Source organism: Mustela putorius, unplaced genomic scaffold, assembly GCF_011764305.1.
Source record: "Mustela putorius furo isolate JIRA1106 unplaced genomic scaffold, ASM1176430v1.1 tig00003863_pilon_pilon_pilon, whole genome shotgun sequence".
Taxonomy (NCBI): domain Eukaryota; kingdom Metazoa; phylum Chordata; class Mammalia; order Carnivora; family Mustelidae; genus Mustela; species Mustela putorius.
This window is the reverse complement of record NW_025422015.1, coordinates 23,284,707-23,428,885: the sequence shown is the minus strand read 5'-3', so window position 1 is coordinate 23,428,885 and position 144,179 is coordinate 23,284,707. Positions and strand designations below refer to the sequence as shown.

Below are 144,179 nucleotides of genomic sequence, written 5' to 3'. Positions count from 1 at the left end.
ATTTAGTCATATGAATCACAAGATTTTATTATGCGGGTAACACAGAGGTCCTCAGAGGAAGCGTGTGTGGTGAGGAGGGGGTGGGAAGTCCTGCCCAGGAAAGCTAGTTAGTTACATTTGACTCCATCCCCAGTTCCCTGATTGGTGAAACTCCCGAGTCCTCCCCCTGGATCCCGTTAATTCCTAGGTTTATGCTTTGTGGTGTAATTGGCCTCAGGCTCCTGTGTTTGTATGCTGCTTTGTTTCTCTTTTCCAACAATTCAGCTTCTTCACGAATCTCCAAAGAAATCCACTAAGAGGGAGGGGTCACGTCAGTAGAGCAGCTTCTTACATCTTATTTCTCTATTATTCCCCACTGCTCATTACCTCAGGGGATTCAGAATTCTTCTCTGTTGGGCGAACATTTCAGCTCTTCCAAATTTCCAATTCCATAGTTGCATGCTAAACCCTTCAGCACATTCACGTGAGTATCCTAAGATCTCCTGTTACTGGAAGCATTATCAATGGTAAAATTTGACTACTAACTCAGCGACTCCTCTTCCAGAACTAAAGAAATAATCAAATACTTATTTCAGATTACAATCGCCAAAACATTGTAAACAATTTAAATATTCAACAAAAAGTGTTAATAAATCATAATATATGTCATATAATGGAATGTTAAACAACTATTAAAATACCATTTTGAAAAGCATTTATATAGGGAAATTCTAGCAATAGATTTTTATTTTAAATACATTGAGGTACAAGGAATAAAACAAACAAAAAGAGGTAGCCTCTAATCCCCCTTCCCATCAACACTTTAATAAAGAGTAATGCATGTATAAGGTTATAAAATTTAAGCAATGCAGAAAGTTACAAAATAGAAAGTGAAAAGCCTCATTTCCCTCCTTCCTCTCCCCTACTACCCTCTCCAAATGAACAATTGCTTATACACTTCCTAATTTTAAAAAGCATAAATCTGCATAAATTCACATCTATCTTTATTTTAATTTTACACAAAAAGAGAGTACAAAATTTACATTGTTTTATAACTTTGTATACTTATGATACATTTTAGAGATCTTTCAATAATCAGCATATATATGTATATATACACATTTTAAAATATGACATAGATAGTATTCTACATTGTTCCATCATATCGATATATTCTAATTTATTTGACAAGTACCCTATTTTGGGAAACTCTGGGTGCCACATTTTCTTCCAGAAGATTGTGCCAATTCACACTCCAATTTATAGAGTTTTCCCACATTTTTATTGCATCCATACTGAACATCATTAAAATTTACAATATATATTTAAAAGGGGGGGGGAACCCAATATAAAAATGTAAATAAAGTTATTCAACTTCCAGTTAATGAGCAACTACTATGTGAATTTAAAAAGGAAGACACGGTACTACACAGTCTGTAACAGAGAGATTAGGGAGATTAGGGAGATATGGGTCTCAGTCTTTAGCTTCAATCTAATAATCCAAAGGGGAAGGGAAGATATAAAGAAGTGACAATAATATGAAAAGGGAAAAAAGGGAGAAATAATTGCCATCTTAAAACTAAAATGAAGAGTAGAGCATGGAGGAAGAAATAATTTCTCTCCACTGGGTTTAGGAAAGACTTCACCCTAAGTGTGTCCTTTTTTTTTTTTTTTTTTTTTAAGATTTTATTTATTTGGGGCGCCTGGGTGGCTCGGAGGGTTAAAGCCTCTGCCTTCGGCTCAGGTCATGGTCCCAGGGTCCTGGGATCGAGACCCACATTGGGCTCTCTGCTTAGCGGGGAGCCTGCTTCCTCCTCTCTCTCTCTCTGCCTGCGTCTCTGCCTATTTGTGATCTCTCTCTGTCGAATAAATAAATAAAAAAAATCTAAAAAAAAAAAAAGATTTTATTTATTCATGTGAGAGATACAGAGAGAGAGGGAAAGCACAGAGGGAGAGGGAGAAGAGAGAAGCAGACTCCCCGCTGAGCAGGGAGCCCAACATGGGGCTCCATCCCAGGACCCTGAGATCATGACCTGAAACATAGGCAGGCACTTAACCCATTGGGCTACCCAGGTGTCCCTATAGGTGCCTTTTTACTTGGGGTTTAAAACAATTTGTTGATGCTTTGCATGTACCAGGCACCGTGCTGATTTACTATAAGTGCGTTTTCTAATTTAATCTCCATAACAATCCAAGGGGGGATAAGATTTGCATCAGCATTGTATACATAAGGAAAAGGAATCTGAGCGAGATTAATTGCTTAATGTCACACAGTTGTTGTTATATACCTTCCATGTACAGCTCATTTAATTCTCATAATGTTCTTCTGAGGTAAGCACTGTTATTACCCCTTCTACAGGTGATAAAAATAAGGCATGGAGGACTGAAGTTATTTGTTCAAGGTCACAGGACCGATAAGTGGCCCCGCAGCAACACACAGGGGTGTGATCTGATTCAGAGTCCCTTTGTTGATTCCCTGTGGGAGGGGGTGGGCTAGGGAAAGGCATCTGAGGAGGAGAGCCCTGCATGAGCTTTTGTGTGGGGATGATCGCCAGACTCTGGAAGCACAGGACAAGTAAGGGAGTTAGTTGTTCACTGCGGACTGAACTGGGCTGTTGTGTGTGGGAGTATAGTGAGTGAACAGGGACGAGACTCCGTGCAGAGGTAGAATAGAGCAAACCCAGTGACTAACTGGGTGCCTCAATCACAGCCCTCTCAGCCTTCACCTCTCTACACTAAAATCAGAGCTCTCGGAGGCGGCCTTAACATTCCTTTCCTCTGGGTTATTTTAGAGGCCTGTTTAGGGATGCTTCTGTTAGCATCACAATCATTCTTGTGAAGTGTGGGCTTGAGAAATGATGATGCTCATGAGCTCTGCAGTTGAAATAGTTCTCCACCCTCCTTCAACCACGCAACAGTCATGAGGTCAGGGGGATGAGTATCAAGCAAGTTCAGGACAAATAGCCTCCTACCCTCCAATAGTTTCTAACAGGAATGAAAGGTATGTCTTACTAACATCATTACTGGTTATCCTAACACTTGTCCAGCAGCATTTGACAGATGGGATTATTCCCTCCCTGAAATCCTATGTGCAATACTACTTTTGCTGATTTTCCTCTGTGGAGAGCAAGATGGAGTCACTCATGTCAAGCTGTGACTTGGGTCGAGCAGTGACATCAGGAGCCAAGGGCACTGCTGCTAAGACCGGTTGTCTCTGAAAGCAGCCTGGGCTGATGACACCCAGAACAGATCACCAGCAGAACCAGAGGAGGATGGCAAGGGCCTGAGACTGATGAAACTCCTTCAGAAAGGGAGGATTTTTGCAGCAACTGTCACCATCTCCAGATGCAGACCCTTTTACATTTGACCACATCATTTTTAAAAAAAATTTTCAGTGTTCCAGAATTCATTGTTTATGCACCATACCCAGTTCTCCATGTAATATGTGCCCTCCATAATACCCACCACCAGGCTCACCCAACCTCCCACCCCACTCCCTTCCAAAACCCTCAGATTGTTTTTCAGAATCCACAGTCTTTCATGGTTCATCTCTCCTCCAATTTCCCCCAACTCACTTCTCCTCTCCATCTCCCCATGTCCTCCGTGTTATTCCTTATGTCCCACAAGTAAGCAAAACCATATGATAATTGCATATGATAATTGGCTCTTTCTCCTTGACATATTTCATTCAGCATAATCTCTTCCAGTCCCATCCATATTGATAAAATTGGGTATCCATCCTTTCTGATGGAGGCATAATACTCCATTGTATATCTGGACCACAACTTCTTTATCCATTCATCTTTTGAAGGGCACCTTCGTTCTTTCCACAGTTTGTGTGACCGTGGCCATTGCTGCTATGAACATTGGGGTACAGATTGCCCTTCTTTTCACTACATCTGTATCTTTGGGGTAAATACCCAGCAGTGCAATTACAGGATCATAGGGTAGCTCTATTTTTAATTTCTTGAGGAATCTCCACACTTTTTTCCAAAGTGGCTGCACCACCTTGCATTTCCACCAACAGTGTAAGAGGGTTCCCCTTTCTCCACATTCCGTCACATGTTGCTTACTGTCTTGTTAATTTTGGCCATTATAACTGGTATAAGGTGGTATCCCAATGTGGTTTTGATTTGAAACTCCCTGATGGCTAATGAACATTTTTTTCATGTGTCTGTTAGCCATTTGTATGTCTTCTTTGAAGAAGTGCCTGTTCATGTCTTCTGCCTATTTTTTTATGTGATTATCTGTTTTGTGTTTGTTGAGTTTGAGTTCTTTATAGATCTTGGCTATCAGCCTTTTGTCTTTACTGTCATTTGTGAATATCTTCTCCCATTCTGTGGGTTGTCTCTTTGTTTTGTTGACTGTTTCCTTTGCTGTGCAGAAGCTTTTGATCTTGATGAAGTCCCAAAAGTTCATTTTTGCTTTTGTTTCCTTTGCCTTTGGAGACATATCTTGAAAGAAGTTGCTGTGGCTGATGTCAAAGAGGTTACTGCCTATGTTCTCCCCTAGGATTCTGATGGATTCCTGCCTCGCATTGAGATCTTTTATCCATTTCCAGTTTATCTTTGTGTATGGTGTAAGAGAATGGTCAAGTTTCATTCTTCTACACATAGCTGTGCAATTTTTCCCAGCACCACTTATTGAAGAGACGTTTTTCCACTGTATATTTGTTCTTGCTTTGTCAAAGATTATTTGGCTATAAGATTGAGGGTCCGTATCTGGGTTCCCTACTCTGTTCCTCTGGTCTATGTGTCTGTTTTTATTCTAGTATCATGCTGTCTTGGTGATCACAGCTTTGTAGTAAAGCTTGAAATCAGGCAATGTGATGCCTCCAGTTTTGTTTTTCTTTTTCAACATTTCCTTAGCAATTTGGGGTCTCTTCTGGTTCCATACAAATTTTAGAATTGTTTGTTCCAGCTCTTTGAAAAATGCTGGTGGAATTTTGATTGGAATGGATTAAAAGTGTAGATTGCTTTAGACAGTGTAGACATTTTTTTTTTTTTCCTTCATTTTTTTTTTTTTTTATTTTTTATAAACATATATTTTTATCCCCAGGGGTACAGGTCTGTGAATCACCAGGTCCACACACTTCACAGCACTCACCAAATCACATACCCTCCCCAATGTCCATAATCCCACCCCCTTCTCCCAAACCCCCTCCCCCCAGCAACCCTCAGTTTGTTTTGTGAGATTAAGAGTCACTTATGGTTTGTCTCCCTCCCAATCCCATCTTGTTTCATTTATTCTCCTACCCACTTAAAGTGGTGATGCAACATGGAGGCTTAAGACAGTGTAGACATTTTAACAACGTTTATTCTTCTGATACATGAGCATGGAATGGTCTTCCATTTTTTTGTGTCTTCTTCAATTTATTTCATGAGTGTTCTGTAGTTCTTCAAGTACAGATCCTTTATTTCTTTGGTTAGGTTTATTCCCAAGTATCTTATGGTTCTTGGTGTTATAGTAAATGGAAATGATTATCTAATTTCCCTTTCTGTATTTTCATTGTTAGTGTATAAGACAGTAACTGATTTCTGTACATTGACTTTGTATCCTGCCACATTACTGAATTGCTGTATGAGTTTTAGTAGTTTGCAGGTAGAGTCTTTTGGGTTTTCCATATAAAGTACCATGTCATCTACGAAGAGAGAGAGAGTTTGACTTATTCATTACCAATTTGAATACCTTTTATTTCTTTTTGTTGTCTGATTGGTGTTGCTGGGACTTCTACTGCTATGTTGAATAAGACTGGTGAGAGTGGGCATCCTTGTCATGTTCCTGATCTCAAAGGGAAGGCTGTCTGTCAGCTTTTCCCCACTGAGGATGATATTCGCTGTAGGTTTTTCATAGATAGAATCAATAAAGAAACAAGAGCATTGAATGACACATTGGACTAGATCCTCATGGATATATATAGCACATTCTACCCTAAAACATCAGAATACTCATTCTTTTAGAGTGTACATGGAACTTTCTCCAGAATAGACCACATACTGGGTCACAAGTCAGGATTCAACTGATACCAAATGATTGAGATTAATCCCTGCATATTCTCAGACCACAGTGTTTTGAAACTGGAACTCAATCACAAGAAAAAGTTTGGAAGGAATTCAAACACCTGGAAGCTAAAGACCACCCTGCTTAAGAATGTTTGGATTGGGGTGCCTGGGTGGCTCAGTGGGTTAAAGTCTGTGCCTTCGGCTCAGGTCATGATCCCAGCATCCTGGAATCGAGCCCCACATCAGGCTCTCTGCTCAGCAGGGAGTCTGCTTCCTCCTCTCTCTCTGCCTGCCTCTCTGCCTACTTGTGATCTCTGTCTGTCAAATTAAAAAAAAAATGTTTGGATCAACTAGGAAAACAAAGAGGAGCTTAAACAATTCATGGAAACTAATGAGAATGAAGACACTTTGGTCCAAAACCTATGGGATACAGCAAAAGCAGCCTTAAGGGGGAAATACATAGCCATCAAAGCCTCCCTCAAAAAAAAAATTGAAAAATCCAGAATACCCCAGCTCTCTTTATACCTGGGAACTGGAGAATCAATAAAAAATTAAGCCAACCACACACACAAGAAGGGAAATAATCAAGATTAGAGCAGATATCAATGATATAGAAACTAGCGATACAGTAGAACACATCAATGAAACTAGAAGCTAGTTTTTTGAAAGACTCAATAAGATCAATAAACCATTGGCCAAACTAACCCAGAAGAAAAGAGAGAGGACCCAAATAATAAAATTATGAATGAAAAGGAAGAGATCACAACTAACACCAAGGAAATAGAAACATCATCAGAAATCATTATCAACAGTTATATGCCAATAAGTTAAGCAACCTAGACAAAATGGATGCATTCCTGGAAACCTATAAACTTCCAAAACTGAATCAGGAAGAAATTGGCAAGCTGAATAGACTAGTATCTAGTAACGAGATTGAAGCAGTGATCCAAAACCTCCCAAAAGACAAGAGCCCAGGACCTGATGGATTCCCAGGGGAATTCTACCAAACTTTCAAAGAAGAAATAATCCCTATTCTCCTGAAGCTGTTTCAAAAAATTGAAGCAGAAGGAAAACTTCCATATTCTTTTTATGAAGCCAGCATTACCCTGATCCCCAAACCAGGCAAAGATCCTACCGAAAAGGAGAATTTCAGGCCAATATCCCTGATGAATACAGATGCCAAGATTCTCAACAAGAATTTGTTTCTGTGGTGAAAAGATCCTAGCTAATAGGATCGAACAGTATATTAAAAAGATTATCCAGGGCACCTGGGTGGCTCAGTGGGTTAAGGCCTCTGCCTTCAGCTCAGGTCACAATCCCAGGGTCCTGGGACCAAGCCCCTGGCTCTCTGCTCATGCCTCTCCTCTTTCTCTGCCTCTCCACCTGCTTGTGATCTCTGTCTATCAAATAAATAAAATCTTTAAAAAATAAAAATAAAAAATAAAAAGATTATCCACCATAACCAGGTGGGATTTATCGATGGGAGGCAGGGGTGGTTCGACATTCAGAAATCAATCAATGTGATAGAACAAATCAAAAAGAGAAGAGAGAAGAACCATATGGTCCTCTCAACTACTGCAGAAAAAGCATTTGACAAGATACAGCATCCGTTCCTGATTAAAACAATTCAAAGTATAGGGATAGAGGGAACATTCCTCAACTTCATTTGACCACATCAAAGAGACAACTGCTACCGAGGGTTCTGCCCAATTGATCTCTGAACATCACAGAGACCCGCTACTGCTTGAACAGACAAAGCAGCACCCACTCACCCGAGCTCACCGGGACAAGATGCAGGCCTTACGTCAACTGCACACTCATGGACTGACTTCATGTTTGGTTCCTTGATGTCTTACCCCTTGTTGCATCTCGTTTGTTGTGTTACTTGTATTGTGCTTCTCTTGGTAGGATGTATATGAAGCCAAGTTAAATGTGTAGCAAAATGCCATGGAGTTTGGAATCCAGAATGTGCTTTACCTTCACCTTGCTTTATGACTGAACAAAGCTGACCCTCTGGAAAGATGCAACTGGCATGTCTGCCTTTATAGCATGCTTGCAAGGTCCTCCTCCCTCTCTGACTTGCTTTTCCCCTCCCCTTGCATATTATCCATTCCTCACCTCCCTCTTAAAGGACCACGTGCCTCTACGGTTTGTCCAGCAGCTTTCAGTTCTTGCCCGGTATGTTTCTGGTACAATCTCAACTAGATTCACTTCATTTAGGATCTTTCAACTGTCAATTCATGGAAATAAGAGGACCTGAACCTCTTTACTTATTTCACTGTTTTCATTCAGGAGAAGATCATTAAGCTTGTAACATTCTTACAGCTTGGCTATGACTCATTTCTGAGAAGGTCACTGGGTCAATGTTACCTACCTCCTCTTCTCAGCATATCTGATGATTCGTTCGTTGACTATATTCATCCGACATCTGACTGCCTACTTTCGGCTACTATGTGTAAGCACTTCATTTGGCCCCATCTAGTTATTAGTAATTTCCATCAGTAGTTCCCAAATTGCACAACACATTGGAAACACCTAAGGATCCTTAAAAAACTACTGACACCTTGCCTCTACTCCAGACAGGCTGATTTAATTGGTATAGGATGGGATTTAGACACTGTACTTCTTAAAAGCTTACCATATGATTCTAATATTCAACAAATTTGGGAAGTACCACTTTCCTTGGCGGTTCTCACACTGAGTTACTCATTGGAAGCACCTAGGGAGTTTCTTTAAAAAAAAGTATGGATCTCTGGGTCCTACCTTAGGCCTCAGCCAGTGGGACTCAGGACCTTTACTTTGTCTAAGTCTCCAGGTGAATGGATGCTGAGACTAACTCCCTGCTGTGTACAAAACTTGGCGTGGGCCTTTATGGCAATTACTACTGCCATAAAGTAGTTCTAGTTTCTTGAATGGCACCGTAACATAATTGGCCCCTTATATCCTGAGAATGGTCTAGAGCTTCTGTTCTGATCCATGTTTTGTGCTCCAATCATATATACAAGATCCCAAAGACATCTGGCTGTCATCCCATGTACACTTCATTTTCAACTATGGCCAAAATTGAACTCATCAATTGATTTTATTTTGTGTCACATTTCTCTTCTCTGCCTCATCCAAGTGAGTTGATCACCCTTATCTACACTGGTGTACAAGTCCCAGGTCTAGCCACCATCTCTGAATTCTCTTTTCTTAAGCCTACAGCTAATAGTAACCAAGTCTGCTGCCTAAATTCTATCCTGTTGGTTCTCTCCATTTTGTAGATTTCAGTCTAGTTCAGATTCATATTATCTTCCAACCAGAGTACTGCTAATAACCTAACTGATCTTTCTGCCACTGATGTCCAGATTGCTAATTTTAGTTTTCTTCCAATTCTTTAGGGCTCCTTGAATGAACTTAAGAAAATACAAATCTGGTTTTATCACCATGCTGCTTAAGACCTTTTAACGGCTCCACCTTACCATTTTCTCGGAATTCAAACTTTTTAGTTTAGAGAGCCCTTCATGGGTTTTGCTTCTAGACTCAGTCCCTCAGGACAAAGTTTCTCTTTTGTGAGTCACCTGGGGCCCCTCTCCAGACCTGAACCACATTCTGTGGGGGAAGAGCTCTAGATATCTAATATTTAACAAGCCTTAGGTGATTCTGCTGATCTCACAAGATTGAGAAACACAGCCCTCAGACACGCCCATTCCACTTGTTTTTTGTTTTTTTTTTTTTTTAGAAAGACAATTTGGGTGAACATTCCTGAATAAACTGTACTTACTGTGTCATTTGTCTTTGCCTTTCCACCTGGCTCCCTTCTCCTTATCCCTCAACGTTCCCTCATGGGGTGGAGTCTCCCGGCTTGTCAGGTGGGGCTCTTCCGTGCTCTTCCTCTGTATTTCTAGAACACCTTGTGCCCCTCCTCATTCCATCATTTCCCACCTTGTTATTTTCTTATCTAGCTTCCCCACTAGAATTTGAAGTCCTTGATGGTAAATACTATGTCTTGGGTTGTTTTTTTTCTTTTTATCCCAGATTCCAGCACAATGCTTTGCATAATAAATGTTTGTTGAATGCATTGTGAGAAAATGAAAACAGAGGAGTCCATTATTAAGTAAAAAGGGCTGTCAAAAGCCTAGCAGATTTAGCAATACAGACAACTAACAAAATTTGAATTTAAGGCTGAAGGTTCTATACTAACAATCTAAAATACACGTAGATAGACACAGAGAGAATCATAGTGTAAGTACAGCGTCAGTCAAAAATTTTAATTGCAAGTAGTAGACATCGATATAGACTGATTGGAGTAGAAAAGGAATTTATTGAGAGCTTATTGGGAAGCCCACAGAATTTCCAGGAAGACGAAAATGCCAGGCTTTGAAAACAGGCAGGAACAAAGGAAGGCTAAGCGGCTAGAATCACAGCCACGGCTGAACAATGGAGGCTGCCGCTCCCACCTGTCTCGACCAGCACAGGGCACGATGCTGCCGTTGGCACAGCTTCTAGTAACTGTTGCTGCGGCTGCTGCTTCTAAAATGAATTCTCCACTTTCCTCTTCTTTGCCTCCCTCATTCCATATTCAAATATCAGAAGGGGTCTAGCGACCGGACACGTTTGGTCTGGGTGTGTGGGAGAGAGAGGTGCAACAAAATCATGCTTCTGGACTTCTTAGAACCCATGTGTGTGTGCAGCAGAGGTTCAAATCTTGGAGAATTCTTCAGATAAAGGCAGGAGTTCAGACACCAGATATACCATTTAAAAAAGAAAAAACAACCTTGTTTCTAATTTTATACAGTATTATAAAATAGTAAAATTAATCAAAATTCTAGGGCTCTGTTAGGTTAATTTCTAACAGTAGTAAAATAACAACATGCACTACATATGGTGTGTGACACCAGACTCAAGCCTTCAGGTGGCAAAAACTGCAGCACAGACTTCTAGGACTCCTTGAGACTGAGTAGGAATCCAAAGGAAAAAGGGAGGTTCCACATCCTGGGGATAGAGAGGACAAGGGTGGGCTCAAGGGTGTGTGTCGAGTTTTTAACAGTAACTGGAGATGGAATTGAAGCCAAAGAGTGTGAAAGCAAGCATAGGTTGAAGATGAATGCCTCAGACATGAGGGGAGTCGTCAAGGTTATTTAGTTTATTTAAAATGTTGCCTCTTTGTTTTTATTTAAAGAAACATCTTCTTTGTAGAAAGAGTAATATAATTTTTAGAATGTAAGTGATATTGAAAAATGCAAACAAGAAAATTTAACTAATCACCTCAAATCCTGCTGCTGAGAAATAACCCTTAACACCAGGGGCACATCATTCTAACCATTTTTCTACACATGCTTACAGAAAGACACAACTGGACTGCTACTTTACACTGCTCCAGGGGTGACCATTCATGTAGAAAGGTAGAATGGCCAAGGTAGACAACAGGATGGATGGATGGATGGGTGGATGGACTTTTGTTACAGGATCCCATTTGAATAAAAGTAGCAGTTTTAATTAATAGAGAAAAAGTTAAGGAAATCGAGGGCTTCAAATATAGTTCTTTATCACAAAATATGTAATTTCTTCTTTAAAACAAACCTAACATTAAAAAATAAGAGATGGAAATTGTTATTTTTTTGTTTCAACCAAGTGTTTGGCTTTAGACATCGTCAGCAGACTCACTGCGAGGAGAGAGGAGAACACTTCTTGTAACCAACTCCTCTCAGTTTTGCCATGTCTGTGAGTTGTTTTACTTTTATACTGCCAAAACTTCCTGTGGTTATATTTGGTTGTTATTTTCCAGTACTCTCTGTGGAAATGGATTAATTGCTCGGCACATCTCTATCCATTCCTCAGTTTTTCATTTTGGTTCCCTTTTTATATAGTTTCATTTTTGTCACCAAATAAATATATTTTTCTTTATAAGAAAAGCTAAGGGTGTTATATTCCTGAGGTCTTTCTTATTTAAATATGTTTGTTTTTACTTACATGACACCATGCCTGGAAAAATATTCTTTGGTCCTGCTTTCTTTTTCTTCAGAACTCTTTACGTTTCTCCATGGTCTTTGGCATTGAATACTGCTGTGGATAGAAGTGTGATGACAGTCTCTTCCTTCCTTCTTTTCTTACTTTCTTTCTTTCTTTTTCTTTGTAGACTATTTGTTTTCTTTTTTTTAAAGATTTTTATTTATTTATTTGACAGAGAGATCACAAGTAGGCAGAGAGGCAGGCAGAGAGAGAGAGAGGAGGAAGCAGGCTCCCTGTTGAGCAGAGAGCCCGATGCGGGACTCGATCCCAGGACCCTGAGATCATGACCTGAGCTGAAGGCAGCGGCTTAACCCACTGAGCCACCCAGGCGCCCGACTATTTGTTTTCTTGGCCTAGATATTAGACTATTCATTTTTATACTTTCAAATTCAACAAATAGACCAGAGGTTTCCTAGAGCTGAGAATTCCTTATCTAATTATTCTTAGGTAATTCTTAGATAATTCTTAGATAATTCTAATTATCTAATTATTCTTGTAGCTGTACCTACAGTTTAGGTACAGCTATTGCTCTCATGACTCTGACAGTCCTGAGAAACAGTCTTGTAGCAACCTTGAAAAGTTAGGGATGTGACTGTGTCAAGAAGGATGCCAGATGCTTTCTCTGATCCTGATTTTGTTTCCAGGTACATTCCCTTTGGGTTTTATTCCTTCTTACATTCAAGCGAGTTCCGGTTGCTCTTCTTGAATAGCTTGAAGTGATTCTCTGCACTCGAAAGTTTCTGGAAAGATGGTGATATAAAGAAGTAACAGGAGTAGAAATTATTATTACTGTGGAAGAGAATGCTCTTGGTGGAGGGTTGTAGTGAGTTCTGCACATAGCAATTGTGGTAGACCAGATGTATTGTCTAGAAAATGAGTTTTATGAGATTCTGCCTAGTCAGTGGTCTGTGATTTGCCATAGATAGATAGATATGGATAGAAGGGCCTAAAACAGAGTTTTCTTTCTAGAAGGAGTAGATGAAGTAGTTGGGAGCCCATGAATAAAAAATACTTCTGCATAGACCTCCCATGCAGTGTGTCATTTTGGTGAGAAAATCTACTTTCACCAAGATGATCTTGTACCTTAGGAAAGAAAAGGGAAGCATCCAATGATAAAATACCTGATGATATTATCCCAGAGGTGCTTCTGGATCAAAGGCATGGAAATAATTTTTCCAGACCCTCAGATCTACCTTCCTTATGTGTATGTAACATAGGAGTTCATGTATTGGCTATGAAAGAGTCACCAGAAATCCCAAAGGATCATTTCCAGTGCACAAAATCTCTGGATGTGCGTGTCATGCCCTCACATATATCTAGTTGTTTTGGTTAAGGATTCTCTCACCTATGCCTGGACTATGCTGTGAGAGGCTCTGGATCTCAAGCCAGTTCTGTGCATATGGGCATGGACTGATTACCCTCAGACTGTCTTCCTTAACTCTGATTGGGGTTGAAAGATCACGAAAGGTTTGTATTGGAGACTTGTGATAGGCTGGTCTTGTGCTTTATAGAGCAGTGTGTCTGTGTGGTTGTCAGAGCAAAACGGAACTCCCCTCCTCAGAAGCAAGTTGAGTTCTCAAGGTTGCCTGAGCTACAAGTGAGGTGAGGTCCTATCTCAGGGTGTTAAACCTCTTTCATTTCACGCCCTACCAGAGTGCCTTTAATTGTCAGTAGCTCCTTTTCCCTCATTGGGGAGCTAGCCTTGGCTGGCATGAGCTTCCCTGAAGAGAAACAGGTCAGCTGCATTGGAATCCTCTTTATGCCCAAAGAGTATTCACAAAGATACTAGAAAGTGAATTTAGATCAGAGATGTCAAATTATAAGCCTATAGTATGAAATCAGCCCATAGGCATAATTTTTTGATCAACATAGTGTTTGCCTGTATATAAAGACTGCATAAGGGGCACCTGGGTGGCTCCGTCGGTGAAGTGTCTGCCTTCAACTCAGGTCATCGTCCCGGGGTCCTGGGATCAAGCCCCACATTGGACTCCCTACTCACTGGGGAGTCTGCTTCACCCTCTGCCTCTCCCCCACTCATGTTTTCTCTCTCTCTCTATCTCTGTCAAATAAATAAACTCTTTTAAAATGTTCATCATCACTAGCCATCAGGGAGATTCAAATAAAAACCACATTGAGATACAACCTTACACCCATTAGCATGGCCAAAATTAACAAGACAGTAAGCAACATGTGTTGGAATGTGGAGAAGGGGAACCCTCTTACACTGTTGGGAATGCGAGGAAGTGCAGCCACTTTGGAAAACAGTGTGGGATTCCTTAAGAAATTAAAAATAGAGCTTCCCTACGACCCTGCAATTGCACTGCTGGGTATTTACCCCAAAGATACAGATGTAGTGAAAAGAAGGGCAAACTGTACCCCAATGTTCATAGCAGCAGTGACCACAGTCTTCAAACTGTGGAAAGAACCAAGATTCCCTCCAACGGATGAATGGATAAGGAAGATGTGGTCCATATACACTATGGAGTATTATGCCTCCATCAGAAAGAACGAATACCCAACTTTTGTTTCAACATGGACAGGACTGGAAGAGATTATGCTGAGTGAAATAAGTCAAGGAGAAAGTGTCAATTATCATATGGTTTTGCTTATTTGTGGAGCATAAGGTATAACACGGAGGACATGGGGAGATGGAAAGGAGAAGTGAGTTGGGGCAAATTGGAGGGGAGACAAACCATGAGAAACTGTGGACTCTGAAAAACAATCTGAGGGTTTTGGAAGGGAGGGTGGTGGGAGGTTGGGTGAGCCTTGTGGTGGGTATTATTGAGGGTACATATTGCATGGAACACTGTGTGTGGTGCATAAACAATGAATTCTGGAACACTGAAAAGAAATTTTAAAAATAAATAAAAATTTTTTAAAAAAACTCTTTTTTTTAAAAGACTACATAATTTTTAAGTTAATTATTTTTAAAAATCTGGAAATGTCCTGTAAATGTTTAGCTTTCTATCTTTTCTAATAGAGTAAGAGCTATGATGATCACACCAAGTGTACATTTCCAATGGCAACACCAGATCCAGAGCTGTGAAGGAGAGCTGAGAGGCAGGTGTCCTCTTAACACGGGGCTGTGCTCTCTGGGGCACCAGGGTCCCCACCAGTTATTACCCTTCTGACATAGAGGCCAGGTGCTGGTTCCCATTTATTGTTAGGATGGAACTTTGTTTTTCTTGCAGTGAAGTCAAGAGGAAAATGACATATCTCTTGGGTTTTACCTCTACCATAAATGAAGACATGCAAGATAAACTGAGAGGACAATAGATTTCTTTTTCTTGGCCTGCTTCTCTCATTGATATGACCTGATGGGAACCTCTGAGCATCTGAGTTTACAACTGTTGCCTTAGAAAGTCAAGGTGGATCAGGTAGACCAAGATCAGGATATACTTAAAAGTGATGATTCCTTATGGAAAAGCACAGTTCCTTTCATGTGGCCAGTATTTACTTTTGTCATGTAGATTTATTGCTTAGGAGTAGGGATGAGACTCCTGGGGGGAAAAAGTCAATGGTAATCAGGGACTATTGGATGTCTTTAATTGTTTGCAGTCACATCTAGCTTTCCAAGTTTCTTCCCTGAGTTTTATTATTATCAAATTATGATGTGATTTATTGCAAGTTCCCTGCTTACTCTCCATGCCTGATCTACTATATCAATTAGCAGTTTTTGTGTGAGTCTCACCAATGACTCTGGGCTAAGCATCCTTACAAGTTATGATTCTAAAATCATCTGAGTTCTATACCAGCCAGCCACTTAGCAACTATGCAGCCATGCAGAATATTATCCTTGTATAAATATGAGTTGTCACCTCACTTTCCTTGGTCCAGCTTTCAAGTTTCTTATGGTTTTTAAAATCATTTTTAAATTTATCTTGAAATGACTAATACATTCCCTTGGTTCAAATTCAAAAAGTAAAAAGAGTATATAGTGAAACATCTTCCTCCCACACCTGTCCCTCAATTATCCAGTGTTCTTCATTGAAGCCAAATAATATTACCAGTTTCTAATACATTACTTCAAAAATTATTTATGCAAATACTTCTCCAAGGGTGGTCTGTGGACACCTGGGGGTCCCTGAGATGCATTGAGGGGGTCTGTGAGATCAAAACCATTCATAACGATAAGGAGACGACATCGGCCATTTTCACTGTTGGCTTTTCCCCTGGTGATGCACAAGCAGGGGTGGATAAAACCACTGGCACTTTGGCATGAACCAAGACAGTGCAGTCACCTGTACGAGGAGTCACTGTAGTCTTCCCTGCCACATACTCAAAGATAAAAATGTGCAAATCTCCCTTTAGAATGTCTTTGATGAGCAAGAAGAGCCAATTATTTTATTAAATCTTGACTCTTGAATCTGTCTGATGCAAAAGGGAAGTACATATAAACCACTTTTGATGCATACCGAAGTACTGGTTTATCTCAAGGAAACGCACTTGCTGGTAGTCTGAGTTGCAAACCCAACTAGCTACATTCTTCACACAACACTATTTTTACTTGAAAGAATGACAAACAAACTATGGTTATTCATACAAGTGTTTGGTGTACATTCCCTTGAAAATGAACAAAATGTGCCTGTTACTTCCAGAAAAACAAATGATAGTATGAGCTGCAAATCACAAAATTTGAGCTTTTAAATAGAAATTAGAATTTTGGAAAACTTGTACCCACCACTGTGAGCTCAATAGCTTTTCAGTATCTAAAAACCTGTTCTGATGAACTTGGTGGTGATACAGCAAATGCAATTTTTTCATATTGTAAAATGAGATGTATTAACATTTAAAAGATCTGTATAACTCAGTGGACCAACACTTCCCAATGACCAATGTGTGATCTTAAAAAGTCATGCATGGGTAGGAAGACCCTCCAAAGGGGAAGGCAGACAAATGGATTTTAACATAACAGGGTACGAACTCTTTGATAGAGTTTCAGATACTGTATTGCAACTAACCTCTAAGAAACTACTGGTTGTTGAGTTTTGGTGTACTATCAAAGAAGAATAGTTACAATTATCTGAAAAAACTTAAAATACTGTTTTTCAGTCTCTTATCTGTGTGAAATTGGATTGTCTTCATGCACGTTAATCAGAATAACATATTACAATGGAATGTATGCAGAAGCAGATATGGGAGTCTAGAGGTCTCCTATTAAGTCAGACACTCAAGACCTTTGCAAAAAATACCACTCTTCATTTCTGCTTTGGAAAACCTAATGATTTTTTCATAAAAGTATGTTAGTTATGTTCACATGGAATGGGTTTGTTGCTGTGTCCTAATGTGTCAGAAGGGGAAGGGGTGAGGAAGCTCTCCAAAGTGGGACACTAGTCCCACTTATGAAGGTTCCGCCCTCAGCATCTAATCAGCACTCACAGGCCCCACACCCTAATATCATCATATTGGGAGTTAGGTTTTAACATATAAACTTTAGGGGAACACAAACATTCAGTCTATCATAGTACATATTAAATAAATATATGTGTATGCACACATATATACACATATATCAGTTCTTTAAATAACCTCCTTTTCTTATACAAAGTACCCAGGGTTCACTGAGGCTGCTCCTTGCTGTCCTTACAACAAGCCTTCAGCATTATTCCATATCAGTACATATATATCTTCCTATTCCTTTACGCTACGTATTATCTCCTCTTCAGAATTAACCATCATTTTAAAAACTCATCCCATATTGATACATTTTTTTCAAGTTATTTTGTTCTTCTAAACAACACTGCAGTAACCCCGTACTATGTTATGTCACACGTGTAAAAGGAAATCTGTAGGACGGAAGTAGAAATGCTGGTCAAAGATTTAAGTGCAATTATAATTTTGATATATGTTGCAAAACTTATAAAATCACGCTTTTTTAAAAACAAAGTATTTTATTATAGCTTTATAAAAATAGATTCTATCAATTACATTAAGTTGTGATCAGGGAATATAAGAGTTGAGTGGGATGCACACACACACATACACAATTTATACGTTTAGGAGCAAAAATGGATTTCAAAAAAAATAAAAATTAAGAAAGTATAAAGTCTATCGTAATATACAAAATGTATTGTTGGGGGCGCCTGGGTGGCTCAGTCGTTATGCATTTGCCTTCAGCTCAGGTCTTGATCCCAGAAAGGGTCCTGGGATCCAGCCTCGCATCTGGCTCCCTGCTCTGTGGGAGGCCTGCTTTCCCCTCTCCCACTCCCCCTGCTTGTGTTCCCTGTTTAACTGTGTCTCTCTCTTGTCAAGTAAATAAAGATCTTTAAAAATAATAAATTAAAAATTAAATGATTTGTTGATTGTCCATGAATCTCTTATATCATGAAAGTAATTTGGGAGAAGTTATAAGCTTTTGGCACTTGTTCAGTGTGTAGCTGACACAATCTGGCAACTTGTGCTGGAGGCCCTGAGACAGCTGGCATGGACAGCACCCATGAACACAAGGTCCCATCATTTGTAAATTCCAAATTTGCGGTGGCCAGTGAAGGAGATGATGCTTGTCATTACAGGGCAAGATTTCAGGGTTGGGTGGAGCTAGATTCCAGGCAAAAACTGATGAAGACAAGCCAGGTGAGCTCTTGAGTTCTTCTTTGGATGCTGCAGGTAAGGACTTGTGGCTCATATATATGTGCTGGTAAGTGATACAATGAAGCGTTTTTGTGTGGGAAGATAGATTTTTTTAATCTAACATTTTCAAATAGTTTAAAGAAATGAAAGCTCTTCGTTACAACCCCTCTGTCCCCAAATAACTATCATAATTTTTCTTTTGGTCCTTATTGATCGTCTGCTCATTTCAGGGTGTCCCGTGTCTCCCATTCTATGTTTACATGTCAACTTAAATGCCCTCTCCTCCAGAAAGCCTCAAAGTTTCCCTTGAACTCAACAAAATGATTTTCTTTCATACTCCCCTAGCATTTTTTCCTTTCTCTACCCATAGCACATATTTTCATGTATTATAATTGCCCTTTTACTGACAATATCTACACTGCATCTTACATCCTAAGAGGAGTGCTGATATGTGTCTTACTCAGTGCTTTGTTCCTAAACCCTAGTATAGTACCTGGCATATCGTAGGTACTCAATTAAGTATTTGGTGAATTAATGAATAAATAGAAGAATAAATTCGGGGGGAATATGGGCTCTGGGTATCTGGAAATTTTAATTTAAATGCTCCACATCTCTTAGCAACTACTTTCAACAGCACTATTTTCACATCATTTGTTTTACTGCTTCATATAAAATTTCTAGCAAAATAAATACACATAATATTTCTAATGTGGATATACTATAATTTGATATAATATACAATTTGATATAATATACAGTTTGATATAATTAATATTATATAATATAATATAATACGATGCCAAGTATCTGACCTAATTGGGTGAGGCTTTTTCTTTACTATCCCTAGTGATATTAGTCCTATTTGCCTTACTGGCCATCAATGGCACCTTGGGCCAAGGAAAAAAAATGAATTCTCCAAGAAGCAATAGGATAAATCACATAAGAAAAGTAGCAGTCAATAAGTTGGGATAATATACACATAACAAGCCAGTGAAACATTCTTTAGATCGTACTAGGAAGTATGAGACTATTTTTCAGTATTGACCAAAATTGATTTATTGTCCTTGGTTTTAAAACTACATTAGATCAAAGGAAGAAAACAGAACCTCAAGATATGGGGTAACTTAATACCATCTTTTGGTTCAATTTACAATGATCAAGGATCAAATGAGGAGAAACTCATGAAAGGAGGGAGTTTCAGGGAGATGCTTCCTGCTACCTCCCCTCTTTTTTGAAAGGCCAAATCCTATTCATCTCTTTTAAGAAGATTTTTCTATTTCATCCTTCCTTCCTTCCTTCCTTTTCTTCTTTCTTTCTTCCTTCCTTCCTTCCTTCCTTCCTTCCTAGTGCATGTGAGTTGGGGGGAGGGTTCAGAGAAAAAGGGAGAGAGAGAATCTTAAGTGGGCTCCACACCAGCATGGAGTCCAACGTGATCTCATGGCCCTGAGATCATGACCTAAGCTGAAATCAACAGTGGGACACTGGATGGTAACTGACTGAGCCACCCACCCAGGTGTCCCTTGTGTTTTCATTCCAGTCAGAATTCATTATTCCCTCTTCTGTCCTCTCCTTTACTTTTTTTTTTCACATATGTTCATAATTTTGCATCCAATCTTATGTCTGTGATAGAAAATGCATTTCTTGGGGTCCACCTTGAGTTTTCTTGAGCATCCAGCACCGTGCACCATGACTTCCATCTGCTCATGCTCCATAGATTTCGTCAGATGCCTTAGCATCTCTGTAGGGACTTGCCTTATTGTCTATGTGGACATGTGATGGCAAGAACTAGGGTATTTAGATCCAGGGAAATATGAGGCCAGACAAACTCTTAACAATACAGAAAAGTTTCAGCAGGTACAAGAAAATTTAAATGAAGAAGGTAAGAAAGATTTCAAGATCATCACAGCTTAGCTGTGGTGACAGGGGACAGGCCCAGTTCAAATTTTGACATTCATATTTAGAAGTTTGTGATTTTTGCCAGATGACTTCACCTCTCTAAATTTTAGCTTATTCAACTGTAAACTGTAAACTGAAAACTTATGCCAGGCAGACTTATAAGATGGCTCCAAAATTTCCCTCAGGCTGGAGTGTACTCTATTCTAATTGCCTCCCCTTGACTGTGGGAGAGACCCTGATGGGATGTTATGCTGGTGATTAGAGCATGTGATGTGACAAAAGTGAAAGGATTTTCAGATGTAATTAAGATTCCTAATCATTTAACTTTGAGCCAATCGAAAAGGAGATAATGCCAAGTATCTGACCTAATTGGGTGAGCCCTTAAAAGGAGGGTCCTGGGTTTTCCTGAAGGGAAAGAGATTTTGCCGCCCTGCTTGAAGAAGCAAACTGCCCTGTTTTGAGAAGCCTGAGGATAGGGTCATGTGGCAGAAACTGCAGTCCTAGCAGACAATGGTGATGGCCAGCATGGAAAGGGAATCCCGTCCTGCAGTCACCAGGAGCAGAATTGTGCCAACAGCCATGCAAAGTGCAGAGGACTCCAAACCTCAGACAGAGCTTAGCCCTGGCTGACACACTGACTGTAGTCTTGAGAGAACCCCAGCCGAGGACCTAGGCAGCTCTGCCCAGGCCCCTAACCCCTAGAAACTGTGCAACAATCAACATTGGTTGTCAGCAGCTTCATTTGTGACCATTTGTTATAGAACAATGGAAAACAAATATGCTACTTTATTGGGATGCTTTTTAGGTTATAGGCAATTGAGTCCGGCTAACATTGGATTTTTTTAAAAGCAGAATATATTGGGCCAGAATTTGCTATGTCAGAGTTGGAAGAAAAGTTAAATGATTAGGCCCTGGGGGTAACAGGGACCAGGGCCACTCTAAGGTTATTGTTCAAGAATCTAGGGGGAGGGTGTATTTTGAAATAACCTGCCTCAACCACCATACCTTTGTCACTTGGCCCATGAATCAGATCCTCTCGACAGTCTAATTGGCCCCACTTCCATTACCCACCCCTTCTTTGGTGTCAGGAAGTGTTAGAACAGACAGGCCCCCAAGACCACATAGAACGAGGCTGGGAGCCCCCTAGGATTCAGGTGGTGGCGTTAATGAAAGAGAAGAAAGGGCATCTGGGGAAGCCACAAACAAAAGAAATCCACCTTTCTCCCTATAGCATTGTGAAGAAGACATAAGATAACACAGATAAAAATGTGTAACACCAGTCTTGGCACTCAGTAACCACTCAGGAAATTTTAACCACAATTATGAAGCACCAGGGCGCCTAAATCTTATCTTGACAGTAAAATAAAGCACTCTGCCTCTGGAGATGAAAAGAAAAATCCTATCTTGATGAGGGAAAAATTTTCCTAGCACTCAAGAAGACAGGCTTAAGTGCCTGTTGCTAGCTGGATGATTTATAATTAAAGGGTTATCAGAGGATAGAAAGTTCTAGATTCCTAAGTGCTATTTGTGCTGATTATTGCCATGTACTCAAAACCAGACCAGCTCTGGGGCAGATTGCTCCAAACTCTGTGGGTCAGGGAGGGAAGCCAACTGATGGTGGCTATATCTCTTCTCACAAAACTCTTCATGATTGGTTCACAGCTAGGATTGTAAATATGCCAGACAGTGGCGAGGCCCAACCATCCATGCTGAAATGATGGCTTTCAATTTGAAATTTTAGAAAATTAATTCGGATATGAAATGATAGCCACATTTACTGAGGATCGTAAATCAAACCTGTAACAGCTCTGAGTACCTAGTATTGAGGGATGTAGTGGTATTTTTGAGGTGGGCTTTCTTTTGATCGTTTAGTCGGCAAATGCCATTGGTCAGGAAACCCATTCTGAGGAAGCCCCATCTCATCAGGTGCTGTCATTTCCAGCTTGGAACATCACTGATGGCCAAATTTAACTTCCATTCCATTCTGTTCTACTCTACAAGTATTTATGGAGCTCCCTTTATGTGCAATGAACTGCATTAAGTGCTATGATAGATTTAAAAAAATGGATAGATAAGACAGAGCTCTTGATCTTATGTATTTTATTACCCCAAAAGACAGACAAAAGTTTACAAGGACTGGACACAACATAGAGCAGAATGTGGCAAATGCTAAAACAGATACAGAGACAGAAGAAAGCTTTAAACTCCCAGTGGAATAACCTGGAGTTTTGCGTGGTAGAGGTAGACATTGAGCCTTTCTCAATTATATGCCTCTTTGGGAACAGTCAGCACTTTATTTATTTATTTATTTATTTATTTATTTACTTTTTGAATTCTCCATACCTAGAATAATCCCTGGTACTCAATAGATGTAAGTAAAAATGAATCAGAAAAACAAGTAAACTGTGGTAAAATATACATAACATGAAATTGACCATTTTTAAATGTACAGGACAGTGATATTGAGTACAGTTGCACTGTGGCAAAGCCATTTAGCACCAGCCATCTTCAAAAAATTTTTTACCTTGCAAAATTGAAGCTCTGTGTTCATTAAACAATAACTCCCCATTTCGCCTTCCCCCTGCTCCTGGCTATCATCATTCTACTTTCTGTCTCTGAATTTGTTTTTATTTTTTAATTTAAACTCAAGTAGCCAACATATAGGACATCATTAGTTTTTGGTATAATGGTCAATGATCAATTAGTCGAATATAACACCCAGTGCTCATCACATCATGTTTCCTCCTTAATGCCAATGACTCGGTTCCCCCATTCCACCACCCACCTCCCTTTCCATAACTCTCAGTTTGTTTCCCAGAGTCAAGAGTGTATCATGGTTTATCTCCCTCTCTGATTTTTTCTTACTCAGTTTTCCCTCCCTTTCCCTGTGGTCCTCTGTGCTATTTCTTATATTCCACATATGACTGACACCATATAATTTTCTTTCCCTAACTTATTTCACTTAGCATAATATCCTCCAGTTGCATCCATGTCCGTGTAAATGGTAGGCATTCATCCTTTCTGATGACTGAGTAATATTCCATTGTATCTCCTTCTTTATCTATCTTTTTTATCCATTCATTTGTTGAAGGACATCTTGGCTCCTTCCATAGTTTGGCTATTGTGGAAATCGCTGGTATGAACTTTGGAGTGCATGCGTCCCTTCTTTTCACTACATCCATATCTTTGGGCAGACTAATCTAGGTACCTCATATAAGTGGAACCCTACAATACCTGTCCTTTTGTGATTGGCTTATTTTATTTCACATGTTTTCAGGTTCATCTGTGTTATAGCATGTGTCAGAATTTCCTTCCTTTTATAAGGCTTATTAATATTCCACTGTATGTACATACCACATTTTGTTTAACTATTCTTCTGTTGACAGAGATTTGTGCCATTCCCACCTTTTGGCCATTGCGAATATGCAGCTATAAATATGAGTATGCAAATATCTGTCCAATTGAGAAATTTTGATAGGTCAAGCAGGTGCAAGGACAGGGCATTTCACGTTTAAGAAATAACATGAACAAAAGCAAAGTCAAGTGACAATGCACCAGGCTCTCTTGGTATGGCTTCCTCATGGGTTTGTGGGGTGTACTAGCTGAAGACGGAAAGACCACTCTACCCTCGTGGTTGAAGGGAACTAAGTACCACATTGAAGAGATAACTTTTTCTAAAGTTATGAGGAGCTACTCAGGGATTGGTAGCAGAGGAGTAATGTTACTAACGCTATACTTGAGGAAGATAATTGTAGTGGAAAGGCTACAGTTAGAAATACAGGGTGCCTGGGTGGCTCAGTGGATTGAGCCGCTGCCTTCGGCTCAGGTCATGATCTCAGTGTCCTGGGATCGAGCCCCGCATCGGGCTCTCTGCTCAGCGGGGAGTCTGCTTCCCCCTCTGTCTCTGCCTGTCTCTCTGCCTACCTGTGATCTCTCTCTGTCAAATAAACAAATAAAATCTTTAAAAAAAAAAAAAAAAGGAAATACAGGGTAGTAATCCTGGCAGGAGACAAAGTAGGGCAGTGCCATTTGAATTAGAAAAAGGCAAGAGAGGGCGTAGAGGAGAGATTATTATAGAGGAACAATCAATAGGATCTGCTAACAACTGGACGTGGGTGGCAGGAAGAGGAAGTTGTAGTTAAATCAGTGACTGAGAGAACAGTGACATTATAAACTAAGATGAAGAATGCAGAAGGAAGGAGAAGCAGGGGAAAACAGTAGTTACAGGTTTACTAAACTCTTACAGGTTAGACACCTTATCTCATTTAATCTTGACAATGACCCAGTGAAGGACGGGTTATTGTATGTGGGAGGAAACTCAGGTTTAGGTAGATTAAGTTACTAATATCTGATTAAGGGGTAGAATTGGGTGAAACTCCAACCAATCAACCAACCAACCCAGAGTAACTCCAAAGTTGAAGCCTTTGTTCTGGTAAATCCCCACACCATGCCGTTGTCGTCAAACACATAGAATACCCATGTGGATCTATCTCTCAAGAAATTGGAAATGTAGTTTGAAGCTAAGTGGAATGCTCATGTACAAAAATGTGGTCCAAGAATTCTTCACACAACAGTGAGTTCGAATGATCCTGGGCGAGTACATGCGTTCACTCCAGAGAGAAGGTAGAGATAGAAGGGAAGGCCAGAAGCGAATTCCAGAGGCACTCATACTTATCAAATGTCAGGAGAAAAAAGGACTAGGGCTGAAGGATTAAAAAAAAACAAAAACAAAAACATTGAAAATTGTGAATTGGCAACAAGTATGAATGAAAAGACAATTTCAAAGAAGAGATTAGTCAACATTGTCAAATCTAGAATCTTAACTAGGAGGTGGACTGTGGCCATTAGATTTGACATTTAAGAATTCATTGGAGACTTTACAGAGAAGAAAGCATATATCATAACGTCCATGGATTAAAGAATGAATGGGAGGTAAGGAAATGAAGAAAGTGAACATAAACTACTTGTTCAAGAAGTTTGGCAGCAAAGGAAAAGAGAAGTGGTACAGTGTTTAAAAAAGGTGTGGAATTGACAAAAGTTTTTCTTTCTCGGGATTGAGAAGATTAGCGCGAGTATGGGTTTTTGGCTGTGAAAAAGCGAGTGCCGAATAATGGACTGTAAACATTGGGAGAATCATGAAGATTTGTGGAGAACTAAAAAGAGGGTGTGACCAAGTGCGCATTTGGAAGCTCTGCCTGGGGAAGACGTAGGGATGTCTTTCACTAGAGTTGGGAGAGGAAAAGAGAGAGATTTGGAAGTCGAAGGGGAGAGATGAAGGAGACTGAATGGGGAGAGAAACCCTGGAGTGGAATCTGACCTTGAGATCAGTAGAGAGTTGATTTGGCCATGGAAGATGGCGTCAACTAGAGACAAATGAAGGGATTATCCAGCTCTCCTTGAGACTCCTCTGAGTTGGGAGTTTTTGTTTTGGTTTGGCTGGGTTTGGTATTTTTTTTTAAATTATTGAAGGAAAAAAGTACTGTCTTGAAGACATTTTCATAGAAGAAAGATTGTGCAATTACTGAGATATTGTGAACTATTTCAATACTGAATTTCAAAATTTTGTTCTTTAAAGATTTCAAACCCATTGAGAAACCTCAGTTTAAAAACCTTTCTATTGATGGTAGTTTCTGAAATAGAACCAAGGGAAAGGCGTAGCTAGTGTAATTTAAAGTGACAGATTGTCTTCTTCTCAAACACTGACATTCCATTCGGCATTCTACATGAACCAAGTAATGTTCCAGATTTTATATATATATATAAATATATATATATACAGTTACACTTACTGTATTTATGTGATGAATTCAATTCCAGATCTAGATATTAGCGATTGGAACCATGCCTCAGTTACCTCCCTTATGAAAGATAACGTAGGAATGTTATAACAAATATTTAGTTAAAAAACTGCAAAGGGCTTTGAAAATGTAAAAGTGTAATATAAATGCTAAATAAAGATAATATATTCTGAACAGCAGGCTCCTTTGAAATAGGGCCTATGAATTCCATTAGCACTCTCTGTTTACATGCTTTTAGGAACTTTTAGGGGGATGTTGCCTATGAGCATGTCTGTGACATGATACCTATGGCCTAGTAACCAGCTGTAAAAGGGACAAGTAGCAAAGCAGGTGTAATAATTTGTGTACTAATACTTCCTTAAGTCATTCAATAAATATTTTCTCATAGTTAACTGTGTGCAGGTACAATTCTGAACGTTGGCAGTACAGCAGAAAACAAAAACAAGCAAAAATCCCGACTCTCAGGTTCACGTTTACCGAATACTGACTCTGTGTCAAGATTTAGTCTTGCATAGATCCATTCAATCCTTAGAAAGACACTATGAGCTAGGTGCTAGTCATATGCCCATTTTAGAGATCTAGAGAATGAGGTGAAGTTCCCCTCTGTTTGCAAGTCTAATGGGAACAAGTCATCCCCCTTGCCCTTGCTTGGGTTCTTCTGTTTACCCACTCAGTTCAAAATAGGACTCAATTTCCCATAAGGAATGCCGAGTTATTATGGTAATACGTGTGAATACAGAAATTCTAGCTATGTGGGTAGCCTTCATGGTGACCATAGAGGGCCCAGGCCTCTCCAAGCCCAGAATGACCTTTGGGAATAGGAGGTCATGCTGAGCCCAGTGAAACTATGGCACTTCTATTTTATCTGGCTACCTTATCATTTCTATTTATGCGTAGTTTCTAAGGCCTAATAGTTAATGAGCCTGCAGTCTACCTTATTCTCTCTGTGAATCGTTTAGTTTTGATGATGCATATGAACTAACTTTATCTTCAGTAGTTCCAATTCATATGGCCAAGTTTAAGAATATGGCGGGTCCATTTCATCACTGTTATTCATATGGGAAAGAACTCCCTGCTGACTCCTAGGCCACCCCTTTCTACTCAATTTGGTCCTGGGATTAAAAGTCCTTTCCTGGACCAATCAGCTGGGGTCAGGAGGCCAGGTCAAAGAGAAAGAACATTCTAGGACCAGGCTCTAAGAGTCTGAGGGGCTATTGTTACAGACATGTTCTGAAGACTGGCTTGTGCCTTCTAACAATTTTTAGTCATAAACCTTTTGGGTTTAGGCTTTAAATGAGTGAGTATATTATGAAAAACTATAAATTATCTTTTTCCTTTAAATTTAGAAGGCACTTTACAGTCCCAGATTATTCTACTCTTTTGGATATGCCTGTCATATTTCTATCTACTTTTGTATCTAAACAAAATGATAATAAATATTCACATCTATCCAGAAGCTCTTTCTATATTAATTTCCTTAGGATGTTGAGAATGTGATACACATTATAATGCTTTCCCTACCTGATGAGTAATATACCCTTTTTCTTTCACCCTTAGCATTTCAATTACATTTTACCATCACAAGCTGTGTTAAGAATGTATGCAGATGTGTCACAATAAAGATAACCAGGATTCAAATGAGAGTACTTAATAAACATTTCAGCGTTATCTAGAACACTAACAAGAAAATCAAACTCAGCTCTTACAAATATCAATAATAAAAATCTTGGCCAAATCAATGTTAACGTCATTTTTATACTTGGAAAAACATGGAGCACACAATTATGTAGGCTAAAAAAATCAATAACTTGACTCATACTTAAAAGTAAGATAATACATTAAAAGGATGATTTCAAGTATTGTTCATTTAGAATATTCCTATGGAAAGATTCAATTTTACTTCAAGACTTGTGACCAGCAGCACACGTTACAACTGGGGGACTGGTGTGAGAGAAGCAGTTTGTGGCTATGAAACAGATCAAAACTAACTAGCCATTAGGGAATGGAACCCATGACCTTGATCTCATTAGTACCAGGCTTAAACCAACTGAATGAGCTATAAACTGATAACATTCTGATACCTAGCAGATGGATGGATTTTCACTCCTTAAAATTCCTTTCTTGGTTCCATATTATTTGTACCAAAATATGACAGCACTCCTGTTTGGTGGGAAAAATGGGGAAAAACGTGGCTTTCAAAGAGGCCTCAGAAATCAATTACTCTGTTTTCTTTGTCTAACAAGTGAGAGAATTGAAGCCCTGAAATGTGAGTTGACCTGCCTAATGGTTCCCAGCGGGTGGTGGCACAACTGGATTTGAACGCAAATCTCTTGGACTTCACTCCAATTTCAATTTGTGAAGGACTGGCCCTTGGAGGGGGTCGTCCTTGAACTGTTGCAGGCCAGGAAGAGTGAGTCCTATCTATGCAGGACAGGCTGAGTGTAGGAAAAGAGATGTTAGGTTTTAAACTGAAGTTCGCACAGAGTAGAGGTAAGAGAAAGGAGCACAGTGAGAGAGGTTTTATTTATTTATTTATTTACCATTTATTTTCTTTAAAAATCTTTTTAATTTAATTCAATTTTGTTAACATATAGTGTATTATTAGTTTCGGGGTAGAATTCAGTGATTCATCAGTTGCCTACAACACCCAGTGCTTACCACAACAAGTGCCCTCCTTAATGCCCATCACTCAGTCCTCCCATTCCCTATCCATTTCCCCTCCAAAAACCCTCAGTTTGTTTCCTCAAGTTAAGAGTCCAGTGAGAGAGCTTTTCAATATTCTTCACTGGGGAGGCCTCAGAAAGTCTCCGAAGAATGAAAGCAGTGATTTGTTTAAAATATTTTCCATGTAAAATAACTTTGGCTTCAGAATATTTAGGAATGGAGTAAACCATTGGGTGGGGGGGAATCAGTTTGGGTTTAAATAAATCAATACAAAGAATAATAAAGGAATGAGCTAATACTTTGGTTTGAGGAATCAAGGAAATTGATCTCAACTGAAGGACAGATTTGATACGTAGGTGTCAGAGGGTAGAGCAGGGTGGAGTGGGAACCCAGGAATGGTAAGGAGTGATGATATTAAGTGAAGCCAGAAAGAAGGGATTCATGATGAATTATTAAGCAGTGACTAGATGGGAGAGGGGTGAAGGAACAGCAAAGAAGCTCCTACTAGTCTATTACCATTTAGGGACCGGAGGGAGAGAGGTCCTGTAAATAGTAGCAGTTTACCTGAAGAACACCACAGTGTTATCTAGATCCTAATGCTGCGCTCTACGTCTGGCTACAGTGGTGGCACTAAAGGATTCTTTGTAGAAAAATGCAGTAGCAGTCTTATTTTTACATGTGAGTACCTTCAAAATATCTCCTACGGTGAACCACGTCTTGGGAACAGCCGAAATGAAATCTTTGAGGTTTTACGGACAGTCTCCGGAGGAGAAAGGCAAGGTATTCCAGAGAATACTCATCTTCATTTTTGTTAGTGGACCTCAATTAAATGCATAGGTCCCAGGCAAGCCTTGCTCTCCAAATCCTTAGACTTCCTCTGATTGGATCATTTTTCCCAGAGGAAAAGTAGAACAACGCACCAGGGATGGCTGTCTTTCAAGAATCAGCTTAGCTATGACCTTTTCTGGAAAACCTGTCCTCATTGACATAGGCGCTTCTCAACTTTCTTTGCTCTGCATACCCTACAATGGCACACATACTGTAAGGCAACGCCCAGTTCCCTGGACTGAATTCCTTGTGGCCGGTTTTTTGTCTGCTCTTCTTCCCTAGTACCTTGCAGACAGCTCAACATAGGCCATTAATATAAGTTTACAGACTTTTGAACCAACATCTCTGAAAATATACGTGAAACAGAAATACCATGCAGAAGTTATCTAGAAACAATCGATTTATTTTAGAAATAAAAATCTAAAGTTTAGGGTTTTTTGTGGGGAGGTGGTCCGGCCTTAGTTTTGCATATAGTTCATGGTCTTTCTTTTTGGCTCCTCCTACAGTCTGCCTTTGGCCATTTCACTGCTTATTATTCAAGGGCTAAGGAGAAAAGGAGAGGAGCTGAAATTCAGATCAATTAATTAGGCTGTTTGGGAGCAGCTCTGAAAAGGGTTGGATGTAGTGGGTGAAATCAATAGTTATCTGGTGGTCTCAGATTATCGATAGCTCTCACTAACCCAGCCTGTGCCACTTCGCACCCCTAAACTGATGGCTGCCCAACATATGAGCATATTTTATAAGCTCATTTCAGCTTCATGGGTTTGTTCCTTTGTTCTTGAGTACATGGCAAGGCTTATGTCCTGATTTTTGGTTTGGAGAATTTGGTCACTATACCAACAGAAGAAATTGTGGGGTGGTCAGCTTCTCTAGGGTAATTTCATGGTCCTAAAGGAAGAAATTAACAGTTTATTTTCTGAAACTGGTTCAAGGAACATTCCTTAAGTTAAAAAAAAAAATCAATCAAGAAATAATATTACTTACATTTTGAAGAAGGATTTTTAATACAGTATTTCCATCTGTGATATATTTAAACTCTAGGCCTCAGGCAGCAATTCTGGAAAAAGGCCTCCTTTACCCTTTACGAGATGCAAAATAAATAGTCCACTCCGAGGGCCGGAGCCTTTTTCTCTTTCTTTCCCACCCTTGCAAAATGTTAAGACTTGCTTCTTGCCATTCTGGAAATCACACGTGCTACTCTGATTTTTTTTCCCCTCGAATTGCCAACTGTTATTAACATTACAATGCTTATCACAACTTCAATTACACAAATTATTTTGTAATACCTGCATCTGGTAGAAAAAGAGAACGGTGAGCTGCCCAAAAGGAGGCCTGCAGTCACCAAGTGGAAGGCTGTCAATCCTGAAATACAATACTCTCTCTTGATCTAGTTTTGACGCCTTAACAAAGACAGGTTTTGCTTTTCAGGAAGGCTCAGCGCTCTTGACTGGTTGCACGAAGAGGGTAGCCCTCGCTCTGCCTTTTGCCCGGGTCTGGAAACACCGATTTCTAAGTTGATGAGCGAATCTAAACATATTTCACAACAGAGGCCTAACATGTAGAAGCTGTCCATAAAGACCAACATTTGAGGAACTGAAAGAACACGCAAGTTTTACACACACACTTTACCCGTGCCTTCTTCCAGTCCTCAAACAGGGGGAGGTTCTACCGCTTAGAAGCTTACAACTTTATTTCTTATTTTTCATGACCTGTGGCATGCATTGAGCCTTTCGGTAATGTTTGCATAAGACCAAGGCCCACTCTTTAATGGCTGAATGAATACATTTACAGTACATGCTGGATTAGCTGCTCTGAGAATTGCCTTTTAAAAAAAAAAAAAAGTAAAGTGAAAAACAGACAAAGAAATCTATAACCTGAGCAGTCTTTCATATTTGTTTTGACTGTTTTTGAACCAGCTCTGAGGCGGTGACAAGGATATTGAAAAGATGCACCTGAAACAGTATCTGCGGGCAGCTGCATTTGCCAAGCGGCTTTATTGCTGCTTTCCAGCGGCGAAGGCGCAGCAGCAGTAACAGGGAAGCCAGAGCGAGCCTCCCCGGCAGCAGCGGCGGCGGCGGCGGCGGCGGCGGCACCAGCACCAGCGCAGTTTCCCCTCTCCCCAGCCCTGACTCTACGCGCACATGCGCACTGCGCCCGCAGCCCTGGACCATTTGTCAGGACTACTCGTGAGACGGAGAAAAAAAAAAAGAGAAAATTTGGGGGTAAGAAGCGGTTGATCGGATCTAATCTCTAATTAATCAGAAGATTGGTCCGTGCAAAAGCCATTCATTTATTTTTCTGGGTGAGGATGAAAGTTAAGAGACCTATGGAGAGAAGGAAGCGCACCCTCGTCTTGTGAAACAGATCAGGGGAGGGGAAAGGACAGAAGGGGTTTCTCCCCCACTTCTCTGCGCCTCTGGGAAAGAGGAGAAAACTTAATCCCGGGGAAAAAAGTGGGCAAGTGACTCGGAAACGGCTGGAGGGGGAGTCTCTGGGCATCTCACTCTCAAGTAGTGAGTGCGAGTGTGAAAGAGGAACAAAAGAGAGAGAAAAGAGAAAGGAAAAAATGGGGGGAGGAGAGACTTGTATTTTTTTCTTTGCGCGCACACGGGGAAGGGTGTGGGGGGCCGTGCTGAAGGGAGCCGGGGCGAGGCGGCCGCGTCGGGCTCTCGCCGGCGCGCAGGCGGCGGGATGCGTGTGGGCCCCCTCCCCCGCGCCCCCCGAGCTTGTCACTTTGGTCGCTTTCATGACACCGGGCGCGGGGTGGGGGAGCGCGGCGGCGCCGGGCTCCGCCGGGGTGCGTGCCCGAGTGGGCGCCGCGGAGCTGCAGCCCGGGCGGCGAGCGCGGCCGCCGAGGCGGGGGGCGCCGGCGGGGGGAGCGGGGGCGGCCGGGGCGGCGGATCCGTGCGGCGGGAGGCGCGAGCCCCGCGCGCCGCCCCTGCGGCCCCCTCCGCCCGTGTGGCCTTTGTGCCGGGCGCGCACCGGAGAGCGAGCGAGTGAGCGAGCGAGCGCGAGAAGTACAAGTACGGGAGACCGAGGCAGTGGGAAAAGAGGCCGGGCCACTTTCTCCCCGCTCGGGCTGCGGAGAATGGACTGGTTGAATGTGCAGGCGCGTCTCCCCGGCGTGTGCTGTGTGTGTGCGCGGCGGAAAGGCCTCCCCGACTCCCACCGCGCACACGCACACTCACACGCACGCACACACTCGCGGACCCGCGGCGGGGCTCGGCGGCCGAGAGTTTGCGTTTGCTTCCTCGCCGCCTCCCCCTTCCCAACCGACTGTGTGAGAATTTCATATAGATCAGCTCCAATTTCCGCCATTTTGGGAAAGTTGCACAAAAATAAACCCTCCGGTTTATTTCTGCCCGAGGCAGGAAAGTGCTTCGGGAAGCAAGGCGGCGCGGGCCCGCCGCGGCCGTCCGCGCGGGGGAGGGCGCGGGCCGCGGGCCGGGCCGGGAGCCCGCGCCGTCGCGGCGTTCGCCCCGCTCGGTGCCGAGCCGCGCCGGCCAGGGTGCGGGCGCGGGCGTGTGTCGGGAGGCGGCGGCGGCGGTAGCGGCGGGCAGCGGCGGCGGCCGCGCCGGGGCGGCGGGCGGCGGGCGGGCGGGGGGAGGCACGGGGCTGCTTTTCCTGCAACTTGTTTACGCCGCCCTTATATTGGGGAGGCAGAGTGGGGTCCGGGTCGGGCCGCCGCCCGCTTCGCGCCGCGAGCGTGTGCCATTCCGGAATAATGGGTTTTGCACACTCGCGCTTTGGGCCCGGCGGGCCGTCCTCGCGCCGCGGCGGCCGGGCGGGGGGGAAGTAGAGGCCGGCGGGGGTGGGGATCGGGAAGCGCAGGAGCCGAGCCATCCGCCGCGCGCCCCGCGAGCGGGTGGGGGGGACAGGGAGGAAAACTTGTGAGTCCTGGAGGGGGTGGGGGGGCACGGTGGCACGGGCGGGGGGAGGACGCAACTTTTGTGCTGGTGGTAAAACTTTAATTACCTTTAAAGAAAAAGGCCTTTTGATTACCCCCCCCCACCCCTTTCTGGTCAAAGCATGGCCCACAGTGCGACCGTGAGAGAAAGTTTAAAAGCAGGCGGTTTCTTCCCCGCCTTCTCCGCGGAGGGGTGAGGGTATCTGTTTGTCCGTCTGCGCACGGAGAGAGGTGGGGGTAACGAGCCGCCCTCCGGGGTCGCGAAGACCGTAGCCTTTACCCCACCCTTCCACGGGGAGACGAAGGTAAACGTCGCTTCAGTTTCCCTCCTCCCCGCCTCCCCCCCCCACCCCGCTTCCTTTTCCTCCCCCTCCCCGCCGATTTTTTGAGGGGACCCAAAAAACGGAGTCTCTTTCCTTATGCAACTTCCTCGGGCGCCGTGAGCACGGCCCTTCCCCCTCCCTGCATCCCTTGGCCCGCTCCTTTCCCACCTCGGGTCCACCGCCAGAAAAATGCATTAGAAATCATTCAAAGTCTACAGAAACAAAAATAGATTTTTTAATTGTTCTAAGTTTAAGTTAAGGGAAACTGAGATGAGAAATAAGATTTTGGGGGGGGGCGGGCGAGGGCTGGGCGAGTGCGTCGAATTTTAATTTTGATTTTCCTAGAGCGTTGTTTGTGATATCTGTATTGGTTTGTGGAGCCCGAGAGTCTCTGTACTGGCTAGTTCGGTCGCGTGGATTTTTGCGCAAGTTTTTAGAAAAACACTGACTCGAGTAGAGCATTTCTCCGGAAAGTTTCAAGTGCAGCAAAATAGCGAACATGCAAAACTGGCCAAGGGGAGACCTCTAGTGGTTAAACGCATCTTTAAGTTCGGAAGGCCGAGAGCAAAGTTTGGCCTTTGCTTGTAGCTACGTAGTCTGTTCAGACGTGGAAGTAATTAGAAGACCTGAGCGAGCAGCCAGATGTCGTGTGAATGGATGCCGGTCACAAATAGAAGGTTTAGGAAATTGGAGAGCAGATAAGTTCTGACGATCCAGAGCCTGTAGCATCGATCCCTCTGCATTTATATGGGAAAAACGCTTTGCTTTTATCCGGGGATCTGAGATGGGTCCATAACTGGGTTAGAAAGAGTTTGTCTTTATTTATCATCGTATTGTTTTTAATCAATCAAGAGTCACAGCAGGTCGTTTCATTTGGAATGTTAATAAAAATGCGAAGTGTTTAAAACTTTGAAAAAAAATGAAGGAGACCTGTGATTGAAATTTGTCTTTTATATAAACGGACCATTTTATTCTCTGGTAAATAAAATTAAAGACTGGTACTTAGTTTCTTAACCGTGCAGTTATATATAGTCATAAAGTAAGTGGTCCTTTTTAGTTCTAAGAGTGTAATTTTGTTTCACTGGTTAAAACATTATTTTCAGAATACATTGTGTTTAAGTTGTGATTTAAACATTTACATACATGGGGGGAAATTGCTTACATAATATCTATTTATTTGCCAGTGTTTGTTCTGAGAAGTAACTTTAATTTTAAAAATAAGAGCACTGAGAAAAATTGAAGTCGAATCAAATGATCCCTGTAACTTTCATGTATTGTTCATACAAAGGGGGAATCTTTAATTTAGGAATTTAGGATAAGGGAGTAAGAATGGTAAGACCCATTTCATCTCATCCAGAACTAGTTTATTTTATTTTTAATATAATGAGTGGTATTGTGTGAAATTATGCAATAAGTCAGTGATTCAAAATTTAAACATATTAATTGTGGACTTGAAAGCTTTTTTATGACAATGCATTGATTTTATTTTTCCACTCTTTCAGTTAGTGCTGGACCTTTAGGAGAAGTGTTGGGGGGTGGACAGCAATCCTAAAGACCACTGGAGAGTTATTTCTTCACCACCACTTGGTAAGATTTGCCTGTTGAAACAAATTGTGTGGTATATTTGCAAACGTTAAAAGCTGTGCTTGGGAATCAGGAAGGAGAATGTGGGGCAGTATTGGCAGAAAAGCATCATTTTGTGGTGGCTGCTTTGAATGCATGAAAGTCTTGATGTGAAGTGTGATTGAGGCTCAAGTAAAACAGTAGGAAAAGTTCTGAGATTGTCCTGGATAATTTATGTACTGCCTCCTTTACTAGATTCCTAATTTGCATTTCATTTGTACCTGTTTTCTGCTGAAAGTAAATAATTTTATTCCTTGGAATTGAAAAAATGGGAAAACTAGAACAAAGCACTTGTAAGTTAATGTAACTGTTGTAACCCAGTGATATGGAAGATTCTGGAACTTGTTAAAATTTTGTAGGTGAAATTTACAACAAGAGCTTTGGGGTATTTAAGTGATTTAACTTTTGTGGCTTAAATCCAGTGTGGCCCCACTTGTGCCAAATATCATGTCAAAAGGCTGTAGTGACTTTTCCTATGTATTAACATAGACTTGTCAACTTTTGAACTATCTTCACAGAATATATGGCTGTTGTCTAATAAGATCCCTGTGGTAATTTTGGAGGGTTCTTGCTGGTTTATCTCCAGTAATTCAAGGCCTATTTTCAGGACAAAGGTTGTTCTCAGGCAAAGAGGGCAGCCTGCTGTAGGTAAACCATCAAAGTATATTTGTGTTACTCTATTGCTTTCTTGTTATATCTATAATCCCCCTCTCCCTTTAATTTTTTTCCTCTCCTTTTTTGCTTCTTTTTATTTGATCTGTCTTAAGTGTTAAAGGAGTTGCTAATTCTTGTTCAGCAAAAACAAATAAAACAAAATCAATTAGACCTACCTTTTATGAGTAAGACTAATAATCCTCATTGGGGTATCTTAGAACGAGGATAGGTATGGCCTAGATGTCAACACTGAATAATTACTGGTGTAAAAATGATTGTTAACAGGAGTTCGTTGTCATTTTCTGCTTGTGGATGGTTTTGAGTGGAGTAATTAGTGAAATAAATAGATGAGGTCCGTGTGGGTGATGCAACAGAGACGGTGGGGTGAGAACAACTCCTAGAAGATCATGCAGATGGAAGTAGAGTATAAGCAGAGTAGAAGATGTTTCCTAGGGTGTTGAGTTTCGTGTTTGGACATGCCGGGTGGAAGACAGTGACTCTTTTTTTCACTGTGGATAGAGTGTGGCTGTGGATAGAGTGCTAGAATGGGAATCAGAAGACAGTTTGACCTCTAAATGTATCACATTTTATCAGTCACTTTACCTCTTTCAGCCTAGATTTCTCCATCTGGACAATGGGGGCAACAGTGCTTGCCTCACTTCCTTTGTTGAAAGGGTAAAATTAAGTAAGGTTTTGAGAATTATAAAGACTTATTCAAATGTTTGGTAGTCATATTACCATTTTACCTTAGTCAGGTTTTGTGAAGGGCAGGAAGTAGGTTGTAAAGGGCAGAACAGAGTGATTTAAATCCTGGCTGAAATGATGACATTGGTTTCTGGTATATATATTATGGGGACTTGTCACAATACTTCCGGGGGATATTTCTTTTCTTTAGGAAAAAAATAGTTTATCTTTAATAGTGTTGGCTCATTGCAGGAAGGGACCATGTTTTAACATGATGCTAAATATAAACTGAAATGTATTTATCCCAATCTGGTCATTTAAAAGGTAGGAGTAAGCGAAATAAGTCAAATTAAAAATGATGCCTAGTTGTGGAAATGGGAGGGTAGTGAAAGTAGAAGGGTTGGTGTGAGGGGAATTCATGTGCTGTAATTAATATTTTAGTTGTGTGAGTCTGCTGGGAAATGAGCATGAGAAAATAGCTAACTGGGGTAGTAAGATTTATACTCTAGGGGTCAGAAAATGGGTCCTGCAGATGATTGTGGATTTAGGGAAAAGTCCATGCAGGACTTCCCCTACACCTCACTTAATGCTTTTTAGACCCCTTTGCTACTTTATTCTAATTATAACCAACTACCTGTTACCTAAATAGAAAAAAAAAGTCGCAAGGATTGACTGTCATCATTCTCAATTTGCTGATACTGAACTTGACAAATCCTGACAAGTTTTAGTTCATCTCTCTTCTTTTGTAGATTATCCAATCACTGTTCCAAGAATTCAAAAACCCAATAGTAGGGGAAGAAGAAATATGTGTCCTGTTGAATTCATTGGTTGGTTCTTGAATAGTTTCTCCTGGTTTGTTTGGTAGTTTATTTCTAAGAACACATATTTCAATTAAGGCATTTTGTTGCAGATGCAGTTAAGATGGGAAATTTATAAGAGAAGTTACTTTATGTAATATGGAACAAGGGTACCTTTGGGGTTTGGAGGATGAGTAACTTGAATGATCCCTCTTATAATGTTTCTACTAGTTAACTAGTTGTTGTTTTTTTTTAATAAAGATTTTATTTATTTATCTGACAGACAGAGATCACAAGTAGGCAGAGAGAGGAGGAAGCAGCCTCCCCACTGAGAAGAGAGCCCGATGCGGGGCTCGATCCCAGGACCCTGATATCATGACCTGAGCTGAAGGCAGAGGCTTTAACCCACTGAGCCACCCAGGTGCCCCTAGTTAACGAGTTTTTGTGGAGCTCTTATAGTGCTGAACACCAAAAGACTAGGTCTTTGCCCCTGAGTTTCCTGGACCCTAACCCCAGGAGTGGACACAACTCTGAGCTGTTAAGAAGAATATAGCAGCTCCACTTGGTCAAGGGACCCTGCGCTCTTGGGAGCCAATGAGTCAGGAAACAGATTCCTGGGTTCACTGAGGAGGACAGTGCTGTATAATTGTATATACAATATTCTATCCCTTTCTTAATGTTTCATCTTCAGAAATTAATATGAAGCTCTTTATCCAGGATCATGAAATTTCTGAATTGTATATCCAGTGACGGTACTGGGTTTGGGTAGTTCTTTTCTGCGTTGACTAGTGTGTTCACAAAGATAACTTTCTGGTGGAGATTGCTCTACTTGCTCACACTGAGGGATTCATTCCTCACAAGAATTTGGGGGACACCGTGTTTAAAGAGAACATTTATACCTTCGTATGTGTGTATATTTGCATATGACATCTTGAAATTCAGGGTATCTGTAGAAGATAAATTTTGTAAAGGATCTCATTATACAACGGGAATATTCTCAGGTTGTCCCTTCAGTAAGTTAAATTATTTTACTGATACGTGAGGACATGAGTAAATAGTGGCATATTTGTACTAAATTTGTACTGATTGTAGCAGCAGCTATACAGCAAGTAGATGAAACAAAACACCAGGAAAAAGGTACCCTTACAATGTAAGCGAGTTTGATTTATGAAGTCAAAATGAGAAAGACATATAAGAAATTTCCCCATTGAGGAAACAGGGTGGTTTGGGGGAAGAACAAGGACTTTTGAGAGGAACTTGAATGAAGCTGGGTGATCTTGGATGAGAGCTTCCTTAAAAGTGGACCTAGAATTGGTTACTTGGAAAGTGATGGAGGAATTACATGTGTATTATACATAATAGTTATGTGCTTCCTTTATTATTATTCTTCCTGTAATCCAGATTTTGTGTCAATCAACAAATATTTATTGAGTACCTAGGTTTTGGAAGTCTCATTTGAAGAGTGCTTCACAATCCTCACTTAAAACAGCGTCAAATGAATGAATGGGTTAGGGCATTACAAAGAAAGCAGCAGACCTTGGCCTCCATGTGTTCGTAATTCCATTTGAGGAAATAGCCCGCACCACGTACAGTACAGTGGTGACTAGCAAAACAAAGCCACCGTTCAGTGCTCCTGCTCCAGAAGGGTAGAGATGAGCACAGTGAGTACTGTAGTGGAACCACTGGATGTGGCCTTTAATCTATTACTATGGTAAGGACCTGGGAGGTGGGTCGCCCTCTGTAAAACACTGCCAAATGTTGCTCTATTAAGTGTGATTGTATATGAGTGCCTTCTGAATGTCAGGTATTGAGCTAGGCACTTTATATTCTTTGATTCATTCATTCATTTATTTATATATCCAACAAATGCTAAATGCCTTCTGTCTTCCCAGGTGCTAGTGTTGGCACTATTATCTCTAACACTTTCCCTAACCTTGAGGAGTTGATATTATTTTACTTTTAGAGCAAACTGATGCTCAGAGATACTTAGTAATAGTCTAAGTTCAGTTTGAAAGGGCTGGGACCAGAGAAACTGATACTGGCTTATGATTATCTTGTTAGGTCTTTAGTTTCTAATTTTTGAAAAAGTAATTCTTAGAATATTTTTAAGAAAACACATTTCCAGATTAATGTGCTCACTTTTATAGATTGGTTTACTAAGATAAGCAATAGCAAACAGGTATCAGAAAAAATAATGGGAAGAAAACTTTATCTCTTCCCTTTCCCTTTTTTTTTTCTTTTTAAAAGCAAGAATTGGGAAAAGACCAATTACTGAACTATACTGAAAGAAACACCTTGGTCTGGCTCATGGCCTTGAAATGATTATAAACTGTTAAGAAAACATAACTCAGTTTAGGTAATTCTCATACCTAATATGAGAATATGTGAAAAAGGTTTCACTTGTTCTTTGTAGGAAGAGACTAGATGAGGCAGTAGGGTTAGTTCCCAAAAAATGTGGATCATTCAGTCAGTAGAAAGGATGGGACCTAAATGTGTTAAAGTGAACACAAAAGATGATGGAGTTTTCTCAGAAGCAGGATTATTAAAGGGAAGAAGAAAAATAAATGGAGGTAGAGAGATATTGGTGGGGAGAAGTAGGGGGGCAGGGCTGAGTATAGAATGCTGGAATCAAAATTAAAAAAAAAAAAGAAAACAGGAAATATGACTAATAATACATTCAACAACAGTGCTATGGTAACTGTTATACTCTTTAACCAGAAGAGTATGCTCATGCTTGCCAGATGAAGGGAAGAGTCTCTATTTATTCATTGTTTCTGTACTGCAGTGGGAGTCAGGTAGTATCTCTGGTATATGAGTTATGGTCCATCAGATGGAGCTCCAGTCTGATGTAGAAGGACACCCCTGCACACATTGATCATAGGGTAATAGACGGTTTCTCCTTTAAGGGAGCTCTGTCTCTATAAACCTTTTTGAGCATGTGCTACAGGCAGGCTGTTTTAAGATTGGACGGTAGCTTTATGTTACGTGTAATTTTGTAACGTTAAACTCCTTCAGTAGTAGAACATTTTGAGTAGGATTGCTTAGGCCCCAAAAGTCATTTGATTATTTTCCCTTCATCTGTTACACTGACTGAACCCTGAACCATGAATTGAAATTCCTAAGAGATCAGTGTGGTCAGGTTGTTAAGCGGTCGAAATAATTCACCCTTTTGCTTTGTGTTCTTATTTGGTGGATTTGAGGCCTAGCTGTTCAATCTGTTGATAAGGAGTTTAGCTACAAATGGTTATCAAGATAAACCTATAGACTTGACTCGTGTGAGAGAAATAAAATCTGGTCACATCTACTTTATTAGATACAAAAGAGAAATCAAGTGTAAATCTCTTAATTTTAGCTCTGTGTTCTATAAAAATATGAAGCGAGTAAGAAAAAAGATCCCACTTTTAGCATTTAAAAATTATGAAATGAAATAAGAGAAAAGAACAAGATACTACTTTTAGTTTTTCTTTTTTGAGTTTCTGCATATTTTGCATAAGCATGGACATATCTGTGTCAGACAGGTTCTTGTTCTTTTTATGCCCTTTGAGTCCCCTTAATGGGTGTAACATTTCTATTATGACTCTATTAGTGTAGTGATGTTGATGATATGATAGCACTTGTCAGGATATTTTTGCCTCAAATCGAGATATGTTGCCCTCCACACTAAAAGTGAACTTCCAATAAAAGCATTTGATGAGAGTATATTAAATATGCCATAAGCCTGTTAATGTCAGTTTGTGATTTCGTTTTCTATGTACATTTTTTTTTCTTGAAAGGCATATTTCATTTTCTGTTCCTCCTTTAGAGGAAGTAAGTAGGTTAGGCCACAGAATCTCAAATAATTCATCCTTCTTACAGTAACAAGCGGGAAGGCAGGAAGTTGAGATTTTGTAAAAGGTTGCTTTCGGTGACTACCCCTTTGTGTATAATCTCCATGGCAGAAAAGGTGGCAAATCAGATAAACTATAGCTGCGTTAATAGGATCATTGTCATTAGCATACGACCAGGAGATACGTTTTGAGAAAATATCAATTAAGAAGGAACCATCCCATAATCGATTTCATATATTTTTTTAAAGATCTTATTTATTTACTTGAGAGTGAGAGAGAGAGACAGTGTGTGCACGCACACAAGTCAGGGTGGAGGGGCAGAAGGAGAGGTAAAGGGAGAAGCAGACTCCCCACTGAGCAGGGAGCCTGATGTGGGGCTTGATCCCAGGACCCCCGGGTTCATGACCTGAGCCGAAGGCAGAGGCTTAGAGAAAGTGGGGATTAGTTGCCACTCAGTCATCTACCAAATAAGGATAGATGTGGACAGAAGACCCAGATTTTCAAAGATTGTTCTTGACGGTCCTGAGATTTCATTTCTTCCATTGAAATGATCTATTTTGCCTACCTAAAATCTATGAACTTGGGCCCTGGGGGCAAAATTTTACATCTTTCCACAACAGGATCTCAATTCCAGTATGTGTGCGATTCAGAGTTCTTATCAGGCGGGCGAGTAGAATATCAAAGCTGGTATCTTTCATGCTTGATTTGAAAGGAAAATTTTTCTTTGTAGCAATATGTGTTTGTTGAGAGATGCTTCAAGTGTGAGTTTAGATTTGTCTCTTATCCTTATTGAATAAGCCTGCTTAAGAGGTTTGAGTTTAACTTCTTTTGATGTGTCCTCCACTGACACTTAAATAAGGAGGGTTTCTTGGAGCCAGTAATGTTATGCTTCTGCCAACAAGGCAAGTGAATACTTAGCAGCCCAGCAGGGAGTTAGAATGTCACTGAAGAATATGAGATAGATGGACAAATGAATTTGATCTTTTTTTAAAATTTAATTGTTTTTTTTCAATGTTCCAAAAGTCATTGTTTATGTACCACACAATACATGCCCTCCTTAATACCACCATCAGGCTTAGTTTGATCTTTTTTTCTGATTTCCCCTCTCCCTAATTCCCACCCACAACTAGTCTGTTTCATTTTCCCCTTCTTTTTTTATTCATTCACTTAATAAATTTTATTGATACCTACAGTGGGTATTCATAAGGGATAAGGAAATGAATAAGTCAAGGTCCCTTTCCTCCAAAGCCTGGTCAAAGTAGATGATCATGATACACTGTCAGAAGTATTGTGATGGGGTTATAGATTCGTTCTTCCTAGTCTCTCTTCTGGTGCATATCACATACACAGGCTCCAGTTCTTATAAAGAGGGGGACTTATTCTAGTTCCTTTGGGACAATCCCTAGTTCTGGTCTGTCTTTCTCCTACTGGCCTTTTGCAAGACCTGGAACCGCAGTTGGTATGTGAGGAAGCTTTTGTACCTCCTCAGCAAAAATACCCATAAGGTTGCCAGTGGTCTACTCTTGGGTCATCATTTAGAGATTATGTCCTTCTGACTTTTTTGGTTGCTATAACATTCTTTTCTTTATAAGAATGTGGCAAAAGCTGAAACTAACTCATTTTGAAATTTTCCATGTCCATGAAATCCAGAGTCTTACCATTGATCTTAACATCCCATTTTTCTTTACCTTCACCTCTGGACTCCTGAGAAATCACTTAGGGCTTTGTGGTGCAGAGGTCTCGGCCTTTGCAGTTATCATTCCTGTGCTCTGGTATGCTTCAGATACTGGGTAAAGTGGTGCCTGGAGGGAACGTGGACACTGGAGTGCGGTTTGTTTTGTTTTCTTCAAAATAGCTACAGCTCCGTGTACTGCATGTCTACCATGTGCCAAACACTCTTAGCACACATGATCAAAACACAGATTTTTACAACTCTGTAGATATTCCCCTTCCATTTTATTGACGAAGGAGCCTAAGGCTCAGGAGAGGTTACGTACCCTGCCTAGGATTATGCAGTAGTTTGGAAAATAGGAGACTAGGACTCAAACCCAGGTGCTGTGGCCCTGGAGCCACACTAGACTGGCTTCTGTTAGCTAAAATGCAACAAGCCAGGCCATGTGGGATAGTCTGAGGGCCACTGTCTTGGGAGACAAAAGTTTTCTTGGCTGCATGACATCCATTTTCTTGCCTGTAAAATGGAATCAGTCTCAAGAGTAGTCGTGAGGGTCAAACAGACTGCTTTTGGTGAGACCCTTTAAAATAAATGGCAACTCATGGAGGAGATCTCTCTGCTCTGGTCTGTCTGTATCCCCTTCATGTATATTAGGCTTTTTTCCTTTGGCCAGTCACCCTTTTGTAGCTTTGTATTTGTGAGCGTGTGAGTTTGCCCCTCATAGGCTGTGTACTTCAGAATGCTGAGGTCACAAGGGTGCAGGCCATCAGAGAGTAAGTCAGAAAATGGTAGACAGGCCTGAGGAGTCAGAGGCTGTATCTTTCTCAGGATCGCTTTCTCCAGCCTGGACTTCAAGGACTACACGTCCAGAAGGCGTTCTTCGGTCTAAGACACTAAGAGTCTTACCCCTCGGATGCAGGTTGGGAACTAGATCCAAAGGTAGCATTTGTAGCTGGATCTAACCTAAAGAAGAGTCCGTTTTATTCCTGTAAAATGCTCTCTACTTTCATGTTATTTCCTGAATTTATTTTCCATAGCTCAGCATTTTCCCAAAGGCCAGGGGCAGGGGGTAGAGGACTCTATGGAATTCGATGCCCTGTGATAATAGAGTCACAAGGCGAGGGGACCGTGGGAAACTTTGGCTTGGCCAGTACTTCCCAGATGCCACAGTGCTGCTGACGTGCGCTGTACGTGTCCTGAAGACCCCCGGGGTATTCACATCTCTCTCAACAAAACAACTGCATCACAGGCCCTGAATAAATGGTCTCCTAAAGGCTGTGTTTTGAGGAATAGGCTGGGAGATGTTGCCCTGGCCTTTCATCTAGTTTTGTTGCTAAGCCTCTGCCTGGCCTGTAATGTGTGGTCAGCATGGTAGCAGAGAGAGCCTGGCCTTCAGGCCCAGCTCCCTCCCTTTATGGCAAAGCCTTCTCTGTCACTGGAAGTATTGGCTTTGGAAGAAGGGTGATAGTCGAGGGAAACAAAAGCAAAAATAAACTGTTGGGACCCCATGAAATAAAAAGCTTTTACACAGAAACGGAAACCATTAATGAAACAGAAAGGCATTCTACTGAATGGAAGGAGGTGTTTGCAAGTGATATATCCAATAAGGGGTTAATATCCAAAGTATATAAATAACTTACACAATGCAATACACACACACCAATCCAATGTAAAGATGGGCAGAGGACTTCAATAGACATTTTTCCAAAGCAGACCTGCACATGGCCAATGGACAAATGAAAGATGCTTGACATCACCCACCATACTGGAAATGCAAATCAAAACCACAATGACCACAATGAGATAAGAGCTCATACCAGTCAGAATGGCTACTGTGAAAAAGACAAGAAATCCCGAGTGTTGGGTGAGCATGTAGAATAAAGGGAACTCTCACACACTGTTGGTGGGAATGCGTTTGGTGCCTCCACCATGGAAAACAGTATGGGAGTTCCTCCAAAAATTAAAAAAGAGAAATACTGTTACCGTATGATCCTGTAATTCTACTACCAGTTAATTATCCAAAGAAAATGAAAAATGCTAATTTGAAAAGATATATGCATCCCTGTGTATTGTGGCATTACTTATAATAGCCAAGCTATGGAAATAATCCAAGTGTCTAGCCATAGATGAATGGATAAAGAAGATGTGATACACACAGACAGACACACACACACAGGAGTATTACTCAGGCATAAGAAAGGATGAGATCTTGCCTTCAGCAGCAAGTGGATGGACCTAGAGGGAATTATGCTACGTGAAACAATCAGACAGAGAAAGACAGAAACCACATGATTTTGCTTATATGTGGAATCTGAAAAAACCAAATGGACAAATAAAAAGACAGACTTTCAGGTATAGGGAACAAACTGCTAGTTGCCAAAGAGGAGGGGAGAGGGGGGATGGGCAGAATAGGTGAAGAGCATGAAGAGGTATAAAAAGAGCTAGTAGTCTTTTCTGGAGCTATGTAAACACGAGATATTATGAACAATAAAATATCTGCTTTTATGGAGTGATCTTGAGTCTTGTGATATTTAGATTTTGAACAGGTGCCTTACCGTAAGAGATACTACAGAAATACAATTAAATAAGAGAAAAGTCATTGATATCTTTAAGGTCACTCAAGAGCTCGAATAATTGTTAAATCAGATAATTATAATAAAAAGCTAACATTTTATTGACTGCTTACTACGTGATAGGCACGAGGCTAAGGTATTAACCGATTTATCTCATGGAATCTTCACCATTGTCCACAGAAGAAAGGGTCCCTTCTCCACCCTTGCTAGGTGGGGGAATTGAGACTTCCAAGGTTAACTGGTCTGAGGTTACTGGGTGGGCAGTTGTCAGATTTTGCAAAGTGAAATGGAGAGGAGGAAGGGAAGGCAGTGGTTGAGGGAAGGGTGAGGGACGGAAGAGGGAACTGGTGCTCTCACTGCAAGTTTTGAGGATGATCCATGAATTATTTTGTTTGGTCTGTGATGATGCTTTTAGGGTTTGCATTCCTGACTCTTTGCAAAAGACAGCTTGTCCTTTTAGCCCGAACTGATTAAAACCAGGTGCTGGTATCTCAGTTCTTTCATCTGAATGACAGAATTTTAACCCGATTCTGCTTTTGAGGTGATGTTTCTCCCCATTTTATAACCACTCCCAACTCACAGCCGTATCCTCTCTGTACCTTAGTTTTGAAGAACACACGGGTTAACTATAAAGCTATAAAATGTAACTCTAAAAAAAGCAACTGTAAGATTATTTGAACTCTTTAACTGCTCTTAGTGAACATTAACTAGCCATTCATTTGAGAAAGAATGACCCAGCTACAGTTAGCTCCCTTTCTTAATAATCTTTATTTCTCACTCTATCTGTAGATCCAAACTTTTCGTTTCTAGGTAGTGGCCACTCTTTCCCTTGATTTTGAGCATCCTGGATTGGGTGACTTATATCTTGAGGGACTCTCGTCTTCGTCTCAGTGCTAGAAAGGTTCTTCACCTTGACTGTGCCATAGGAGCTTGGTACTGGGGGGGGTCCGTGCCCCTCGCTTGGAGCCGCCGCTTGTTTGATCCACCAGTGGCAGATGTGAATGAAGGGACTGTGTGAAGGGGGATTATGAAGGACACACAGACTGCTTATCTCCAGTCAAAATAAGATAACGGCAGATTCTTGACATTTGTGAAGGATATATCCCAAGGCAATCACCAGTTCAACTTGAGAAAAAAATCATTGTAATATACAATTCCTTCCTTCAGATTACTAAAGTATAACTGAAAAATGTAAATCATCTCTCTAGACCTTAACTACTTATCTTGCTTGATGAGCAATTTTTGTACTGTCTGGAGCACTTATTGAAACAAATTCACACATCTTTTCTACTTACTTCCTTTTGGAGCATTTGGTAGTTTTGTTCACACAATGTGTCTGAGTCATCATTGCATTTGACATTTCAGTCTTTAATTTATCTGAAACTTCTATTTTGTGGCTAGGCCTAGCGCTTTCATAAACATTTCCATATTCCCCTCATTCTGTCATCAACACTAGAATCAACTAGCAGTTAATGTTGTTTGTTTCATTTCTTAATAAGAAATGATGTTTTATCTCTTTCTTTATAGCGGCCATAGACTAAGACTCAGTACTCTGCGTAAGAGCATCCCTGGACCGTGACTGGTCCAAGTGACTTGCCCTTGCATGTCTCTGAAAGATAACAAAGTGCTGAATGTCACGGGAACTTCAGATGCCTCTCAGGAACGATAGAAGCCATAAATAATCCGTGAATGCCAGTGATCTACTATGCATTTTTGATACCCGAGTTGGGGGAGAAGTGAACCTTACCTTCCTCTTCTCATCCATCTGTGGAGCTGATGCATTTGCATATATTGCTAAATACCTACTATTTAAATGACCCAAGAGTTTTGGGGAAGTTGACTTCCCTTAATGACTTCTCTGCTATTGCTTCCGTTGTTGGCAGCAATCACAAACTGAATATTTTCACGGGAAGACCTGCCATTCGTTACATGATCTATTCTGAATTGACATGAGAAGGGGTTTAGAAACATTTTTTACATTATATTTTTTCCTCTTAAAAAAATGTGAACAGTCAGCAGGTATAAAGGAATGTCTAGAGAGCAGATTCCCTCCCATGGCTGTCTTGCAGCAAACTGTTGCCTCCTCCTGAGGGCGGCCAGTGTTGTTACCAGTTTCTGATGAATGCTTGCAGAGAGGATGTCTGCCTATATAATAAGCCTATGTATATCCTTTGTTTTATAGAAGCAGTAGGACACAGTTTTTATACTTGGCATAAAATTAGAGTATTAGTCCTGTGTTGGAGCTCTTTCTGTATCACAACGTAAAGAGCTCATTGTTTTTTATAATGGCATTAAATGCCATATGGATGTCCTGCAGTGGTCCTTAATTGATGGACTTTTGGATTGTTTCCAATTTTTTGACCTTATGACTAGACCTGTAGTCAGTGAATAACACTTTACATTTTTCCTTCTTTTGTATGTGTAAGTATCTATAGAATATATTTCTAGGAGTAGGACTGCTGAGTTGGAGGGTCTGTTCTTGGAAATTGATCTCCTGAGAGGTTGTTTTCATTTATAATGCCACCATCAATGCATGAGAGGGCCTGCTTCCCCATATCCTCATAACATAGAATTTTCAAGTGTAAGATATTAACTAATCTCCTCATTGCCTGCTGTTTCTTGAAAACTAGTGGTGTATGGTAGGTTGAGGCTTCCAGGGATTTATTCACGTGAGAGACTGAGCACATTCATTCATTAGATACAATGTCCCAAGGGAAAGATAAGTTGCAAAGCTTTGGTTTAGAGGCAAGGAATGGTGCAGGAGAGAGATACAGAAGGTAGTTCTGAGGACAGTGTTGCATGTCGTTTAATCTGTCCTCCAGCCCTTTTGTTGGAGGCTTAGGGCAACAAGATTGTCATAAAAATGAGTAAAATCTAAAGTGAACTGTTGCACCAAAGAGGGACTTGGGGAGTCTAACACGTTTAAATTGGTGTCAATAGTAATGGCCTCTGCCTTCAGTAAAGTCATCGGTTCCTAACAGTGGGCATTGGTAGAAGCACCTTGGACATCAGAATGCTTGATTTTAGCCATTTCTAGTCATGATAGGGAAGTTAGTAGGAATCAAAAGATCAAAAGCTGCAGTGGTGTATTTGCTGTATATGTGAACCCCACAGTGGTCTTTTTTTTTTTTTTTTTCAAAGATTTATTCATTTATTTGACAGACAGAGGTCACAAGTAGGCAGAGAGGCAGGCAGAGAGAGAGGAGGAAGCAGGCTCTCCGCTGAGCAGAGAGCCCGATGCGGGGCTCGATCCCAGGACCCCGGGACCATGACCTGAGCCGAAGGCAGAGGCTTTAACCCACTGAGCCACCCAGGCGCCCCCACAGTGATTTTTTTTGACATCCGCAGTGGCTGGGAGACTCTTAGGATTTAGAAGAGGTTTAGAGGAAAATCGTGGATCTTGACTGATAGTGCAGAGGACCCATCATGGTGCACTTTGGAGATGCTTCTTTAGGAAATCTCAGCATCATTAAGAAGAGATTAGGGATGAGATTTTCTGCAGAATGAGAAACGCTGTTTGTGACTTGCCTTGTGAGGAACTCTACTACCTACTTGCTTTTTATGGTCCGTGGAATAAAGGTTACACATGGAGTTGTGGAATAGCACCAGGTGATAGTTAAAGAAAACATAAAACAAAGCATTTTAAGTTCTTAAAACAAACAAGCTGCTTCATTCTTAGGATTCCAACTGATTGAAATGAAAGGACTTTGTATGTATGCAAGTATGCCTTCCGGAGAAAGAAAACAAGGGAGGAAGACTTAGGGTGTCATGAAGAAGGAGCTTCTGTTAAAATAATATTGGTTGATGGCTGTTCTGTCTGATGACGAGATGATAGACAATGTCCTAGCCATTCAGCGAGTAGCTACTTGGCTTCAAAATCAGATAAGGGGAAAGAACACATGGTAAATATTTTTATGCTATCATATTTTATACACAGTGTTCACAAACCTTAAAGTGAAACAATGAATAGAAATTTTTGTAAATTTTATGTGCTTATAGGTAGAGTACAGTGTGAAACATTACTGATGTTTTGTGGAACAAAAGCAAATTCTAAGTATTTCCAAAAATGTGTCATGAGCATTTACTTCAGGTTTTGTACAGTGCTAACTTTTAGATTTCTCCTACTTTCTATTCCTTCTCCTAGTCACAGGATTTTTGTCGTTGTGAATTTTATGCATTTATGATTTTTAAGTGGAAAAAGACCAAAATTCTATTTCTGTTGTATATATGTCTTAATGACACTTGGTTATTAATAAGCATGTATTTGATATTGATTAAAAGGATACACATTGCACTGATATACATAAATCAAGAACTTTAGCCCTAGTAAATTTGTTTCTGGATTTGTCATGTCTAAAGGAGTAACTTAGGGAAAAGTAGGTTTAGCCAGATTCTTAGAGGCATAAGACTCTGAGACAAAGACAAGACAGTGGTTGAGAAAAAAAGGCCATGGTTGGAATTAGACCTGGTTTCAGATATTGGCCATGCCACCAGATATGGTTTTGGGTAAATTCCTGAGCTCTACAACTCACTTTCTTCAGTGTAGACCGGAGGAATTTTAGAATCGATCTTTTTGTGAGCAAGAAATAAATGAAATAATATATGTAAATTGCTGCTTTGACTCCATTTCTGGAAGAGGTTGAGATTGAAATAATAAATTTTAAAGTATATATAGTATGTCTGACTGGTGTAATTGTAGTACCTGGTGATAACTGTAGTTAGAGAAAGAGCAGGAAAACAGTCCTTTTCTATGGATCACTCGGGTGTTACCCAGTTTATCCACCAGGGGGAAAAATTCTGTAATTCTACTGTCTATCAAGACAAAGTTGCCACTCCTCTAACACTTCACAGGGAAGTGGATTTTGTTGCTGATCCCTGTTTAGTGAGGTAGGAGTCACCGAGTGCTTAAGCACAGGTCTTAATTCACTTAACGTCTTCTCTGTTTCTTAGATTAATCTTCTTCAGGCCTTCACATCTTAGTTTCCATCATGGAAAATGAGAGAAGTGGCACTCTGTTACATTTTGAAAGTCTCTTTAATGTCTGGCTTAATAAAGAGATAGCCGGATCTTCATATCGGCTCCTGCATTCAGTCTGTCACAATATGTTGTTTTTGTTGAAGCGTATGAAGAAAATCTGCTTCACACAGATGTGGGGTTGGAAAGGGAAAGGAGTACTTTAAGTTTTTTCGTTTAACAGTGGACATTCTTCTGTGATACTACACCAAAAGTTGACAAGTGATAGTTTCTTAAAGGTAGGTTGCAGTAGTAGGCAATTCGAAACCCCAACAATGAACTTTTCACACTGTGTTACATTAAAATCCATTGGTCTGTCTTGCACTTGAATGGATCCTTTCCATGCATAATTTTGTGACATCAAGCACGGTTATTGGGAAAATACTGTTTCACTGAATTATGCAAATCTCCCAGATGTTGACATATGTCAAATATAAAATATTTTAAAAATCTGTTCATGAATATCACCACCCATCTCCTTATAAAAGTATTTAGCTCTTAGGAAGCTTGTCAAGCCCATGGTGGAGAGTACATGTTTTCCAAAATCATGGTCTTCCCTGGAATGCTCAAATTGTATCTTCAGCAACAAATGCTATCAGTGTTTCCCGTGAGGTTGACGGGCTCACTTCATTTATTTTTGACAAAATATTTGCCAGATATCCAAACCCAAATGAACATAGTTTGTTAAATAAATGGCCTTCCATGGAAAAGCAGCTTGTTCAGCTTGCATCTCAAACAGTTCACAGGTGCTTTTCCTTGGCGCTTTGACACACCCAAGGGCTTGATGTGTGCTTCCCATTTTATCCCACAGAATGTTAAAAAGATGTGTTTTTAAATATCAAGATTTAATGAAAGTTGTCATTTTACTTCATCAAGGATGATCTCTAGTGAAACCGGTGTTTGTTTCCTATAAGTACACAGTGGTAAAGGAGGCAATGACTACTCCTACCACTTTGCATCCCAACTGTCTACCCACTGTTGCTTGTGTACCATCAATGCAGATATCATATGCTGACATTGTGAAGAAACCAAATAATGTGTTAGTATTTTTATGAAAGTACTTTTGATTTCTTGGGCCTTTAGAAAGTGTCTCAGCCTCCCAGGGTCTGTGGACTATACTTGAGAGAATTGTTGCCCCAAGAGTTTCTGACAGTTTGAAGTTTACTTCCTATGTATTTTCATGGTGTGATTTAACATGTCTCTTTGTCTCTGGTATTTCCTGTAAATAGACTTGATCTGATTAGGTTTGATTTTGTTTTTTTTCTTGGCAAGATGTCTTGATAGATGGTGTTGGGTTTGTATTCTTAGCAGTCATCGCTGGCCATTGCCAAAGCCATTCATTTTTCAATGGTAATGAAAATGGTAAATGTTTCAGTTCTGTTATTCCTTCTTTATTAGCAGAACTCTTTCTAAACTGAAACTTCCTCTCACCAATGATTTGGTTACCCTGAGATACAGTTTGCATGGGTCTCATGCAATGTAGGCAGGATAAATCCTTGTTTCTTTTTCCAGATGATGAGTTGGTTCCCTTGTAGTCTCAAAAGGTGATCAAGGAGGTGTTCTTGGTTGGTTGATTGATTTCTTTTTTTTTAATTAATTAATTTATTTATTTGAGAGAGAGCATGAGAGGGGAGAAGGTCAGAGGGAGCAGACTCTCCATGGAGCAGGGAGCCTGATGTGAGACTAGATCCCAGGACTCTGGGATCATGGCCTGAGCTGAAGGCAGTGGCTTAACCAACTGAGCCACCCAGGTGCCCAGTTGGTTGATTTTCAATATCAGTATGAACTCATGGATTTAAACTCATTTGATGTGTTTCAGTTCATTGTAGGAATCTTATCCTTAGTTTGTCCAGCAGGAGCCTCTTCAAGTTGGCTTCCGAGTTCTTTTGATATGACCTCGTTGTCTTTGATAGCTTCCTTGCTTTTTGTTGACCAGTTCCAGACTTGTCGTGCATATTTGCCACTTAGCAGAAATCAGCCCCTTCACTGGGAAGACCTGAGAGAAATGGTATTTAGACACCACAGTCTAAGCACTTGGCTGTTCCATACTCTTGGTTGGTGGTGGTTTCTAGATTTTGTCAGACAAAGCTAGAAAATATACATATTTTTAAAATATTAAAGTGTGTTATGAATATATACTGATAATTCCATTCAAATTTAGGACTTAACTATCTTTCATTGCATATCAATGACACCAACATAATTACTTACATTTTTAATCTCATACCACATACACAGCAGTCCTGGAATAACAATATCAATGTGACCACTAACAATATGATTATAGAAAACTTTTAAAAATTTTAAAAAATGCAAATTAAAAGCATTATCACAGTTAGCTAGCTGACTTGGTTATCTTAACAAAGCCCTATTATTAGTGTTTGCTCTGTATTTAAAGATTGCTTCCCTATTTTCCAGAACATCAAATTGGCAGACATCTCAACTGAATTAAATTAATCAATTTACTGAAAGAATCGGTTACACTGTGAATTCATTGAATTGATACAGCAAACTTAATTGACTGGTGTAGATGACCATCTTAATGGATTGGAATTTTCTTGTTTTTTATCTAAATGGCTTCATTTTATTTATTAACATTTAATATTGGTTCTATCCTTTATACCCACTCTCTTTTCAATATCTTAAAGCAACAACAACAAAAAAACTAGTTAGTGGGCAAGAAATTCTATTTATATGTATCATGATTTTTTATTTTAGGTGAATATGCTGTGAAACAGAATTCCTTTTTAAGAATAGAAAAATTGACACTTTTTAATTTATACATTTTAGTAATATTTTTTCTTCTATAATTTACCAGAGATTGCACTAGGAAAAAAGTGATATTTTTGAAGCATGTTTTTCTAGCTCTATGGGTATGGGATTTGTGATCAAGAAAATTATGTTTGGAAACCAAGGCAATGACCACTAAAATAAAAACTGATTTGTATGTAGAATATTTATGACATGCCTTTTTCCCCCTTCCAGTTTCAAAAATAAATCATGACTGAATCTGCCTCTAGCGCAAGTGGTCAAGAGTTTGATGTATTCAGTGTTATGGACTGGAAAGATGGAGTAGGCACATTACCAGGAAGTGACTTAAAGGTAAGCTGGCTTTATTAGATACGGCTATCTGTGTGTGCATCTGTGTGTATTTATTAAAATAAACTTGACTACACATGTGAAACAAGAATTAAAAGCATTAAGCAAAATGCTCTATGTTCCATGTGATGCTGAGATGTCTACAGTAAATCTTCCAAGACGAAATGCTGACGACTTGGGATAAGTCGTCTCAGTTGTGGTGGTAGATGGGATTGTTTTCGCAATACGTGCTTATTGCTTATTTTGCAGAAGTTGGATTGTAGCTTCCAGAGGTTCATCCCAGGTTTGACTTCATCATGATGGACAATAAATATGGAAATGGTAGGCTTTGAGGACCTAGCTTCCTGTGTTTTGTAGTCATGAACTTTGTAACTTTAAATGAATAACCACATTCCCTGTGCCCTAGTTTTCTCTTTTTAAAACTGGATAATGTTAAAATATTTAATAGACAGGGCTATTCTCCTCCCTTAAATTATTTATACTGTAAATATGGATTTTTATTTATATAATCACTTGTTCAAAAGCTTGTCCGTGCTGTAAACCAAGTTGCTTTTTATATAGATGGGAACTGTCTTCAGAGAGTGACGCTTCAGCCTGTTCCTTTCCTGTGTGCTCACCTTGCCCTTTGCCTCAAGTCTCCCTAAACCCATAGCAGGACCACCTCTGCTGCCCTGCGAAACATAGTTATGCAAGCTCATCAGGGAGGCTAGTCACTCCCAGCTCTCATTTTTAATGTGTTTTTGCTGTAGTCCTATCTCTGGGACCTTGAACCTGTCTGTGGCCTTTTAGACTTTGTGTTTGTACGTGGTCACTCAGGTGTTTGAACTTCTGAGCACCCTAACTGGCTGTCGCTTGGCTTTCCTCTGTAGTGCTCGGTGTTCTGGTCTATCTTGAATAGACTTTCCTGCCCCCTCATAGTGGCTTCCTGGAATCCAGTACCTTTTAGTTTCTACTTGACAAGTATCTCAGCCAAGTCCACTCTAATTCATCCTCAGTGGTGAGATTTGAATAGTCTGTCATTGGAAAAGTACTTAGATTTTAGTTGGGTTAGGTTGAATTAACTGCAGTGTGCCAACATATCTGAGTTTAGCTTAACAAAATAACTGCAGTGAGGTTCAGTGAAGTCTGGAAAGGAGATACGGTTTTAGTTTTAGTTCTGTATGGCCTTGAACAAGTCAGTTAGTCTCTTTGGGCTGGTTTCCTTTTTGGTGAAATAAGGAATTAAATGAATACTAAGGATTTTATCTGCTTTAACATTCTCCAAATGTTCATCTGGATTAGATATGATGGGAATCGAGTGCTGAAATTTGTGAGAAGGGAAAACTGTTCCAGACGCTCATAATGTCAGCCTCATAGTAGCTACATGAGCTTTGTCAAGTTATTTAAATTTCCTACGTTTCAAAATCTTTATCCAAAAAATGAGGAAATAGGATCTATGTCACAAGGTGGTTATAAGGATTGAAAAAAGTAACATGGAAAACATTTAACAAATTGTATCTTTCCTGGCTTTGTGATATATTATGTAAGCTGCCTTTTTTTTTATCGCTTTATTCTTATATTTTCCTTGTACATTTTTGTTGCATTATTTTGGTGTCAGTAGATGGTGAAATTTATACCTTTTGTTCAGTTAGATTTTGAACTTTCTATCCCTGAGAAGTTTTCCTCCCTCAGAAATTTAAATTGCCTGAAGGTTTTCTGAGCAATGGATTTTAGGAATTAGCCTATTACTTTTATTAAGGTAATCAGGTAATTAAGCCACTTAGTGGGTATTATAATCTGGTTTATTTTATTTGACTTTTAGGCTCATCTAATTACCTGGGTAATTGCCATGTATCCAACTCACTATATATACTGTAGACAGTTTGAAACCCCACTTCTAAAAAAAAAAAAGTAATAAAAAATTGTTTTTCTACTTTATAACCATTTTTACTTGAAGAGATTAAAGGACAAGCCAGTTGATTATGTTACTTAGGGTTTCTTAATCACTTGTTCCTGATATTAATATCTGAGTCGCTTAAGAGAACTGATTGAGAAATTGATTTTTCACAAAAATAAGACGTATTAAAAAGAACTTTGAATAAAGCATGAGATTTACTCTCTGACACCGTGCCTTGTCTATCTTACATTACTGAAGCTTCTGTTTTTTTCATGGGTATAGCCATGTGGGTTTCCTCATAAACAAGGCTCTCCTAAGACAGCCTGCTCAAATTAATGTAGTCCATACAGTCAGCCAATACACAGAAGTCAGTTTCTTATCATGGGAAGAGGTTTTTATATGTTTCAGTTTATTGCCATTTCGAAAGAATGTTTCTCTGTAAAATGTTGCTGGCCAATCAAGTTATGTCACTCTTCTGCTTAAAATCCTTTAGCAGTTTCCTGTCTTTCATGGCAAAGTTTATCTCAGAAGTTTTTGGTGATCTGGCCCCTTCTTTCTTCCAGCTGCTTCTCATTTCACTCTTCTGTGCCATCTTGTTTCCCTTCCAGGCCAACTAGCTAGTTGAAGGCTTCAAACCTTGGTCTGTATACTGTTTCCTGTTGCTGGGTCCCCTTGCCCCTCTTCGTCCTGAATTAACCAACCTTTATATAAAACAGTGCAGAGACTTTTCATTTGCATGCAGGAGTGGAAAGAATAGAGAACCTACTCTCTGATGAGCACTTTGTCTGCATCTTTTTATTTAATCCCTTTGAGGTATTTCCTGGCACTGTTGTCAGTTTACAGATGGGAAAACGGAGGCCCAGAATGGTTAAAGCATTTGCCCAAGGTCAAGATTTTGGCAGAACTGCGTCTAAAGCTGGACTTTTCTGATACTGAAATTGATTCTCTTAACACTGCTATGCTACAGTCTAAAGGGAGGAGATGTTTTCATAACAAAAGAGATACAGGGAAAATGTTAGAGCAATTTAGAGGTGGTATTATTTTAGCTAGAAGGATCGAGAAGGCTTTGGGAAGTAGTGGTCACGTGGGCTTCAGGTGTCTGAAAATAGGTAGGCATTTACGTGAAGACTGCTGTGTGCAGGGATGCAGGCGAGAAAGAGAAGGGCATTCAGAAGAAGGACCAGCCTAAGAAAGTATTAGTGTTACAGGAGAAAGGCCGAGTGTCTACAGACCCTCTTGGAAATACTGTAGTCATCCATAAGACATTTTTGCTTAAACAAGCTTTAGAAACTGTGCCATTGCCTAATTTTTCTGTAAAATGGCAGATTAGTATTTGTAGATGAATTTCTCAAGGCCAGCTGTAAGAACAGGCAGGGCAGTAAGTGGTAGGGGGGAGGTGCATGGTAGGGCTCCTTGTCCCTAAGCAGTTTCTCTCTCTGAACTTCTAATTGGTGTCTGAAATTTATCCACAGAGAATTATTCCTCTGGGTCATGAGGATTTAGCCATTTGGAATCCTTTAGTAGAATGCAGATACACTCCTGAGAGCGATAGCATCTTATCTAGTAAGAATAGTTGCCACTTAACTGAGAGCAAGACCCTGCAGCAGCCATGCAGAAACCCAACTGGAAAATTCACTGCACTCCTCGTGTGCAGTTTTGCCTTGTTGTGATTAATGTACAAAAACATGTAGTTACCAGAATCTTTGCTCTTAAAGCAGATTGGTAAGTAGAATTCACATGTCAGCATGGAAAGTAATAAAACAAAAATAGTAACTTCAGCAGCATCTTTTAATGATCTGCTATTAAAGACGGGCAAAAATCAGCAAAGGATCCTTTGCCTCTACAAGCAAAAAGAAAGAAGAGAATTGAATCAGTTAAAGGTAGTTCAAGCCAAGTCAAACAAACAAACCTTTATATATTTCAGGCATAATTGTTTTCTGACTGACCTAGATGTATCCACCAACAGAACAAATTACAATGTCAGCTGAGGTGTTTGATGTACTTAATAAATTTCTTTTGTAAAGTTTATGATTTTGATGTTCTTGATTATGGAATGGAGCCACATGATAAATTTTAATGCTGCTTTTTAGATGTCTGGATGAAAAGAACTAATAACTTTGAAAAAAGAAGTAAGAGGGATTAGTTCAAGTTTCCATGGCTCTAAAACCATTCATAAAAGCATTACCCACTTCAGAACCTGGTGGTTTATTGGGGTAAAGGAATGTTGGGGAATGTGTCAGTCTTTCTGGAATTCCATGTGTGGAACTCCAGCAATGTCGGGAGCACCTACCAGCATCTGTTATCCAGCATTTTCTACAACAGTAACATTGTGAAAGACAATGCATCCAAACTGAGAAGCCAGAAAAAAAAAATTAACCCCTCTGGGTTTTTTTTTTTTTTTTTTTTTGCGTATGATAGGGTACTTTGAAAACGCTTAGAGGTTAATTTTTGACATAAAGTAAATTTGGTTAGGGTAGATGTTCTTTACTTTTTCAGGGTTATAGAATACCTTTGAGGATATGATGAAACTTATGAACCTGATTCCCAGAACTATGACATAATTGTGCATGTATTTTCATGCAAAAGGCCAGCTATGGATCCCTGGCTTCCAGGAGTTCATTGTGTCCCTCAGTGTCGTGGCATCTTTCCTCTATACTTCGGCTATAGGTCATCTACTGGCAATAAGTATTAGAAGGAAAAGATAACTGGGATTAATTGTTGTATTGTGGAACTATTACTTTTTAACTTCGAGAGTAGTTGAGCCTAAAGCTCAACTCCGGGTGTCATAACTCTGCACTTCAAAGATTCAACTCAGTGATGTTCTCTTTCTAGCGTTGGAGAGGCAGCCTTGCAGCTTAGCAGCAGGCTGGAAGCTTCTACCACAGGAGACTGTGTAATGCCAATGGTGCCATTTCTCACATTCTGTAGTTTTCAAACAGGTATAAATTAACATCAACCTATAATAAAAGTAAAACTACTTACCTGAACTGAATGACAAAGTTCATGCCTCCGGTTTTGTTAAACATTCATGCAGAATTGATTTTCTGTCTCATTCTTTCATATCATTAATTAGTAATCATTATGGCTTGTTTTTTCTACTCTTGCCCAGTAGATGGTACTGTCAGCTTTATTTTGAAATAGTCCCTTTCCAGAGTAGATCATTTAAAAATTTTTTGTTTTCCAAAAAGTAAAGTTATTTTTAGCTCTTTTCCTCTGTTACCTTTTTGCCACTTTCTACACTGACATTTTTAGGTGAGCACACCAGGTATAGTAAACACCTGTTAGCTGGGAACTTGTATCTGAAATAACAGTTTCACTTCCCTTAACAATTTCAGCTTTGTCAGTCTAAAAACCTTTTAATCATGGTAGAGTACATGCATAAAATTTTTTAAGGTGCTGTGTTTTCCTGGTGGAAGGAATAGTAATTTTTGCCTCAGCCTTTTCTGACTTGTAGTTTGAATGATTAAATGAATTGTTCTGTTGGCATGTTGACTAAATAGATGTTTTAGATTGGGGAATGGCGGTCTTAAGTTTCACTACTACATATTGGCATGCTCACAGATATTTCTGTGAAACATCTAAAAACTTTAAGCTAAAAGTTTATGATTTGAATGGTCAGCTTTCCAGTTTTTCGTCAGCTGTCAAAATTAGTGGATCCAGGCGCCTGGGTGGCTCAGTTGGTTGAGCGACTGCCTTCAGCTCAGTTCATGATCCCTGACTTCCGGGATCAAGTCCCGCATCAGGCTCCTAGCTCCTTGGCGAGTCTGCTTCTCCCTCTGGCCTTCTCCTCTCTCATGCTCTCTCTCACTCCTTCTCTCTCAAATAAATAAATAAAATCTTTAAAAAAAATTTTTTTTAATAAATTTTAAAAAATTAGTGGATCCTTGAGGTCATTTTATTTTATGGAAAAGCAGAGGACTATGGAAAATTTGAACTTCATGAATAGGAGAGAAAACCTAGTTGTTTCAAAGAGGATAGTGGTGGTGTCGTTGCACAGAGATGGTGGTTAAGCCTTCAACCCGTGCACAGTACAACTTGGCTATTGCAGAAACATACTTGGTTTGAAGCTTGCCATGAGATGAGAGGAAATTTGCAATATTTGAAGTCAAAATGTCCATGAAATCAAAATGCCTGTAATTTTGATAGCATTGATCTGTAGCTAGTAGATCTGTTTGCATCTCATAAACTTTACCGGTTGTTTTAGAGGACTCCAGGTGAATAGGATGGAGAATTCCAAAAAGCAGTGAAAGAAAGAAGTATAGAACTGGGGCTCACTGGCTCACACTTATCTTCTTCATCTACATCTTGGAAATATAAGGAGTTGCGAGTGTAGGTCATTATTTCTGGAAGAAAGATTTCTTTCTCTTGGCCTGGGTGAATTGGGTGAGACAAGTTGATTCCTGGGAAAACAGTAATTCTTCTTTTACTAATTTTGATTACTAAGTAAGTAGTGATACGAAATAAGAAGAGAGGGAAAAAAATAAAAGCCCTATCAAGAACTGGTGTTTGAAATGCTAGAGCACGTGGAGAGAGCATTCAGTTCTACCAGCACAGTGCAGGGGTGGTTAGTAATTTTACCGGAAGAAGTACCTTGCTGCTTTGTTCTGTTTTTCCGTCCCCGAGTTCTTAGATTAGTAAAACGCAAAGGACTTAATATTAGCAGAGGGCTCACCTAGATATATTTGCTGAAATGAACTTTTAAAGCATAATCAGTTTGCTTCAAGACTATATGTGTCAGCCACGGAACGATTACCATTTTGCGTGCTTTTGTAAATATTGCCTCTTTCTACCATGTTGTCCCTAGTTTCGGGTGAACGAGTTTGGAGCCCTGGAAGTTATCACAGATGAGAGTGAGATGGAAAACGTGAAAAAAGCAACAGCTACCACAACTTGGATGGTACCAACTGCTCAAGAAGGTACGAATGGGTCATCTGCAGGGCCCTTTCTGTTGAGAGTTTTAAAATAAGAATATCTAGGTTTTATAAAATAGGCTGGAACTTTGAAAATCCTGGATGATTTTCATGGCACATGTTCTTAGGTAAATTTCTATAACAAAACTCATACAGAACCAACTTTTATATTTTAAAATAACTATAAACTGTCTTCTTTCCTAATGCCAGATCTGTTAATTGGCAAGGTTAATTGGCAATTATCAAGTAAATCCAGTGTTGTAATAGCCTACCCAGGTGATTTAGCCAAAAGCCTGCCACCTTTTTCTCATCTATCCGATGGTTGTAACTAACACCTATATGCTGATGACTCCTAAATCTGTATCTCCAGCCCCGACCTCTCCCCCGAGCACCAGGCCCGTATTTCCACCTGCCTACTGGACATCTCCACCTGGATGTCCCACAGGTACCTCAAACTCCACATGTCTGAAATGCGATTCATTTTCTATTTCCTTCTCCCCTTCCCCCAGACCTACTCTTTCCTCTGTAACCCGTATTTCAGTTGGTGGTGGCACCATCCACCCAGTGGACAAGCAAGAAATCTAGGAGTCATCCTGAATTTGTTCTCCCCCAGTCCCACGGCCTGTTCCTCAATCCTCTTGGTTTTTATTTCCTAAATACATCTCAGATCTGGCTTTTTCTATTAATGACCACTGCCCCTGCCTCAGTGTAGGCCCTTCTCAGCTCTCACCTGAACTGTCGCAGACTCCACCTAGAGAACCACTCTGCTGCTAATTTCACCTGATTGGTCCCACACCGTGAAGTCAGGGGAACTTTTGTAGATCGCTTATCTGATTTCTTCACTTCGCTGATTTCTTATTGTCTCTGTAGCGGACCATACAGAGATCTGGGTGGCACCACCCACCTGCTTGCTGTGCCTCTTTGCTCTCTGTTCTGTTCTGTCTGTACACAGTGTCCTGGTAGTGCCAGCAGCACTGAATTCCCTGTCATTCTCCCAACACGTCATGTGGTATCGTCCTCCTTGTCTCTGCGCATGCTCTTTCTTCTGGCTGGGATGCCATTTCTCTCTCTGTCCAGTTGGTAAATGCCTCTTGGCTTTCAAAATCGAGTTGAGGCTTTATTCCAGACAATCCTTCCCTGACCTCACCCCAGGCCAACTGAATCACTTCTTCCTCTGTACTACTTCTGGAACTTGTTCATGCTTTAAGTGCATGTTATCACATTTTATTATAAATATTGGTTTTCTTGCCTGTCTTCTCTTCTAGACTGTGAGCTATCTTGGGCAAGGTCTGTACTATCATTATCAGTGTCTAGTGTAAATTGGTGCCTAATACATGTTTGCTGAATGAATGATTAGCCTAACAAATTCAGGCAGAGTTCCTAAATGATTTGGGTCATTATGATTTAGGAGCTCTTTTACATGAAAAGTCACATAGATGGTGATTTAACCAATTTAGTAGCATAAAACCACTCATCAAAAGGTATAGAACATAGATAAGCCTTTTTAAATTATGTCAGATACATCCATAAAATAGGATTCTGTAGATTGACAGTTTCATCCTCTGAATTTAGTAATGAAAATTTCTTTATCTTATTTTGAACTCTGCAGAAAACGCCTTAGATAAACTTTTATCTTTTCTGCAAAATATTTTTTCGTTGTGTAAGTGATTTGAATGATTCCTCCTAAGCCTGTTCTCTTTTCTCTCCCAAGCACTTGGTCATTCATTCATTCAACAAACATTATTCTTGTATTGTGTGGCTAACAAAATTATTAAAAGAAAAAGTTTAAATGTATTTTGGAATATTTTCTGTCATGGTTCTAATTGGTTTTTTGCTTTCTCCTTTTCATCTTCTAGTCTTTTCAGAGAAGACTGGGATGCCTTTCAGGTTGAAGGATCCAGTGAAAGTAGAAGGGCTTCAATTCTGTGAGAACTGTTGTCAGTATGGCAATGTAGATGAGTGTCTTTCTGGAGGAAACTATTGCAGCCAGAATTGTGCCCGGCATATCAAAGACAAGTAGGTTTTTGCCCTGTTCCCTCTATACAATGGGTTTTAGAGTCCAAGGTCATGGTACTTGGGAATACAGAGGCTGTCTGACATTGGTCACCCACTCATGCCCTTTATTCTCCCAGAGACTTTGCCTTTAGAGACATGTGGATGCTGACCCCCTTACTTCCATCGTGTCTGATCTGGGCTGTCCTGCTTAAGTCATATCTGCATGTACAACCTCTGCCTCTTTAGCCTTTCAATTATATCACAGGCCCCTGCTAAGCGTATTTGAATTTCTCTGGGCTGCATACATTTTGATGATACCGATGTTTATGGAAAAGCAGTTTTGTTTGTATTTGAGGGGTTCTTAGGTAACTCCGCTAACACTCCACCGGCGAAACAAAGCCACCACAAACAGGGGACCAGCTGAATGAAGATGGCCTTAGACAGTTGTGTAACAAGTTTCCCAACTGGAGATCTTGGGGCAGACTGATGATGAGAAGACAGGGGTGTCTGCTGTGGCTGACGGTGCTTTGTGTCCTGGCCATTTGGGGACTGTCTGATAAAGTTCAACTAATCACCAGGGTGTTTTTTCGTATAACTGTGTACCACAAAGAAGTGTCTTGACCCTTATATATTTTTGTGGTATTTCCCATGTATTTTCACCAGCGTAGTGGGAATTGTCTGTTTTTGTTGGCCAACTTTTATTTTACAAAGTTATACTTGGCCTTTTTTCAGTTGCACTTGTCCTTCTTAATAATTACTAGATCTTTGCATTAAAATTGCCCTGAAGACTAAAACATCTCTAAATAATTGTTTCTTTTATTAGTGTGGATGGCAGATGTGAAAGACAAATCATTTTAAACTTGTTAGAGCCTGTTTCACAGACGGCGCTGATCCCCTTTTGAAATTAATATATAAGCTAATTTCCATTTTCTGCCTTGGGCTGTTATGTATGCTAGTGGTTTCAGGTGTTACTTAGCTGTGATGTTCTGATGCCTACATACTTCTCCTGGTGGTTAATATTTTTCCTTTGGAGGATGATTTTTTTTTTAATTGCATGATAATCAACAAGTAGATGTTTGATAGGTATTGTTTCCTGTCACTATTTTGGGTTTATAAACACAACAGAGATCAGAAGGAAGAAAGGGACATAGGAGAAGACAATGAGGAAGAAGATCCTAAGTGTAGTCGGAAGAAGAAACCGAAATTATCTCTGAAGGCCGACTCCAAGGAGGATGGAGAAGAGAGAGATGACGAGATGGTTAGTATCTCCCGTGCACCTACTGGGGGCACGGGGTGCTTCCTAGAAGAATAGTACCTGGTCAGAGGCGCTGACTTCCAGTGGTGGTTCCATGACTTTCTGTGTTTCCATCCGCGAGTTACCTCCCTACCCTCTTCTGGGTGTCACTGTCCACCTTTCAAAATGAGAATAATAAATAATGGTACTCCTCTCTTAAGCTGAAGAAGTAGGGTGTGCTGAAATTTATTACCGGAGAGCAAGGCCACAGCAAAATCTTTAATTTTGCAAATGAATCTTCAGTCCCTCTCAATAGCAAAAATGTCAGTCCCGTTTTGGTAAATTACAGACAGATCCCATAAAACTATGCAAGTAGGTAGAAAATGGCAGATAAATGTCAGGTATATTTAGGGGAAACTAATTCAGAATGTGCTAATTAAGGCATAAATATCCTATCCCTAAAGTATATATAATGGTCCTATGTGAAAAGAGAACTTGGAAAGTCTTGAAATTGAAGACTTCCCCTTCACATCGGTGTTGACCCACCATTGTTTGCTCGTCTCTCTCCTAGGAGCTGGGAACACAGGGATGTGTGGCAGTGGGAGAACAGGAGCTCTCTTCTCAAGGACACCACATTCTTTTCAGGGGATAGCTAATAAACAGGAGACACAGCAGCCTGTGATAAATGCTATGTGAGAACAAAGTAGGGCATGAGGATTGGCTCACTCCTTTAAGCTGGGCTATCAGGCAAGAACAGTGTGATCTCCGTAACAAGAGGGAGCCCCAGCTTTGCCAAAAGACTGAGGCGCCCCCCCTGGCAGTGGAATGGCCGGGAAGAGCCCCTAAAGCAAGAACCTGTGTGACATGTTTTGTTTGAGAAAATAAAGAAAGTTCAGTTGAGCCTTAAAGATCAAGGGAGAGTAGAGTAAGATGAAGCTGAAGAGGTTCAGGCCATTTGTAAGGCTTCCTGAGAAACCAGACTTAGGGGGTTTCATTCTGTTTTGTGTGTGATGGGAAGCCATGATCAAGTTGAAGGCAAAGGAATATGATGACATGATTTATGTTTTAAAGCAATGGCTCTAGTGTTGGCATGTGAAAGTGAGAATGAAATCAGGGAAACACTCAGTTTATTGCAGTCGACTCATTAAGAGGGCTAGGGAAGATAGAAGTCACTGGATTTAGGGTAGATGTTGGAGGCTGTCTTACCAAGGTGGTGAGGGAGGAATAACTCAGGTTTTGGCTTAAATAATTGGCTGGATAATGACGTCTTTTATTGAGGATGGGAAGGCAAGACTGGAGTACAGAATCTAGAGTCCACTGGCTTCGTGGGTTTGAGACGTTCATTGGGTATCCGAGTAGAGATTCCAGGTGGGCAGTCAGATACAGGGGTCTGGAGTCAGGGAAGAGGGTTGGGGCTACAGACTGGGGATATTGGGTAGACAGATGATATTTAAAACCCAGGAAGAGGGATTCAATAGAGAAGAGAAAGGAAGTGGTTTGGAGGAGACACCAGCAAAGGGACCGAGAAAGACGGGCCAGTGGGGTGTGAGGGAAATCCACACACAGTGGTCAAGGAGCTATAAGAAGAAAGTGCTCCAAGAAGGCAGGAACGGTATCTGAGTTGTTGCAGAGTGTGATTCTTGGAAACGTTCTTATTTTGTAATGACCTCAGGCCAAAAGCAACACAGTTCTCAAATGACCTGTATTCATTCTTTCTTTAAAAGTTACGAAGTGAATTGAAGAAAAAGTACAAAAAATAATAATGCTCTCTGACAGCTCTCTAACTTTTCATTGGTGCCAATTTCATGAGCTTTTAAAATCATAATTTTCCTTTCTTGCTGTAGGAGAACAAGCAAGATGGAAGAATCCTGAGGGGTTCACAGAGAGCCCGAAGGAAAAGACGGGGTGATTCAGCTGTACTGAAGCAAGGTAAGTTGATGAAAGAAAGATTTTACTTGTGGCTTTATGAAGTGGAAAATAATTCACACAGGTAGACATTTTCATCTTAATTGGAATGTACACTATGGTAGTGAAGGTATTGTTTTGTTTTTTAAATTTTGTCAATAAAAATCAGAGTTTTGAAGAAGTAGATAAGGAAAAAAATGGAAATTAGTAACTTCTGAGTAGTGTCCGTTCAAACTTGAAAACAGCTTCAGATATTTTTCCACCAAATAGTTTTTTTTTCTACTTTTGCACATTGATTAAAACCTTTGTTTTTGTTCATTTCTTAAGACTTCAAGTTTTCAGTGTTTCCTCTCAAACCACAACCTCCTGATGGGGAGCCTTTTTTTTTTTTTTCAGTCATTGCTCCTCAGGCAACACTTTATTTTCACGACGAATCCAGTCCTTAGACCCTTTCCTTTTACACTTGACTGGGTGACCTGACCTCCTCATTCATCATGGCCCTGAGCTCATTTCCACAGACGCCCACTGGATTTTGTCTCACCTTTCTGATGCGTCCCATCTGTCCGCCAGCCCTTCGTGTCAGGTCTGCCCACTGAAGGCAGCCCCACCGCCGACCTGGCCATTCCTGTCGTCCCTGCAAACTGGGGCGGGAGGCCAGTGTGTCTCCTCACCGCGTGGATACATTCCTTGCCCATTCCTCTCTCAGTTCCTCAGACACGGCTTCAAGTGTTTCTGCCTGCCTCAGGCACACAGCCTAACTCATATTCTGGGGGGAGATGACCTTCTGTTTTACATCACTGAGATGATAGGGGGTAAACTCCTCACTCTGCTCTCGGCCTCACCAGTGTTTTAACCTTTCTCTTTCCTGTCTTCAGAGCCCCAGCTCTTCTGGGACCTTGTTCCTTCAGTCATTTATTTTTCCCCCCTTAGGTGTTCAGAATTTCTTTTTTTCTTTTCATGGGCTCCATCTTAGCGTGCTCAAATCTCGCCCCCCCGAATACCTTCTGCTATTATATTCTTCCTTTCGTTTCTATTGTTTATTAAATAAATCCACAATAAAATGGATATTGGCTGGTGGCATACTTTTATCAGTTATAGATTCTTTTGCAGCTCAAAGTCTGGCCCTTGCTGAATTGACCATCCCCTCCCTTCCCAAATTAGCGGCCATTTCCTAAGCACTCCTTGCTCTGGCCTCTTCTTAGTCCTCAGCTTCTTGATCTCAGGAAACATTTTTGGATCATCTTGTTTCACGATACTCTTCTGTCTTGGTTCCCTGTGTTGTCTCCATCATTGATTCTAAATTCTTCTCCTCTCTCTTCTGCCATCATAACTGCTTATACACCACAGTTTACTCCTTACCTTTGTTTCTTTGGAAGAGGGGCCAGGAGGAGACTGGGAAATACCAGTCATGGAAGTTAAAGAAGATCCCAGCATAGTAGTAGTTTGGAAAGTGAGACTTCACAAGATACATCTCTGACTTCTTACATCTGGGAACCCTAGCCTATTAGTCTCACTTGCTTTTCAGGTTTGCCTCCTAAAGGAAAGAAAGCCTGGTGCTGGGCATCCTACCTGGAGGAGGAAAAAGCTGTGGCAGTGCCCGCGAAGCTCTTCAAGGAGGTACAGGCCCTTCTAGAAAGCATTGTCTGCATTGTCTGTAAGGGCATTGTCTATAAGGGCAAAGGGTCTGGAATTCTGATCTGGAATTAGGATTGATGTCTCCATTGTTTTTGTAGGAAATGTGACTTGGGATAATTTCTCAAACATACTGCATTTCATGAGTGTATTTATGTGGAGGGGATAGTGCAAGGGCAGCTAACGTTAATATAGGCTGACCACGCCCCCATGCCCCATGCACAGACACACGTCGGGACACACTTGCTCTTTTCTCTTGACATTTACCAGGCTCCCACTCAGTAATTTTAAGAGGGATACCTCTACTACTACCGAAAAGCTCATACATGAAGAAAATCTGGCATGAAATTTCATGTCAACATTACGGCGTTGGGAGAAGTGAAAATGGGTTACTGAGGTTTATGTAATATCACAACAAAAATCTAAAAGCAGGTTATTGTATTCTGTTAACTGTAATAAAAACATTTTGTCGTGAGTGACTTAAGCTCAGTTAGAAGTATAGCTACCAGGTGTGGTTCTGAGTAGCAGCTGCCACCACTGGGCTAAACCTGGGGTCAGGAAGCCTTTTCTGTAAAAGGGCCAGATGATATATATTTCAGACTTTGTAGGGCATCTGGGCTCAGTTACTGCAACTCAGTTCTGTTATTGTAATAAAAGCAGCCTTAGACAATATATAAAGGAAGGGCTATGGCTATATTCTTGTGAAACTTTATTTATAAAAACAGGTTGTGGGCTGGATTAGACCCATAGAGTGTAGTCCACTGAACCTTGCTTTAAATTATTTATATTTAATCATGGTGTGTAATAAATCCTCCACTGATACTTTGTTAGCTATGCATTCACATAGGCAGTTTTAAAAACATGATGAATAGTAAATGTTACGATGATTACATCTACATTAAGAATATTTAAATGTAATTGTAATTACATATGGACTTGTTCTATATAATTATTTTCTGTAAATTTGATTCTTTGTAGAATAGATTTTTTTTACATTAAAAAAAGTTTAAGTACACCTCATTACTTGAATCAGTGAAACAGCCTTGTAATTGACACTGTAAGAGCACTAGAAACGCCAAGTAATTCTTAAAAATCCTAAAGAAAAGGACTACCAAATAATTCAGTGGAAAATTATCAAAGACTATAAAAAGGTCAAGTAATGAGGTGTATATCTGTCACATATTAACATATATCTTAATACTGTGTCCTCTAATAGAGAGCAACTTATGGAAAAAAATAAGATTAATATATTAATTAACTAATAATTGATATAAAAGAATGATGAAGAAAAAAAAACGATGAAGGGAATCATGATGGAATGATGGAATCCTTCCAAACTAAGTTAAAAAAAAAAAAAAGAACATCTCACCGAGTGTGTGTGGCATGTTATTATTTGGTTGAAGATGGGGAGGACAGGATCTGTATATCTACTGCTTATTGGCACATACATTTTCTGGGAAGGGGATGGAAGAATTGGTAGCAGTAATCACTTATTACGGGGAGAGGCAAATCTGGGACCTAGAGGACAGGGCTCTGAAGGACTTAGCTGTTTCATTAGTCTTTATTTAAGAGTGGTGATTAGTCACATTTTAATTGGGCTCTTCGGACAAAATACTAAAACCAGTGTCATTTTGCATTTTAGTATCAATCCTTTCCATATAACAAAAATGGGTTTAAAGTTGGCATGAAATTAGAAGGTGTGGATCCTGAACATCAGTCTGTGTACTGTGTCCTCACTGTGGCTGAGGTAAGCCTTGCCTTGTCTTTACTTTTGCAATAAGATGGTGATTATGGGGTTTTAATAACGGGAAAAGGTTCCATTTGGAGTGCTGATACCGGGCATTATACTTCTTGTTTTGTGTATTAACTCACTGAATCTTTATAAGAATCCTATGCAGTTCATGTGTTTTCATTCCTGTTCTGTAGATAAAGGAACTGAGGCTCAGAGAGCTTAAGTGATGTTTACAAGGCCACACAGCTTCAAAGTAGTAGAAGCAGGATTTGACCCCAGGTCCTTCTGACTCCATCGCTTTGGTCATACTTGGTTCTTTAACATAGGAACCAGACCAACGGGGGGTGGAGGGCTGGTGGCCCAGTCAGTCCTATGTCTGCCTTTGGCTCAGGTCATTATCCCAGAGTCATGGAATGGAGTCCTGCATCCAGGCTCCCTGTTCAGTGGGGAGTCTGCTTCTCCCTCTACCCTTCTCCCCCGACTTGTTCTTTCTCTATCTCAAATAAATAAATAAAATCTTCAAAAAAAAAAGAGAGAAAAAGAACTAGACCAACAGATATTTATATATCTTTTAGTATTTCAAGGTACCTCTATGAAATTTTTTGAGAAAAATTGTTCTAGTCTATTTATATATTTATTTTAGTCTAGTATATTATAGTAGTATATTATACACATAATACACTAGTATACTAGTATATTATGGAGAGCATTTCTTAGAATTTATTGCCACTTGGATTTTAACTGTATGTTCCAAAGGACTTTCCATGGCAGTAAATAAGCATCTCCCTTGTTATTCGAGAATGGTTAGTGGTCCCAGCTCTGCGCTCTTGCCTCAAGCTTCTTGACCGGCTTCTGCAGAGCAGGTGCTCCTGGAGTGTTTAGAGGTCTACTGTGTTGTGTGCTCCCACCTGAACACATCTGCTGTGCTAGAGGCCAAGGGATTGAGAGGCTGGACTTCTATCTGAGAGCCCAAGGCAGAGAGTGACGCAGCTGAGGCCTCCTCAACCCCTGTGAAATTTTAACTCAGAACTTCCCCAAGAGCAACTCTCTAGACAGTTGCGTGGCCTCAGCATTCAGCACGCGTTACATAAAGTGAGTTCTTACTGGCGTTCCAGGGAACCTGTCTCTGCTAAGTATGAGTTGAGGAAGGCTTTTCTGGCTTTCTCCCAACGCAGCTATTGGTAGAGAGGAGAAGCTGTAGACCTCCCTCTGTGTACCAGCCTTGGCCGGCGCTCACAGTCTGCAGCGCTCTGCAAAGGCCGAGAGCCAGCATTCAGGCAGCGGACAGTGGGGCGTCACCCTGGGACTCTGCTGGGGCTGCGTGCCCTGTGAGGGGCTGGCTCTGTCCCTGCTGGCCCTCCTTGCTGATGTATGCTGGTGCAATATAAAGAACGAAGAGAGGGCATGGATATGTGGGAAAATCAGTCTTCGCGTAGTATCTTTGCACTTCTAATATAACTGGGAAGAATGCCAAAGCACGGCAGCTCAGTTCCTTCCAGAGAAGGCCCTTGCCTTTAGATTTTGTCATTTAGTGCACTTGCTTTTATGGCTGGTCATAAGGGCACTTTGATGAACATAGACTATGTCACACTGACTGTCCATGTTTATTTGTGTACCAAAATCAATAGATTTTGTTTTATTTTGTAAACAAGTTTTGTACAGAGATATTCTGGGTATTTTGGATTTCTTTCTGTTTTTCTAGTCAGTGAGCCTGCCTTACCTATTTCAGGTTTGTGGATACCGAATAAAATTGCACTTTGACGGCTACTCTGATTGCTACGATTTCTGGGTAAATGCAGATGCTCTGGATATTCACCCAGTGGGGTGGTGTGAGAAGACTGGCCATAAACTCCATCCTCCCAAAGGTATTGTCCCTTTTTTGTTTCATATTTTAAATGCTGTAAAATCTTCTTTCCTTATACCGTGATTTGGAATTTTTAAGAATTCAGACTTTATTATGATTCAGGTAGACCCTAATTTCAAGCTTATTGTTTATGAAGAAAAATATGTTCATTAAAATGAAAGAAGTGTAGAAAGTAGAATCCTTTTTAATGATAAGCTATGTTCATGTACTTATAAATGTTATAAAATAACAATGAACATTGAACTATGTTCATGTACTTATAAATGTTATAAAATAACATTGGATTGATACTTAATTTTGAATACAAATTTCAGTGACAGATTTCTTTCATACACACACCCATCCTTCCCCACCCTCCCCCTCCCCACACACACAGCTGACTCTTGAATAACGAGGTGGTTAGGGCCACCATCTCCCAGCACAGTTGAAAATCCACGTGTAACTTTTGACTCGCTAAAAACGTAATTACTAATAGCCTGCTGTTGACCAGAAACTTTACTGGTAATATAAATAGTCAAATTAACACAAGTTTTGTATGTTACATAGATTATATACTATCTTTTTACCATAAAGTAAGCTAGAGAAAAGGAAACGTTATTAAGAAAATCATAAGGAAGATAAGATTTGAGTAAGTGGACCCATACTGTGCAAACCTGTATTATTCAGGGTCGAGTATTTAGATCCTTGAAAAAACACGTTTGAAAATTTAGTTCTAACCTGTTGACATGAATAAGTTTACTTACTCATATTTCATTATATAGAAAATCTCTAGACATTATGCAGTGAATTCACGAATCTTAATATTTTAGGAGATAGGGAGGGAGAATGTAGCCCTAAATGCTGGTTTGAGTGGAGGTTGAATTAATAGCAATTACTTTTTTGTTCCTGAGTTCTCTATACTACAGTCTGCCAGTGATTTTGCCTGTTTCATTTTTACCTAAAGATCCAAGAATAACAGATAACCATCTTTTTCCAGTCCATCTCTAGTGTATTTCATAATATCTTGTTTCTTTCCTTTTCAACTGTTTCATTCAGTATTGCTTACTTGGTGTCAAAGATCCAGGAGACCAGTGTGGTATTTTTGGCCTGTTTCAGGGCTCTCGTTTTTTCATGGGCTAGCCATCCTTTGGTTTTTAAGTGAAAAATTAATGGCAGAATGGTATTTTCAGATGACTGAAGGATTAAACAAAAACACGTAGAAAAAAATGAGGGAGAAAAAGAGAATCTGCAAGCCTTTATATAAATTGACCTCCTATATGTGGGGAGTTATTCGCTGTTCTTTTCGTGCTGCCTTCTGGACTTTAATGGAGGTAGAAGAGAGCACATGAGCCAATAAAATAAAATGCTCAATTTCCTTTTTAAAGGAAATGTTGGCTTCAACAACATTAAATGTGAAATTGTGAGCATGAAGGCAAGGACATTTCCATTATTATAATTTGCCAACATCCTTTCTTCATAAATCTTGAATTGTCATTCTTGTGGTGATAGACTAAGAAGATTTTATCTGTTTTATTACTGTTTTCTCCAGTTTCCAACTTGTTCCTGCAAGTGAGTTTCCCAAAATAGAACAGGTGAGGGGAAAATAAAGATTTTGACTCCCCCGCTCACTCGTTGACTGTGGAGCAGTTATACTTAAATACTGATAGAAATAGCCTGGTAATAAGCAGACCAGAGTACAATACATATTTATTACCTTTTATTTATATCCTTTATCATTCGTTCAGAGTTGGAAAAATAATACAATTTGTTGGAAATAAATACAGCCTGTGTAAGACAATCCATAGTTATGAATTATGAGTTAAATTTTGTCTTTTTAAAAAAATCGATTGTTCGATTTCAGCACGTTGGAGGTATAGCTAAAAGTGGGAATGGAAAATTAGGTATGAAACATTTTTACATTTTGCTCAGTCTGTGTATATGTGCTTATCCAAGGTTATAAAGAAGAAGAATTTAATTGGCAGACCTATCTTAAGACATGCAGAGCTCAAGCTGCTCCCAAGTCATTGTTTGAAAATCAGAATATAGTAAGTACATCCAAAATACTTTTCCTTTCAAGGGAAGTGACTTTTGATGTTTCACAGGATAAACTAAAAGTGATACCTAGAGACTATAGTAAATTTTATTGTTTTGGTAAATAAAGCACTCTTAGTTAAACTTTAAAATTAGCTTAAAATTATCATGAATACATATTTTATAGCCAAATCATGGTTACTGTGTTTTATTGAAGGGTGGAAGGCAACACAGGAAGGAAACCCTGGTGAATTTACAGTAAAAGTACATAAAAAATTAAATTGGGATATTTTATTGCTAGTGTCCATGCTTGGCGTGCTGTTCACATGGGATTTGTGCAGTGAAATGAGGGTAGCCCTGTTGGGATTTGCATGCTTAGGGACAGTGATTCACCTTCCTTCTAGCGAGTAGCTTCCTCTTGCCGTGTAACAGAAGCAAAGTCTGGATGTGTATGTATTTCCCATATTTTTGACTTGTGTTCCCACTTTCCACGCTGCGTTCCCTGTTGCATCCCTGAGGAAACCCAACATGTTACACTCCTCTTCCTTGGCCCCGTTCTCATCTAACTGGAATTAACAGAGAGCAGGCAGGTGGAAAGCCAGAATACCATCTAACAGTTAAGAGCTCAGTTGGAGTACATGCATGGCCTCTATCTGTTGACAAATGCGCTCGTGGATTCTGAGACCTCGAATTACGATGTACTGGCCCTTCTGCCCCATCCCCCAAGCCCAGGAGCACTGGATTGGGGGCAGACCTACACCCCACAGGGACAGAACAAGCCTGTAGAGGGGTGGAAATTCCATGCCCTGTAGACCAGTTTGCTTTTGTGAGTGGGACCACTTCCTTCTTCCAGATTCACCAGTCAGGTAACAGTGAGTGAGAATGTAGAGAGAGACAATAATATTTCAGTAATGGGGTTCCCTCCAAATGGAAATGAATATTAGGACGGGGTAGAAACTTTCTCACCCGATCCAAATACCTTCTGTTTGTGAAATGGTTTTAACCAGTTGTTCCAGGCATTGGTCTGATGGCTAAACAAGTCTCTGATCGAATTGAACATAGGCCAGGTTGAATTAGAGAACTGAAGAGAGCTGTGTGTGTGCGTGTGTGTGCGTGCATGTGTTTAGGTAACTAATAGAGCTAATGAGCCAGATCATTTTTTTAAAAATCTCTTAATTGAGAGGAGAGCTTAATTACCAAAATGTAAATACCATGTTGTCAGTAGGTATTCTCTGTCAAGACAAGGGAGGGAGGTCAGTTAGGTGGAAAATTCAGCAGCCTGCTCCAAGATTCCTAATCCCTGTCTGGTTCTCTGAGGATGCGTTCAGTCGGGGATTTGATTAACTGCCTTGAACCGTCATCTTAAATTCTGTGCAGTGCTGGCATACAGCTTAATCTTGAGCAATGGGTTTGATCTCCAAGATGCAGTTAACTTTCCTATCCCTGAATTCTTCTACCTCAGAATATGCAAATATTTGTGGTCAGAGCCCTGGTAAATAATTTCAGGACTTAAACGTATCGTCAGGGTATCTGTGTACCATTAATTCATGCTCCTTCTATTCATCTAGGACATATGCTAGCATTTTCAGATATATGTTATCTACACTTCTGTAATGAGAGCTGGATAGTTACAGTAAAATGAGAGATAACAGTTGTTTTGCTTAAAGTAAGTAGAATAGTTATCTCTGTGATTAAGTCTGGGCAGAGGATTTTTTTAAGAAGGGCAGAAATGACTTGGGGTGTTATGATTGGCATAACTGATATCCCAGTGCATCTCTCCAAGTTAGGATAATTTTCCTCACACAAGATCCTAAGGAATGTTTATATTTTAGTGCACCTCAGGCACTAAATCTTATTGAGCTGTTTTGTCTTGGTTCCATATCCCAGATGGCTGATCATGTTTGTTGTTCGTTACATTAAAAATCATTTTGAATGGCCATGTGTGTTCAGCCGTTTGTTTTGCTGCTTTTGTGAATAATATCTGTAGTGTTAGGTAAAAGTTGTAATAACTTGCAGCTTTTCATGTCTGAAGATGACCTACTTTCAGTAGAGTACTCTTTAGAGAGATCGCTTCAGAAATGGGAGTGAACTTGGACTGACTCATACACATTTTTAACTTGATTAAGTGCATATTTTGTGTGAAATAGTTTTCTTGATTAAGTCTGTAATCAAGAACAAGAAAAACAAAAAGGGAACTGTATGGTGAATTAAACTTGCCTAACTAGTGGAATTGTCTATCTAGGGTCCCAGAACACATACTGAAATTGATTAAACTCTGTGAGGTTATGAGTATTTTGGTCTGAAGGTCCAGATATCCGCCTAGTGACTTGGGTGTACCAACAGGACATTGTTTTATCATTGCTGCTTGTTGGAAAGCGACCCTGCTTGAAAACCAGTACATGCTCTTTAAATAGTGTGAAGGCGGCTGACGAACGCCAAGGCCTTCAGCGGGGAGGTGTAGAGAGGGTACAAATCTCGCTGTTAAGTGTCTGCTTATCTCTAATTAAATCTGTGTGTTTCGTAGACAGTGATCCCATCAGGCTTTCGAGTTGGAATGAAGCTCGAAGCTGTAGACAAAAAGAATCCTGCATTCATCTGTGTTGCTACGGTAACAGATATGGTGGACAATCGTTTCCTGGTACATTTTGACAACTGGGACGAGAGCTATGACTATTGGTGAGACCCTTTTCCGTTGCTGTGTGCTGTCTGTGATGGGTGTGTTCAAGGCCACCAGGTGCATGGAAACAATACTAATGCAAAGCTCATGACTAAAAAAAATAGCAGTGCTTTGTCCCATTCTTTGCCATTTCAGATTTTTAATTTTGTACCTATTTCATATGGCACGTATTTCTAGATAGTATCCTTCAATTCAACTTCATGACTTGTATTTTCACTCATTCCTGCTGTGGAAGTGTGGTTTACCCCCCATCCAACACATGTTCATGTGGGAGTGCCCAGAGATGCATGCTTCCCCCTTATCCTGGGTGTCCTCTGTCATTTTCTGAGAAAATAATTTTCCTTCATATTTTTATTCTCAGTAACTAATTCAACCATTTTTAATTGCCAAATACAAATATATTAATTGAGGAATATTCTTAATCCTTAGAGTTTTGGGACATACTACATAAAGTAGTAGGAGCAACATATTAGAAAATCATATACCTGTAATTCTAATAAAGCCATTATATTTTGATTAAGCAGTTGAAATAGTGATTTCCATACCTAATTCAAGTTTATTGATCATTACAATTCAGTTTCCTTGTGAAGGTCATTTCTGAAGTACGTAATTCCTTCCTAGAACACTGGCAATGAGAACATATCTTTTTAAAATACGGCCAGTGTTACAGTATCAATTGAATACTAATTTATATAGGTGTTGCTGTGTTTCAGGAAAGCTTGTTTCCTGACCTGACTTTTCAGTATGCATACATTTAAAAATTCAGCTGAGTTGTCAATCATTTCCATTACTCCTCAAATTGGATTCTTAGAGACCAGTTTTACTTACAATGTTTTAAAAAGGAGAGCCATTGAATCCATTTGCTATTCATACTTTTTAAACGCTTCCTGTTATACATTACATGTGTTTTTTACAGAATTTCTTTTAAGGGTAGACAAGCAGTTCCATTATTACACCACACAGAGTCTTGTACTTTTGAATATTTTCAATGTGTTTTTCCCCAGCTTTTTTCTGCAAAGGATAATTTTCCCCATAGCTTATCTTTTCATTCTGTTTGCAATAAAAATTTTTGAAATATAGACCATTTTAAGCCTATACAAAAGTAGAATAATAGTGACCTGTCTGCAGCCACTTTGCAGCATCAAAAATTATCAACTTAAGATTCACTCTTGTTTTCTCTGTATTCCTTCTGCTGAAATCCCAACTTCAGGATTCTTTTTTTTTTCCTTTTTTAAAGATTTTATTTATTTATTTGACAGAGGTTACAAGTAGGCAGAGAGGCAGAGAGAGAGAGAGAGGAGAAGGGAAGCAGGCCCTCTGCTGAGCAGAGAGCCCGATGCGGGGCTCGATACCCAGATCCTGGGATCACGACCCGAGCTGAAGGTAGAGGCTCTAACCCACTGGGCCACCCAGGCGCCCCTCAGGATTATTTTGAAGCAAATTTCATATAGCATAGCATTTCATTAGTGTATATTTCAGTGTGTGTCTTTTAAAGATAGGGATTCTTTTTCTCCAGATTCATTGTTATAAATGCCATTTTGCTATTGACATACTTAAACATTCTTCCCAATTATCTTAGTTTTGTGGTTTTTTGTGTGTTTTTTTTTTCCTTTTTTTTAGACTTGATGGTTTTAAATCCAAATGAGGTGTACTCTTCATGATTGTTTTGATGTTTCTCCTGATCTCTTTCTTTATAGATTCCTATTCCTCTCCTTCTCTACCCCTTGTAACTTTTATTGAAGAAACGGAGGTGCTTGTCCTGTTGAGTCTCCCACAGTCTGGACTTGTTGATTGAATTCTCATATTGCTTACCATGTTCATCTGTTCCTCATATTTCTTACTAATTTGTGGTTTCTGTTTCATTCAAAATTATCTGTACCTAACTTGAGTGAGGGAATTGATGAGAAAACATTTAAATTAAATTAAATTTAAATTAAATTGAGTAACACCACAAATCTGTTCTGAGGTCAAGTGTGTTTCTTCCTTGCTGTGTTTGATGTGCTCTGATGGTGACAGTAGCAGAGTGATGACCAGATCCATTAATAAAGTGATACTTCAGGGGCGCCTGGCTGGCTCAGTCAGAAGAACTTGTGACTCTTGATCTCAAGGTCATGAGTTTGAGCCCCATGTTGGGTATATAGATTATTTAAATAAATATTTTTAAAAATAAGTGATACTTTAAAGCACTTATTAAAATTTGTTAAAATGAGTGCTTTTTGTTTTTAAAGTTCTGATTCATTTAGGGTGATTTTTATTTTTAGTTTTTGTCTGATTTAAACAAAATGGGTAAATGTTTATTATTTTTTGTGGTCTTAGAAGTATTAGAGAGTTTTAAAAGTGTTAAGTTGTCATAAGATGTGTTTCCTTTAAAAATGTTCTTCTAGAAAAAATTAATGAAAAGCCTAGAAGACTTTGTCACATTCATTTTTCTTTGATGCCAAATGCCTAGGGAATAGGAAAGATACTGGGTTCTTTTTTTAGAAACAGCAGAGAAAAAAGATTTTTTTTTAACACTGATTTTTGTGTTTTTATGAGCACAGACTAATTATTTTTAGGACAAAATGTACTTTGAGGATTTACTTATACTTTTAACTGTTGACATGAAATCATATTCTGTTCATTGTCAGACTAGGAGTACAGTGTGTTCTCTTTCTCAGTATGCAATTATGGCACATTGAAAATTGCTTAAATGCATTGGAATTTCTCCAGTTTTATTAAATATTATGTTCTTTGATCTTTGAATTTTGGGATGGGTTTTATCTGTATAAATTACTTGTTTAGGTATATAATTGAGGTTACAAATAAGATTGCTTTCTGAATTTAAAATGGTTTGGAAATGAGATTTTTTTCCCATTTGGATTGAATAGTGATCTTACATCTTTTTTTTACCTTAGTGGGAGTTGGACAACATGTATCGTTGACCCTTGAACAGTGTAGGGGGCAGGAGTCCTCACCCCCAGTACAGTCACAAATTTGTGTGTAACTTTTGACTCTCCAAAAACTTAAGAGCCTGCTGTTGACTAGAAGCCTTACTGATCACATAGCCAGTTGGTGAATTTGTATTTTGCATGCTTTGAGTGTTATATACTGTTTTCTTCTAATAAAGAAAGCTAGAGATAAGAAAATATTATTAAGAAAATCATAAGGAAGAGAAAACACATTTATAGTACTGTATATATTGGAAAAAAATCAGACAATCAGGGTCCATACAAGTGGACCCATGCAGTTCAAACATGTATTATTCAAGGGGTCAAGTATATAAATCTGTCTATGTTTGTAGTAATACAAATGCAATGAAATGTTTCTTCCTTCCAAAGAGGAAAACTGAAAATGTATGCAGAGTTGAAGTAGTTTTTACTAAAGGGGAAATAGTTTATGTTAGAATAAAATTTGCTTTACCTCTGGGTTTCCCATGTGCTTTTATTATTCTGGTAATTGCTAGCAGCTTAATTCTATCCCCTTGACAGTCATTAGACTTATTAGTAATCCTAAGTAGCTTGGAATAGTAGAACTAGGAAGGACTTGAAAGTTGGGGAGCATCACCATCAAGGTGAGGGTGCCGTTGTCCTCCCAGAGCAGTGCCCAGTCTTCCACTGCCTGGAGACTGGGCTCCTCAGCAGAGCGCTGGTGTGAAGGAGCCTCCCCTCCCTTCCCCCAGGCACTAGCAAGGAACCTTCCTTTTTTTATATTAACATATAATGTTTATTAGCCCCAGGGGTACAGGTCTGTGAATCGCCAAGGAACCTTCCTTTTAAGAAAAGTTATTTTCTTGTGGTCTGGTCTTTTGGGAACTAGGAAGGCACAGTAGGACTTCACTGATTATTGAGTAGAAAAGCTGTCATAATTGAGACTGCAGCTTCAGCTGTCCCTGAATTTCAGTCTGGTTTCCCAGTTGAGGCAGGGCAAGAAAAAATCAACAAGCAGATCTATGAAAAAGAAGAGTCAAGTTAGTGAATTAGAACAAACAGGGGGCTAGGGCCATTGTCTCTAAGTGTACTTCAAACTTTGTTATTGTTTTTTGGGGGTTGGGGTTTTTTTGGTTTGTTTGTTTGTTTAAAGGTGGCTCTCTTTTATCTCCCCAAAGTAATGTTGAAAAGTTTACAGCATGTTGTCCATTTCTGAGAGCAGTGTCAAAGTTAACAGGTTTGTCATCATTTGAGAAGCATGGGTTGATGGTGGTCACAGTTACAGAGATGAAAGGAACCTAGGTAGCTCTGCATTTCTTTCCTGAGGGGCTCAGGGTCTGGGGAGGGGCACAAACCACAGGTTGCACGGTACATGGTTTGTGCTTAGTTTTTAGAACCAACCACTTGCTATTTAAGGTGGTGGGTAGGGGAAGGACTGACTGATTGAATGGAGGGATCTTGGGGAAGGTTTCCTGGAGGATCTGGGATTTGAGCTGGACCATGAAGGATGATAGGAATCAGCTCTTGAATGTTGGGATGGAATATTCCTGGCCAAGGAAAGCATGTGCTTATGTTTAGGCCCAGGCGAGCAAACAGAGGTATGTTTGGGGAATGGCAGCCCATCTGTTTAGTAAGTGACTTTACTCGTGTCTAAGCTTTAGCTGCTCCCTTTGCAAAAGGGATAATAATATGTACCTCATGGGTGTTGTGAGGATTAAAATAAAAGTTTAAGAAGCAGAAACCAGTTTGCAGAAGGTTAAAGAGATGGCTACAAGGGACTTCAGGCAGAGAAGGTAGGTCCTGGAGGTGAAAACGGATTATGGGGTGTTGGGGGTGGGGGCAGTCAACAGTCAGGGTAGGGTTCCCTGCACAAAAAGAGTTTTGAGCTTAGTTTTCAGGCTGAAGAAATGAGGCCACCATGAGGAAGGTATCTGAGACTGTGGTCCTATAAGAAGAGCTAACCTGGGGGAGAAAGGAGCTCCCTTCCCCGTCAGCCTGGAGAAGATGAAGAAATGATGGGAAAATTTGAGAGAAACATAATGATGTGGCATCTCCTTTCTCTTTCCCAAGTTTCACTTTTAGTGAAAAATCACGTTTTAAGCTTAAAGCAAATTAATAATATTAAAAACAGCTGCTATGGGGAATGGGCTTGGAAATGAATTAGGGATGAAAAGAACTACTTAACTCAGCCTGATGATGTTTGGGGTTTAGTAGTGAAACACAGAGTAATGGAGGCCCCTGAGAATTGGCGCAGACCCAAACCAGGAAAGCAGGATTCTGGGAAATAAAGGGAGTCATCATGCTCTGAATTCAGGGAGTAGGCAAGGCCAAGTGGTATGTATTTCTTCAAAGAATCTGGACCATTATTGCTTGAAATGAAGACTTTAGTATTTTCCTTAAGTGAGCATCTTGAAATGTTCTTGTTTGACTCTCTGCCTAGATTTGCAGAGTCCGGAGCGCATGCATTTTGTTGAGCTTTTGGCTGTGATTTGAGAAAACCAGTATCTCTTTCTTTTCACCTGAAAGTCTTGGTGAAATCTCTTAACCTCTTTCTGTTTTCATAAAATCAATATCTTAGCATCTACTCTCTTTATCATTATATTAACATAAGTTTTTCGTGAGTGATTTCTTTGGATTCTGACCTTTTCGAAGTCTACCTGTCGAGGTCTGACTGGATCTTAGGAGTCTTCATGAATAATTTTCACTCGCTTATGAAATGGACTTTTTTTTTTTATTGAGATTTATTTATTTATTTTTGAGAGAGCACATGACTTTGTGCAAGTAGGGGGAGGGGCAGAGAGAGAATCCCCCAAGAAGACTCCCCACTAAGTACAGAACCCAACACAGGCTCCGTCTCATGACCCTGAGATCATAACCTGAACTGAAATCAAGAGTCGGGACCCTTCACCAACACTTCACCAGCTAAGCCACCCAGGTGCCCCTGAAATGGACTTAAAAAAGTGTTTGACATGGACTTCCTTGATGATTTTTTAGAAACCCAAAAGAACGAAGGAGGGGGGGGTACAATGATCAACAGCTCAAACATCTCACCATCAGTCATTCGTCTATAATTACATTTCTTTCTGGTTCCGTTTCTGCTTTTGAACACTAGATGGGACTAAGAGATGACTTCTTTGACAGTAGTAGTAGCAGAAAGGATTTCACAGGCTTCCAACTTCCTTCTCAATGAAGTGTTGGCTGATGGGCAGAGTGTGAGTACAATAGATGAAAACAGGGCCATTTCTGTTTTCTCTACTGAGATGGTTTCCTGTTGATTTTAAATGGTAACTTTGATCTGTATTTAGGCAGCATTAAAACCTTACATAAGATTCGAGTAGTACAGGAATGTATCGCTGAGATATACCATAGTATTTTTCTTAATTGCAGTTTATAGAGAAATGCAATAAAATCGAAAGAATTAGTAATGTTGAAGTTCTTACTGTAATCACCATGAGCCTGGCAGGTAATTATAAAAACTATTTGCGGGACGCCTGGGTGGCTCAGTTGGTTGGGCAGCTGCCTTCGGCTCGGGTCGTGATCCCGGAGTCCTGGGATCGAGTCCCGTGTCGGGCTCCTTGCTCCGCGGGGAGCCTGCTTCTCCGTCTGACTCTGCTTTCCACTCTGTCTGCCTGTGCTCGCTCTCGCTCACTCTCTCTGACAAATAAATAAAAAATAAAAAAAAAAAAAAAAAAAAAAAAAAAAAAAAAAAAAAAAAAAAAAACTATTTGCTAGCTGTATTAGATTGGGAAGAAAGAAATTAGACAAATGTTGTATATGTTTTCTTTTTATTATTTTTCATGAGCGCTATGTGAATTATTGCCTTTCTCTAAAATAAAATAAGAATTTCTCTGAAATAGAGGCAATACATAATCAGTAATAATCCATAACCAAATGAGTGTCTAAGTAAAGAGTAGAGTATCTGGAAATAGAGTTTTATAGCCTTGTTTATATAATTTATAACAATGTTTTTATTTTATTCATTTCCAGTGTAGTTAACATACAGTGTTATATTAGTTTCAGGTATACAATGCAGTGATTCAGCAATTACACACATTACTCAGGGGTCATCAAGAAAAGTGTATCCCTAATCCCCTTCACCTGGTTCCCCTATGCCCCCCACCCACCTCCCCTCTGGAAACTATAAGTTTGTGCTCTATAGTTAAGAGTGTTTTTTGGTTTCCCTCCCCCCCCCTTTTTTTCCCTTAAATTCCACATAGGAGTGAAATGTGGCATTTGTCTCTCAAATTTGACTTACTTTGCTTAGCATTACACTCTTTAGCTCTATCCATATTGTTGCAAATGGGATAATTTAACTCTTTATGGCTTAATAATATTCCATTATATATATTTACCATATCTTTATCCATTCATCAATTGTTGGACACTTGGGCTGCTTCCATAATTTGACTATTGTAAATAATGCTGTGATAAACATAAGTGTACCCGTATAGTGTTTTTGTATTCTTTGGGTAAATACCCAAGAGTGATTTACTGGATCATATGATATTTCTGTTTTTAATTTTTTTTAAAGACGTTATTTATGTATTTGAGAGAGAGAGAGATCACAAGTAGACAGAGAGACAGGTGGGGGTGGTGAGGAAGCAGGCTGCCTGCTGAGCAGAGAGCCCGACTCGGGGCTCAATCCCAGGACCCTGGGATCATGACCTGAACTGAAGGCAGAGGCTTAACCCACTGAGCCACCCAAGCACCCTGCTTTTAATTTTTTTAGGAATGTCCATATTGTTTTCCACAGTGGCTACACCAGTGTATATTCCCACAACAGAATGTATTTTAAGGAATTATATATTAAAATATATTTTATGAAATTATATCATTGTAAGATAATACCAGTTTTGTATGGACTTAGCATTGACCTAGCAGTGTTTGTTTTGTTTTCAGATTTCTAAAATAATGACATACACATATATACATAACCCTAATACATAGATTAAGAGAAGTACTGGTGTGGGGAAGGGTGGTAGGGGATAACAAGTGAATAAAAGAAGAGAAAGGTAACCTTTAACTATAAATTTAAAGGTATATTTCACTGAAATAATTCTGAGAAATATCCACACTAAAAATTGGGGCTCGGGGCGCCTGGGTGGCTCAGTGGGTTAAGCCGCTGCCTTCGGCTCAGGTCATGATCTCAGGGTCCTGGAATCGAGTCCCGCATCAGGCTCTCTGCTCAGCAGGGAGCCTGCTTCCTCCTCTCTCTCTCTCTCTGCCTACTTGTGATCTCTCTCTGTCAAATAAATAAATAAAATCTTAAAAAAAAAAAAATTGGGGCTCAGGGCACCTGCACGGCTCAGTGGGTTAAGCCTCTGCCTTCGGCTCAGGTCATGATCTCAGGGTCCTGGAATCGAGTCCCGCATCAGGCTCTCTGCTCAGCAGAGAGCCTGCTTCCTGCCCCCCACCCCTTCTTTGCCTGGCTCTCTGCCTACTTGTGATTGCTCTCTGTCAAATAAATATAAAATCTTTAAAAAAAAAATGGGGGCTCTATCAACTCACTTTGATACTGTTCAGGGCTACTAATTTGAAAGTTGGTTTGTAAAGAGATGACTATATATTGATCTCATTCACTTAGAGCATTTTTTAGAAAGTTCTTTGTTTTTCACTAGTCATAAGACTTTTTTACTCACCAGAAACTCTAGCCACTGTGTTACCTTTCTGACTTTTCTTTTTCCATTCAGAGAGGAGTGTGTTGAGATTTCCTGATCTTTTAGGACAGACTCAGTGGATCTGGTTAATAGAGCAAGACTGGACTTCTTGGCATCCTTTAGACCAACATTTTCCAAACTGTGTTCTGCAGAACACTAGCATTCCACATGATGTTAATGGACTGTCCACTAAAGCACTATTTTATAGTTAAATATTTTTAGGAAATGCTAGGTTAAATAATTTGAAACTTGTTTGTTTATGATATAACTTGACAGTCTTTAATCCACTAATGATGCATTAAATATCTCAATCATTTAGCCCTGATTTTTTTAAGCTTCATTACACCCTTTAACTTTGAAAACTCCAATAAGAAATATTCTACAACTTTTTTTAAACAGACTTTGTCATGTGTCTTTAGGTGCCTATACATTTATTATATAATCCTGTTATATAACTCCTCCATTGTAACTGTAGCCTCCTCTGCCTTATATTGTGTTTGCCTGGCAAAATCCCAACCCTGGTTGAACTAACTTTGTGCCCACTTGAGTGAACTAACTTTGTGCCCACTATGAGTGATTGAATGTAGCTAGAGAAAGGTGCAAGGTGCTCACTCGTCTAAAGTCCCATTCATGACTGCTAACGTCAGGTGGGCATTAATGCTTTCCCATAATCCTGCTCAACAGATTCCCGTCGTTCTTCCAGATCACTAAAGTCCGCTCCATTGTTTCCTTCAAACCTCTCTCACTTCCTTCCCTACCCTCCCTCAACTGATAACCTTGTTTCCTGGTCAGTGAGAAAAAAGACCGCCAGCAGAGAACTCTGTGTGCTCCCACTGTCTTGTCTGGTGGGTATATTCTCTGCCCATAGACCAAACCCTCTCTGTGATTGTTGGGTGCAGTGCCTGTCTGTGCCTTAGGAGCCCACTCTCATGCCAGAGATTCCATTCCCTCTCACTGAGTCATTTCTCTCTTCTGCATCAATAGGTCATCCCTCTCTGCTAAATTATTCTTATGAGTATCCAAATAAGAGAAGGGATTTGGGGGTTTTTGATACCCCTGGTAGACCTACCACCTAGAACACTACCCTTATCATGGTCATTGCTCAGCATATAGTTCTTGAATAAATGAAGTAATACTTCCCATCTTTTGTAAAGAGTTTTATTTTAAAGCAATTCTAAACATGTTAAAGCAATTCTAAACTTAAAAAATAGTACAGAGGAGGGCACCCGGCTCAGTCAGTAGGGAATGCAACTCTTGATCTCAGAGTTGTGACTTTGAGCCCCCTGTTGGGGGATAGAGTTTACTTGAAAATAAAAAAGTACAGAAAATTTCCATATATGCCTCACTCAGCTTTCCCCTCTGGATTTCCCAACTTAAGACAAACAAAAACAAAAGCAGTAAGATTCCTTTTGCTCTTGGTTTCCTTTTAAAACAGCTCCTAAAGCATGTCGACTCCATTTGTCATCCATCCATTTTACTCTTAAACCCACTCTATTCCAGGGGTGCCTGGGTGGTGTGGACAGTTGAGCGTCTGTCTGACTTCTTCGTTGGGCTCAGGTCTTGCTCTCAGAGTCATGGGAACAAACCCAGGCTCTGTGCTCAGCGCAGTCTGAGTATCTCTCTCCCTCCTTCACCCTGTGCTCCTCCCCATCTCCCCACCTAAAATAGATAAATACTTTTTAAAAAACCAACCCTCCCTATTCCAGTTTCTGTCCTTTCATTTTTTTTTCCCTTCCTGGGTATTTTTTTTTTTCCAAATTTTTTCCAATTTTTTCCAATTATTTTTCCAAATTTTCATGGCAATTTCTTTTTTTTAATTTATTTTCAGCGTAACAGTATTCATTATTTTTGCACCATACCCAGTGCTCTGTGCAATCTGTGCCCTCTCCAATACCCCTGGTTCCCCAGACCTCCTACCCCCGCCCCTTCAAACCCCTCAGATTGTTTTTCAGAGTCCATAGTCTCTCATGGTTCAACTCCCCTTCCAATTTACCTCAACTCCCTTCTCCTCTCCATCTCCCCTTGTCCTCCATGCTATTTGTTATGCTCCACAAAATAAGTGAAACCATAAATTGACTCTCTCTGCTTGACTTATTTCACTCAGCATAATCTCTTCCAGTCCCATCCATGTTGCTACAAAAGATGGGTATTCATCCTTTCTGATGGAGGCATAACACTCCATAGTGTCTGTCCTATCTTATCCCCAATTCCATCAGAACACCCTTGTCAAGAATGCTAAAGACCTTTACATTGGTAAATCCAGTGATCAATTCTGGTTTCTTCTCTTCTTTGATTTTGACTCAGCATTGACTTCTTTCTTTCTTCCCTTCGCTTATTTTCTAGACATTTCTTCATGAACGTCTTTCCCTCCTACCTCTTCTATTCTCTCTCTGTATTCATTGACCAGATGGCCTCGTCTCTGTTCATGACTTTAAATATCATCCAAAATGCTGATGACTCACTTTCACGTTTGTGTTTTTACCCTTGATCTTGTCTTTGAACTCCATATTTTTGTGCTCATTATTTCTTTGACTTCTTAACCTATTTGTCAAACATATGTTGATAACAAAACTCTTCACCATTCGCAATGCTAAAGACCATGTCTGCAGTCTTCCCATCTCGGGAAATGGTCCTGCATTCTTCCTGTGGCCCATGCCCTAGACCTTGGAATGTTTTTGACTTCTTCACATCACTCACATTCTGTATCAAATGCACCAGCATATTCTGTTGGTTTTTTCTTTAAAGTATAGACCTAAAAACATGATCACTTCTTATTACCTTTATCAGCAGCACTTTGGTCCAGGTCACCCTCATCAACTCTGGAAAAGGCATTCTAAGAGCCTCATCTCATTTCCAGTGTGCTTAATTGTTTGCCAAGCAATCAGAATAATTACTTCAAAACATAAATTAGATTATGCCACTCTTCTGCCTAAAACCCCATGCATGATATTTTAGTGAACATCATTTTACTCTGAGTAAGATCCCAAGACCTTATCATGCCTAAAGACCCTTCCTGATATTATTGCCTATTCTCTGCTTTCCTCAGTCTATTCCTGACATAGCCCTGAGACTCCCAATTCATAGCCTTGCTACTTGCTGTTCCTTCTGCCTGAAATGGCTTTTTTCTTATGCATTTGAGTGGCGCAGTTCTCTTTCTTCACTTTCTTTAGGTGTCACCTTATTTGAGAAGCCCCTTTGACTCTACTGTATAAAGGGTTTTTCCATTTTTGCTCTCTGCCTCTTTCTTCCACTTCCTGTCCACATAGTGTTCTGCCTCTAGAGTACATATTTTATTAATTTATTTCTTGTCTCTTCCCGGTATACTGAAGATCCTGCGGAGGCAGGAACTTTGTACATGTTTTATGTGCTACTGTATCCTCCTTGTCTGTGCTAGTGTCTGATGCATTGTAACTGCTCAGTGTTTAAAATGAACGAGGGAGCAAATGAATGTTGCACGTTAAGTTCGCGAGTACATAGAACAGGTTTGATCAGGAGCAAGGACTCAGATGCCACATAATGCATGCTGCTGAAGAGTCTTATGAAAATACAAGCTTGACTGAAGGAAAGATGGCAGAGGGGAGAAGAGAGTGAGGATAGGAAGGGGCTACCCCGTCTTAATGCCTGGTCTCTGTCATTGTGACAGATGATAGAAATAGTACGCTTTGCTTTTTGAGGGTGATCAAGCTTCCTGCTTTTTACATGTTTGTCCTTACAGATGCTGAATAATTTTAGCTTGCTTGTGTATATGATTATTTATATACACATTTACTTGTATCTGAGAATTTATCCTGGTAATTACAGTTTTGTGGTTTATATAACTACAGGTGTGAAGCATCAAGTCCACATATTCATCCAGTTGGTTGGTGTAAAGAACATAGAAGAACACTTATTACTCCACCAGGTTTGTATTTATTATGTGTCTGCTATTTTTTAAAAGATTTTATCTACTTATCTCTCAGAGAGAGATCAGAATCAGGGGGAACAGCAGGCAGAGGGAGGAGCAGGCTCCCTGCCGAGCAGGAAACCTGATGCAGCGCTCAATCCCAGGATCCTGGGATCATGACCTGAGGCAAAGACAGATGCTTAACTGACTGAGCCACCAGGTGCCCCTTATTGTCTAATATTATTTTTCATATGCATCAGGAGTCTGCAAACTTTTTCCATAAAGGGCCAGATAGAACATATTTATGACTTTGTAGGCCATATGATCTCCGTCATAACTACTCGATTCAGTTTTAGCAGCCCTTAAATGATATAGAAACGAATGAACGTAGTTACGTCTGAGTAAAACTTCATTTGCAAAGAACAGGCAGCTGGCCTGCAAGTGGCAGTTTGCTGACCTCCGTCTGGAAGTATATACATTGGTTTAGTCCATAACAGAGTATCAAAGGTTGTCTTCTTTGGAAGATAAGTTCTTTTATTTTTATTTTTTTTAATTTTTTAAAAGAGTTTATTTATTAGAGAGAGAGCACATACATACGTGTAGTCTGGGGGGAAGGACACAGGGAGAGGGAGAAGCAGACTCCCTGCTGAGCAGGGAGCTTGTTGGGGCTCAGCCCCAGGGTCCTGAGATCACGACTAGAACTGAAGGCAGGCACTTAACCCACTGAGCCACTCAGGTGCCCCAAGTTCTTCTTTTAAAAGGTCTTTTATTTTTCAAGTTGAAATTCATTTCTAGACCTTGCATTAATCTACAATTGAAGTATATCGTCTAACCACAGAAGTGAATTGTCTAAAGCTTTAATGAACATAGAGAAATGGGCATAGGGGACAGCACTGTGGATGGAGCCTTGACCCACATGTGAGTCCGTTCTGAGAAACGCACAGTGCTCACGTTTAAGTGAGAACTTGAGGCTTCAGGTTTTTTTGTTTTTTTTTTTTTAATAACCTGGCTCAGAACTCACATACTCACTTTTCCTTTTTCTATTGGGTTGTTGTTTCCAAAATTGATTTTGCACCTTTTTGCTGGTAGTACCTCTTCTCTGTTCTCTGTGCTACATAGATACTTCAGTGTCTGCTTCCAACCCCGTGGCCCCCTCTCCGCTTCCTCACGCCACTTTGAGAGTGAATGGTGTAAGGCTGACAAATGGGCTCTCTGTCCTCGGTCACGTTGAGTTTATTTTCATGTGCATAATCAAGACAGCAGGTTTCCAAGCATATGCCTTTCGAAGGAGCCACCTGGGTGAAAAGGCAGGGGTATCGGCTGGTGGAAAGTGTCACTGTCTTGTGTGTGTGTGATTACTTATGGGTACTTGTGTGAGCGATGACAACTTCCGTTGTCACAGGCAAAGGATAGCTGCTTAGTTTGCTTAGAGCTGATTTGTGGATGTTGATGGCAGCAAAGACTCAGCTTGGAGCTTCCAGTACTTGTCTCATTCCGTTCCAACAGCTGATTGCAGGTTGTCTCCAGTTCCTCGGTACCATGTCTTAGTCTCTGATCATTTACTCACCCAGGGGACCACTTCTGTCATGCTAGGGATGGCTGAGATGAGTGTTTTCTGCTTTCTGACTTTTCTCCTGTGTGAAGGGACAAAAGCCCCTGTCCTTTACTGATTTATGGAGCTGTCTTGAAGATGAAAGGGCATTAGCATAAACAATGAAGTGTTAAAGCAAGATATTAACAGTTTCATGGCTCAACTGTCGAGCTGCCCGGAAGATTTTTCCCAGATGGCTCTCCTGTGTCCCACGGCTTACGTAGTGTTAGGAGCCGGTGAATGCTGATGGCATAGTTACCTGTGTGCCACTGTTAGCATCTGAGTTGCTTGGAGGATTCTTTTAGATTGCCCAATTTAGTCTTGATCCATTTTTTTCTTTCTTTCCCACCTTTTTGGTCATAATCAGAGATCTGACAAGAGAACCAGTGAACAGGAGGTTCCTCGTTATGTCTTCACAGCACTGGCTTAAGTACTGTGGGAAGGGCTGGTGTCAGGCATTGTTGTTGACTTACATTGGGAGGCAGATAACCAAGTCATCGGTCTCCTTCTGTGGACTTTTATAACTTAGTGGAAGAGAAAAGCCATAGCTTTTTGACAAATTTTAACAATCCGAACTTCATGTTCAAAAGTACCAAACGCTGACAACAAAGATACGCTTTCTCCCGTCCTTTTTCCTCCCAGGGCAGCTTCCTGGCTGCATCTCTGATGTCCTATGTGAGAAGGATTCCAGTCACTCCCCAGAGGCAGCTGCCCCTTCGGCCACCCTTGCCACATCCTTGATCAGTCCTCTAAGCTGCCCTGCTAGACGCCCCATGTTCATGTTTTCTTTGAAACATGTAGCATGTCTACTGTTGTTTTTCCAAAATTAAAGTCTTGGTGACTTTTAAAATGATCTTCTTTTGAATTATCCAATTGTACATTAATACATGCTTGTTCTGAAAACTTGAGAGTGAAAATAGAGGTAATGGCTGTTCGCTCTCATAATAGTTTAAGAGTTTGTCCCTCTCTCTCTCCAGAAGAATCTTTTTGCCTCTCTGTATACAGATTTCTATGCATGTGCAGTCAGCTTTAATATTACTTAAATTTTGCAAGATACGGTCCTTAAAATATATTGTAAAATATTTGTATTCATAGAGATATGGTTGCATAATACTTAGTCTTAAACCTTTATTTTGAAACAACTTCAAGGTACAGAAAAGGTACAAGAATAGTAGAAATCATCTATGCCCTTGACCCAAAGACCCATTCAAGTCCCTCAGTCTTATCAGTGCTGTCATTTGTTCTAAAAGGATCAGACATCGCACTCAGGTGTTACATCCCTCTACTCACCTTCAGTTACGTTTTTTTGACTTTCATGTAAGTATGTTTAAGGATTACAGATTAGTCATTTTGTTGTTGTGTTTTAAAGATCTTATGTATAATTTATTTATTTGAGCAACAGAGTGAGTGCATGAGCCAGAGGAGAGGTCGAGGGACAGATAGACTCCCCGCTGAGCATGGAGCCTGATGTGGGGCTCTGATTCCAGGACCCTGAGATGATGAGCTGAGCTGAAGTCAGACACTTAACTAACTGAGCCATCCAGGAGCCCCACAGATTAGTTCATTTGTAGGATGCCACTTAATTTGGATATGCTTAGCATTTCCACTTTATTAGATCCGGGTTATATATTTGGGCAGGAATATCACAGAAACGGTGCTGTGTGCTCACTGCATCCTCTCAGGTGGCATACGAAGTCAGTTTGTCTCATTCCTTGATTTTTTAACATTAATTGATCAAGGTGGTGTTTGCCAGGGGCATTTGGGTGGCTTAGTCGGTTAAGCATCCAAGTCTTGATTTGGCTCAGGTCATGATCTCAGGGTCCTGGGATTGAGCCCTGCATTGGGCTCTCTGCTCTATTCAGAGTCTACTTGAGGATTCTCTCTCTTTCTCCCTCTGCCCCTCCCCCTGCTTGTGTGTACATATATACTCTCTCTAAAATAAATTTTAAAAATCTTAAAAAAAAAAAAAAGATGGTGTTTGCCAGGCTTCTTCACTAACATAATTTTTTTCCCTCTCTAATTAATAAGTATTTTGTGGAGAGATAATTTGAGATTGTATAAATATCCTGTACTTCATCCCAGCATCACTCACTAGTTTTAACATCTGTTGATATTTCTAGTACAAATTATTATTCTGGCAGCTGCTAAATGCTAATTTTCTATTCCTTGTACATAATTAGCTGATATTCTTCTATAAAAAATAACTTTTTCATCTTTGCATTTATTCATTCAGTTAATTTATTTATCTCTGCATGGACTCATACATTACTGTTTTTATCAATGAGTTATAATCTCTAACCAGTATTATTTACTTCCATGTCCAGATTTTCTCACATTTGGCTGTAGGAGTCCCTTTAAGCTGTTACTATGTCCTTTGACATGTTCTAATCATTTTTTGAGAACTTCCTACTTTCTGGTATAGCTAGGCTTATTTTGTACTTTCCCTGATTCAAACTAAAATCTGAAGAAGTAGGTGTGCTCCTTGCTGCTGGTATGATACTACTTCTGTCCTCTCAGATGACATAGTTAGGAAACACACTCATGTAAAAATATTTTTTAAAATTCTGTATATTCATGTATCTATTTAGACATTGAAAACAATGAATTTATATCCTTAGCTCCAATTCATATCAAAGACCCCTAAGTTTATTCTAGTTTCCTACTTTGTCTATTTATACCTCTTTTTTCAGTCGGTAAGAAGTCTGCCTTCTTTTATCTCAGTATATTTACCTATTTTTTCCAGTCCTCTTTATGTTAATTCCTGCTCATGACTGCCTAATGGATTTTGGACTCTGGAGGAAACAAAAGGAGGAAAGAGGAATAGTTATTTCTACATATTCTTCTAACACTGTTCCATGACCTGGGGCACTTGGGTGACTCAGCTGGTTGGGCTTCCCGATCCTTGGTTTTACTCAAGGTTGTGAGATGGAGCCCCCCCGCGCTGTAGGGCTCTGAGCTCAGCATGTAGTCTGCTTGGGATTCTCTCTCCCATTCCCTCTCCCTCACTCACTGCGTCTCTCTACATTCACACTCTCTAAAAATAAAATAAACCTTAAAAAAAAAAAAAACACCGTACCTATGACTTGATTTTTGTTTGTTTGACCTAATAATATGATGATATATCTGGAATATGTCACATATTAGTGTATGTAAATCTGCCTCATTCTTCTTAACAAGTGCTTTCTATTCCCTATGTATTATATATATGACACATAACAAACAACTGTGCATTGTCTGTATGTACATGAGATTTTCCTAGATTAGTAGAATTGGACAGTAAAGGGTACTTTTGTTTGTGTGTATCTGTATATAGGACTTACCTGAGGATAGAAATTATATGTATATCTTAAATTTTCATTTAAAAGGTAATAGAGGAGTCTTGATCAAGATGAAAGTAATATAGTTATTAAACAGTTCTGAGTGTATTATTCAGTTTAAAGTGATTATGTGGGATAGGAACATAATTTCTTAGGTTATAGTAATAATATATCCTAATTTTACAGGTCAGTTTGTGGTTCTCACTATCATTTTGGTGAAACCTGACAGGATTTACTTTTTTCTTTCTTAGGTTATCCAAATGTGAAACATTTTTCTTGGGATAAATACTTAGAAGAAACCAATTCTTTACCTGCTCCTGCAAGAGCTTTCAAAGTGGTGAGTTAATCTGTTTTACACTATTTGATTAATTTGTGTTGGCAATGGTGTACATTCATTGAAAATTCAAGAACAGAAACAGAGAGTACAAGTGAACCAGAAGAGGAAAGGGAGGGAAACAGAAGACCACAGAAGATGTTTTTGACTTCTTACAATTTTGAAAGTCAAAGTTATTACTGGGGTTTTTGTTGTTTGCATCCAGAAAATACTTTCATTTTGGACCTGTCTCCTAGGAAAATATTTCTGCTTGAATTGGTATGGAATGAGTTGTTGTGGTCTTATGGCAAACTTCTATTTTTCCAGGTAGATGTTCTGAAAAACCAAAACAAGATAGGATATTTTCTAATGAAAATTGTATTTAACCGTTCCTTTAGATTTGTTTATGGCAAGCTGAGTTGCTGTTTTTCATTTTATTGCTATTAATCAGCATGTTTAATTATCAAAATACAAGGTCACCTGCTTAATTTTAATAGTATCTTTCTAACCGGAGTCATTGCATCTTACATATAACTTGGTAAGATTCAAAGTAAACCTCATTTCTTTGCAAGGGAAAAATAAGTAATGAAATGTATTTAAAAAATTTTTTATTTCTAAAAGCTTCTTTTATAATTTCTAGTTTTCTGTGAATTTAAAGAAAACTATATTAAGTATTTAAAAAATATTTTAATGTCGCATAATTAGTCTGTCATAAACCTCACTTTAAGTGATTTTCTTGCGTATAAATTGCTAGAGTTTTTAATGATAGAATTAATTAGAGGTATGGGCCCAAATATAGAAAAGAACATCAAAATTTTTGAAAGAAAAAAGCATATTACATAAAGAAAAGCCATGTAAAAACAGCATATCTGATAGTAAATTTAGGATTTAAAAATGAGTAGAGTTATGACCTACTTAAGAATTTTTACCTGACTCTCTGACTTTAACTCAAGCTGTTACAAAGAAGAACTTGCATTGCAGTTTGCTTTGAACTGGATAAAATCACATCAGTATCTGCCTGCATGTCTCCTGTCACAATGATACCAAAGAGATAACTATGACTTCTCTAGTTTGGCCTTCAGGTGCCTTGCATTGATTGTTTTTTATCCTTTACATAATTTTCACACTTAATTTTCAGAGCCACTGTTTTGTTATACCCAATTTAAAGAACAGGGGTGTGAAGCTCAGAAAAGTTAAGCAATTTGCCTAATATTAACAGTCACCTTGCCTTCTGCAGCTTGCCACTTTTTTCGAGGTTTGCAGGTTTCTGCTGAGGACTGAGGCATAGGTAGCTAAGGTCTAGCAGCAAAGGTCCTCCTTACTCATTTCTGTTTTTACAGGACGAATTCCATCTTGTATGTTTTGATGGCTAATTTTCCTTTTTTTAAAGACATCTGCTTTTTGGTCTGATCATTTCTAATCTCTGTGTCACTTCTCTGTCACTTTAAAGTTCTTCCCTCTTTTTCTGTAAATTATTTAAATGCTTGTTGATTTTTGCCAAGAAGCCTTCTTCTCACTAATGAGAAAAACTTCTTGCATAACTGAAGCATTTTGAATTTTATCTTAAGATCTTTTGCTTTCTGTTTTGCTCCTGTGGTTGGGTGCTCTGGCTGTTTCTATTGCCTCAGGGTTTGGCCCTGTGATTTGGGATTGTGCTTTTTGATAGGGAAGGAAAGGTCCAAAGCTATTGTAGGAACTTGCGAGTTAGAAGGTTGATTCTGTAAATAGCTCATCTTATGCTGTCTTTGTGACACGGAGCCCACCTTCTCTTCCTCTGAATCTTACCATGTAAACTTTTCTGTATGGCAGAAACCTCCACATGGATTTCAGAAGAAAATGAAGCTTGAAGTCATAGACAAAAGAAATCCTATGTTTATTAGAGTAGCAACAGTTGCGGACACGGATGATCACCGAATAAAAGTGAGTGTACTCTGGTGGAATTTTGTCTTTGTTCTAAGATATCTTGGATGGAAACGTAGACAGATATTTAACTTATGAGGTCCTGTAATTAGTCAGACCATAGGAATATGCAAATAAAACAGCTGTGCATCTTTGTCAATGTTTATCCAGTCTTTTTCCTTTAATTGATGCAAGAATTTCTCTTTGTGACTGACAGTTACTATGTTGTAACTCTGTTCTTTCTCCCAGCACACACTCGAAATATTAAAAGTCTGTCGTAAATCATAGAGTGATTTCTTCTGAATATGGCATCTCATTCTTCAATAGTATTCTCTTTTTTTTTCCCTGAAAACTTGCAGATTAATGTTTTCTGATGGGATTGTATTAGATATAGACTTTTCAGAAGAAAAGTACAGAAGCAAATCCTTTTAATCTAGGATGCAGAAAGAGAAGTAATCTTACAAAGAAGATCAGATTGTACCTTTCACAGGGTCAAGGAATGTTCAGGAAGGTGGATCCAGTTTGTTCTGTTGGAGACTGGTAACGTCAAGTGTAGCCACAGATCCCAGTGAGGAGCCAGGAGTTCTCTTCAGCCAGATCAAATGTCAGGTCCTTGACTGGCTGTATTCTTTAAGAAAAAACGCTTAAAAAGTTAATTGTTTTCATGGGTGGGACTTAGAGACGAGTGGATTTCACCATTTGATAAGAAAACAGAGAGCCAGCTTTTTCACATGAAGATCCCCATTTTTGGCACCTGAGTCCTTCTCTGGAGCCTTCCAGTTTCTGCCAGTCTCCTTCCTGATGGCTGCTGGGCGAGATAGAGAGAAGGACGGGGCTGGTATGTGCAGCTCTTGCTCAGTTCCTTACTTTCTGTCCCACCCATGGCCGTGGGATATTTATTCTAGAATTCAGAGCCTTAGTGATTTTATTTCTCTACAAGGTAAACCTCTGCTCTCTGACAGGGTTGTTGAAGGGGCAGTCACCATGGTGGGGGGAATTGGGGAGCACACTAAAGGAGTTCTCCTACCTCCTGCCACCAGATTGAGTCCTTCTTGGGTTCTGCCTGGTACATGGGTTTGCTCTGGTCCTGTTCTCAGGTGCCTAGGCAGCCCCTCACCACTCTGTCCTGTAGGTCAGCACTCCGAACTTCGTTTGCCCTCCACTCACGTTGCTGGTTACTGTCACGTCTCAACTGTCGGCCCCTTTACTTCTCCATTTGTCCTCCTGGCTTTAGACCTTTGCAGAGGGAGAGGGAGGCTTAAGCAGGCTCTATGTCCAGCATAGAGCCCAGCTTGGGCCTTGATCTCACAACGTTGAGATCATGACCTGAGCCTAAGTCTAGAATCATACACTTAACTGAGTGAGCTGCCCAGATGCCCCTCATATTATTTTCTTTAGATTTTTTTATTAAATTTAGAATTATTGCTGAGTTGCTTTCATATATAATTGTATTTCTAGTGGAACATTTGTATTATAAATATTTTGTATGTCTCTTTTGGGTTTGTAAAAGTTTTAAGTATTTCATGTTACACATTTGTGTATCTTCCTTTCTTGTTCTTTGTTAGACTTTGGATTACTTTTCAAAATAGTCACCAGCAAGAGTAAAACTCTAACAATGTTACTAAAGTGTCTGATTTTTTTTTGTTTGTTTAAAACCTCTTAATATGCCAGCAACTGAAGTAGTAGAATTTACAAGAGATGAAATAAAACTATACAGACATTAATAAAATTATTTCATGTGGGCTTCTAGAATGAGAATTTTGATTCGGGTTAGTATTAACTTTTGCATATATTATTTTTTATATACTTTCAGATAGCATTTTTAAGTATATTTGGTACTTATCAAAGAGAATTTTATTGTTACCTCTGTTCATAATATCTAAACTAAATCTTATCTCTGAAATTGTAATTTTAAACTACTAAAATTCTCCAGATTGTCTACCAGTCTAGTTTATTGGTGGTATTAGACTTATCTATGGAATCTAAAGTACATTAATCCTAGGTAGATAACATCTCATTGCCAAACTAAGTCAGTTTCATGGAAAACTATGACACATTGTGGTATCAACAGATATGCTAGATCTACCATAAACATTCTTAAAGACATATGTAAGGAAACTTTAAAAAGAACCCTTTTGTTTATTTATGATATCAAGACTTTCAGAGACTCTATTGGTGTACAGTAATGTACTTGTTAATATCCATGGGTCTCAATTCTGAGCGCACACCTCAGTAACTTAGACGTTGAGTAAACAACATAAGTATGCGCAAAACCAAACCCGTGGTTTAACAATCTCCTAGGTAGGCTCAGACATTTTGTTTGTTTTTTTCCCCCTTTATCTCTTTCTCCTTTTCATCATTGAGAAAATTCTGATCTGTAGCAGGGGTAGAGAACCATTTATTTGTTAGGATTGAGTATGTTTGCTATAGGAAGATGCCTAAATTTTAAAAAATTTAGGAGTTCATTTACAACAAATGAGACATACATTATGTGAACATTGATTCCAGTGTCAAATAAATGGAATTTAGGAATAGCAAGATCAGAATCCAGGGACGTTTCATGTGTAATAAAATAGGGTAATCACTTGATTAGTTGAGAATTAGGACACTTCAAACTTACTTTAACATTAAATTATGTGTGTTCATTTATTGGTAGCATTGATAGCATAAATTGGTATTTTTAGAAAATTATCATGAATGTCTTCTCACTGTTAATTGGGCATTGTTTTTGATCAAAGGAAAAGAAGGGGTTACTTTGACGACTTAGGTAATTTTATGTAAGTGCTGCTTTTATATTCAATGCATGTGAATGATGAGTAATTTTATTTGGATCCTTGAATTTTAGGCTTTGTAACTTCTCCTAATTAGCTGTGTGATCTCTTCTCTTCTTTAAAATAATACCTATGATTTCTTCCAGATATGGGATTCTGTGGGCTTTGATTCTAGGATTTATTGATTTTCAGCTTGAGAAAGTGGATTCATTGTGAAGGACTTTATTTTGAACCTGTCTATATGTACTTTAACAGCTCTGTACTATTCTGTCATACAGATGTACCATAATTTAGCTAGCCAGTCCCTAACGGTGGATACCCAGGTTGTTTTCTACTATAAATGAAGAGTTGAGTTATTGAGATTATCAAGTCAAGGGTGATATATTTTAAGTGATTGTTATTGCAAATAACATACCAGAAGTATTTGCTAATTAATACTCCTATCAGCAGTCCAAGAGAAAGCGTTTTATTCTTATACCCACCAACTCTAGGAAACACCCAAGTGGCACATTTTTGACAGGTTGAAAGAACTACATCTTGTGATTTTAATTTGTAGTGTTTTGCTTATAAGTGAAATAGATTATCTTCTTATATGTTTACTAACTATACTTAGTTTCTTATTTATGAGCAATTTATATCTATTTTTCATCTTTCTATTGGGTTTTTAATCTTACTATGTTAATATATGGTAACTATATACATTAAGGAACAAAGTACATTGTTACATATGTAATAAATGTATTTTGGGGGTTTCTCCTGGGCCTTTCTTCTTTGTGTGTGTGGTATTTGCCACTCATTATAGAATATTTGCCACTCTCAAGTTTTAATGTTCATGTGGTCAATTGAACAGTCTATTCTTTCACGGCTTTTGAGTTTGGCATCTTGCTTACAAAGGTTATCCTACTCTGAGATGACAAACATGTTCACTCATGCATTGTTCTAGAACTTTTGTTGTTCAGCTTTTAATGTTTGCGTTTTTCATCCATCTGGCCTCTGTTGTCTGGTTAGGAGTAAGGGATTCACAGACTTAAGGAGATGTAGCTGGCAAACAATGTAAAAGTAAAATATCTGTAGCCTTTTGGTAAATCTTCCATCCTAAAAGATAAAGTATATGTAATAATTAAAAGCTACTTAGCTGATTCTTAGTGACCCTAGCTGGGGAACCAGGTGCTCTTCCACATGGTGGTCAGTAACAGTGGCACCAACATAAAACCTTTTTGAGAGATACTGTAATTATTTATGAGAAAAAAATGTTCTTTAGAAATGCATTGAATGGAGAGATATTTTGTAAACTGGTTGTATTTCTAATAGGATGTTGAATTTGTTTAAAAAGACTTTCTAGCTACCTCTGGAAGAGTTGACATTTAGATGAAAAGCCCTTGTGCCTCTCTACTACCCCCTCCCATTTCTCCATCCCTGCCCCGATGTATTCGTTACTTAAGGCATATTTACCGGGTGTTTGGTGTTGCTTATATGAAGATGTTATGTATTCAAGATGTTCTAGTGTTGGAAGATACATATAATAATATCCCTGTAGAAGTACTCCTGGCAAGACATTTCTTAATGGACAGATAATTTAAAAATAAGTCAAAAGTGCCCTTTTTTCCCTCATAGTGTAAATGAAGTAATTTAAATAATTTAAAAAATGTATTTGGTATTAAATCTACTGTATAATTTAGAAGAGAATGAAAATTGTTATGGTGGGTAAAACTTCTATTGTAGGGATTTTCGTGACCTGAATTGTATTGTTAATTTCTTTCTGTCATCCAGGTTCACTTTGATGGCTGGAACAGCTGCTACGATTACTGGGTAGATGCAGATTCTCCAGACATTCACCCCGTGGGCTGGTGTTCAAAAACCGGGCATCCTCTTCAACCTCCTTTGAGTAAGAGATACAAGAATAATTTAAATAAATGTTTCCATGTTCTTGTATGTTTAAAGTGTTCTTTTCTCCTATCCTTTCTGTTTCTTTCTCACTGTACATTTCTTCTCTATGTAATCCTTTTCCTACATTTTCAGTCACATGACAGTCACAAAAATATAAAAGAAAAAATGTAATGTTTGAAAAAGCAAAGTTTATATATATATTTTTTACTTTTATTTAGAAGTACTCCTCACCTTTTAAAATCAATACCGAATTTTTGGAAGACAGTTTGTCAGACTATCAAAATTTAGTGTATCAGGAGTGATTTCATACTGTAGTTTTGCAAAATGTTACCATTTTGAGAAACTGAGCAAAGTCTTCAAGGTCTCTATATGAATCATTACTTAAAACTTCATGTGATTTATAATAACCTCAGTAAAAGTTCTCTTTAAATTTAATTTTTAAAAAAGTAAACATGGAAAACTTAACATACTGTGATTTCTACTTTGAAAGAAAACATATACTTTGTAACAGAAAATATGTAGGAAATAGATTATTGTGGGGTTTTAAAATGTTTAGCATGCAGTCCCCCTTCTAGTGGCTTCACTTCTGGATGCCGCCTACAGGCTGTGTAAAGGTACAAAAATTCACATGAATGCCATTTGTTACAATGTATTTAAACTAACAAACCTTAGAAACAGAGATTGGTTAAATTCTGGTGCATTCATAATACAGACACTGCAACAGCCATAAAGATGTTACCATCAAGATGGAAAGATTTACAAGACATGAAGTTAAAGACCAAAGAAAAAAAATGTTTCAGAATAGCACACATCTATGTTATCCCTTATATGTGACTAAATGAAACAAAAACAAAAACGTGATACACACACACACACACACACACACACACAGGTATATATGGGAATGCTTAGAACAACATCTAGCACATTACACATGAACATAAGTTGTCGGGCTGAGGGAGTGTCTGAAATGTGGGTGGGATAGTATGTAGTATGAACAGGATCTGTAACTGTTTCTCTGTATACCAATGTGGTGTCTGAAATTTTCACAGTATACTAGTATTCCTGTATTAGTTATGTTAGTTACTTGATGAAAATTGCTTAGAATCTCCTCATTAATTCACATTTAGGTGTTTCTGGAATCTGTGACATTGAAAGAGGTTTAAACCAAAGTCTACCATTTCACTATTGAAGAAAGATAAATAATGTGAACAAAAGCATGGGGAAAACCTTTAAAAAGACTTTTAAGATTTTTAATTTTTATTTTATAGCCTTCTGGTTAATTTTATGCCCCCTTCTTTCTTTCTCTCATTTTTGCCCCCTTGTTTTCTTATAGACCCCTTAGAATTAATGGAAGCTTCCGAACATGGTGGATGCTCAACCCCAGGATGTAAAGGGATTGGCCATTTTAAGAGAGTGAGACACCTGGGCCCTCACAGGTATGTGTTGCTGCCACTCACACGGGGATTCTTTATGTGGTCAAAGAGAGGGTACCTATCCCACACATGTGTAAGATAATGATTTCCATGTGTACTAATAGATGTGAGCTAATTTTATATTTTGATCTATATGAAATGTGGTTTCCATGGTGACCCTGTAAAAATGAAGAGTGTATCTGTAGTTAAGTCTTCCTGCATTCCTGAAAAAAGCATTCACAGTTTAAAATAAATTTACTCTAGCTATTTGCCTTTTCTTGACAGCCTGACCAGTTGTCCAAACAGTTATTTTCTGAAAGAGTCATATTGGATTAACCGTTAATAATGAGAAGAAGACACTCCCTGTTGAAGGTCTTTATTTGATAGAATATGATATGATTTGGGGACTCAACAATCTGAATAATGAGAAGTGAGATTATCATAGATTACCAGCAAAGATCATAAGCAGCACAAATATAAATAGTCACACTTGAGAATGCATTGATCCAAAACAATGTTTTTCAAGTATTTTTTTTAACCCCTAAGTAACTTAAAAAAGAAATCAAAATTATGCATCTGAAATTTGATGTATTGTGTAGGCTATTTGAGGGTGTTTGTAGGCATTTAAAAATCTTATGAAATACCTGGAAGTTCCAATGATTTGACTGTGATTTTTGAGGAACAGAAGCATCACCGGTTTAGGGATGTATTAAAATCACCATTTGTCAGTGTAAGTGTTCTGACTGCATGTTAATTGGATTGCCCAGTAAGGAAAATGGTCCCTTGTTTATCTAGTCTGTACGCACGGTGAATCTGGGTCTTCTAAAAAATCTGAACATTGTACTACCTGTTCCTCTGAGAGTTAATAGGAACTGTAAAAGTGATGTAATTAATGTTTCTTCCTCTCCCTCCTTTTCTTTTTCTTCTCTTCTCTTCTCCCCTTCTTTCCTCCCTTCCTCCCTTCCTTCCATCTTTCCTTAATCTCTGAATCCTCAAATACTGCTTATCGTCCTTTTGTAACACTCCTCCTGAGGTTTTCATGGGATTCAATCTATTTTAGAGTAAATAGTCTAAGAATAGGATGGTGATTCCATTTACAGATACCTACTTAAAAGCCCTTTTCAGGGGCACTGGGTGGTTCTGTGGGTTAAGCCTCTGTCTTTGACTCAGGTCATGATCCAGCATCCTGGATTGAGCTCCCCACAGGGAGCCTGCTTCCCTCTCTCTCTCTCTGCCTGCCTCCTTGCCTACTTGTGATCTCTCTCTGTCAAATAAATAATAAAATCTTTTAAAAAAATAAAAATCCCTTTCAGAAGTTCCTGGCTCTCTCAATTAGTAGAGCATGTGACTCTCTATCTCAGGGTCCTGAGCTCAAGCCCCACATTGGGCATGGAGCCTGCTTAAAAAATAATTTAAAAGAAAAAAAAAAGAAAGAAAGAAGGAAAGAATGAAAAAAATTAAAAAAGAAAAATCCTTTTCATTGTTTATGTAATTGCAAACCCAAAGTTATATGATTAATGCAAACTGAATTAAATATACTATATCTTCAGAGTTGTTTAGTGTTGCTGAGTGAAGGCAGCTAGATTATTTTTCAGACATTATATAAGTCTAAATGCCAGAAATAACCCACTAGCATTAATAAATTTCCATTGTATATAAATAATTTCACTCAGTAAATATTTTTGAGTTTTTTCCCCAATAATAACTAACATTTATTGAGCATGTATTTCCTCTGCACAAGGTACTGCTCTGTTTTACATGTATGGATAACCTTCAGAACTACCCTATTAGTCCTAGTGTTATTTTCTTCCAATTTTTGATGAGGCCACTATGGCACTGGAGAGGTTTATTGATTGGCTCTGGTAAGGGGGAAACAGGGAATGGCACCCAGTCTAGCTCAAGGGTGTGTGCTATTGACCTCTCCCCTCGCAGTGCCTCTCAAGGCCCTGCTCCAAGAATTAGTCACAGCAACCTTCAAGGAACTCAGGGACTAATGGAGATATAAAGCTGTACATAATTTAATTAAAATATAAGATACAGAACAGTAATATTGAACCTTTGACCTGTTACCAACCCCAAGATACTCATTGGACTGAGGCAGTTTGTTCAAATTATGGAAATTTGAGGAAAATTAAGGACAAGAATACAGAAGTTTTTGTTTTTATTTTAAAGCATGCATATTGATATTATGTTGTTGTGGGGCAGTTGAAATACTTGTTTTGGCCTTCTGGGAAGGAAACCCCCCTTAAAGCAATGTCCATCATCTCTTTAGGAGTGCTTTTGGCCTGAGCTGAGAGGTTTGCCTGTCATGGCAAGGTCTTTGGTGACAGTCCTGTCCCCTGCTTGAAGGCACTGTCCACTCATTACGACCACCTTTCCCCAGCAATACCATGGACCTCTGAGGGCTCCTCTGCTGAGCCACACGCATTTCACAAAGTTGCGGTGATTCTCTCCAGAGCATTTCTTCAGCGATGCGGTGTCGTATCTGCCAAAAGAGGGGGGGGCATTGTGGGACGAGTCGTGGAAAATTTTATGGAAAGATGCGGTAAAGAAATCTTTCCGTTTAACTGGAACCGATAGAGAATTACTCATTTTTTTGGAATGAAAGAGGAAGCAGTAGACCTTCGGGCTTGAAGACATATATTGATAAAGAAGTGGCATCTGGTGTTCTGTCAGATGGAGGGCGTGACTAGCAGTTTTGTGCATGAGCCTGGGGCAGAGTTGGTGGTTGGCTGGAGCCTCGGCGAGGAGCGGTACGTGGGCTTCAGACAACTGGCAGCCGCCATCAGCTCCTGGCCTGTGCTCTCTCCCCTTCTTCTTAGCCCTTTCTGCTGGCTTTTCTGAGTCTTCCCAACTGTGCTGTCCTATTTACAACACTCAGAGCTCTGTGTCTGGCGGGTTATTAATCCTTAACAGGCACAGCCTGTTTTCCATTTCATTAGTAGACTGTGGCATAGCTGCAGCCTCATGGATATTCTTGAAAAGGTTCATTTCTCTGGCACTTATTTTTGTCCTTGCTGAGAATGCTGTGTTTAGGAAAACATAATGAGAAAATTCTCTTTGGACTAATTTACTGAGAAACTGCATAAATCAAAACATGCATTCTTTGCTTAGATAACAAGGAAAGTTGCTCTTTTAAGCAAGAATAATCACTTTTATGAACACATAAGCAAAAGGCTATGCTTTGACTAGCGGTTGTTGTTAGCTTCTCTGAAAAATTATAATAGTTGAATTTGATGTAAGAGGTGTTAGAAATAGAACATGTGTCTCGGCTATGAATTTTGAGAATGTGATGTTTTCAGATGTTGAAATGTAAATGATCAGTGAGTGAGTCGAATGTGGATTTTGTTCATGTCTCTAGGGACATTCGGTAGCGAGATTGCTCCATGCTCTCTTTCTAGCAAGGGAGCATTAATCTGGGTGGTGGTGTGGTGTTTCCCTTTGTTGATTCATTCATTCGGACTATGGAAAGGTCAGAGAAGGGGAGGAGATTAAAGGAGAACTAAAGTTATATGAAAGATATTGTGTATCTCTAGTGCTTTCAGAAGTAAATCTTTTCTACGTAAGATTGGATCATGGAGGAAATAAACAAGAACAAATGGGGAGTATCTCCAACAACCTCTAAAAGGTCATCATAGAATCCATGGAGAGTTTTAAAAATGTGAACAGACACTTGCAAACTGTAAACATCATATTGACTGAACATCCGTCCATCCCTGCAGCCAGCATATGCTTGCTGAGTGCTTGCTTTGGGCCGGCTGCAGGGTGAGGTGGTGAGCCGCACAGAGGAGGGGGTCCCTACACCGAAGAAGGCCAGTCTGGGGCAAACAGGTTTTCATAGAGGCATGAATGGAGTAGCACCCTTTTCCTGAGAGAAGCAGAGAACCTCCAAAAGTGAGGCATGGTATGGACTTTTTAATGCTGTTGTTTATCTTTGCCGATGCTCTCTTACACCATACTGGTTATGTGTTCGTCTGCTTCGGCTTCTTGAATACTGACAACCGGTGGGATTTATTGATGACTTCCTGTGTTCCAGGCACTGTTGTAGGACTTACTGTGTGATCTCACTTACTGTTCACAGTGGCTTTGTGAAACAGGTGCTGTTCTAATCTCTGTTACAGGTGAGGAAACAGGGTTGGAGTAGTTAAGTACATGCCTGAGGGTCAGACAGTGGCCGAATCAGAATTCAACCGAGGCTTGGATGGCACCCAGTCTCTGCTTGTAACTCCTAGACTCTCATTTAAGAAGCATGTGGCCTGATAGAGCCTGACTCAGGTTTTGGTCAGGATAGTGTGTGAGAACGATTATGTGATCACTCAGAAAACTGGAAATGTTACCTAATTGTTTAAGTAAACGTATCCACAATTAAAAGGATTTCAAAGGTGGCAGTGGGGAATAGTGAATAAGGCAGTCCTCCTCCCTTTCCTCATCAGCTGGACCAGTCTGTCATAGGAAAAAACTGCCTCCATAGAGGGACTGGAGGCACATTGACATTCGTGTGTGAAGCTGATACGGAATTATTTGCCAGTAGAACAGGGTGTACCCTGATGAAATCCTCATGGTAGATAGTTGTGTGCCCCTGCATGAGTTGCTTCCTCTGCTCTCTGAGGAACTCCATCATGGTAAAGAGTTATGTATATGTGGATACGTGTGTGCCCCTGTGTACATGATACACAGAGGTAGTACAGGAGAAACTAGAGATGATGAGAAGCCTAATGAGAACCCACTTTCTCCGCAGAAGTTTGATCAGCACTGGTAACTTTTAAAACTGTATGAATGTTGTAAATTTAAGAAAAAGCAAACTGGCAAAGAGATTCAGTTATGGGTCGAAGCGTATTAGCTCTATGACAGGAGTATCTTGCTCGAAGACGATACTCAGATAAAGTCCATTGTCACAGATTAAAGCTGAAGGCATTCTTCGATATGGCGAGGTACTGTTTGCCCCCATACGACGTAACAGGACAGTCAGAGCTCATCATTGGACTCTGCCAAGAACTGGTAAAGCAATAGTGAGTAAGTTCCCTTTTTTAAGACTCAGTTTCTGCATCTGTAAAACGAGTGCTAGACAAGGAGCCAACTTCCCAGGGTTGTAGTAATTAAACAAGATTATGGAAGTAAAGCACTTAATGTGTGTAATGCAGTTAAGCCGTGGAAATTATGACATTGTTATCATCCTCGTTTTACAAGTGAGAAGACGGGGTCTCACAAGTTGTGTTCACTCTTGAGGAAGTAATGGATGGAGAGGCAGAGCACCTTTAGAACCAGGTTCCTGATTTCTGTCTGGGGGATTACCCATCACTCCTCGCATACTGTCACTTGAGCACACTTCATTTGCATTTTGTGGCATTGCATTTTTTTTTTTTTAAATCACCACCCACTTCAGGAACCAGCTGGCTTCCTTCTCTACCCCAGAGTAGGTGTAGAAATGTGAGGTGTGTATACCCATTTTACTTCTCTCAGGGTTCAAAAGAAGAGGGGGGTATAAGCATAAGATCATGGTGGGACTCCCTTGTTAGATCAGCCCGGCCCATTAGTAAATCTCTGCTGGGAAGGCTGTGCTCCCTTCCCCTACTTCAAGACAAGAGTTTGAAATTCCTCTCTGGCCCTAACAATCCAGAGAGGCAGACAGTTAGACAGTAAGGCTGATTTTGTTCTGCAGTCTCGCCTCTCTCTGAGCTGTCCAAGTTCATATGTAGGGATCTTAGAGCTATTCCTCCTTCATGTAGTCAACAGAGAGGGGAAGGGAATGATGTAAGAGTTCTAAACTATAGCTGTTACCTCTTGTGCGTAGTCGGGGATAGGCAGCCCCAAAGAATATTGTGGGTCTTACAGTGTGGGAGTGAGTGGGGTCAAGAACAGGCCTCTCATTTTCTTTACTTCATATCTGAGAAAAGCTGAGGATAGGTGTGTAGATAGTTCTTCAGTCATTGTAAAGCCAGGTGTTTAACTGTGAGTGAAACGTGATGGTTGCAGTATTTTTGGATTAGCGGCATACTATTTGTCCAAAAAAAAAAAGAATTATATTTAGATTTTTTTTCTTGCTGTTCACAAAACGCAAGGAGATAAATTTGTAATAGAAATACACAATATGAGGAAGAAAGAATAGAACAGAGTTAAAGATGACAATCTGAGGCTTAGTTAATATATTTCCTTTGTCAGAAACAAAGACTCAAGAATAACAGGAGGAACTGGTTGTATTTCTTATCTTTATTCATCAGAAGAGGGGGAGTTCATTGATAAATTTGGTTGTAAGCATGTTTATTATGAGGCCAGCCTGGGTCATTTATTTTTGTATGAAACAAGATAGGTGGAAGGCAAGCTCCACGTCTCTTGGGGGAACCACAGGGAGCAGGGCCTCTCCCCTTCCTCAGACCTGTGGCAGTTACTGTGTGGGCAGAAAACTGAAATTTAGCCAAGCAGATGCTGCCAGCTGGGTCCTCCATCAGAAGGAGTGATGTGAAGGCAGGTGACACTTGGTGTTTGCAGCCTCTGTGGAATTGGGATTGGGTGGGAGTTGGGCGGGTGTGGAAGTGGCTGAGGGGTCTGCAGAGTGAATGAAGGCCACAGCCCCAGGAGCCCCCCATCCAGTGTAGACTATGTCTGGGGAGGAGAGCTGGTTGGACCTTTCTTCCTGATGCAACCTGACTGCCCGGTCTTCCTACTGAGCTGAATGATGCCCTTGTAGTAAGTTGATTTCTGCTCAACTTTGAATTGGTTTTTGTTACTTATATCTGTAAACACTGATTAGTACAAATACTCCATAAAGGATTCCATGAGGTACTTGAAGGATTCTTGTTCAGAAGAGACAATGGTGATGGATTTTTCCTTAACATCATTACTTGAATAAAAATGAGTTAAAATAGCATGCCCATTCTCAATAAGATAAATGAAATAGTGGGCTCATTTTACTGAGCTGCATTGTTGCTGTGTGACATTGGGAAGGCATCATCTCTACTTGATTATTTAATAAATATTCCACAATTCTGATGTGGTCCTACAATATTTCCTTCTCTCTCATCATTCTCATCTTGTGAGGGGGTGGGGAGAGAAAAGGCATCCTTATCACCACCCAGGTCTTCAGGCCAAAAACCTGCAGACCATTCTTCAGTCCTTCTTTGATGTCACTCTCCGTCAGCTATCCATGCACAGCTTCCCTTGGAGGGATCACAGAAGTACTGTGACTGTTTTAGCCACCCAAATCCAAGTCACCATGATGTCTTTACTCTTATGAAACTACTTTTGCTCCAATTCGGTCCTCTTGAAATCTTCCCTCCACAAAACATTCTATTCTGAGTGATTGTTTTAAATTGTATATCAAACCATATCATTCTCCTATTTGAAGGTCCTCTGGTGCCCTCAGATCAAAAGTAACCTAACCAACTGAACTCATGACCATGGCCTACATAACAACATGACCAAACCCTACATAACACTTCCCCCACCTGCCTCTAGTGCATCCCCTCCCCTTGCTCATACACTCCACCATCACTGATCTTCCCCCACCAAACTTTCCCTACGAGTTTTCCCTACATTTGTGTTCTTCTTCCCATTTCCCAGAATGCTCTTCTCCTGTGTGGACAGAGCAGGCGTCTTCCTGACCTTGAGGGCTCTGCTCAAATGCTGCCACTACAGAAAGGCCCCTCCTCACACCTGCAACAGCCCCATCTTCTCTCTTAGGTCATACTGCAAGGAGTTTGTCATTATGTGAGGTTATCTAATTTATGTTTGCGCAATTGTGGCTTCTCCTAGAATATCATCTTCATGAGAGGGGACACCTTGTCTTTTTATTTTCCATTGTGTTTCCAGTGCCTAGGAAGATAATTAGGGCTTAATAGATGCTTGATAAATACTTGTTGAACAAATGAATGAAATAACTAATGATTGAAGTCACCTAAGTGTTTTAGGCCTAATTTGTCCCATGAGAAGCCTTCCTCATAGGATATTGTAAAGCTTAAGTGAGGTACTGTGCTTAGTACAGTACTTGATTATATAGTGAGAACTCCATAAATATTACTAGTTACTGTTTTTGTTATTGTTGGGTTAGCATTATATACATTTAAGTCAAAACATAAGGGAATGTTATTTATGTTTGTCTTTTGCATAGAGTGTAGAGCAGTATGAAGTTAGGTAAAATAAAGATTGTATTTTAGCTTACAATGTATCTGTGATAAGTTTTATAGACCACTATCAGAATCACTTGGTTTTCAAACTCTTCCCCCCTCTTCTAGGAGAAGGTATCTATCTGATTTTCTTGATGGAGAATAGACATGCATTGTTTAAAAATTTTCCCTGGGTGATTATCAACATTCCCACAATCACCTAGAGAGAGGAAGAGACACATAAGACACTAATATAATTTATCTAAGATCCAACAATTTCCAGTTTTAAGGAGACTTCCTAAAACCAGAGGGGCAGAGGAGCCGTTAGTTGGAGGAGTTCATTGTGTATTGAAGGCCTGAGATACAGAGGCTGCCCAGTTGTTCTGGAGCCTAGAGAGCTGAGGCCTAGGCAGAGGATGATACTGACTTAACACTGATTTAATAATTAGTGGCCTAGATTTCCTTTGCTTGGATAGCAGGTATGATCCCCAAGTGGATCCTGAGAGACCAGCCAGCAGTGCAGAGGGCACTGATAGAAGGGAAGCAAGCTAGATGGTCTTGATCCAAGTTGGTGTCCAGGCTCCTTTGAGATCCGAAACAGGGTTAACTACAGATTGATACATGTATTGCCTAGGATATCAAGTGTGCATTTGGATGTGGAGTCAGGAACATGGGGGAACTGCCTTCCTTGAGAGGGACAGCTGTTATAAAGGAAATGACACAGCCCTTGAGGACCCTGAGGCTGGAGAATCACATTGGGAAGCAGATCTACTCCATCTGTCCCATCAGGATCTCTCTGACCCACCGTTATCACCAGGCCTCCTAGGATGTCTTAAGCATTTCTCTCTTGGGGCTGATCGTTCTCGTAGATATGCACAGGCTCTGCCCTTGGACAGTACAGAGGGGATCCTGCAGTGATGGTTCCTCAATTCCAAAGATTTCATCAGATAGCGTCTGAACATCAAGTGCCAAGACACATTTGCTCTCAGAATATACTGAAACTGGGTCTGAGAAACAAAATATTGCGTACGATACATTTAGTCATACATATATGCATATGTAAATATATATAACATTCAATTAAATTTTGGAATTTTATGTTCTGTAGCCTGTCATTTTCATTAGAGGTGTGTTCTAATAAGAATGTTCTTCCCTTTTCCTTTTAATGTTTTAGTGCTGCCAACTGTCCCTATTCAGAAATCAATTTGAATAAAGACCGAATTTTCCCAGACCGCTTAAGTGGTGAGATGCCTCCGGCTAGTCCATCATTTCCAAGAAATAAAAGGGCAGACACAAATGAAATCTCTTCATCTCCTGAAATCAGGTAACTAAAGTGATAATATTAGTGTTGTTTAGAAGTACTCTGGTTGAAAGAGGTTTTCTATCTCAGATGTTTTATGTTCTCTGGTTATCTTTTCTCGGACATTATTGAAAATGTATTTGATTTAATGTAAAAGGATGATGAAGATCAGTAGTGGACTTAAAAAAATTAGGCAGAGGGTTTTTAAAAGCATATCTAATCAGACAGGCTTAATTCTTACTTGTTCCTCTTCTGCTTGAACTTTTTTGGTGTTAGGAGTTTAGAAATTCCAGTCATTTTACTTCATGCCAGTTCATATTTCTGTGAAGATTTTTGTGAAGAATATACATTACTTCTTTTTCATTCTAAATGCTTGCATATGTGTTATTCCTTTTAATTATTAAACTGTTAATTGCACTACATTTGACCCTTGAATGACATGGGGGGTTAAGGGTACTGACCCCCCAACACAGTGAAAACTCTAAGTACACCTTTTAAGTTCCCAAAAACTTAACAGCCTAATGTTGACTGAAAGCCTTACCGATAACATAAACAGTTGATTAACACATATTCTGTACATTATAGATATTATATATGGTTTTCTTACAATGAAGTAAGCTAGAGGAAAGAAAATGTTATTAAAATCATAAGGAAGAGAAAGTACATTTCCAGTAGTATATATAATTTATTGAAAAAAAAAATCTATGCATAAGTGGACCTGCTTAGTCCAAACCCATGTTGTTCAAGGGTCACCTGTATGAGCTCATTCAATTTTTATTTCACTTGTAGAGTTGAGTTGGAATGTTAAGCTCAGTGGATTATTAGGTAAAGAACTAGATTTTGTTTGATCTTTAAATAAAAATCCTGTGCCCTTCCAACAGCTGAGGATACTACTAAAAAAAAGCAGATTGGTAGAAAGGTATTCCTTAGTGCTTAGGTTTTGGGAGTTTCTTTTATGGAGTATTTTACTTATTTATTTATTTAAGATTTATTTATTCAGGGGCGCCTGGGTGGCTCAGTGGGTTAAAGCCTCTGCCTTCGGCTCAGGTCATGATCCCAGGGTCCTGGAATTGAGCCCCGCATCGGGCTCTCTGCTTGGCAGGGAGCCTGCTTCCTCCTCTCTCTTTGCCTGCTTCTCTGCCTACTTGTGATCTCTGTCAAATAAATAAATAAAAGATCTAAAAAAAAAAATGTATTTATTCATTTGAGAGAGAGAGAATGCATGCACATGTACGTGAGTAGGGGGATGGGCAGAGGAAGAGGGAGTCCCCAGCAGACTCTGCACTGAGTGCAGCGCCCACCTCAGGGGGATCCCAGAACCCTGAGATCATGACCCAAACTGAAATCAAGAGTTGGATGCTCAACCAACTGAGCCCCCAGGCACCCCTTTCATGAGTATTTTAAAACCTAAGGCAACACCATTCTCTATTTAAATATTTTATAACTTCCATCTTTATGGATGAGCCAGGTGGACATTTGAATTAATTAATCTGATTGTAAATTCATAGCAGTGCTATTGGAGTACTGGCATTTCAGGTCTCACTATCCTTTTTTTAAATTAATTAATTTATTTTTTAAAATTTATTTGACAGACAGAGATCACAAGTAGGCAGAGAGGCAGGCAGAGAGAGAGAAGGGAAGCAGGCTCCCTGCTGAGCAGGGCTCCATCCCAGGACCCTGGGATCATGATCTGAGCCGAAGGCAAAGGCTTAACTCACTGAGCCACCCAGGCGCCCCAGGCCTCACTATCCTTATAAAAAAGTTATTTTATCCTATGGATGAGGTGAGCTGTAACTTCTGTAATTATTAACCACAGGAAGATGATTTTTTTTTTTAACCCTTAAAACTATGACTAATGTAACGTAAACTCATTTTCCCCAACCCAGCCCTCCAAAATGAGGTCATACCATGTGAGGAAATTTACTTTAAGACAAATAAAGCACTAATTCATATAGTAATAATTATAGATACAGAGTTCATTGACTCTGACTCACAAGGTGGTAAGACTGCCTAGTGTTTAGATTTCAGAAGCCAAGATACTGTTTAAAATACCAACAGAAGACTCTGAGGAACAAGCAGGCCTATCTCACAGGCTTTTTTTACTCACCTTACCGGCTCCAGGCCAGACTCCCAGGGCCAGAGATTCCTCACAGCAGAATCTCCTTGGGATGATTTCCTAGGGTCTTCTTTAACACAAAATTTATGTAAAAAAAAAAAAAAGCTGTAGTGGATTTGACCATTCCAGTGACCTGTCTTCTCTGAGGTGTGGTCATGGTTCTTCATGTAATCACCCAGAATTTAGGGAACAACCACAGACATTTTTAGTTTTCTCTATAACCTATTACATATGTTTCACATCTAAATAGTTTTCTGTGTCATGCATTTTTCGCCCATACTCTCTTTTGAGTCAGTGAATTCTGACCTGTCATTACTTTGTGTGACTGAGTACTTGGACTTCTTTGTATTAAGGTCAGTTTCTTCAGGTGATCTGCTTTCATTTGGTACGTGGGTGTTCCATTATTCATGTTTTCAGAGACTCTTTGGATTTCTTCTTGCCTTCATCTTCCCAGATTTACTGTTTTTATTTTACTTTATTTTTATAACTGAAAAATAAACTGAAAGATTTGATTACTTACATGCAAAGGAAACATGAGGGAGATGATCAAAATAACCCCTCAATTTTTAAGGTGAACATTTTTTTCCTCACTGTATTTTTTACGCAGAAGTATATGTAAGAGATGATTGCAGACATTTTGATGTTGCAACCTAAATGCTTCCACACAATATGTTTCAAAATAACACAGATTCATTTACTCTTTAAAAATTCTAATTTCTTCCTTAATATTTTTAAAAATTGACTTAGGATTACCTTTTTCTACTGCAGGCAGTCACTGGTTCTCACAGTAATCCCAATGGCACTGGGTATTTTAGATATAAATGATCACGAGGTGCCAACATAGTAAATGGGAACAGATAAAAGAAAGGCTGTTAATGAAAAAATGTATCTGATGGCTTGATAATGGTTGATTTAAGGTAGAATTTACAGGGTAGAAGTTGGCTGGTTTCTCTGCTCTAAGGGAATCTGTGTGAACATATTTAATACTTTTTTCATTTCATAAGTAAATATAAAATTTTTGGATTGCTGATTTCTTTCACCTGGACTTAAGAAAGAAACTAGTAAGCTGTGCAAAGCTCTGAGAGCAGTGACTAATAATAAGCCCTCAGTAAATGTTAGTTTGTATTAACGGGGCAAGAAGAATAGGTTACCTATTTGTTGCATGGCATTCTTTTATTCTAGCAGAGCAAAGGAAAGGCTGGCCCATTTCTTTCTTTCCTTTTATTTTTTTAATTTATTTTTTCTCACTATAGCACGTACCCTCCCCAATATTCCTCAACCTGTCACCCCATCCCACCAACCCCTCCCCTCCAGCAACCTTTAGTTTGTTTCCTAAAATTAAGAGTCTTTTATGGTTTGTCTCTCTCTCTAGTTTGATCATGTTTTATTTTTTTAAATATAACATTAAAGACAGTTCTCACAATACCAGATTATGTTCTCTCTCCTTTTCTCGTAATTGTTATATACGTGGATAGAATTTTTTATTCAGATTTTAATGCATTTTCCTTGCATCTTTTGTAATAATTTACTAACTTTGGTAGCCAGACTCTACCAGATTTTTTGTTTGGGGTTTGTTTGTTTGTTTGTTTGTGGTTTTTTTTTTTTTTTTTTTTTGGTAATACACTTTAGGACAGCAAGAGACCATTTGTCCCCCCAGAAGTGGACCCTGAGACAAAGATTGAGTTGCAGGTGGTTTATTTGAGAGATGAGGAAGACCTCCGTGGGGGGGGTGAGGAAGTGAGCCGGGGAAGGGGAGACCACCCATGAAAGCTTTGTTGTCACACTGATTACCACTGTGGACAGCAGGGACACAGTCCTGCTGCGACCACTCTGGGAGTCTGTGTAAAACACACAGTCTCGAAGTTTGCCCACCGGGAGGCTGAAGGAGCAGAGCTATTTAAACAGCGGTTACCTTCAGTCCCAGAGTGAGGCTGCCAGGGGAGGAACACACAGTCATTTCCCTGCACATCAGCCCTGTTGCACACCGAGCAGCCGGAGCCCAGGTTAGTCCTTCAGGGAGGCGGAGTGGGAAAGACTGTGGAGCTGGCGCCATGGCTGGAAGGGGGTGCTGTCCAGCAGACACGGGCTGGGCATTGACCGCGGCTGCTCTGCCACCCGTCACCGCCCCCTCCTTCACCTGTTTCAAATGCCATAGGGTCCCCAGGCATTGCTTTTGATCTGGAAGCTGACACAGCCAGGCCAGATAAAGTAACAATGCAAGGAATGTGTATATCCTTTTCAGACCGGGACCGTTATTGTAAGGGCAAGTTGGCAGGCCACCTGCTCAGGCTGGGTGTGGAGACAACTAATGTTCCACGGCAGTAGCTCCTAGACTTTGCATCAGAGTCCCAGGGACCTTCTGAGAATTCAGATTTGGGGGCCCGGGCCAGCCCCACCAGAATATTCCAGACTAGAACCCAAGAGTATGCATTTGAAAATTTGTTTGTCCCTGCTTGACACTTGCAGTGATTCTCCATTACTCTTGAGATGGAGACCGTAATTCTGAGCCTGGCCTGGAAGGTCCTGTGTTCTCTGGCCCCTCTTGCCCATCTCTGCCAGGCTCGTTTTTAAACTTAATGCTTTAACCACTGTGGTTCTCAGTCATCCTTTGCTCTCTGCCTAAAGCCTCCAGGTCTGTCGTCTCCTAGCTCATCTCTCATTTTGCAGGCTTCAAGTTCATATCATTCCCTTGGGGAAGCTTTATCTGATCTGCTGGAGTGTAGTTCAGGTTCCTCATTATGCTCCTTCACAGCACACAGCCCGATGACGCTGTCAGTTTCAGTTATATACTTCTGAGTCTGTGTACTTTGCTTGACAGTAAGTTCCATAAAGGCTGGGGCTACATCTTCTCTGGTTCTCTGAGACACCCCAACACAGAACATGCTACCTGGCACCCAGTAAGGATGCAAGGTGACCTCAAAACATCCACCAGCCTTCAAAGGAGACAGATCAGTTATATAATCTAAGAGGCAACTGCTGTATGAACTTTTTGTTCTGGTGAAACAGCTACATTCTTCAATGTTGTAAGGTCTCCACACTGGGTATCTATTAAATGACTAGATGAACCCCCAATACTGGCATACATACTAGCACTCTTTTATAAATTTGGCAGTGCTTCTCAAAATGCTGTTGTTTTAATTCCTGTCCCACATAGGAAATGCTACCTTTTTCATTCTCTACAGGAAATGAAATTTTCATTTCATATACCACAGAAATGACAGCATTTATAGGGCAAAGGGAGTGAATGGGGCCGCCTCTTATGACCAGATGGGGGCACTTGTAAGCAGGGACTCAGGGTATCCTGGCTGGTAAGCTGCGCCCCACATTAAGATGGCTTCCCTGTGAGTCCTTTTATAGCTGTGTTAAATATTTTTTTTTAATATTTTATTTATTTATTTGACAGACAGAGATCACAAGTAGGCAGAGAGGCAGACAGAGAGAGAGAGAGAGAGAGGGAAGCAGGCTCCCTGCTGAGCAGAGAGCCCGACATGGGGCTCGATCCCAGGACCCTGAAATCATGACCTGAGCTGAAGGCAGCGGCTTAACCCACTGAGCCACCCAGGCACCCCAGCTGTGTTAAATATTTTGATCTGTTTTCCTACAGCAGTACATCAAACCCAAAAGGATGGTGGGGTTATGTGAATTCCTGATGTGTATTTAGATAGAAATGTGAGTCTGTAATCCTTTTCCAGTTAGCCCGTGATTCCTCAGACGTGTAGGGAGTGTCTGCGTTGTGCCTAGTGTTCTCGTTGAGATGTTTCCCTCACTTGGGAGAGCGACAGCAGTGTCCCTGCCCTCACAGCACTCCTCGCCACAAGATAGTGAGTCAGGGGCTTTCCCAGTCCAGTCAGGGGCCAACTTTTCCCGGGGACTGGGACCTGAAGTCTCTGCATGTCTACCACTGAGTAAAAGTATGTGTGTATTTCCTCTACATCTTAATAAACCTGGGTTTCAAACTTTGTTTTGCATCAGACTCATCAGATGTTTGTTAAAATGCAGCTTTCAAAGTACCATCTCCAGAGTTAACAGATTCAGGAAGTATAAGGTGCATCCCAGTTCATTTTTAACAAGCGCCCCCAGGAGATGGATGCAAGTGATCTTGACACTAGGCTTAGAGAATTATTATTCAGTATAAAGACCCCTCTCTAGAGTAATAATTCACAGTGTGTTACCCATCAGAGAACATCGGCATCTATCCCACATAGGCTCATTTTCGTGAAATCTACCCTACAGCTGCTTGTAATTGTGTTTCTAAATTAGGTGCTATCTCTATTAAAAATCGTGGAATGCTCTAAGCTCCCATGTTGTTTAAGCCTGCTTAGACATAACCACAGAAACACAGTAAAACATGTTTTAAATATCTGCTAAATGCTTGTGTTACTTTGCAGGGCAAAAGCCCATTGCTAATCTAAAGCCAGTGAAAAATTTCAGTCTGTTCAGCTCATTAGAGGCCATTAAAATGGCTTCTCAAGTTGTAGGACCAGTGTTTCTGCTCAGAATTACAGAGAGCAGTTGTAGGAATTGCAACTATTAATCTGATTTATATTTCTAGGATGAATCCGATTTGCCAGTCACTCCAAGAGCTAGTCTGCACACTTGAGAAGGGCTCTATTAAACAGATGGAACACAAGCTAATAGAAATATGAAACTATAAGCATACAAAAATCTCTTTACTTTGCAGAACTGCAAGATCAAAGAGAGTAACATTAATTTAGAGCCAGAAGTTCTAAAAGATTACAAATGCTAATTAAGAATCTTTTGGAACTTTGTTTTGCCTTTTGAGGCTTTCTGAGCCTGAGGGTTTGTTGTTGGAATTGGAGAAAGTCCCTTTTGATGACTAGGCATTACCTGCCCTGTAAAGCCTGTTTCCTCTGTCAGCAGGCTGCCAGATACGGATCAGGAGTGGTGCAAGTTTAAAAATATTCCAGCTTCTGGGAACCTGAGTCAAATCTGTGTGGTTGTTTGTGTGCACTAAAGAGAAGTTCAGTTTTAGTTAAAACACTCACAGTTCTTTTTTTTGTTTTTGTTTTTAAGATTTTATTTATTTATTTGACAGAGAGCAGGATCACAAGTAGGCAGAGAGGCAGACAGAGGGAGAGGGGGAAGCAGGCTCCCCGCTGAGCAGTGAGCCCAATGCGGGCCTCAACCCCAGGACCCCAGGATCATGACTTGAGCCAAAGGCAGAGGCCCAACCCACTGAGCCACCCAGGTGCCCCAACACTCACAGTTCTTATGCCGACCACTAGAACACCAAGGGAATCATTCAAGTGTTAAGGAAGCGATGACTCTGTTGTTGTATGTCTGTGAAGTCGGGGGAACAATACTGAACTGGGTTTTATTTTATTCCCTTGAACAGCACTAATTCCTGACTCAGATGACTCTTATATATAGTAGAAAAGCAACAACATCTGTTTACTTTTCTTCGACAACGTAAAAGCTGTGCAGTCTTGCTCTTCTTATAATATGTGGTCTTTGTTCCCCAACGCTCACCTCATTGGTTAGGGCTTTACATTTTATAAGAGGATTGATCAGTTAATTGCTGAATTAGTTTTTCTGGGGGTCTTTCCTTGGCATTTGATAATATCCACTGTTTTGTCTCATTGTATTACTTTTCTTCATTAACATATGTTCCTTATGCTAAATGCTAATTTATATTGGGCTTATTAATCAAAATCTTTTATTTTTAGACATTAGATAAATAGTAAACCATGTCTCCCTCCCTTAGGCCGTGTTTATGAAGACAATATTAAAACCACTGCTAGGGGGGCGCCTGGGTGGCTCAGTGGGTTAAGCCGCTGCCTTTGGCTCGGGTCATGATCTCAGGGTCCTGGGATCGAGTCCCGCATTGGGCTCTCTGCTCAGTGGGGAGCCTGCTTCCTCCTCTCTCTAACTGCCTCTCTGCCTACTTGTGATCTCTCTCTGTCAAATAAATAAATAAAAATCTTAAAAAAAAAAAACCACTGCTAGGGGTGGCTGGGTAGCTCAGTCAGTTAAGCATCTGACTCTTGATTTTGGCTCAGGATTTGATCTCAGAGCTGTGATCTCGGGGTCCTGAGATTGAGCCCCATGTGGGGCTCTGTGCTCAGTGGGGAGTCTGCCTGTCTCTCTCTCTCTGCCTCTGCCCCCACATGCATGCACTTGCTTGCTCTCTCTTGCATGCCCACCTCCCTCCTCTCTCTCTCTCTCTCTCTAAAATAAATAAGTAAACCTTTAAGATGGGATTGGAAGGGAGACAAACCATACGTGACTCTTAATCTCAGAAAACAAACTGAGGGTTGCTGGGGGAGGGGGGATGGGAGAAGGGGGGTGGGGTTATGGACATTGCGGAGGGTATGTGCTATGGTGAGTGCTGTGACATGTGTAAACCTGGCGATTCACAGACCTGTACCCCTGGGGATAAAAATATATTATATGTTTATAAAAAAAAAAAGACTATTCAGATGTTAACCATAGATGTAAAAGTTTTAATGTGACTTGTTTCATTTGCCATCTTTTCTGAGTCCTTTTGAAGAGGATGTGCTGAGGCTGTGCGTGCTCGCTCTCCTCTTCATTTGTAGGAGGCATTTGGAGACACCTCAAGTAATCTTTTATAATTCCTCTAAAGTATAAACCCAGAGATTCTCTTTATTGGATTTTTTTTTTCCTGTGAGTGACCTCAGCCCAGAAATTTAGCAAAAAAAAAATAAAAATAAAAATAAAAATGCCTGTATTTTTTTATAGGGCCCTCAGCCCTCGCTGCTACAGTCACTGTGTTGCCTCTTGTTACGAGGGAATACAGGTAACTTTTCAGCTCTAACAAAAACCCCTGTGCGACTAGAATGAGCTGCTGGAGAGAGAGAAGGTGGGGTTATTTCAAGCTAAGAGCCAAACCAAACTCTGGCTGGATTTTGAAGTATAGCTGAAATCCCCGAATTGAAGCAAAGTAATTGTTTCACGTTTTTTCAATATTGTTTTTAACATACTGGGGACTAATGGAAGGATAATTGTCTAGGGATTGTTTTTAAATGAAAAATAAGCAAACTTAAAGAAATGTAGCACTTTGCATTCAAATGTATCCTGTTACTATGTATTTACCCTTCTGATGTTTGTTTTGCTAATAATTACCACAAAGTATATTTAGAGTAAGATAGTAAGACATCTAAAACATGATACATAATTAGAAAGAAAAAGAGGATGCTGACTCATGTAAGGAATGCATTTTTGCACTCGAGTGGATTTCACTGTCTTAATTAAAAGCCTAAAGAGTATTCTTGAGTAAGATTTAAGCTGTGGTTATATTTCAATTCAGACTAAAGAAATATTGAAATAAATTGGTACTTGAAAATACTAAAACTTCAAGAGAAATCGCTGTATTACTCGTCCTTTTCTAGAGGTTTTTTACCCACATTAGCTCACTTAATCTTCACAGTGCCTTATATGGGGCTAGGTGCTATTATTACATCATCATTCAAAAATGTAGAACCTCTCTTGGTTACAGTACACAGCTAGTCAATAGCAGACCCAGATTACAGTCCAGGCCATCTGGCTGCAGTCTGGCTCATAACTTTTTCTAAAAGTTGTTTTAAAACTTGAAGAAAACAGGTGACAGTAGGTGATTTTATCCCAAAATGTAAGTAGTTCTTTTTTTTTTATAAATTTATTTATTTTCAGAAAAACAGTATGCATTATTTTTTCACCACACCCAGTGCTCCATGCAATCCGCACCCTCCATAATACCCACCACCCGGTACCCCAACCTCCCCCCACCCCCGCCGCCACTTCAAACCCCTGAGATTGTTTTTCGGAGTCCATAGCCTCTCATGGTTCACCTCCCCTTCCAATTTGTCCCAACTCCATTCTCCTCTCTAACACCCCTTGTCCTCCGTGCTATTTGTTATGCTCCACAAATAAGTGAGACCATATGATAATTGACTCTCTCTGCTTGACTTATTTCACTCAGCATCATCTCTTCCAGTCCTGTCCATGTTGCTACAAAAGTTGGGTATTCGTCCTTTCTGATGGAGGCATAATACTCCATAGTGTATATGGACCACATCTTCCTTATCCATTAGTCCGTTGAAGGGCATCTTGGTTCTTTCCATAGTTTGGTGACCGTGGCCATTGCTGCTATAAACATTGGGGTACAGATGGCCCTTCTTTTCACAACATCTGTATCTTTGGGGTAAATACCCAGGAGTGCAATTGCAGAGTCAATTCTTAAATAGTAGAAGCTGCCATTGATCATGCTCCTGCTTCTGTGTCTGGCTGGAGGCAGCATTTTCTATTCATTATTTTATTGAGTCTCAAAATGCCGTTAAGGAAAAGGATTTATTACCCTCATTTTACAGATGATACAGCTGGGAAGTAGGGAAGTTAAGTAACTTGGTGAAGATCATTTAGAACTAAGTAGCAGAACTGATGTTGGATCAAGGTCTATTTACTTCCAGAGACCATCTACGTGACCACTCCATGTTCTGATTCCCTATACCCCTGTCCCCTGCTCCTTCCTAAATGAAATTTTTGGCACTGGAAAGTGTTGATCAAGGGGAGAAAATAGAAGTGTTTTTCTGTTCAGCAAAACTGTACACAACATCAAAATACTTGGTTGTCTTTTTTTAAAGAAATCTGTCAAGAAGCATATCAGTACCATATTCCAGAGCGTATTATAAAGTTATCACAGAGTTGAAGCATTCTGATAATAAACATTTTTTTTGTCTTTAATTGGAAGATCTGTGCCGCTAGAAAAACTCTGTGCTTAGGAAATTGAAATTCTAGATCAAGCATTTCATTTTTGCGCAGAGGAAGAGACCCATCATGGCACCCCTTGAGTAAGAATTGGCCATGAAACCCCTCACCTTGTAGGAGGGAGAAATATTGGTTGCCCAAATGAGAGACCAATTTTTATTTTAAATAAAATACAAAACAAATAAAAATGAGTCAGATTCTTCATGCCCAACCTTGTCACTAGAAGACAGGTAGACTGTTTCCTGGAGAAATGCAAGGGTAAAAACCAGCTAATAATTAAATCTGATTATGGATTTTGGTGTCAGTAAGACCTGGTGTTATACTTGTCCTACAAATTTGACATTATCCTCTTAAGTTTCAGTGGCTATAAGAACAGAATCTTCTTCCAGCAATTATTATGAAACATTGGACATGTAAAGATCTCAAACAGCCTTTGGTGCATAGTATGTTCTTGTAACTTTTCTTATTGTTAACTGCTCCCACATATCTAGATATGCTTAATCTAGATTAAGTGGTTCTCTTCAGTGGTTCTGTTCATCCATTTATTTAATAATGCTTATTCTAGTAGACTGCTCAGGTGAACCCACTGCCCTACCCCTCCAACTTCCTAGCTCAATGATATACCATGTAGAACCCCATAGGGGTTTAATCACTTTTAATTTTAAGGAATTAGCAGAATCAATCTATTAATTGGAAATGAAACATTCAGTAGACATTTCTTCCAGAATCCTTTACTTGAATTGTGTTTGGCAAAGAGGAATATTCATGTTTATATATTCCCAAGTTTATATGGGTTCAGTTTAATGACATATTGTGAGTTGCAGTAGGGAAAATGGAAACTGAATAAGCTTCTGTAATGCAGCTAAATAAATAATAGAAAAACAGATGGCTTCCATTTTGCTTCTCTGGGGATGGATTACAGCAGATTCAGCCCTAAAGAAACTTTCTGGATCAGAGGTCTTATTTTCCTTTTCCATCTCCATTCTCTCCAATCAGATGGTCCTCGTCTTCCATTTCATGAGATAAATCATTGACATTGTATTTGGGCATAAGAATACAATAGGACTTGGCTCATATTTAAGTCTTCTATCTTTATTTTAACAAAACTTACTTTAAAGGAATGTTGTACTTTATTAAAACCACAAAAATATGAAACTTATTAATGGACAATTCTGATCATGAAAATGAAAATATTTGAAAAATTCTGAGACTTAATTTTAGCCTTCAATCTCAGTTTTTCTTTCTTTTTCTTTTTTTTTCTTTTAACCATTCATTAGAGCTTTTAGGAAATCTACAATAACTAATTAGGAATTATTGACTCTGAAAAAAAGGCCAGCTTTAGTTATATCACTATAATACGACTTTTTTTCTCATATTAAGATAGTTGTGCACAAACAACTTTTCAGTAGTCAAACTACTGGGATAGACTTGTGGACTCAGAATATTATTTCTAAATTTATTATTAAACAAGTTCAGAAGTTCATAGAAGCTGATTTTAGCATGTTGTAATTACCACATGTAGCTCCAGCACAGTTTTTACAGAGAAGACAGTTTTCAATTAATGTCATCAGTTAATGTCCTTCTCCAGTTATCAGTGATTTTCTTATTTTTCCCCATATTTCCATCTCCACATTTTATGGAGAAATGATTATCTCTCCATAATCATTTAATTGATTGCACTTAGAAGGAGATCTGTTTATATTTTGTATTAACAGTGGTTTGTCCCCATTCTCAAATAAGCAAGTTTTCTTCAGCATTTGTGCTAAGTTGTTTTTAGCATGAACTTATTAGCCAGGGAACACAGATCTCAATGAAATTTCACATGTGTCCATGGAAATGATCTTTCTAAGAAATAGTGAACATGTATTTATGGCATACTTACTATGTTTGAATTGTTGTGTTAAATTATCATCATTCAAGTGGAGAATAAATTAGTGCCTTTGTAATTAAGATCACACATCTTCTTTATATTTTCTTGGGATACTTTGTTTCAAATGTGTTACCTTTTTTCTTAAAACTTTACAGTAGAAGTATGATCTGGATCTTTCAGAAACTCATAAAGGTGACAATACATGAGAAACAGTAGGACATCATAAATGCAGAGTATTATAAGGCATTGAAGTGTGTAAACCAGGGATCATAACCTCGACAATACCAGGAAATTGGAGATTGGGGTGTATTTTAAACTCTGGGAGTGGAAAAATTAGGTTGAAAAATTTTAAATACTTGAAATTCAGCTTTAAAGAAAATAGAAGTAGTCTGTGCTTGGTTCCCTTTAATGCCTTTTTTGTCCCTGACTTAAGGGTAAAGCTGTGAATTAAGATTGTAATGATTCCATTGCATTTTGGAGCATTTCGGCATGCTTAGATTAGCATCGGGTCATTCCTGGTCAAAAAGAGTTGGAATCAGTTCAGCCTACACATTTGACCTAAGCCAGGAAAAGCTTCCTAGAATTGAGTTTGATTCTCCTGGGCCAATCTCAGGCTCAAGCGCAAATCCCAGAGCTGAGTGTAGTATAAATGCTACTTGATTAAATGGTCTGGACTTTCAAAATGTTTTCTTTCCTTACATTGTAGCTTTACTGTACAGTAAAGTAAAATTCTTCATGAATACATGTCCCAGTGTGAAGTTGAGTTATTCGATAGCTGAATTTGACAGAAAAGTTCACCTTAATAGCATTCTTAGCTTTAAAAATATTTCTGAACTGTAAATCAAAATTGGTAATGAAGAAAATGGATGTTTATAGATGTTTTAGTAGGAATTGCTTCTTCGTAGAACTGAAAATCCTTTCAAACATTTTAGTGGTTTTAAGTGGTTCATGTGTTTTTTTCGTTGTTTTGTTTTGTTGATCTTTTAAAGTTTCAAGTTTTTATTTAAATTTAAGTAGTTAACATATAGTGTAATATTAGTTTCAGGAGTAGAATTCAGTGATTTATCACTTACTTACCTGTCACAGTTGCTGAGATGCAATGCTGAACTATTCTTTAAAGTGCATCTATTACAAAATATTGATACACCTGTTTTTCTCAGAGACCAGCATGCTGATGATGTCAAGGAGGACTTTGAAGAGCGGACAGACAGTGAAATGAGGACGTCGCAGGAAGCCAGAGGTAGCCATAATAATCTCATTGTATTGATGGGTATTACTACTAATACTCAACTATCAGACTTGACTAGAGTATAGTAGCCACTTCTGTATTAAAGATAAACTTTATTTAGTTGGTTTATTCAGTTATAACAGGCTCTAAAACTTTATTGTTCAGGATAAAGGTATAGTTGACCTTGTGCAACGTGGGTTTGAACTGTGTAGGTCCACTCACACATGGCCTTTTTTTTTTCCCCCAGTAAATACAGTACAGTCCTATAAGTGTATTTTCTCTTTTTTATGATTTCCTTAATAGTGTTTTCTTTTCTCTAACTCACTGTATTATAAGAATACAGTATTGGATACATATAATAAGTGTAGGTAATAGTATAACCTATAATAAGTATAATAAGGTTATCGCTGAGGCTTCTGGTCAACAATGGGCTAATAGTAGTTACATTTGGGGGAATCAAAAGTTATACAGATTAAAAAAAAAAAGTTCTACACAGACTTTTGACTGTACAGAGTTTGGTGCCTCTAACCCTTGCATTGTTCAAGGTCAACTATAATATGTAATTCATAGTGATATGGATTCATTTGTGACCTATATTTATAGTCTCTTTGACATATCTGTGCAATATTATATATAAAATTTGGGCAGCATTCTATTTGGTTCTTGTGATGTATTTTCTATGGTATTGTTGATGTCATTTCCTTCATATGTTTAAAACTCACCTCAGAATGTGTATTGAAATCCAAAGGGAATTAATATGGTCTTAGTCTAACACCACAGAATGAAAAGAAAATCATTTGAACAAATGTTTTAAGTTGTATCGGAGAAAGTGATTTGTCTTCCATCTTTGCTAAAAACACATTACAGTGGCTTAACTAAGTAATGAAGTGGTACTGACGGTTGGTATGGATTGTATTTATGACTTACACATATTATTTTTTTTATGAGAAAATGTAAGCCTGATTGGGATTTTAATGATCTCCCTGGAGGCTTTGCTTTTTCATATGAATTTTTTGCTTTAGATTATCATATGAGATTTGAGAATGGCACCTAAGGACTGTTTGTCTGCAGTGACCTGTTCCATAAGGGATGGCTTGATTTCCATATCTGATTTTTAGAAAGTAGTAACCTGTGATTATTTTAAAGGTTACATTCACTGCTGTCTTCAGCATGTTCTGTTGTGTTTAATTTAACACCACATACAAACCCTACAGATGGCCAGGGTTTGAATCTCTGCTCTGCCACCTGCTCACTGTGTGATTTTGGACATGTCACTGAGCACCTCTCCCTGCTTCTGGTTCCTTATCTACCCAGAAGCCTAATGATGGTAACTCCCTCCTCAGGTTGTCATGACGATTAAGTGCTTCTGTCAGTTGTTTCAAACAGTGCCTGGCACATAGTAAGTGCTGTGCAAGTGTTTGATTATTTTAAATGTTTCTGGCCATTTAGAAAGGAAGAAAAACATTTATGAGGATTTTTGTCATCAAGGTACATTGGACTCTCGGATGAAGGTCTCTCTGAAGAGGGTCTCTCTTTGTAAATGGCGGTTAAGATCACAGCCTTCATTCCTCTCAGTGGTACACCTCGCTCTGGGCTTCAGTTTCCTCCTGTGTAAGATTAATGTAGTCCTAACATAGCCATGTCATTAGCTTATCGTGAGGATTAAATGCCCCAGTGGCTAAAGTATTAGCTGGTGGTAGTAGTAGAGTAGTAGTATTGTGGAAGACGTGTTTATTGCATGGAATTCTGTCATCATTGGAAATCCAGATAGAAGCAGAATAGAATCTTCTAGACTCTGAACTTTTTGAGGGAGTAATACTTTGGTAAACTTTTCAGTCTGTTCCTAACTTTGATCCATTTAACTTTTATTGGATTTGCTGAGCTGATTTTGATTATTTTTTTTTCTGGAAATAATCTGGAAAATTACTATTCTCTTAATAGTGAATTTGGCTTGATTAACATACAATATGCATGGTGTTCTCTCTTTGTCTTTTCAAACTTTATGTATTTTTGTCCTGTTTTTCTTGATTTGAATTACCTCAGTTTTTGTTTTATTCTCTCTGGAAACATTACTAGGATTCATATATAACTCTTAATTATTATTCTCACCTGCAAAACCTGTAGTTCAATATGCATATTAAAAATACTGTCTTGTTTTTTGTTAGTGAAAGGGAGAGAGCCTCATAAAATAAGTGCTTTGAGAATTTTTGCACATACGTTCCTAAGTGAGATTTGACAATTAATATCTCATCCATTTTTAGCCTCTTAAAATGAATTTGATAACTTTCCTTCATTATCAGAGTTTTGAAACATTTTGTATAAAGCTTTCACAAAACTAATTTCATCTGTAGTAAAATCATGCTATGATTGCCAGCTGGTCTTTAAACCCAGGAAACTTCTTTCGGTTGTAATTTTGGTTATGACTTGTGCTCTACTCTCTCTGTTGACTGGCAATACCTATTATTCTTGAGTTAGACCCAGGGGATTATATTTATATTCAAAGTATTTAACAGTTGGTTTGGCATTCAACTTTGCATAAGATAGTTAAAATTAACAGTGGTATTAGTACTGGAGGAGAGTTTTGGATGTTCTCCACTATAGCAAGAGTTACCCTTAGTTGCTGGATCTTATGAAGTCCAGTTAAGAGCCTGGCTGCCTTGGGAGAGGGTGGGATTGGAATGGGGGAGGGGGAGCTTTGTACCAACCAATAGAGAAGTATTTTAGGGTTTTTTTTGTTTTTGGTTTTGGCTTTTGTTTTGATAGGAAGAACAAGCATGGTGAGGGGGAATCGGCGAGAGGGGGGTGGAATCTTTAAGCAGGCTCTACACCCAGCACAGGTCCCAGTGTGGGCTCCATCACACGACCCTGAGATAATGACCTGAGCCAAAATCAAGAGTCAGACACTTAACCAACTGAGCCACCTAGGTACCCCAGTATTTTAGTATCTTCACAACTTCTATATATATTTGATGTTCTAAGCATCTTTAGCAAGTTGGAATATCTTACATAGCTTCTTGCTCTGCCAAGTCTACTACTTACCACCTTTAACACGAATTTTAACAGCAGTGGTTTTTATTTCCCTTCAGTTCCCTGCATTGGCTTGTTCTTTTTCACAGCCTGCTTTTGTTTTGTCGAGGTCCTATCCCCTTGGACCTCACTAAAATCACAAAATTCTTCTGTCCATAAATCAGTGCTCCTCTTCTGAGGTTTTATAGAACTTTTTGTCAGAGGCCCCGTGGTGATTGTTTTCTATTTTAACATTTTTGAGTCCAGAGAATTTTTCTAGGTCTTTTGTGAAGAACACTTACCCCTCAGTGGTCCCATTTGGGTGCTGGAAGAATTCCTCTTGCAAACCTGAGCCTGGAGGTCAGGTAGATAATACTGCACTCTGGGTCCACATTCTTGAGCCTAGTAAAGGTTCACCAGGGATCATTCCTAATTCTGTCCTTCCAGTGGTGGAAGGAGCCCTTCCCAAAAGGAGTGCGCTGCGTGGTGGTGCAAAGGGGGAGAGGAAGCCCTGTGCAGTGTGTGTATTATTTAGGGTAGAGGAGACTTGAAAGAAGCCACCCTAAGATTCTTTAAAAGGCCAGTAGGATTTAAGACTCAGCAGGCCCATGAGAACTATTTTGCTTGGAGTCATGGAGCAAATTGATATTTAAAAAAAAAAAAATAAATAAAACTTTCTCCTGGGGACGCCTGGGTGGCTCAGTTGGTTGGACGACTGCCTTCAGCCCAGGTCATGATCCTGGAGTCCCGGGATCGAGTCCCACATCGGGCTCCCAGCTCCATGGGGAGTCTGCTTCTCCCTCTGACCTTCTCCTCGCTCATGCTCTCTCTCAAATAAATAAATAAATAATCTTTAAAAAAAAAAAAAACTCTCTCCCTCCTCTGTTTCTTTAGTTAGTTCAAGTTAATTCCATGCAGTATAGGTAATTCTGAGCCCTCTCTTTTTATGATTCTTACCATACAACTGAATTTGACCTTTGGGAAGTTTAACTGAATATAATTTATCACTTTTTCTCCTTTCTTCCTTGCCTCCCCCCTTTTTTTTGGACTTCTGTCTTTTTTACCTTAAAAGAAAAGAAATAACTCATTCCTATCATTGTAGGAAAGCCCATTAATAAAGGATTCTATGACCTGGCCTTCAAGTTTAAACTCTTGTACTCCTGGGAAAGGTATAGTTTTGTTTTCTTTCCTGCAAGCCTTCTTTCTCATGGGTGGCTGATATGCAGAAAGAATTGAATTCTATTTCATAATGTGCTAAATTCTCACTTGAAGAGTCAGGCTTGCTTTTTGCCTCCCTAGCAGTTGGTTTTTGGTTTTTTTTTTTTTTTTTTTTTTTTGGTTGTTAACCTTGAAATGATCCTCAAATATCTTTCAGCCTGAGTTAAGTGTTCTGGAGCTAATCTCATCTCCATTCCTTGATGCTGTGATCTATTTATCTTACCCAATCACTCTTATTGTTCATCTTTTTATATTTAGTCACCAGTTAGTAACTCCATTTAAATTTTTTTTTTTTTTTTTGACAGATGTATTCCTTTTCTTCTGGCCTTATTCTTTTCCCATTAGGAGCCTATTTTATAGACTCATGGAATATTAGCCTCAAAGGGTATTGACTCCTTTTCATTTTTGCTTTTTATATCCCATACAGTCTCAGTAATTTGCCTTTCTTTCAAAATAGAGATAATTTCTCCCGTTTGCTGAGTCGTTCCTGTACGTCAGACACTGGGATAAGCATTTTAAAAATATCATGTGATCCTTACAACAGTCTTGTAACTTTGACTTCACCGAAATTATAGAACTAGTCAGTGGTAGAGCATGAATTGGAGTCCACGTGTTTCAGACTTTTAAGCTCACCCTCTTGACCATGACCCTCTCCTCTGTATTAGGAGGCAAAAGATCCAGGGTCACTGTCTGATGCTGTCCCTCTTCACAGAGTGGCTTTGGGTGTCAGGCTTCTGTTTCCTCACCTTAGGGATAGTTACCTCCTAGCACTGTTTTGAAACTAAAATGAAGCAAGACAGTTGGAGCTTTTGGTCTCACTTCTGTCTCTGACTTAAAGGGCTTCTAGAAATGAGTCAGGCAAGAGGTCAGTGGTAACGTAATGCTATCAGCTTTTTGATGTAGTATTCCAGACTTGGAAATAGGAAACCCGCTCAGAGTGGGATCCGAGTCCAAACGCAACAGAGAGGGAGGGCTTCTCCTTTTCTCTAGGACTTGCCCTGTTTGGTCAGCCTACCATACAGTGGTTGCACTGGGTCTTAATGGAATGGTCCTGTGGGAAGCAGGTTCTCATGCTCCACGGAGGTGAGGACATCACTTTCTACTAGGAGACTTCATAGTTGGTTTACATGATGTTCCCTATACTGAACATTTATTGTCTTGACATCAGAGGATATTTCTTTTACGATCAGCTTTATCAGAAATGACTTCTTCCGGGGGTTAATCTGTGACTTCACATTTTCCTACCTTAAGCCAAATCAGGGATTTTAATACCTATGCTCTCAACCAGATTGACAGACATGGTGGGCAAATTTGTAGTGGCAGGTTTCTGTTTTGGATAACTACATTATTATGGATTGCACTTCATTTCAAGAAAGTCTGCAAGAATATGCTGTCTTGAGAAGTCATTCACAGTTCCCGATACAGTGTCCATGCTGAGCAATTTCCATATGGTAAATCATAATCATAAATAGGAGGCAGACCTCTATTATTCATTCTCTAGGTATCAACCTAGGAAAACTATCCCTCTCTCGATAATTGCCCAGCAGTCATGCAGTAGCTGCCTAACAGATGCAGTAGCAAGAAAACCATACATATTTCCACCAAGTTACTTATCTTAACACTACTGCCACCTAACATTTTCTTGCTTCCGATATTAAGGAAGCCCAGAAATACCCATCCGTGATAGTCACGAAATAGTAAAAGTCAGTTAGACAATTTCCAGACAAAGTATAAAGTTTCCTAATCATATTTCACTTCTGCAAGGATGAGTAAGAACTGGGCTTAGAAATCCTCCCCGGGCTGTGCCCAACGGTACAAAACTGAGTAGCAGCGAAGAACTGTGGGAGCACAAAATCAGAAGCCAAAGGGGAGGGGAAACGGGTAAATGTTCATTTCTGGGAACTTTAAAACATACAGAAAACTCCTGTAAAAGTGTAATTTACCAGGCAGATAAATAGTTTGAGAAGAGATGGCAAGTAGTTTGTGATGGTGGCAGAAATGTCTTCGAGAACAAAGGCTTTGTTTTGTGAAGCACATTGTGTACATTCAAACCTACTCTTCCTTACTAGTGGCACTGAGCCGGCTGCTTGAGCCGAAGCCTTTTGCATTTATTTTAGTCTGATCACATGTTAAAAATAAAAACCTAGAGTCACATTTCTGTGCAACTCAAGGGCTCCGATACACATTCACCTAACTGAAGTTTTCTCTGGTTTTTTGGGTGGGGATCATAGCTAACACTATTATTTTCTGAAGAGATGGGATGTTCTGTGGCTGGGAAATTCTACTTTTGCCCCATTCATCAGAAAACACCACTGGGCCTCAGGACATCATGCAGCATGGAAGAATCAGCAAAAGCAAGGAAAGTCTGAAGTGAAAGATGCGAAGTTTTTATTAGTTTTCGAATGATATGTCTGTCTTCGGCCTCTATAGTGTCAGCTTCAAAGACCTGTGAAGCCATCAGAGATTTGGGATCTTTAGGGGTTTTAGTCATTTCTTCTATGGCTCGGTTGTTTTTATTTTATTTTATTATTTTATTTTATTTTTTAAAGATTTTATTTATTTAGTTGACAAACAGAGATCACAAGTAGGCAGAGAGGCAGGCAAAGAGAGAGGGGAAGCAGGCTCCCTGCTGAGCAGAGAGCCCGGTGCGGGGCTCGATCCCAGGACCCTGGGATCATGACCTGAGCCGAAGGCAGAGGTTTAACCCACTGAGCTGCCCAGGCACCCCTCATTTTTTTTTTCTAAAGAGTAATGATGTTAGCAACATTGGAAATGAACTTAATACGATAGCTTTAGGGGGAAATAGAATGGAACTATTGTGAAGGAGGGAAGAGTGGCAGGTGTTAATAGAATAGAGACATTTGTATCATAAATGTACCACTTTGGAAAAGACTGACACTTAGGTGGTAAGCAATCGGAGGACAGACAAACCATAAAGTGGGCTCTGTAGTGTCACTCTCCTGTGGAACTGGAAATTTCACCATTTCATACTAGCCTGCCGTGTGAAAGATTTTACAAATACCATATTTCAAATAATTGCTAAACTCTTGGTAGTGTCTGAAATTAAGAAATGTTTTTAAATACCCCATGTTTATGCTAAACAAAAACATCTTGAGCTCTGTGAGAAATTTAAAAAGAATAAAAGAATAAAAAACTGTTACAGTCTTATATGTTTGGCTCATAACCTATTCAGTAGAACAGGATAAGAGCCCAAAACCTCATAATCAGTTATATGAGATTGATTAAAAGAAATGGGGCAAGAGGTACCATGATGGATTTTTTTTTTAAGATTTTATTTATTTATTTGACAGAGAGAGAGAGAGAGACAGCAAGGGAGGGAAGACAAGGAGGGGGAATGAGAGAGGGAGATGCAGGCCTCCCGCTGAGCGGGGAGCCCAATGCAGGGCTTGATCCCAGGACCCATGACCCATGATCCCAGGACCATGACCCAAGCCGAAGGCAGACACCCAACAACTGAGCCACCCAGGTGCCCACCATGATGGATTTTTTTAAAAGTATTTGAAGAATTGAAATGTTTCATGTGGGACAGATAAATTTTTCTGTATGAGTTCACTCAGGTGGAACTGGGAACAGAGTGTGTTGACTCCAATAAGAAAGATTTTTTCCCCCTAATAATTACTTTTAAGTTACTTTCTAATATTCAGAACATTTCAAAATTCAGATTAGGCTAGTTTAAGATAAAAGTTATTAAAGAACAACAGTAGAACAATAGGAAATAAATTTTTAAGAAGCTGTGCTACTTAATAATACAACAGAAAACTTCAGGTACAGAGGAATACATTTAACAAAAGATATGCAAGACCTGTAATGAAAATGACAAAAGGTCAAAGAGAACTAGTAAAGAAGTCCCAAAGAAATGGAGCAATATACCTTGTTCTTGGATTGGGGGACTGAATATTGTGAAGGTGTCATTTCTCGGGATCAAATCAGTCTATATTCAGTAGTAATCTACATCTAAATCCTAGCATTTTTTTTTTTTTTTTTTGCAAGCTGGTTCTAAATTTTATGTGGAGATGCAAAGAGATAAGGATATTGAAGAAGAACTAGATCATGGACATCAGGACACTTTTAAAGTGGTGGTAAATAAAACCTTGACGGTCAGCGTAGAGAGACTGGTGCAACAGAGTGGAGCATCTGGACACACACGTTTATGTTAGAGCAGCACTGTATGCAGTACACTGTGGAAAGGATGGTCTTTTCAGTAAATCGTGTTGGGGGAATTAGAACACCATGTGGAAAAAACCCATTAGGAATGGCAAGCCTTATCTCACCCCATACAAAAATAAAGTTCAGATAGATTGTGAGATAAAACATGAAGTACTCAGTGGGAAACAGAGGAGACTAACTTCAGGACCTTGAAGAAAACACAGAGTTCTTCAGTAGATGTACAAGACTGTATTAAGAGAGTAAAAAAGGAAGGCAAGAGTGGAAGATGTTAATATTTCCAGCAAAGGATTTCTATCCAGAGTATGCATAGATAACTTCTACAAATCAGTAAAAAGAAAAAAGGCAACATGACCCAATGGAAAAAATGGGCATAAAACAGCTTCACAAAGGAGGTTCCCCATTTGGCCAATAAACTCAGGAAAAGATTGTCAACTTCATTAGTCATCAGGTAAATGCAATTATCACCACAATATGATACCACAGCGAATTCACCAAGATGGTCAAAATGAAGAAGGTGGACGGTGTCCTTGTCCACATGTTCTTGAGGCCATAAAAGATTTGTAACATTCTTACGCTATTAGTAGATGCATATCATGCAAGTACTTTGGAAAACTGGCAGAATTTGCTAACGTTGAATGTACGCAAACTCTGTAAGCTCAAAGTTTCACTTATATATATATATATATATATATATATATATATATATATATTTTTTATATATGCATTATATATATGTTTATATAAGAGAAACATATACATATGTTCATGAAAAGACATGGACAAGAATCCTCATAGCAGCACTGTTGATAATAGGCAGAGATTAAGAACAACTCCACTGTCCATTAATTCCAAATTCATTGTGGAATATTCGTAACAATGAAAAACTATACAGCAAAGAGCAGGCAAACTACAACCACAGAAAGCAAGCAATGTGGATGAGTCTCCCAGACATGCTGTTGAGAGAAAGAAGCGAAACACTAAGGTTTTCATCTGAATGTAATTCAGAGGCAGGGTAAAGAGCCTTGGTGTTGGAAGTCAGGAAAGGGGTCACCCTTGCTGGCTGGGGTGTGATTAGAAGGGGGCATAGGGAGGCTCTCAGCATGCTGCCATGTTGTTTTTTGACCCTCGTGTTGGGCACTTGGGTGTGATCACTTCGTGAAAATTCTTTGAGCGATACAGTATGATTTATCTACATTTCTGTAAATGTAGATAAATTCTGTAAATCTTACTCTTCAAAGAAATAAACCTTAAAATATTCTTGGTGATACAAAATAGTTTAAAATTTTCCCAGAGCTACAAAAGCCTAAACTAGGTAACCATTTGGCAAAGATAGTGGAATTAAAGTATCTGAATTATTAACTGTGGGCTGGTGTAGGGGTGGAGGAGAGTCCATGTTAGTAAGTAGTAAGTAGTTTTCAGAAAAGATTTATGTTCTAAAGGATCTTAAGGAGGTAATTATTGACAAGATTTAGGAGTCCCAGTGACATAAAATCATTTACTAAAAAATGGTGATTTTAGGAGAGCAGCAGTAAATAGGCTTGGGTTTAGAAGATAAATGGAATATTCTATACCTTTAATTTTATCTCCACCAAAATAAGAATGACAAAAGCATTTATTTGCTTTCTGTGGTTTTATTTTTATTGCAACAATTTCATATCACTCTCGAAAAAAATTAAGTTGGCTAATGTGATTGGTAAACAGAAATTGAAAAAAGAATGCAGGAATGAGATGAAAGGAAAGAGGTATGGTAGTACACGGTAACCACAGGGGCTGGACTTCAGCACACAACTTGACCATTATTACCTTTAGGACATCCACAGCTGAAAGGGAAACAAAACTAGTTCCTGAGGTGAGAGTCATTTTCCTTGCCAGTGAAGCTCAGAGGCTAGGATCTTCCATGAAACATTAAAGAGGCTGTGTTGCGAACGTGACCCATCTTCTATAATGGGTAACACAGCAGACACGTGAGTTGAATTTACAAGTTGTTTCTTATGGTGACCTGGAGTAATGAAAAAGGAAAGTGTAATTATTCAATGAATATAATGTTGAAAGGAAGCAATGCTTTAACCTAAGTCAGCCCCCACCAACATTATTTGGAGGAGACACATGGCATTTGAGGCTTTTTGTTGTTGTTGTTGTTGTTGCTTTTTCAGAGTGTGATTTCCCATTTGTTTCAACCAACCAGGTGCCCGGGAAGAACCTAGCGTACAGCAGGCTCAGCGTCGATCTGCTGTCTTTCTGTCCTTCAAATCCCCGATCCCATGTCTGCCCTTGCGCTGGGAGCAGCAGAGCAAACTTCTTCCCACCGTAGCCGGAATCCCTGCCAGTAAAGTCTCCAAGTGGAGCACGGATGAGGTGTATTTTCTTTTCTTTGTCTGCCAAGGACCGATTAGAGCGTGTGTTCTTCAGGGCGGGGTGTGAATACAGTGAATGCATGTGGGGTTTAGTCTTTTTTTCTGAAAGAGGAGAAATTGTTCTGAGAAAAACAACTAAAATATAGGTGAAATATTTTAAACCCGTAACATTTACATTCTGCCCTCCTTTTTAAACTGGAATTTTATCTCATATTTGACAGGTGTCAGAATTCATACAGAGCTTACCTGGGTGTGAAGAACATGGAAAGGTGTTCAAAGATGAAGTAAGTATTCCACTGAGTTGCAGTCTGTTACTTGGTGGGATCAGAACACTGAACTGCAGTGAACGGTGAGGTATTCTGAATTGGCAGAAGAGGGATGAGACGGAGTGTGTCGAAATTGACAAATTGGTGTGAGTTGTCTAAAAAGCAGTATTAGTCATTTGTATAAAAAATGTCTTTGTCTGAGATTAGGTATGGCAGAAATGTTTGTACTATTGCATTATGCTCTGTAGCAACAGCACTAGAGTCATTATTTTTTTTTATAAAAGGCAGGGTGGTGCCTGAGTGGTTCAGAGTTGAGTCGGTTGAGTATCCAACTCTTGATCTCAGCTCAGGTCTTGATCTGGGGGTCGTGGGTTCAGGCCCACCATGGAGCCTACTTAAACACACACACACACACACACACACACACAGAAAACTTCATAGCATACATTTGTATAGTTTATAACGTAGGGAGAAATAAGCAACGTTTTATTTTTAATAATGTGAAATGAGTTCCCTTTATTTTCAAACATCATTTTAACAACACCTAAATTAAATGCATTTAATGTTATAATAAGCATTACTGTTACTGCTAAAATAACCCCTTAGATCTTCTACCTATCTCAGTAATGTTTATAACCACTGATATTCATTACGGTCTGCAGTTGGCGGATTATATTAGTTATTTTCATGTGCCTGCCCAAAACTTCAGTATAAGAGGTGATTAATAATGTTACGACCTATATTGAGCATTAGAACAAAAAAGAAATCGGCTCTACCTAGAAGTCATTCTGTTGGAGCACGGCAGGAGACTCTTCTCACTTGAGACCTTTAAAAATAAGTCCCTTGCCAGTCAGCTTCTCCAAAGAAAGCAGTCAATTATCAGTCCATCTTGGCTACGGGAAGATGGAAAGAAGACCAAGTAATCTCAGAAGGCTTTCTCCACATCTGCTGTCCACAGTTATAAGTATAGATGCCTTGTTGGCTGGCCTCTGTGTTTAGCCTCAGCAGCTAAGAATAGCACACTTTCAATTAAGAGCCTTGCAAAGGTATCAGGACAGCTAAGAATGCAAGCACCGGGCTTCAGTGTCGTTACACTAAGAGGTATCGTTAGGCTTTAGGTAGGTGCCCATTAAAACATATAGGCATCTTATTTTCAACATCCTTTTTTCTCTGATTTATGTTCTTATTTCAAGAACTTTTTTGCTTCTTTTTAGTTGATCTGTAATTGACAGTTATTCAGATTTGGGGGCTTCTTAACTCCTAAATTCTAAGTGTCTTCATGGACCACAGCCTATTAATTTTCAGTCCCCAAACAGATTGAGACACCTGCAGGGAATGGTGGTTCTTTCTTTGAAAAAACAGTCATGTAGTTATTACCTGTGAAAATGATAAAACATTTTTAAGAATAAATTTATAGCACATCCATTTTGTAAATCCTCGTTTTGGCTCTGTTTATATGCAGACAATCTGTGTGGATTTGCTTTGTTACTTAGTTTAAGATTCAAGTGCATATTCAAATACGATACTCCTTTGAATACATTTTCTCTTCATGGCATAATATCTCTGGAGATGTTCCTCGGGCATCAGTATCCTCAGTGTCCTCTTTGTAAGGAGTGAGACACTGCATGTCCACTGTCCACATGTGTTACTCACATAATCATTCTTCCCTTCTTCATTCATCCTATAATTTCTTGTGAAAATCGTATCTCGCAAGGTTAGCAGGTGCTGGTTTTTTGGCCTAGAAGTAAACCATAAATCTAAAGTCTAGTAAGTCATCTATCTCTAAGAAGCACAGGCCAAGGGCTAGGATGTGCTGTTACTTGAACCATGCTTGACTTCACTTTCTCCTATACACTCCACATCCAATCTGTTGAAAATCCGACTAGGTATAATTTAAGAACAGGTAGGGGTTCTGACTTTCTGGGTTTCTTTGCCTTCACCACTACCACTCTGGTCTGAGCCACCACCATCTCCCACCTGGATTAATGCTGTAACCTCCTAAGTAGTCTCCCTCCTTCTCTCTCTGCTCCTCTGTTCCCAGCCTAGCCAGGGGACCCTCTCCCATTCCTAGCCTTCAGTAGTAAATCAGAATAAAAACAAAAAATCCTCACAAGGGTCTGCGGTCTGACACCCCATGACCTGGAGCGAAGTGAGACCCTCCTGACCTCTGTCTCCTCCATCCCGGGCTTACACTGTTCCCACACACTGGCCTCCTTGCCAGTCTCATAATCGTCCAGGCGTGTTCTGGCTCTTCCCTGTGTGGACTGTTCTTCCTCCAGATGTTCACGTGACACACTCCCTTGGCTCAGATGCCACCTTCTCAGTCATCCATTCCTGTCCTGCTGCCCTGTCATCTCCCCACCAAGCTGTCCTCTTCACAGCATGAATCGCCTTTTAGAATGGATTACTGTCGATTCATTACTAATTAATTTGCTTATTATATTTTCTGCTCACAGTCTGTCTTCTACTACTAGAATGTAAACTTCACAAGGAGTTTTGGCTTCTTTCCTTGCTTGTTTTTGCTGGTATCTCTTACTCTCTGCTGTATGTGCATCCCCAAGAAGAGTGTCTGGGATGTAATAGATGTTTAATAAGTTTTTGTTGTGTGAACACACTCATACTTTGATCCTCTGAGGAAGACATCCAAATAGCTTGTCACTGTGATTTGCAGAGTTAAAGCATTGGGCAAAGAACCATGGGTGCAAAGTAATAGTAATGAAATGGAAGGCCAGAACACCCCGAGTTCCAAATCCTCCTCTGGAGTTTTGGGCCTGGAGCCACATACTTCACCTCTGGAGTCAGACCAGTGTGTGCGCATTACAAAAGCAAACAAGAAACAAGCCCAGTATTACATAGCAGTGAACACTGTTTTTAGAAAGGATTTTCTCCAGTTAAGTTTACTTCCTTCCAGTGGAGGTGTGTAGGTCTGGTCACACTTTGAAGCAGCATGTGTGAAATATACAGGCCAGCACTGGCCTCGGGATGACTTTTTTTTCCCAGTGGACCCTTCAGAACCATCTACCGAAACTTTACCTTCTCACCCCACTCCCAGCTTTCAGATTCCAGCCTTGCCATTTTCTCTCAGACTGTTTCTTTTCATCAGTCATTGGTCATGTTAAATTCTTATATAATCTCAGAAGGAGGCTCAGTAGGGCCCAAGGTCATAATAAACAATTCCACCTTTGTAATGAGCTCCTTGGGAACTGGGATGTTAGTTGACATTTTCATTAATGACTTAAAAGACCTCTCTCAGACCATATATCCTACTAAGGTCTGCCTTGTCCGTTGAGGGAAATGTTAATAGATCTAACTCTCTGCTTGGCCTTGATTGATCAGAGGACTGTCATAGCACAAGCAAACGAGACCAGAGCAAATGTTCCCCCCAAAACAATGGAACATTTCCCGTACCTGCCACTGCATTTGTCTTCACTTGGAAAATTACTTTGGAGTGTCTTTCCTTCCTAGTTTATTACAATAAGATGTTTCCTTACTGAAAATTAGGAAACTTTTTCCAAATAATTAATACTCAAAGTTGCATAAGATGGCCCTAGTTCTTATCAGTTAAAAGGGTTTTCAGGCTTGTTGTATTTTTAGAGAAAAGAGGAAAATCTTAAACAGCTACTAAATTATATCAGCCTTTATTTGGTAAACTGTTTACAGAATTTGGAGTGGTATTGGTTTGCTAGGTAGGGCTGCCATGACCAAGAACCATAAACCAGTAACTTAAACAGTAGAGATGTATTGTCCTCCCAGTTCTGGAGTCTGGAAGTCTGAGAAGGCAAGAAAGATATTAGCAGGGTAGCTTCCTTCTGAAGGCAGAGGAAAGGCTCTGTTCCAGGCCCCACTCCCTGGCTCCTAGATGTTCTGTCTTTGTCTTCACATCATCTTCCCTCTACCCGTGTCTGTCTCTGTGTCCACATTTCCTCTTCTTATCAGGACATCAGTCATCTTGGATCACCATACTCCAGTATGATCTCATCCTAACCAACTACATCCGCAGCAACCCTGTTTCCAAATAAGTCACGTGCTCAGGTTATTGGCAGTTAGGACTTCCATGTATGAACTTGGGACAGACGCAGTCACCTCAAAGCAGTACATTGCTGTCAAAATTTCCGACGTACTCTGAGGCAAAGAGCAAATGTGTGTCTTTTTTTTTTTTTTAACTTTCCGTGTAAAATGGAAAAACTGAAAGAAAAGCAATTTATTTAAGATGGTGGAATGTCCCCCAAACCTGAAAATTTTACAAAAAAACTGTTCCTTTGTTCTGTCCACTAAAACAGACATCTTCTTCAGAGCGGTATCTTTAAACCTCAAAGTTTTCTATTCTGTGGAAGTGGAGAGTTTTACTCTCAGAGAGACTCAGAGCAAGGAAGGATGTTGGTCACAGTTACCCACGTAATGCAGTCAGCCTAGTGTACAGTTCTTCACACCACCTTTGTCACCTTCCTCTCCTGTGTTTCCATCTACACTGCTGATTGCCTTTGTCAGTTACTACTCTTTTTCTGTCTGTGAAGAGTAATTGTGGCCACTCTAAAAATGAATCTTATCAGTTTTTTTTTAATGCAGAAAGCGATTTTAAAAAAATGTTAACATGCAGCCAACACGTTTGCCCAAATTCCTTGTTTCTATCCACAAGCAGCTTTGTGCTTCCTATGTGCTTATTCTCCTCTCTCATCCGAAAATCTGCCGTAATGGGAGCTGGATCTAAGGCACCCCAGAGTTTCCCAGATTCTGCTTGACTCATTGCCTAAGTCAGAGTCATCACGGGGAGATACGGGCATCTCCCATTTTCCTACAGGCCGATTTTTCAGATGACTTCGTTTTTCACTTTGCTTCCAGTCCACATTTGGTTATTGTCGATAAGAAAGCCTAATGAATTGGTAAATGCCGGCACACATGAGCTCCTATTTGTGCCGTTCTCATGGTGCTGTGCAGAAGACGGCTGATAACGCAGCTTCGCCTATTTGCCACACCACCACGTCCGACTGAGTCATAATCTTTTTTGTCTTTTCTTCCCATTGTAGCAAATTGATGGAGAAGCCTTTCTGCTCATGACCCAAACAGACATTGTTAAAATTATGAGCATTAAGTTGGGCCCTGCTCTCAAAATCTTCAATTCCATCCTGATGTTCAAAGCTGCAGAAAAGAACTCTCACAATGAACTTTGAAGATGGGGAATTTGGAATACCATCAGCTTTCTGCTTTAAAAGCTCATGTTTTATTCAAAGCACAAGGACAGTTATAACTCCTACGCGAGAAGTCTCCAAAACTCAAAAGAGCGATGCTATCTGATTATTTATATTCCTCAAGAGACAATATATACGAATCCTTATGAAAGTCCTTCGGCTTTTAACCAAGTACTGTCTAACAGCGGTCATCCTTTGGTTCTGTTCACTGAGCTAAATTTATCTTTGTACATCTTTTTGAGGCTCGGGGGTGGGGGGAAGGGGACTTCATTAATTATTTATGGTAAAAGGGGGGTTCAGAGTAAGAACTTTTGGCATTTTGTAAACATTGTTGAATTCTCTTTCATGCACACTGTTTCTTTTTCAGTACTTTCAAAAATTTTTATATAATCCAAGTTCAACTGAAACCAAATTAGTCAAAACCTGGCTGAGGTTCGCCAGTGGGACTGTTACCTGTATTGTTCATCTTGTGCCATATTTTGAATTGCAACATTATGCTAAGTATAACTTTGCAAGTCATGATATTGCCTAACTGCTTGTCATAATTTGTTGGGGCTGGACGGTGGTAAAAATTACTTTAAATCAGTGTTTTTACTTTTGCACGCATTATGAAATGTTAAACAAATTACTTTTCACCAGCATCTTTACTATAATTACCAAAAACATGTATATAAATAATGGAATTGAAAAATAAAATATATAAATAAATTAGGTGATGTATTTGGATGGCATCAATCTTATACATGGTGGTGCCCTATGTATTTACAAGAGTCCAGTGGTGTCAAAGGAATATGCAGTTATATTGGGGGGTGGGGGTGTTTGTAAGGATCTTGAACTATTTGTGAGACGATCTCGAGCTTCTCTCTGATTGCCAATGAAGTAACTGTGGTGCTTTTCAGAGCTGAAGGGGTCATTCTGTCTACGGAAACACTACTCCATATAGAGTTCTGTCTCAGAAGTCATCTTCCTCCAGACCCAAAAGTTTTCTTCGGGTTGGCTGAAGAGAGAGTGTATGGATTTTACTGAAAAGGTAGGGTGGGAGGGAGCAACAGCGGTCATAAAGAACAGAAAGCTTCTAAAGGCTCACAGATCCAGGGGGCAACTTCCCAAAGCAATTATTCAAGAACCTCCATTTTGGAAAGGTTCCTTTCTCTGTAGAATGGTTCACCTAAGTTTTATAAATGTACAGATGCACTTTAAATGAAAGCCCTTGATTACCTAGAAACAGCTAGCAGTAGTGTTTCTTTTCCAAGAATGTCTTTCCAACACAAAAGTTAAATTATTTTATCAGCCTTTGGATGTAATGTCTACTCCTAGGATGGGCCATTTATTCGAGGGCTATATTATAAGAGTAGCAAGTAAGTTCGTAGCATGCTGGGGCAAGTTCCGCCTCTCTCCTTAGTTGCCCTCATTTTCTCGGATGTAGGACTTCCTGTGATGTCCCCCATTGGGAGTCTACTAGCAGTCCTTTGCATTTGTCACAATTCAAAAGGGCCATGACATCTGCAATGTCCCTTTCATTTCTTTGCATGAATCTGCTTAAATAAGTTTTTCGTTGTCGGGGTTTTTTTTTCCTTTTTATGTTCTGTTCAGAATTTGTACATTCAAGTTGCACTTGTTATATCTGACATGAATGAAATAAAATCTTAATTGCAGATACTTTTTTTTACACATGTATGATTTTTTTAGAAAACTTGTCAAACAGGCAAATGAGGGCAGGAGCAATGTCAAAGATTTGGGCATTATCTCGCTATGTAAAGAATCTGCAGGATTCAAAATTGTCAAGCTGTGTCCCAGGTGATGCAAAGAACAACAACAAATAAGTAAGTAAATAAGTGGACACATTTTTAAAAGGCTGCAAACATTGTATAAGCCAACTGGGACCTGTCTGCAGGTTGGAATATAACCAAAGGATGCCATTTTGGATTCGGTAGACTCAGACTTATGTTAGTCAACAATAGGGGTATTTACCAAGGGGCAGGGCTGTGCTGGGGGCACTGGGGATGCACCTGGGAAGAGACAATAAAGCTTAAGTGAATTTGCCCTCACGGTCAGCTCGTGTCTGCCATGTTTAGAGCCAAACCTCACGGCTGTGTTCCTGCAGCTCCGCCCCTCCCTTCCCCAGCCCATGGGGACAAAGAGAGGCTTTCATTGACCTTTAGCCACAGAGACTGTGTACTTCTGAGGAAAGGAATCTGTAAGAATTTAGTAAATTCCTTTTGGAAGAGGAAGAATATGACAGATTATGGAACTTAAAAAGTGGTGGGGGCGGGGAGGAGGGATAAAGGGAAGTTTGTAAGGAACGAAAGGCACAGTTCAGGGAAGGGGAAAGGGAAGAAACAGAAATCATGGAATTAGGGACTAGTTCCGGTGAAATTGATAGGAACCAATTTGGTCCTCTGCCTGTCCATTGTCACTGAAACGCAGGTAGTGAATGGTCATTGTAGAGGTGGGCAGCTGATAAATTGCATTTTCTAGCTCACTGATTTAAACATTTTAAAGAATAGTACTTAACAGAGAAAAAGGCATTAGAATGAGTATTTCTAGAGATGTATGTCATACAAATGTTTTTCAATAACTCATATGAATCCTTTTCTTTGTAAACTTTTAAAAAAATTGATAACGTTACCCCCAAAATGCTCATGGCATTGTGATGGAAGTATTAGCATACCTAAGTCTCTTCAGTCTCTAAACCAATCTGTCCTGTCAAAACTGATAGGTTTTGTTGAAACTGTGATGATGATTATCAAGGAGCACCTCAAAACTGTAATGTTGTCATGTATCCTTATAAAATACTTGAAAAGAGTGCACTGAGTCTTGTGAAACCTAAGGACTCCTTATGTACCATCTTTAGGAACAGAACAAATGGAATGACAGCATGGGATTCTGAGCTGGGTGGATGAGGCCATCAGGACCTGGACTTCAGAGATAGGCAACAGAGCAAGTCTAGGAAGGGGCCAAGCCAAACGCTAGAAACTGGTGCCCAGAAGGCTCTGGGAGGGGAAAACCAGGTCCATATTACAGATCTAACAAATCCGAAACAGCAGCCAGGGCTCACACCAACACCTGACGTCAAAGCCAGGGAAAAGTTGAATGATATGAGACAAGAACGGGGCCATCACTGTGTGTCAAGGGAGGGAAGCAGTGGAAGACTACACAGTCACAGGAGATCAAAACCTGGGCCAGTGAGATCAGCTAGCAGTGAGGAGACCTCAGGAATGAAGCAGCCTTTGTTCTCAACAAATGTGAT

The 144,179-nt window shown here is 39.7% G+C and overlaps 1 protein-coding gene and 1 long non-coding RNA gene across 9 annotated transcripts; one reads left to right on the top strand and one right to left on the bottom strand.

Annotated features, from left to right (window-relative positions):
• Positions 1–252: 252 nt before the first annotated feature.
• Positions 253–5,709, bottom strand: LOC123387819. The gene is made up of 2 exons (XR_006602303.1): positions 5,668–5,709; positions 253–546 (listed from the first exon to the last, which is right to left on the bottom strand). It is a non-coding gene; the product is annotated as an uncharacterized LOC123387819 (long non-coding RNA).
• A 26,136-nt stretch (positions 5,710–31,845) lies between these two features.
• L3MBTL3 (L3MBTL histone methyl-lysine binding protein 3) lies at positions 31,846–142,588 on the top strand. Of its 8 annotated transcripts, none has more exons than XM_004740185.3 (23): positions 31,846–31,950; positions 35,461–35,545; positions 53,787–53,903; positions 60,581–60,692; positions 61,057–61,131; positions 62,543–62,702; positions 63,807–63,939; positions 65,760–65,844; positions 67,346–67,437; positions 69,095–69,199; positions 70,914–71,049; positions 72,981–73,072; positions 75,583–75,734; positions 88,123–88,199; positions 93,341–93,426; positions 95,212–95,322; positions 99,843–99,957; positions 101,296–101,398; positions 110,648–110,797; positions 124,644–124,723; positions 135,309–135,478; positions 135,699–135,761; positions 140,768–142,588. In XM_004740185.3, the coding sequence occupies exons 3-23, from the start codon at positions 53,802–53,804 to the stop codon at positions 140,909–140,911; spliced, it is 2,343 nt and encodes a 780-aa protein (XP_004740242.1). In that variant the 5' UTR covers positions 31,846–31,950; positions 35,461–35,545; positions 53,787–53,801; the 3' UTR covers positions 140,912–142,588. The 8 variants fall into 8 exon arrangements, with proteins under 8 accessions (XP_004740242.1, XP_004740244.1, XP_044922309.1 ...); XM_045066374.1 differs by lacking the exon at positions 31,846–31,950 and adding an exon at positions 32,658–32,751; XM_045066373.1 differs by lacking the exon at positions 31,846–31,950 and adding an exon at positions 32,787–33,008.
• Positions 142,589–144,179: the final 1,591 nt, after the last annotated feature.

Bases quoted from the DNA above. Each gene is read 5' to 3' on its own strand.
- L3MBTL3 (XM_004740185.3), top strand. From the start codon at position 53,802: ATGACTGAATCTGCCTCTAGCGCAAGTGGTCAAGAGTTTGATGTATTC. The intron at 71,050-72,980 runs GTATTGTCCCTT...TGCTTATCCAAG, and splicing joins TAAACTCCATCCTCCCAAAG to GTTATAAAGAAGAAGAATTT. The intron at 135,762-140,767 runs GTAAGTATTCCA...TTCCCATTGTAG, and splicing joins GAAAGGTGTTCAAAGATGAA to CAAATTGATGGAGAAGCCTT.